At 36.7% G+C, this 144,179-nt stretch overlaps 4 protein-coding genes across 5 annotated transcripts; 3 read left to right on the top strand and 1 right to left on the bottom strand.

Moving 5' to 3' along the window:
* Nucleotides 1-32,654: 32,654 nt before the first annotated feature.
* Nucleotides 32,655-37,861, top strand: LOC149787190 (uncharacterized). Its single transcript, XM_089976060.1, has 3 exons — nucleotides 32,655-33,002; nucleotides 35,836-36,100; nucleotides 37,740-37,861. The coding sequence occupies exons 1-3, from the start codon at nucleotides 32,655-32,657 to the stop codon at nucleotides 37,859-37,861; spliced, it is 735 nt and encodes a 244-aa protein (XP_089832186.1).
* Nucleotides 37,862-44,316: 6,455 nt separating this feature from the next.
* LOC149787189 (RBPJ-interacting and tubulin-associated protein 1-like) lies at nucleotides 44,317-57,631 on the bottom strand. Of its 2 annotated transcripts, none has more exons than XM_089977692.1 (2): nucleotides 57,537-57,631; nucleotides 44,317-49,296 (listed from the first exon to the last, which is right to left on the bottom strand). In XM_089977692.1, exon 2 carries the CDS (start codon nucleotides 49,252-49,254, stop codon nucleotides 48,565-48,567), a length of 690 nt encoding a protein of 229 aa, XP_089833818.1. In that variant the 5' UTR covers nucleotides 49,255-49,296; nucleotides 57,537-57,631; the 3' UTR covers nucleotides 44,317-48,564. The 2 variants fall into 2 exon arrangements, with proteins under 2 accessions (XP_089833818.1, XP_089833819.1); XM_089977693.1 differs by lacking the exon at nucleotides 57,537-57,631 and adding an exon at nucleotides 53,488-53,507.
* A 2,680-nt stretch (nucleotides 57,632-60,311) lies between these two features.
* LOC149787188 (uncharacterized) lies at nucleotides 60,312-98,425 on the top strand. The gene is made up of 6 exons (XM_089977691.1): nucleotides 60,312-60,403; nucleotides 64,122-64,241; nucleotides 66,934-68,432; nucleotides 70,087-70,247; nucleotides 73,737-76,008; nucleotides 81,681-98,425. Exons 2-6 carry the CDS (start codon nucleotides 64,122-64,124, stop codon nucleotides 81,721-81,723), a joined length of 4,095 nt encoding a protein of 1,364 aa, XP_089833817.1. The 5' UTR covers nucleotides 60,312-60,403; the 3' UTR covers nucleotides 81,724-98,425.
* A 27,409-nt stretch (nucleotides 98,426-125,834) lies between these two features.
* On the top strand, nucleotides 125,835-130,380 carry LOC149787187 (uncharacterized). The gene has a single exon (XM_089977689.1). It carries the CDS (start codon nucleotides 126,032-126,034, stop codon nucleotides 128,033-128,035), a length of 2,004 nt encoding a protein of 667 aa, XP_089833815.1. The 5' UTR covers nucleotides 125,835-126,031; the 3' UTR covers nucleotides 128,036-130,380.
* The last annotated feature ends 13,799 nt before the right edge of the window (nucleotides 130,381-144,179 follow it).

The following is a 144,179-nucleotide window of genomic DNA, read 5'->3' as shown; positions in this document are numbered from 1 at the left end:
ACGCTCCGGTTCTGGTAACCAGACTTCAGTCTGCGCCCGGTATGATATAATCGCGTCACTGACAATCAACGAAACTAGCATTTTACAATCAATCATATACCGTAGCAGCGCTATTGGCAACCACTTCTTTTCAGCCATGTGTCTACCGATCCAAATATAACAACAGCGATGAAGTCCTGCCGCGAATTCAAATGATACTATGCGAGCGAATCCGGTTAAATCAAAATCAGGCAGTGGTCCATTAATAGCAACACGAGTCATTTCATGTCTGGGGTGTCCAAATCGTTTAAAGTACCCAGCGGCGGATCCATACCCGAGAAAACTCGCTGGATAACAGGCAACCATATCAACGGAAATCATAGCGTCGCGGTTGTATCCAGTGTTCCATAGTCCACCGTGATAGTATTCCAAACAACTGGATTGTACATCCGGTAGAAATTCCTTGCGTGTTGGACTCCACGCATTTTTCCTTGCTGCAACATGAGCCGCAACCGATGGAATCGTAAAACAATTTGTTAGCAGTTGTTCATCATGCTCTTCAAATTCCATGGCGGTTTTTTTCATCTTGTTGTGGAACGCTTCAGTGCGATATAATTCACCGTTTGGTCTTACAAACTGATCAAAGGTATCCGCATCGTTTTCAGAGCTGCGAAGTAACCACACTGATACGGGGTCGTTTTTACACAAACAAGCAATAGCATCAAATAGTTTCCTCTCCGCGAGAAAACCGTCCTCTTCCAGGAATTCCCCGGGGATATACTTTACTGTTCTATCCCGTGGAAATACTGTGATCGCGGGCGTCCACGCGTGTTCGTTATGATCAATAATTTTGATTGGGGCTCCCTTTGATTTATACTTCGATTCGTATAATACTTCACCGGTTATCGTTGTAACGGTTATTGGAAATCTCAACGACGTTTCTAATCTCGCTATGTCGCTGATGGTTGCTCCACGCTCGCACACTGTCTCCTCCCACTGGTTGATTTTGCTACGTCGTAAATCAGTCAGTTTATTTCCTCGACGCGCATTTGTAAAATGCTCTATTACTCGTTCTGCTACACAATTTATCCCCGTTGACTGTTTCATCGGCGCTAGTTTTCCGATATCAGGTTTCTTATTTAACGGGTATATTCCATAAACAACTGCTGTTTCAGGATACGCTCGTTCATAGTATGGTCTGTCAATTCCGGTTAACAGCCCCGGCTTGGAGTCGCGGCTAACAATAACTGTTTTCTTGTCGCTGAGAACTGGTTCAAATTTATCACGTATGATCCAATTACCTGATTCCACCCGGACAATGAATTTTACTCTGAAGAAATACTTTTTACCGTCAAGTTGTGATATTATCGTTGCTGCGCGGTTGTCGTTCATGGTAGCATCAACAACGCCATCAATTCGAAATGTTGACCAACTATGAGATGCACCATCACGCTTGAATTCATTGATACAATCGCGTATTTTATTTAACAGGGTTCTATCGTTTATTAACGCTTTTGGTGCGTCCTTGAGGACTCTGTCGAGATTAAACCTAATATTTTTCCAGGGCTTAATTGCTGCTAATCTCTCGAACTCCTCCATATAATTAAAACAAGTATTTAAATGAAAGAATATAGTATAATGAATCACTGCAAATGGTTGATGATTGGGTCGACAACCCCGTGCAATAAATCATGTAGAGGTGAATTCTGCGGGTATCATTTACAAAGCGTTCGTAATGGTTCTCTTGGCCCCCTCCCGTGCTTGGTTTGCCATGTTGGTGTAAGAGGAAAATCGCAGTTGTGTATCAATTGTGGCGGAAAGCGATACAGAGAGTTAAAACGTTATTACGATAAACGAATAAAGAACGCCGTCATTGACCCCACCGCTGACTCCGTCAAGGACAAAATCATCAAAACTCCTCAAGACTACATTGAAAGGTTTATAATTAAACCAAATAATGAATTAGACAAGTAGTATTATTATACAAATGAACCAAGAGTTCAGACCTCACCCTGTGCTCGTTAATTACGAGGCATCTCGCGACGGTGTTGTTAGAAATTGTAGACTAAAAAAACCAGTTGGATGGAAAAATAATCAGGGGTATTTGATATTTAATGCTGGAGGGAAAAACCATCTCTGTCACAGAATTATCTATGAATGCTTCCACGGATTGATCAAGGATGGTCTCGTTATTGATCACATTAATTCTAATTATCGAGATAACAGACTGTGTAATTTGCAAGCTATCTCTCAAAGCGAAAATATTAAAAAGGGCCAAACTGGTAAGTGCTCAAAGCAAGCAAAGGGTGTCAAATCGTTTAATACATCAACGCACGAGGAAAAAATATTTCAGTCGATGAATGAGGCAGGAAAATATTTCGACATTTGTATCGCCTCAGTACGATTTGTTGCAGAACAAATATATCAAACAGCGATCTCAAAAAGGACCGGACACAGAATTCGATTTTCGTACACAAATCCTCCGATTATACCAGCGAGTGGCAAGGTCACCATGACGAATTGTCTGTAATACTTCATACTAAATAACACACCTCGGGATTGATGCGCAGGGTTCATTTTGTAAAATAATTTTTTTTTTATTTAAAAATAAGATGTTTTATAAGAATATGAATATCGAAGACATCAATAATATATTAACCGAGATTTCAAAATTAAAAAATCAAGGAATTGAATTATCTGATGGTCTCAACAGCGAAAGAATATTATCCGATTATGAGATTATTAACGAACAATCGAAACGGGGGCGTTTTACCCTGGCCCGCGAGTACTTTTTTATAAAACGATTACAACATACGATTAATGAGAACCTGTACCACAATGACGTAAATGCATTCATTGGACTATTTACTGCCGTTGAAATAATACGAAAAAAACTCGGACGTGTTTATGAACGACGCCGGGAGATTTCTAGTAAGATCAAAAACATTAGAAGGATTATAGACGAAAACTCCGTGGAGCCCCCGATGGCACATTAAATGTATACATATTTCCCCCCCCCCCATTCCTGCCACACTCGGCGGGAAATTAGAAATTGCGGAGCAATTGCAATAATGGTAGGTGAATCACTTACTACTCGGCTAGCCAGAGAGCGGCTGGCAGCGCTTAAAAAGTTCATACCGTTACGAGACAGGGTCCGAGAACAACTTCAAACGCGGCAGCAACTACAAACTGATTTTACTGTTGGAAGTGAACAACTCTTTGCTCCAATAACGAGTGCAACCAAGGATGTGAAAACAGCGATATACGGGGATATTCCCGACGAAGAAAGAAAGAAAAAGGCGCCACTGCTTGGCGTACTTGAAAAGATAGCGGCTCAGACCGAACAAACAAAAAGGTCTTTAGAAACACCTCCTGCGGAAATAGCGGTTGCTACAACACGGAGGCCACCACCACTCGCTATAACGGACCCACAAGAACCTTATGTTACAATGGCCGATGAAGAAGAACTAGGTGCTACTGCAAGAGAACCAGAAGAAGAACTAGGTGCTACTGCAAGAGAACCAGAAGAAGAAATACAGGAAGAGATAAAGGGGAATATACCCCGTAATGTACTTAAAAAGAGCACAATAGATAAAATTAGAGGCTTCAACAGCGATGAAGAATTGATTGATTTTACTGCTACAAATTTTGCTAAGGGTACACGAGATGAGCATATCAATAGCAGTTACGAGAAAAATGTAAACTCGGTGGAAAAATGGACAAGAATAGTGTATTTAGCAAGTAAATATAAGGATACAATACCACGTGGTGATACCGATTACAAAGCATTCCTCGATAAGGTTAAAAGTGGGAAACCAAAAAAAGGAAAAGGATACTCTGTTGGAAAAGAATCCTACGGTCTCGTTACTTGTCCTGGTAATGTTCTCAGTGATATATCACGGCTGGAAGTACTAATCGGAGGAAAACGAGCCGGAAATAACTCTCCGGAAATAATCAATGAGGCCGCTGATATTTGCAGGCGGTTATTTGCAGGCGGTATCATGGACATTAATGCATATCGAACGCTCATAGACGAGCTCGTGGATGATTAATTGGAAAACTGGTGTTTTTATAATAAAGATGATCATACACTACAACCATGATAAACCAGTACTCGTCTACGTGGTAAACTCGCGATTGCCTGTTTACCGTGCGTACTATGGAGATGGTCTCGGTAGCACCATTGCGGGGTTATTTACAAGAATGGCTCCAAAAGTAGCGCCGTTAGCCAAACAATTAGGAATGAAGGCTATTGATGTTATTCGTGATAGGGGTATTAGTGCTATTGGAAATGTTGCCGGAAGGGCGTTTTCTGCAGCAAAGGACAAACTAATGTCGTTGGTGAGAAAAAGAAAACAGAAACCACCGGTGATGCCATCAACGACAGTGATGCCTGCAAATGTCAGTAAAGTAATAAATAACGCCGTGGAAGAAAAATTAGAGTCGTTGGCGGCTCAGTCATCCACCGATGCAACAACCAACGCGCTCATGAACGCGATAACGGGAAGTGGCCTTAAACAGAATTCAAAGAATTTACGACGAAAACGACGTTGATGGATTTCAATTGAAAACACTCACATGATAATAATAAAATGTTTGCGCGAACCACTGATCCCGCGTTTGATATGGACGCCCCAGTGCGCAGGGATGATTCTGTCCGTGATTATCAATTTTATTCCTATCAACCACCACAAGCCGACCTACGATCGCGAATTGAACTTCAAGTCCAAGATACCAGTAAATACTTTTTGCCGTGTGAAGCGTTTATCGAAATCGAGGGAGAACTCGTGACAAATGTTGCCGCTAATACACCGTACGCAGATGACCCTCGTGTTCGAGTTGGCTTCGTCAACAACGGTATCATGGCGTTATTTGAGAGTGCCAGATATATTATTGACGGGCGAGAAATTGAATCAATAGAACGCGAGGTTGATGTTGCAACAACGATAATTGGGTTAGCGAGATACTCGGATGATTATACAAGATCGGCGGGCCCATCTATGATGTTCGCAAAGGACATCACTAATAACGCTGATCATCTTCAGCACATTAACGTGCTGACACCACAAGATACTTCAGTTGCTAATCAAGCTGAAGCAGCTAACCCAGACCGCAGGGCAAGACCAGGCGCTGATTTCACTGTTATAAAAAGTATTAACGGTAATTACAATCTAGGATTCGCAACACGATTAGGAATGTTGCAAGGACCACGCCGACAGTTTTCATGCGCGATTCCACTGCATCACATATTCGGATTTTGTAGAAACGTCAGAAAAGTTATCTATGGGGCTAAGCATACAATTGTGCTAGCGCGAAGGGGCGATGATAACAATGCAATATGGCGTGCTGCTGGCGTCGGTAACGGTAAAGTCGTTTTAACTAAAATAGCATTGTGGATGCCGGTGTTGACTCCATCAGTTACCACGGAAGCACGATTGTTATCATTTATGGAACAGGGAGGGAAATCGTTGTTAAGTTGGCTAGCGGTAACAACTGATGCTAAAGAGGATAATGTTGCTGATACATTTACATGGCACTTGGCATCAAAACAGGGTGTTTCAGCCCCGCGTCATATATTCATAGCGCTACAGAATAGGGAACGATTGGGTAATCAAGAACACAGCCATATGATATTTGATCAATTAGGAGTCAGGGATGTTTCGCTGAGAATAAACGGACAACAGGAACCATCCGAGGACATACAGCTTAATTACGGCGACAACCATATCGCACGTGTGTACCATCGATTGCTGTCATATATGGGTCGTGATCAAAACGTCGACACTGGTTTGCAAATATCACAACTTGATTTTAAAAACCTGTATCCGATTTATTACTTTTCGTTGGAACATCTTGATTTAACGAGACAATCCGTCGTTGATATACACTTCCGAGCTCGTATAGCCCCGGGTGGTGTTGATTATAGAGCGGTTGTTGTCATTCTCAGCGATAAATTAATGCTGCTAGGTGTTGGTGGACGAATGAGAATCGTTGATGCGCCAGTGGAAAACATGTAATTGAAAACACAAACGCGTTTACAATAAAATGTCGTATAGTGTTGTCGGCGTTACACTAACTGATGGTCAAGTCAAGAAATTACGATCAAAGTCGGCTAAACAATGCGGGACCACAATAACGCTAAAGCCGTCGCAGATGGCAGGTGGTAATCATAAGATATCGTTGACGGCGCGTCAAATAAAACATTTCAACGATGCGATGAGGAATAAAAAGGGTGTTCAAATAGATTTTTCGGCCGCAGCGATTAAAAACATGGAAAAGACCGGTGGGATATTTCCGCTGTTAGCTGCGATTCCAGCGTTGATTGCCGCGGCCGCACCAGCAGTGGCTAAGGCGGCGGCGTTGGGAGCCGTGGGTACCGCGGCGGGGATGGCATTGAAGAAGGCAACCGGAAGAGGCTATAAAAAAAACGATCCGTGGCCGGAAAGGGTCTAAGACTACCGGGAACCCCGTATTCATGGTACTCGGGAAAGGGTCTAAGACTACCGGGAACCGTTTAATGAATCCTATGTCTAATTTTGATTTAATAGATGCCGCCGACGTGTTAGCGATAAAAAACTTCAGGGGTGTTTTTATGAGGGATCAATTACCGGCGGCACCAAGGAATATTGAAACCGGCATAATTAACCTCGATGGGTCCTCCGGAGCGGGAACTCATTGGGTTGCATACGCGATTGATCCTCGCGCGATCGTCTATTTTGATTCATACGGGTTAGCCCCGCCGAACGAGTTCATGCGGTATATCCGGGCGTGTTCAGCCCCGGGTTTTTATTCCACGCTGCCAACACAGCAATTAAGCGACCCACCGATATGTGGCCGTGAGGTATTGAACGTACTCGCGGAAATTTCATCATCGCGGAAACCACCTCATGTGGTTGTAAACGAATACACTAGCGGGAAATTTAGAGACAATTACATTAGATAATAATGATTGATATCTGGGGACGACCTATTTCGGCGCTGGAAAAATCCACGGAAACGTCCGCCACCGATGACATAAAAAAACTAATCGAGGATGAAATCGCTGATACGTTAAATCTAACCAGTGTTGACCCGGGCGAAATAGTTGTATTTCAAGACCGCCAGGGTAAATAAAAATCTAGTAATGTGTCACTCGACGATGTTTTAATACGACAGCATGATGCCGCCGAAAACACTATCGCGTGGTATACCAGCGACGGACGACTCAAACCGGGTGAACATCTGTCGACGGTGACGGATAGGATAACATTAGTCCAAGACGGTTTTATGAGGTTAGATAGATCGGTGACCGAACTTGACGCGCGGGTGAATAAATTCGCCGAGGTGGAAAAATCTGTCACGGGTATGCAACTCACTACCGCTAGTTTTTTTGGGACCCCGACGGTGACCGAACCGAATCTTGCAGGGATAAAAAATACTATTTCGGAGTTTACAACGCTGTCGGGCCAATTTTACAAGTTACGAAAAAATGTTAACAGGGTCGATGACAACTTTGATAAATTCTTTGGTAAAAAAAATGTCAAGCTGGATGAAATTACAACAACTATAAATGATATCACTGCGTATGGACAGGAAATAAAAACAATCAAAACTGATGTTGCAGCGAACAAAAAAAATGTAGACGCGCATACACAGGAAATAAAAACGATCAAAACTGATGTTGCAGCGAACAAAAAAAAATGTAGACGCGCATACACAGGAAATAAAAACGATCAAAACTGATGTTGCAGCGAACAAGGGGAATGTAGACGCGCATACAGGGGAAATAGGAACGATCAAAACTGATGTTGCAGCGAACAGAAGGGATGTAGACGCGCATACAGGGGAAATAAAAACGATCAAAACCGATGTTGAAGCGAACAAGAATAATATAAACACGCATACACAGGAAATAGGGACAATCAAAACTGATGTTGCAGCGAACAAGGGGAATGTAGACGCGCATACACAGGAAATAAGAACGATCAAAACTAATGTTGCAGCGAACAAAAAAAATGTAGACGCGCATACAGGGGAAATAAAAACGATCAAAACTGATGTTGCAGCGAACAAAAAAAATGTAGACGCGCATAGAGGGAAAATAGAAACAATCAAAACTGATGTTGCAGCGAACAGAAGGGATGTAGACGCGCATACAGGGGAAATAAAAACGATCAAAACTGATGTTGCAGCGAACAAGGATAATATAGACGAGCATACACAGGAAATAGGAACAATCAAAACTGATGTTGCAGCGAACAAGAATAATATAGACGCGCATACACAGGAAATAGGAGCAATCAAAACTTATATTGTAGCGAACAAAAGGAATATAGACGCGCATACACAGGAAATAGAAACAATTAAAACTGATGTTGCAGCGAACAAAAAAAGTATAACCGGGAATACACAGGAAATAGAAACAATCAAAACTGATGTTGAAGCGAACAAAAAAAATGTAGACGCGTATTGGCGGGGAATAGGAATAATCAAAACTGATGTTGCAGCGAACAAAAAAAGTATAGACGTGCATACATATGAAATAGGAACAATCAAACTTGATGTTGCAGCGAACAAAAAAAGTATGACCGAGAATACACAGGAAATAGGGACAATCAAAACTAATGTTGCAGCGAACAGAAGGGATATAGACGCGCATACACAGGAAATAAAAACGATCAAAACTGATGTTACAGCGAACAAAAAAAGTATGACCGGGAATACACGGGAAATAGAAACGATCAAAACTGATGTTGAAGCGATTAAAGACAGACTACCGGGAATGACAAGAATAAAAATTCCTCATGAGAACGCCATCAACACAGTATACACAATTCGGCATGGATCATTTACCTGGACCCCTACACAGAATATAGTAAATATTACCGCAACTGTTAAGGGCATTTATCGATTGACACTGGTTTCAATAATGCAGTTTAATATATCATCGTCGAGTTCATCCGGGTTTAACAATACAATATCAACAATTATAGACAAGGACGCAACTGAACGGTTTATAATTAGTGCCGTTGATAGAGATTTAACCAGGGCAAACATCACATGGTATGTGGAATTTGTAGTGGATACAAGTAATTGAAAACACTAGCTCTTTTAAAATAAAAATGACCACCAAGGCAATTGAATCAGAGGTATCACCGACGTCACATCAATATCGATTCGATACCGTAAAAGAATTCTCCGCGAACTTGAAAACGCTTTCCGAACAATACCGCGCAAAAATAAAAAAATACCGCCGAAAAATAACCACCATCGACGTGGCCGTGTACTCGGTGTCCGGTATAGTAGCTGGTACCGGCGTCGTTTTATCCACGGTGACCATGATAGCCCCGATCGCTGTTCCAATCGCTATCTCCGCGGCGACAACAATTGCTGGAGTCGCCAACGCAATCACTAAAAAGATATCATCGTGTTCTCAGAAAAAACTCAACGAGTATACAGTAAAACATCAAATAATATCCGACGCGTACTCGAAATTATCCGGGTTGATCTCGTTGTCGATTGATAATTCGTTCATATCCGATGTTGAATTCTCCACGATGGTCCAGTTGTATGGCTCCGCGATGTCAAAAATTGAGGATTTTCAACTGGAAGCCGGAAACCACGTCGCTGAAACCACTTCAATGGGCTTAAAACATTCTTCTGAAAACAAGCAAGTTGTTAATATTCGGCGTTGAAATTAAACACTAAAAACACCAAATGATAATAATGTCGCTGAACCCCGAAGGGTTTCAATTACTTCAACGGATCGCGGAAAACACCACTCCGGTACAAACAAGTATGATATCGATAACGTCAAGGAAACCCGAATTCAGTGTGAACTTCCCATCATCGGTTCCAGTGAAGGAAATAGCGCTAACAAAATTGCGAGTATATCACAGTTGGCCTAATATCCGAGCGGACGCATTTAACGGACAACAACCTAATAACTCGCTGGTTTTTGCATGGACAAATAAACCCGATGGGACCCCAGACTGGAAGGAGGTTACAATACCAACTGGGTCATACCAAATAGAACAAATCAATAAAGAATTTCAACGCAGGATAAAATCAATCACAGGAAAAGAATCAAAAATCGCTATTACGGTTCATGAACCGACGTTATCGTCGACGATTGAAATAAGCACACCGGGGTATATGGTTGATATTTATAACAGTTCAATAAGAACCATACTAGGATGGCCTAAGAATCCACCTCATGAAATCTCCGCGGACTTGCACACGAATGCGCAATCGTATCATGGAATTAATCCCAGTTATCGAGATGATTTGTCTATTATAAAAAGCGCGTTATTACCCAATAGATTTATATTTCAAAACAGGAATACCATGCAATGGTATTTTCCGTATAAGCAAACTCCTGAATCGTCCGCCGTGGTCACAGTTAGTTTAAATGATATCACTGGTGCGTTTGCCGAGATTAATCGTAATTACCGATCACAACTAGAACAGCTACGGAAAACAAAAACACGAAAACACGTTGAGGTGTTAAATCAACTTATATCAGACATGGAATATATCAATGAACGAATCGTTAAGACAATATCTGCTAACAGCGATGATAATAAACAAAAATTCCTAACCGAGTATAATATCACAGAAGCCAATTTACCCGATTTCAAGTTTCCAGGATACAACGCACCAGAACTAAGAAAATCTCTTGATGATTTTCTCGCCCCATCAACTATCCTCAGACACGATAACGGAGAGGATGGTAGGCATATTGCTCCATACAACGTAAATATTACGTCTGTGATAGCAATCAATCTAGTGTGTGATGTTATCGAAGGGAGTTACCAGGTGAATACCAAGCAATCAAATCAGGCTCAACAGGGGTATATCCTTTATTCATTTTCACCAACAGCCCCTCCGGGATTTTTAATCGTTGAGAGTCCAATTAATCCGGTCTATATGCGATGCCATAATCGGTTTTTAACAAGAATTAATTTTAAACTTACCGATCAGTCAAATAACCTAATTGATCTACAAGAGGAGGAATTAGTGATCACTCTGTTTGTAAGATCATTGTAAATAGCCACTTAGCAGCAGGGCGGGCGATGACATCGACGCGGTCGTCGCGCTTTTTTACCGGACGCTGATGACACCGGATCGAAAATGCACGGGGTATATTTAAACTAAATGACGTTCGATTTGCCCCCCCCCCCCCCGACGACGACGTCGTTTTTTTTTTACCAGGCGCTGACGACACCGGATCGCTGAGTGCAGAAAGTATCAATTAAACCAAATGACGTTTGGACAAAATGTCCGATTCGCCCGCCCTGCTGCTCAAACACACGCATACATACATACATACATACATACATACACAAACACACTCATACATATATACATACATATATACATACATACATACATACATACCCGCACGCACTTACGCACACGCATACAAACACATATACATACATACACACACGCACACGCGTTCGCACGCACGTACGCACACACATACATACATACATACATACATACATACATTACATGCATACATACATGCACGCGCGCACGTACGCACACACATACAAACACACACACACACACACACACAACATCCACATGCAACAACACACGATGCAAAGTATTTGTGTCCGAAGACAGCTAACTCTTGTTTATTCTTTAATCTTTATATATTGTTTTCAGTTCTTTATTCCAATCTAATAATTATTCTTTCATATATCGCGTCTACATCAAAATTATTTTATTTACTCAAGTGATATCAACATTTAATCTGTAATTAAATTTTAATTGATTTAATCGTTTGTCACTTTACAAATTCAATTTCGTATTAATTGTAAAATACAGTTTGTTGCGATGCAACTCTTTTGTTACGGTTTGTAAATCAGCGAGTGACATCTTTCTCTTTTGCAACCTCTATAAGATTGCACTGACTTAATTTCTTGATAACACTATATTTTATTTAATTTGTAATTTAAATTTGTCGTGAGAAACATATTTCAGCCTATGACCAATGAGGTGAAACTAAATTCACTTGGTAAGAATGACTTAGCTATCACTGCTAAGGTAATTGTTTTTTTGTTTTTTTTTTAATTCGTAGTGTGCCAAGTTTATCATGTCAAAGTCAAGTTTCATTTATTTTGTTCGGTTGGTCTTTGCTTCTACCTAATGGTCTCATTTGAAATCACAATCTGGAAACGATCCATTTCCTCGTCAGCTTTGAAAAGAAATTAGTATGAATGCATCCATAACTTATTTTTTATAAATTTAATAAATAAAATCAATCTTCCTGAGCCTCACTCACTGATGTTTATGACAGCACGGATTAGTTTAGTTAAATGTTCCTTATAGAATTTTTCACATAAGGAAGTTTCGAGATATTCTCACGTAAAAGTGTTTTGGAATTTTAGATGGGATTATTTTGTATCAGTTGACTGGGACATACTTTGTTGTATGTGGCACTAAATGTTTATCTTTAGCTTCAGAATTCAGTTTAGAGGAAAATTAATTGTGGTATTACACCCGATATGTCCATTGTTTCACCCTACAAGCCTGGAACGTATACTGCATCGTACGAAAATATACGTTGTTGAGGGTTGAAGGCCTTAACAATATCAACAATTCCAGGCTTGTAGGCTGAAACAATGGACGTATCGGATGGGTATTAACACGTTCAATAACCCTTAAATTGGCAAAATAGTTTTCTCGAGGTCCTTGGGATAATGAGGATCCTCAGCCTCAAGCCTATCTATGTTTGGCTTGTTCGTGGGGTAAATGTATGCAAGCTGGTTTTAAAACCCTGGCGTGTTTAAATACAATCTTTACCAACTTTGAACGCTTTACAGTTATGTCAAAAGGTAACTGAGATTATGATTTCCCACACAGGTCAAAAGTTACATTGAGAAACCATTCTTATGTGGTATTATTTTCTGGGGACTTTCAAACTGTTTTAGAAGTAAACGAATTTTTCATTAAGCAGTGAGGTAAAATGACATATTATTTGAAGAATTATTATTATTATTATTATTATTAGCAATAACTTGTAACACATATTTTGAGATTTTGCCATTATCCTGTTGGTGCCATAATAATAATCCTAAAATAAAGCATTGCTTGATAAAGATGTTGCATCATTAAGTAGTTACACATGAAAAATAATTTAGAAAGGAAGAAAAGCTATGAATCTGTGAGACTACAACATCAACTATTGTTTTCATCATATAGACCATACCTTGAATATAACTATATCTTTCAGAATATATAGACCTTAAAATGATTAGAAATTTATGTAAATATTGTTATGTGGTAATGTTTTTCATTCAAAATGGAGTTCACTTTTAAGAAAAATAAAAGAAATGTAACCAGATTTAGAAAGAGATAGTAATTGTTGGTTTCACATCACACACCAAACGTGCTCCGAATATTGAGAGCAAAATCTTACTTTCAACTGCTGGGAAAAATTCTAAAAATAAAAATAGTGTGTAATATTTCGAAATTACTTTGTGGTAACAATAGCGTTAACCAGAATTATATGTCCCCGCTGGATTGGAACATCCCTCTACCACTCCCGTCCAGTTGAGAAATAATAGGAATACACGTTCTTTTGATGTGTTTGTCATAACATGGTGGTAATGTCCGTCTTTTGAACGTGGGTCTATTTACCAGTTTTAAACACTTCTTATGCATTTTTAAGGCATACCAGACCTTGTGCTCCCGTGGTATAACTTACTTATTGCGTTATGTTTGTGAGCACCACCGAAAAATGAGATAAAACACGAATCGAGGCGTGTAACGCTTTTATTGAGTGACCAATGTCAGGTTAAGCTTAGCAAGCAAAGAACGTTCTTAATGTGATTTTAGTATAAAAACGCACGAGGATGTGTGTGTGTGTGTGTGTGTGTGTGTGTGTGTGTGTGTGTGTGACATGAACAATTTAAGACTGTAAATATTAATGATAACACAGACTCCTTTTGATTAAATGTTTGCAAGATCTGAATTTGAACAGTGCCATTTCCAAAGCAGTTTAAGCAATCTGTCCAGTTCGTGAGTGTACTGATGTAAACATAGAACGCACTAAAGATCTTCCATCAACAATTCAGGATAGAGTTCCGTCAAAGGCTTAATAACCTATTTTTGTAGGTATACCAGAGGTAGTCATCACAGCAAACGTGTAACAACCTATTTCGGGTTGGCATGCCAACGTTAGTCAATAAAGCAAAAATGGAACAACAATTTGAGTGGTATACCATTGCTTGCTTCACAAATTCGAACTAGATTCTGACGTTGTTTATATTCATCGGGCACATCGAGTTCGTAGGCGTCGAAACGTTAATAGATTACATTCCAGGTGGTCATACAAATAAAGCACGGTCCATTAATCGCTACTTTTTACTATTAGCAGGATGAAGAGCTGATACATTTCAATACTGTTTAAGCTCAAACGTACTAAATCTGGTATAAATAGGGACAACCGCAGAAGTACCTCTATAAAGGGTGCTCATCGTCATTATTATGTTTCATTTTTCTTTTAGCATACAATGAATATTTCATTTTGTAGTATTATACTTTGCCATTTCGATTTCTTAAGGATGCACATTCTTAATTGCAACTGCCAAAATGCCTTTCTAAATTTGATATATGCGATATTGGAAAACAGCAATTTCACACATCATCCATTTCCATGTGAGTGATTTTATACGCATATTTTTTATATTATACGCATCTACATTCTAATTTGCATGATTCCTTCTCTAAATATTCCCTTTGCATTTTGAAAATTCATTTGTTGATATATGTCATTCGCCATTACGGTTAAAACATTCCGGAAGTAACTGAGTAAAAGTTGCAAGTAAGATCTTAGAATGCACGCTGGAATATTGTAACAATCGCCATCTGTTGTCATAATTAGACACTACACAAATGGCCCATTATGACATCAGATGGCACTCTTACGTCTCTCACTGAGAAAAGTCTAATGTTTCAAGGTCCTGTATGTATGACAGATTCTAAGCATGGAAGAAGACATACGCGGATTCCAGAGTCCACTCATAAGTCCTGGATAACATGCCTATCTGGCAAGAGAAAACAAAACTACATAAATACTCAAGTATTGCCAAACCAATCTAATTCAAACTATATAGGCAAAATGAAATACACTTTCTTTTAAAATTTATTTATTTATTTATTTATTTATTTATTTATTCTTCTTGACAGGTCAATCAGGAATCAATGATTGTTCATTTGCCAATTTCACCAAACTAGATAATCATAAAATGTAGATACTCACATGAATATACATGGAGTCCTCTAACAAGCATCAGCTTGATCAGAACACATGAAAATCAGCACACGTGTCAATGATTCAAGATTTACATTTTGCTGCCAACGTCTGAATTCAGACTTAAGACCGCTGACGCAATAAACATGTTCTAAATTAAAATAAGGAATATGCGTATGGTTCAGATCTCTTTGAATGAGACTGGAATACGAAAACTTATACAAACGACGATTTTATCATTGTTCATGATTTTGTTTCTCTTAACTGTGGACTTGGATGAAACGATTTTTTATTCTTATGAGAGGTCATCGATGGTACACAGTAGCTACTCGTGAGTCGGTGGTTCTTACCAGGGGTTTCTCCGGGTTCATCCTCCACTCATACTAATATTAGTACCCTTACTCGTACGTCGTGGACAGGGTACTAACATCAGCATATACGTGTTAATGGAGCAATCCGGGTGTGATTCACACCCGGCGCTCTTTTAGCCTAATAATAACGCTTTAAACATATTCCTTGCATATAAGCCAATTAATTGAGTAGTCCTCTTATTTAATACCGGAAGTATCTAAAATCATTGTAGAAATATTAGCAAAATCTCGTTTACCTTTTATAGCCGATATTTTCGTTTAGATCGTCCGCCATATTATTTCAAATAATGATTACTTCCGTTCTGAGTCTCGTTTGTTCGTGTGCCATATAAGGACATTGACGACTTATTTGGAAATGTAAACAAATCGTAGTAAATATTTGGCGCCGTTTGGGTCAGAAATTCTACGCATTAAAAGTAAATACGGTTTATCGGCAACTTTGAAATTCCACCAAGAAGCGATTATTCGCACTTGATTGGTAATAATATAGTGTAGAAAATCCAAAATATGGTCTGGCAAGCCTTGCGTAGAAAAGGGGTCATGGCGAGAGTCTCGCGTTATCTGTCATGCTGGACTGGATTCTTGGCATCCGTCCGTCTACGGGAGACGATGGCGTAGCTCCAAAGTAAGCTTTTGTTTATCCTTCTTTCTAGCTCTCTTTTCAGCTTGTTTTATTCTTCTCTCTTCCTCTGCGTTTTGAACTTCCTGCCTGACAGCTAGACGCCAGCTGGAACGGTTGTTTGCACAGCTCTCCCAGTCGTTGACATTGATGTTTGCCGTCTTCATATCCTTCTTGCAAACATCTTTGTAGCGCAGATGTGGTCGTCCAGTTGGTCGTGCACCTTCTGCTAACTCCCCATATAACAGGTCCTTGGGAATGCGACCTGGGTCCATTCTCTTGACATGGCCAAGCCAGCGAAGGCGCCTCTCGCTGAGAATGGAGAACATGCTGTTCATGTTGGCACGTTCTAGAACCTCTGTGTTGGGTACCTTGTCCTGCCACTGGATGTGCAGAATGCGCCGCAGACATCTCAGGTGGAAGCTGTTGAGTTTCCTCTCGTGTCTTGCATAGGTGGTCCATGTTTCGCTGCTGTAGAGAAGTGAGCTGAGTACGCAGGCTTGGTAGACACGCAGTTTGGTCTTCTCTGTGAGGTTGGGGTTGTTCCAGACCCTCTGGTTAAGTCTGGACATCACTGCTAATGCCTTGGCAATCCTGCCGTTCACCTCAGAATAAATGGAGAGTGAGCTGGAGATGTTGGACCCGAGGTATGTGAAGTTCTCGACAACTTCCAAGTTGTACCCATCGATGGTGACAGAGGGAGGGGAGTCTGCGTCCTGAGCCATGACGTTCGTTTTCTTCAAACTGATGGTCAGTCCAAATTCCTTACAAGCATGGGAGAGGCGGCATGCCAGCTGCTGCAGTCCATCTTCCGTGTATGATGTCAAGGCTGCATAGTCAGCGAAGAGCAATTCACTGATGAATACCTCTGTGACTTTAGTCTTAGCACGGAGACGGGCGATGTTGAACAGCTTGCCGTCAGCCCTGGTATGGATGTACACTCCCTCGCTGCAGTCCTTGAATGCGTACCGGAGAACCATGGAGAAGAAGATGGCAAAGAGCGTCGACGCAAGGACACAACCTTGTTTGACTCCGCTGATGACTCTGAATGCTTCAGATGTTGCGCCATTGAAGCACACTGTGTTGTGCATGTTCTCGTGGAACGACATGATGACAGCAAACACACGTGGGGGGGGGGCGGGGGCAGCCTATCTTCTGCAGGAGTCTGAAGAGTCCACTCCGACTAACCAGGTCAAGCGCCTTTGTCAGGTCTATGAAGGCAATGTAGAGGGGCATCTGCTGCTAGCGACACTTCTCCTGCAGCTGACGTAGTGAGAAGATCATGTCTACAGTTGACCTGCCCGCTCGAAATCCCCACTGGGACTCTGGGTAGACGCGGAAGGTTGGATCTGCAAGCGCGCCAAGGCAACACGGGCGATAGCCTTTCCGACGATGCTGAGGAGGGAGATGCCCCGATAGTTGTTGCAGTCGCTACGGTCTCCTTTGTTTTTGTACAAAGTGACGATGTTGGCGTCACGCATGTCCTGTGGGATGTATCCCTGTTCCCAGCAAAGGCAGAGGAGTGTGTGTAGGGGCTGGAGCAGTGCTGGTTTTCCGCTCTTAAGGACTTCAGTCGCATTCCAGGAGCCTTCCCACAGGCAAGGCAATCGATGGCTTTTCTGAGCTCTTCCAGGGTGGGCTGTGTGTCTAGTTCCTCCATGACAGGCAGGTCTGGAATGGTGTCCAGGGCAGTTCCAGTGACATTGCTTTGGGTTGCATATAGCTCGAGATAGTGCTCAACCCATCGCTGCAGTTGTTTCACCTGGTCTGTGATGACTTCGCCAGTCTTGGACTGGGGGGGGGGGCCTTTTTGATACCCTCATACATTCCTCTTGTATCCCCGGTGTCAGCAGCTGTCTGTATACTGTTGCAAAGGTTCAGCCAGTAGGTGTTGACACAGCAACGGGCGGTCTTCTGGGCGTTATTCCTTGCAATCCTGAGGGCTTGTAGTGTTCTGGGGCTAGGTGCAGCCTTGTATGCCAGGAGGGCTTTCCTCTTTGCCTCAGTCACGGGTTCCATCTTCTCCCAGTTTGCCTCATACCAGTCGACATTCTTTCGCTCCCTCTTCCCGTAAGCTGTGATGGCTGAATTGTACACAGAGTCACGGATATGGGACCACTTGGAGTCAATGGTGTCATCTGGTGTTACTTTGGTGAGGGCTTCCTTCAGTTTGCTGATGAACTGCTGTGTTTTCTCTGGGTTGCTTGCACAGCAGGTGCAGCTTCTTGGGTAATATTCGCACCTTGCTGGCCACGAGGGAATGGTCCGTGTCACAATCGGCACTGTGGTAGCTGCGGGTGAGGAGGACACTGGCCAGTTCTGCACGCCTGGTGATGACAAGGTCTAGCTGGTGCCAGTGGCGTGAACATGGGTGTCTCCTATGACACCTGGTGGATCTCCTTGCATTTGAAGAAAGTGTTGGTCACACATATGCTGTGGGAGCAGCACATCTCCAGCAGTCGCTGACCATTCTCGTTGATCTTGCCCCTTCCGTAAAAGCCGAGACAGGTGGACCAGGCCTCATGGTCAGCTCCCACTCTAGCATTGAATTCTCCTAGTAAGTAAAGGCTTTCATTGTTGGGGATACTGGATATTGCCTGAACCGGAGCTTCATAAAACTTGTCTTTCTCCTGGTAGGTGGAGCAGAGGGTTGGGGCATACACGCTAAAGATGTTGACCGGGCCTAAGGATGTTTACAGCCGGAGGGCAAGGATTCTCTCAGTACCTGATGATGGAGGTTCAATGAAGGCGATTAGCGTGTTCTTTATGGCAAAGCCTAACCATGCTGCCTAGGTTTTCCGAGGGCTTCCCTTGCCAAAAGAACGTGTAATTGGCTTCCCTGATGGTGCCGCTGTCAGCCAGTCGGGTCTCCTGGAGGCAGGCAATGTCGATGTTCAGTCGGGAGAGTTCTCTGTCAATGACGGCAGTCTTCCGTGCATCGTCGATCTGTTGTAGGTCAGCGGTCAATCCAGGACACATGGTCCTGATGTTCCAGGTTGCAAAACGAAGAGTTGGAGTCTTCTTATTTCTTCTTTTAGTCTTTCCTGGTGCGGAGTTTTGTGGCCCACTTGTCGAGATGGTTCTCTAAGCTCCACGCACCCAGTGAAGCAGGCAGGCCATGACGGGCAGCACTTTACTGACTGGGGGCTGCCCAGCTTGAGGCGGGCGGTAGCTGTCCAGTGAGACCTGGTGATCTCTCCCACCGTCAGAAGTAACCCCTGGCGCCAAGCTCTACGCCAATCGAGCTTTGACTTAGAACCGGTAAACTGCTACTTCTCGTGTTGTGCTTACGCCGTACGACGACGCTGGAGTGTCCTCTCCAGTGGAGCTATGAAGCCTGGGGATGGTGGTATGGAGAATCAGCTGATGTCCATGCAGCAGATCCCCCCTCTCCACGCAGCTGGTGTGCCCAAGGGAACGACGAATGCCGATACAGCTTGGCACCAACGGCGTCGCAGGAGTTGCCGGAATGACGTTGAAGTCAATGTCAGACCGCCTTAGGGACTCCATCTCCGGATTTTCTGTCGGGGTTTACTCCCTTAGCCTTTCCCATGAGTGGGTATAGCCACAAGGCAGCAGAGGTTTGGAATCGGAGTTTTCCTTCTCCTAGATGAGCTACCATCCAAGGTTTACGATTCCCATCTACCCGGATAAGGACAGGATAAGGTTTGAGTAACCATGCCAAATTTTTGTATCGTGTAATGGCTTAATAAATCAAAATAAGCCAAACTTCTTTCACAACATGATTATACTTATGGAGTTGATTTCTACACTGTTTTTTCTGACTTTAGTGGTGATTTTTTTTGCTCCATTACATGATATGGGATCAGTTCGTAGCCTCAACAACAACAAAATCAAGTTGAGGCTACGACATCGTAGCTAATCCTCCAACAGTTATACCTGCCGCTATGTTTAAACTATCATGCGCTGAAACATGGCGTGAAACCTCAAACAACAAAATCAACCAATTTGGTCTTGCTTAAATATGGAATATTACACAATACTATTCCTAACAATGAGAATGTTGTCTTAATTGAAATTTTTTGAAAGTATCATTTTTATCCTAAATGGTAGATGGCGTGAAGACCACAACATAGCAGCGCTCACATTCAGAAATACTTCTGTAATCGACAATTCAGTGGCGTAATTTCATGGCCTAATATACTTTGATTTCAGTAGCACAGAACTTAACTCTCTTTAAACAGACAGATACTGTCGATCACACACTTCAATTCACGCATACTACAAATACAAAAATGTACTCACCGATAAATAAAACATGGTTTTGAGAGGCAGAATTGGAAGGAACAAAACAAAACACATTTTTGTTCGCATTAATTTACAGGAAATTGCTAAAATAAATAACAACAATGAACGAGTACGACAAAATATTAACTAGGTAGAAGTCAATCAGCATTTATATTAATTATTTCACGATCGAATTCTGGATTTCCATTATAATTGGGATTTTGTTTATCTGAAGAACGATAATAATATAGCATAAGGTATAACGAATAGGAAATGGATCATATTTACATTAGGAATGAATGCATAAATGATCTGCTACAATAATCTCTCTTTTTAATCAGGAATTTATAAATAATCAGGTGCGCCGTCAGGTTCATTGGTGGGGTTGGGGGACAAGTAGTGGTCAGCCATTAAGATTTATTGGTGTAGGCCAAAACCTGTAAAGAGTTATAATCCGGGCGTGGGGAATGGGGGCCAGGTGCCCCTCCCCTTTGCCCCTATGTGCGGGCGCCCATGTAAATAACCACCAAGCTACAAAGGTTGTAATTGCCCAAATCATAAACGACTTGTATATTTAAGAATATAATGCATAAATCATCTCTTCCATCCAACAGAGGCATTATTTGTTTGATTTTGAACAAGGCCTTAATATTACAAATTACTTACTGTATTTAAATCAATATAGATCTCTGCTCAGATCAGAATGAGTAATCACAGACTTCGAGTAGAAGCAGGGCTTTCAACAAATAAACATCAACACAAAAAGTGTCGTCTTCGTGACAGAAATGGCATTGATGAAAAATACCGCTATTTGTTATGTATACATTCTTTTCAAGTAAAAGAATGATTTTTGAAACCTTATTTTTTTTATGTTGAACCGAATGTTTTGATGTTTAAATAACTTAATAACAGTGATTTTGTATTAGATTAGTGACATATGGTTTCATTGTAAAAGCCAATGATGTGAACTAATCGTGTGAGACTGGTTTATACTTTATGTGATACGCAGCTATTTCCACATATATTTAACTATGTATGTGTACATATTTTACTGTGTATGCCTGTAATTTTGGCTACGAATGTGTGTAAGAATCCATGTTTAGAATTTTGATATGTATTTTTTACCTCAATAAAGATAACATTATATTATCTTTAAGACTGTATCGGCATTTTTACCTCAATAAATATACATTATATTATTTTTAATAATGTGTGAGTATGTTTAAGACTGTATCGGCATTTTTACCTCAATAAGTATACATTATATTATTTTTAAGAATGTGTGAGCATGTTTAAGACTGTATCGTCATTTTTACCTCAATAAGTATACATTATATTATTTTTAAGAATGTGTGAGTATGTTTAAGACTGTATCGGCATTTTTACCTCAATAAGTATACATTATATTATTTTTAATAATGTGTGAGTATGTTTAAGACTGTATCGGCATTTTTACCTCAATAAGTATACATTATATTATTTTTAAGAATGTGTGAGTATGTTTAAGACTGTATCGTCATTTTTACCTCAATAAGTATACATTATATTATTTTTAAGAATGTGTGAGTATGTTTAAGACTGTATCGGCATTTTTACCTCAATAAGTATACATTATATTATTTTTAATAATGTGTGAGTATGTTTAAGACTGTATCGGCATTTTTACCTCAATAAGTATACATTATATTATTTTTAATAATGTGTGAGTATGTTTAAGACTGTATCGGCATTTTTACCTCAATAAGTATACATTATATTATTTTTAAGAATGTGTGAGTATGTTTAAGACTGTATCGGCATTTTTACCTCAATAAATATACATTATATTATTTTTAAGAATGTGTGAGTATTTTTAACTTCAATCAATAAACATTATAATATGTTTAAGACTGTGGGGTAGTTTTACCTCAATTAATATATATTATATTATAATTATGACTGTTTGTGTATTTTACCTTCATAAATATACATTATATTATGTTTTTGACTGTATCGGTATTTTCACCTCGATAAATATACATTATATTATGTGTATCATTGTATCGATATTTTCACCTCAATAAATATACATTATATTATATTTAAGACTGTGGGTATTTTACCTCAATAAATATACATTATATTATGTTTAAGACTGTGTGAGTATTTTTAAGTCATTGAAAACATAACATTGTTGTGTTTAAGAGTTCTAATATCGGATTGTACTGGGAATTCTGGGAATTTGCCTTCAATCTTTCCTAGCACTCCTTTTAATAGATTGAAGATCCTTAAGATGTAGGAAAATCAATATGAATGGCGAATAATCGGTTTCTGTCTGTACTTATCTATATATAAACAAACACATGCTCATAAATTTCAGTATCAAGAGACATTTAGGTATCAATTCCACTTCGCATTTCTCCTTGTTCTTGTCTTACAGTGGCCGACCATTCCTTTTCTTCTTGTGTTAAACTGACTTTTGGGACTTCCAATGCGTTTCTGTTGGCAAATCTAATTTATTGACAATAAAATGTGACAAATCAATCTTCTCTATCTAATTGTAAAAGGTTTTGGCCAAATCATTCTGCAAGTATCGTTCTTAAAGTGTGAATTTCAATCATCGTAACATTTGGTCCAAATACTACCCTCATACGCTACCTGGGTAAGGTGACAACCCATCAAATATATCGCGGTTCTTGTCAGTGTGTGTTCAGACAATCACTGTCACCGTAATAAAAGAGGCACCTCCTTCTAAATTAGGTTATCAGAGAAGACCTCAGGCGTGTGTCAACACTTCTGGGCATGCCCAGTATAGTATGAAAACACCGGTGGAGCACGTGCTGAGGTGTGGTTCACAGACGATAAGTGAATCGATTAATGAGACAACATCTTTTTGTACACTGTGATAAACTCCAGTAGCTATCTTTTGCCCTTTTGTATAAGTTTTCCACAACATATTCATTCGGCAATATTTTCCTCCAAGGTATTTCATCACCTTCGTAATAAGTTAGTTTTAAACTTTGATTGGAAAATGTACCGCCAGCAAATCTTATAATTATTTTCCATAAATACTACTGGATCCGTATTCAGATGATATGGTATTAAATCATGTAAATTTTCTATAAATAATGCACGGGTATCGTGTAAAATATTGGCATCGCTATATTGTCACTAAAATACACTGCATGAAATTCGAGAATGAAAAATAAAATGAAGATAAAAACCTGCGTTCTTTAGGTCTCATTTTATAAGATAACACAAAGATAATTATCAACATTTATTTATTTATTTATTTATTTATTAATTTATTTATTTATTTATTTATGGTACATATACCCTGCCAAAAATATATCTTTGAAAAATGCTTCTGCGTAAAGCGTTTAATTTGTTCGGTAAATGTACCATTGCAAAGATCAATCCCAAATTGTGAAATCCAATGAATAACAGTCAAAACGGCAGACATTTCCGAACAGCTAATCCGCTTAATTTGTGCAACAAGGTGAAAATTTGTTATTGGTTAGAGTGTCATACTATTTTTTCTATACACACAGTTCGCAGATTTATTGAATAAAAGCTGCTTCTACGTCGACAATAATGTATAAATTAGGCCACGGTATTTTATAATTGTTATAAGAGAGATTAATGGAACAGAAAGTAATTTAACCCGCCTCGACACACATTTGTTATTTTGTGTGTATATGTGTGTGTTTTCTGTCCTTTCTTTAAGCTCCATTACTACGCTCAAAAATCATAGGATGCTACACACATATCATAATATGCATATATGCATATATATTACTTCCGACATAATTCCATTCTTATATACATATCATATGTATTGTTCCCAACATTCTTTCCAATGACACATACACACGTCTATCTACCTATCTCTCTCTCTCTCTCTCTCTCTCTCTCTCTCTATCTATCTATCTATCTATCTATATATATATATATATATATATATATATATATATATATATATATATATATATTTGTGTTGTGCGTGTGAGTATATAATGTTTCTTATATAGTTTTAATATGACACACATATATATTTTGCATCAGGTATAACTGCAGTTTCCAATTGTCTAAGTTTACTATAATTTCTTGTTTTTTGTTATTATTCCACTAATCTATTTGATCCAGTTTGTAAGGTCTCTTTCCCGACACCTTTTACGGGGATTTATAAAATGACCAACATTACAAACTGGCACAAAAATAGAAATGTGTTAACTTAATTATTATCCGATGATCCTATATAACCCTAAGCTGGTCCGAGTCCTTACAGGCGTGAATCGGTCTACAATTCCTCGCCGTTCTACCGAATGACGCCAGAATGAAGGGATTTCATTTGATATCATCAATAGTACAATTCAAAGACCATTGAATTGGAATAGTTTTTCAGAGTCAAAATCCCAATAATGTATACTTAATTAGCACACGAGACACGCTAAAAGTATGTAACCCTGACAAAAAATTTAAAGTTACAATAAACGTTAAAAAAAATAATAATAAAAATGTTCAAAGTGTGTTCCCTTTCTTAACAATACAGTTTTACGACTGAATAGCGAAAGAGAAGAAAGGATAGAAAATAAAAGGGTGGGTATGACCATTTTTATCATGAAGACGTGTGCAGTTAAAAATATAGGGGTTTGTTTTTCTTTCGGTGGAGTATAAAACGGAATCTTATTAATATTTTAAGAAGAAAAATAATTGATAAAAAATACAAGTAAGATTATTTTATAAGTGGGTTGTACTGCTGACTAAACGTATACAAATCGACTTTGTTTCAGCACTTGGGTATCGGTGTATGAATAGCAGATTTAAACAACAAAATTTTCGGACGTGGAAACCACTTGACTTTTGAAGGTCTTCCAGATTAGGGACATATTTTTCATCACCCTTTTCCTTAATAGACAGTTCAACGATAAATTGAGAAACCTATCAAATGTACTAAAATTGATATGTTAAAACAAAATAATAAATTGTATGTATGTATGTATGTATGTATGTATGTATGTATGTATGTATGTATGCATGTATGTATGTATGTATGTATGTATGTATGTGTGTTTGTGTGTGCATATATATATATATATATATATATATATATATATATATATATATATGCATATTCGTACATACGTATGTATGTATGGATGCATAAACGCATGAACATATGTATGCATATGTCCGTCCCTCACTCCCTCACTCTTTCAGTCCCTCCCTCCCTCTCTCCATCCATTGTATCTATCTATCTATCTATCTATCTATCCATCTATCTATCTATCTATCTATCTATCTATCTATTTATCTATCTATCTCAACAACCAAAAAATATATGAACAATCGTGAACATGGTTGATTACTATAATATATTCGGCACACAGGTAAACCTAATGAAAACCATTGTCAAGAATAACGATTAAGATATTACTGTATAAACAGCATAGTGATAATTAGATTTGTGCTTTGTCAGATTAATATACCAAAGATCGTAAGAAAAGTAGTCAATATTCTTCCTTTAAATACCACTAATCTTATAATGAATTCATTTTATGTGCAATGTTCTGTTCTCGTGGCTATGACACTTAAACGAAGAACACTAAGAACATTGTCTCGAGATTTCTGCTTTGATATGACTGCGTCTATTACCATGTTAACTTCTAAGGTAAGAGAAGGGAGGGACTTACATGGAAGTAAGAAAATTAAAATAAGCATAAACGTATAAAAATAGCAAATAATGCATATAGTCAAATGTCACATCAACGTCAAACTTAAAGGCTCCGCCAAAATTCGGGTATTTGCATGATAAATCGTATATCCGGGTGGTTCTATGATGAAAATGAATAATGGCAATAATAGCAATATTTGAATATATATATATATATATATATATATATATATATATATATATATATATATATATATATATATATAGATAGATAGATAGATAGATAGATAATGTGGTAAATAATTTCCTGATTTTTTCCGTTTTAAATAACTTTAAAAAGACCGTCACTGGTACAAACTTTTACGTGTATTGTAATATCTGACCTTAGGGATTTATTTAAAGTGAAGTCAGCAGAGGAGAGAAAATAGTAGTTGTTTTGTATGACGGTATAAAATAATAACAACAATAATAATAGTAATAGTAATAATAATAATAATAATCGTGTCGGTGCGTCAGAGCACGCCTTATTAAACATAACGTTCATTAATTGAAGAGAAAATACGTTATAGTTGTTTATTTTTCAGGAACATATTTCAAAAGAGTTAAAGTTAATAATAATGAAAAAAAAATTAAAAATAGATAATAAGAAATTTTCTAATTTCTTGATAAAATCTGAAAAGAAAATCATTTAATAGTAAATAAAATTTCGTAGCATATATATGCAAATGATTAAAAGTTTATTTTCATGAGTAAACAATGTTTATTTCAACAGTATACTTTTTGGAGAGAACTAAAAACAGTTCAAAAGAGAATATGCCATGCGTTTGTTAGATTTGCCAAATATTTAGCTACAAATGTGAGAAACTTTGCTACAAAATATGTAGCTTATTTTATATCTAACTTTTGATGCCATTATTTTATATAATTAGAACAAATGGTTTTTTCCCGAGAGTCTGTTTTATTCTGCTAAATCTACACAATCATAGCCCCTTCAGAGGTTGATCGACCCGGGCCACTTCGAATGCTTGAGGCATCTAGGCCCTGGTTATATAGAAGTTTGGAAAAGAATTGAATGCCAAAACAAGCCAATATTATTTACAATATAAAGATTTAAGAGACAAATAAGAACACAGCGGGTTTATTTTCAGAATTGTTTGTTTGTAAAATGCTTTGTGATGCCCTTAGCGGTTGAACCGCCCTGCCCCCATATCCCCAAACCCCCTGATTGGGCCTGTACACAAGAAGTTGACAAGTAAGGCATCAATGTGTGCACAATAAACAGTAACGGCTTCTATTTTTCTATTTGACAGGTACTTTACAATGACCCAATCAACTATTTCAATAAATTGCTACCGATTGGGTCACGCCTTTCATGGAATTAGCGATTTTGGTTGGTCAGTTTTCACAAAAAACACATAGGTTTAAGAAGAATTTACCTGTATATACAGATAATAACTGGTAAATGTTGACCCCGAACATTTACGTAAAAGTAGCATTTGGAGATTTCCTTATCTCTATTGTTTTTGTCAAGTTCACCCATTGGAGACCGCCTCGGGTTTTCTTTTCTTCGCTAGATATAAAAATGAAGTCGGTTTTAATGACTGGAAAGAAACGCAAACCTGTTGAAATACTTTACCACACGGAGGCAACGGATGAAGACGGTATGTTAAATTTCCAATCCATTTTCAGTTTGTTTCTTTTTATACCATGTTTGGAGATGAAACTGAGACAATATAAACTATATCATGAAAATATTTATTCATTCATCCTTAAAGGATGAAAGGCACAAAATAGAGGAATGTTTAAGTCAGTGCTAATATATAAAATTCATTTTGCACGCCATTAAAGACTTATTCATCGGATAAAAATTTTCGTGTCCATCTTAATGACCCATACCAAGTATACCACGAATTTTTCCCAACAAATAGAAATACAAAAAGTATTGGTGAATTACTTCAGTTTCTGAACTGAAATGAAAGACAATTGTAAACTTTTAAAGTTAAGGATAAAGCCTTAGGACAACAACTTGTTACCGAATTTCTTTAAAACGTTTATGGTGGAAATATTAACAATCAATTTTTTTTTCTTTCTTCAAATTTCATTCAAATTTTACATACAAACGTACAAGCACCTAATTTTCAAAAAGAAAAAAAATCAGAATATTTGTGATATATTGTTTTTTTACTAAAGAACGAAAACAGTTTATTGTGGTACATGTTTAAAGTTGTTTCAACGGATTTTCCTTAAGTTGGGGTGGGGGTTGTTACAACATTTGTTGAACTTAATTTTTCACCTCCAATTTGCTCATGTGGCATTAAATCCTATGCACATATATTATTTGTTTGGTGATGTGGGCTTGGTCGTGGTAGCGAAATGGAATATGGGCTGGTGCGTGCAGGAAAGGCGATGGGTGCCGTTTACTCGTGGGCCTGGGTTCGAATCTCCGTGTAGTAAGAATTAAAATTATATAACCTGCTTGTTAGTGTTATTTGTAGAACGATGATGTGGGTAGATGGATAGGAATTGACCTCAGCTTCTTTTCTCATTACTTATATAGACACAGTAAATGTGGCAAATAGCAGGAACTCGGAATGCAAACTGGTTTGTCTGATAATTGCAGGAGCAACCTTTGAACTCCGACAATGTTTAAAACTATGACTGTTGTGTTTAATGGTTTTATTTATTTATTTATTTATTTATTTACTTACTTAATTATTTATTTATTTATTCATTTTTTTATTTATTTGTTTGTTTGTTTGTTTACTTTATTGCTATAACATATATTCAGCAAACATTGTTTCATCTAGATTTGACAACACGATTAATGTTCTACACGAACTACATATTGGAATATTATAATACGAGTATCGTCTACCTTATGAAATACAAAATTGTGCCGTCCAATACCGTACGATGTGCAAAGGATGAGCCATCCAATACCGTACGATGTGCAAAGGATGAGCCGTCTAATACCGTACGATGTGCAAAGGATGAGCCGTCCAATATCTCACTACATGAAAAAAAAAAATGCTGTCCAAAACCTTATGACATGCAGAAGTTATGCCGTTCAATAATGGATGACATGCAAACAATGTGCCGTTCAATGCCATATAACATACAAAACATGTAATGTCCAATACCGTATGACATGCAAAACCTGTACGTTCCAATATGTTGGAGTGATTGTAGTCATTAGTAAGACTGCTAATTGTTTTTTTTTAAAAAAAAGCCAAAGTCGGGAATAAAATGATTACAAAACTCTCATTCCACTCAGGACATTCTGTGCAAACATGTTAGTTGCTACATAATCAAACTCGTTCTAAATCTACACAGAACACACATAGAAAAAGAAACACTGGATTCTGCAATGGGAAACATCATATAGAAGAATCGGAAATACACTCAAGCACTCTGGATAGAAAAATCGTAAATACACCCGTTTAACTCTTAAAGAAAATCTAACCTGCTCACTGAAGCTTTTTCATACGTATTATACAATATATTAATACCACTCATTTTCTTTTATTATCTTTTATCCCTTTTTGTCTAATTACTTTTTATACCGTTGTTTCATGACCATCAACATAAATACTAGTATTATTAGTAGTAATAGCATTAGTAGTAGTAGAAGTAGTAGTAGTGGTGTTTAACAATGTGACGCCCTTTTTTTTTTGTCCTCTCATTGTATCCTTATTAGGAAAGTTCTAGATTTTCATTTCCAATACACAAACTTCCACCCGTGATATACTTATCAGAATGGACGTATTGTTTAATTAGGTCACACGGAAAGCAGCGAAGCTAACTATTCTTCTTGTTGTTGCTATTATCACCTCGTTTTGATTGCTTCCATTTTAAGCTTATCTTTTACGGTCACTAGTCAATATTTCTATTTTTACGGCCTTTGCCATGAGTGTTTTCTTTTCCTTTTTTCGTTTCTTGTAATTAACAGCCTCATTTTTCTTGCAATGACCAGCCCCACATTTGTTTTATTTTAATGACCAGTTCCACAATGCCTTTCTAATAACGACTAGCCCCATATTGGCGTTCTAATAACGACTAGCCCCATATTGGCTTTCTTGCAGTAGCCATCTCCATATTCGTTTCTTGTAATGACCAGCCCATATTTGTTTTCTTGTAAAATCCAGCCCCATACTTGTTTAGTTTCAATGGCCAGCTCTATATTTGATTTCTAGTGATGAAGATTTCTGGGATACTACAAAAGTGCAAAAAAAAGTACCTTCCTTTCGCAAAAAGAAGAAATAAGTGAGAAAACAACTCTGATGTTCTTTATTTTTTAAAATTAAATTCAATAATTCATTTTCTAAATGAAATTTAATGAAAACCACATTCACCAATGTATTTAAGACATGAATTTTCATGACATTTTGGCCTTATGGACCGATCAGAACGTACTATGTGTCCATGTGTTATCTGGCACTCCAGCAAATTCATGATGTAAATATATCAGTCAATGCGTTTTGTAATTGTCTTTTATTTTTCTTAAAAATGAATTATTGAATTGGATAAAGACATAAAGAAAATATGAGTTATTTTCGAACTTATTTCTACCTTTAGCTAGCCAATTTACAGCATTGCGTACTAACTGTTCGTACAACCAACATGCCATGAACATGCACACTGTAAATGCATTGGTCAAAGTGTTTCGTCACTGTATTTCTTTTTTGAAATAAAACAAAATAATTTTTTAATTTGATAAGGAAATGAAGAAAACAGAAGTTCTTTTGCACTTATTTCTTCTTTTTGCATGACATTTGACGTGCCGCCCTAAGTAATGACTGGTCGAGGGACCAAAATGTCATGGCAATTCATGTTGTAAATGCATTGATCAATGTAGGGTCTTTTTCATTATCTTTCATTTTGTTTTTAACAAAAAGAATTATTGAATTTGATAAAGAAATAAAGAAAATATGAGATTTTCTCGTGCTTTTTCTTCTTTACGCAAAAAGAAGTTCTTTTTGCACTTTAGTACTAACGTATTTTTGTCTCTTAATGACCATCACCATATTTGTTTTCTTGTAATGACCAGACCTATATTTTCTCTTGTAATGACCAGTCCAATATTTTGTTTTCTTGCTAATGACATATCGGTATTTTATTTTTCTTCTCTGATGAGAATAGCTAGCCCAACTCGAAAAGTTTGGAAACTGGATATTCTTTGTCATCAGTTAAATTAAAGATAAATATGAGATACAGTCGGCTCCACTTAAACGCATATCGCTTAATTGCATAGATCGCTTCAGTGCATAGCGAATGTATGGTCCCGTTCTTCATTGTAAATATAAATGAATTCGCTTAAATGCATACTCCGTTTATATGCATAGCTTGGGTCTGGTCACAATGTTATGCATATAAGCGGCGTTGACTGTATTAAAATTATACATATGTCAGATATTATAAATATACATATGTGTGATGTTTTAAATATGCATGTGTGTGATATTTCAAATATACAGGTGTGTGATATTTTTTATATACCGGTGTGTGATATTTTAAATACACACGTGTGTGCGAGTTTATACAATTTGTCATTAGAATATTATTTAATTTAAATTAAGAGACACAATATCATTGAAAATGTGCAAGGAAAACAAACATTGATATAAAATAACATTTAATAAGATTCAAAATATCTTCAAATAATATCAAAAGTAATTTTAAAATTATCTTTCTTGCTTAGTTCGAATGTCTGCGCTATAGAAAATAGGTATGCACCCAGAATATTCGTGTAAATTTAATTGGATATAAGAACTTTTCAAATGTATTCACGTGACACAGATGACTAAGCTTGTATTTATGCAATAGAAGAAGATATCACAGTACAAAAAGTAACAGCATTAATTTGCAAAGATCAGACGATTCTTGAGTATCATTCGATTCTTTTTTTCAGATAAAAGGGATACTTTTAGGCACCATCCTCGTGCAAGCACTGAGTCTAGGGATACAACGAGAAAGTGTAAAAGAAACGTATCACCAACATCAGACGGAAAGGCTTCCTCGAAGAATGCAGATTTTAAACTATCCGAGTGTTCAGCGTTCAATAAAATTCAAAAATTAAAAACTGAGACGGTCTCTAATATCCAGCTAACATCTACAATGAGTGCAAGCTCTTTACCACTGCAAAGAATGGCACCAACACCATTTTTGTTTCAATATTCTATGACACCATCAATGAATGAAATTACTCCAAAATGCGCGCCCCGAATATCTCCGTCGTATATTTACCAACCAGTAACCGTCTCTGCACCTGAAAATATTTCAAAATGTGAGCAAGAACTGGGAGATAAAAACGCTTACTGTTATGTAGATCCTAGAATTCCGTTCACAGATTACTTTACGAATCTGACAAAACTCTTTAGCAAAGGATGCTCCGAGCCATCACGAATATCACAAATAACGGAAAATAAACACAGAACAAATGAAAGGATGGAAACAGGCTCCATACCGCCTGAAACTGACGTCATAAATTACATAAAACCTGAATATAGACAGACAGCTACCAATCATGTATCTTACGAAATGAGTGAATTTAATTTACACACAAGAGACTCTAGACTAACACAAGAAAATGGAGATATCGAGTTGCAAAGTCATACAAATTTAAACCTTAAATGCACCGTTCCAAGTTTTCAAGAAACAAATATTCCCCAGTTCACGGACTGGAATTTTCATCATCCTCTGACTACGACGACGTTTCCCATTCCTGAAGTCATGGACAATTCCCCAGGCTATTTCATCCCGATGATTCACTACATAGGACCCAGCTTCCAAAGGGTCAATCCCGATAAATCTTCTGCAATCAAAAAGTACAAATGTGACGTGTGTGGAAAAGCTTTTTCCCGAAGCAACACTCTTGTAACTCACAAGGTATTCTTATTTCTTGCATCCTTTCTCTTTATTTTCTTCCTTTCTTTCTTTTCCTTCCTTGCCTTTTCTACCTTTTTCTTCCTTTCTTTATATATTCAGTCTTCCTTGCTTAAGTTCTTTCTTTCTTTCTTTATTTATTTATTTATTTATTTATTTATTTATTTCATACACAGTGAGCTCCACTCCTCTTACCCCAATTTCTCCAAGTGATTCTTCTTTTACCTTCTCGTAGCACGGCCTTAGCAAACGCGAGGCCTGATTTGGATCGTTTTGGCGTGGCCCTATGAATTTACGCGCGGGGCCCGGTATGAGCACGGCATTTGGAAACAAACTTTTCAACAAGTTTTATATGACATTGAAATTAAAATTTTCATCCAATGCTGTACATTTACTTTCTCACTATAGATATATTTTTAAAAATTACTAACGCGTGCGGCCCATGTGAGTGCCTGGCCCGATTAGGCCAAATCGATTCAATCGGCCTAAGGCCGGCCCTGCCTCTTCGTCATATTGTGTTAAAATATTCTGCGGTAATTTACATAACTTAAGTTCCGTGCCTTCCTTCCAAAACGAGATTTTTGTAGAAAACTGTTTACATTATTATTATTAAATAATGTTGTATGATGCATGCATGCACATTTTGTTATTCTCTCTCTCTCTCTCTCTCTCTCTCTCTCTCTCTCTCTCTCTCTCCTTTCTTCATTACTTCTTTATTTTTTGTCCGAAAACAATAGAAATATAGTTTTAGGGGTGACCATCAATTATGTATACATTACATTAAATAAGTACTCTTGATAGAGGGCAAGTACATTTACTGAAATATAAATGACTTCGACACTTCAGGCGACTAGTTGTACGTGTCATATTAAACTAATGTCAGATTTTTATTTTATATATTAATGGATGTCAAACATTCCCTGTCAATGATATTTCATTCATCAATAAAAGTTGTGTTTTTACAACGTCATGCCAGCTACTGTTTGTTCGTAATAGGCTTTTACAACATCGTGTTATTAACCGTCTGCTGTTTTAAGTCAGCTTAGTCGGTCAGTGTATAAAAGAATGGGCGAGTATTCTGCGGAATAATGTTTACTTAAAAATATTGCGGTTTACGCGGATAGGTTTCCCGTTAGACTTGACACTTGCGTTTACACTCAACCACCTAAATATTTCAAACAATAATAATAGAGTAAGGCATTGAATCTGAGTAATAAATGGCAAAAAATAGCGAGGTGAAAAACATTAGGGAAAAATAATTCCGTGGGATGTAATTACCTTAAGATGCACATGTATATTGATACGGTGAATTTAGGGAACAGAATAGACAATCTCTAAAACTTATTTCAACATAACATTGCAAATACAATACATGCATATGCATCACAAAGAGTTGTGAAATAAATATTCACGATTGTGTTGTTGTTAAATTTTGAGACAACATGATCTTTACAACAGCCTAATGATGAGTCTCATGCAATCTCTCTCACACTTACACTACTTATATGTAATAAATAACCGATATTCGGTAAAGTCACACGACAGTTATGAAAATAAAATTATATTTGGTCAAATTACAGAAGAGTTATGAAAAAATTATATTCTTTCAAATTACACGAGAATAGTATTCGGTCAAATTGCAGAAGAGTTGTGAAAATAAAAAGATATTTACACGAGAGTTATGAAAATAAAATAAAACGATATTCGGTCAAACTACAAGAGAGTTATGAAAATAAAACGTTTGGTCAAATTACGCAAAAGCTATGAAAATAAAATGATATTCGGTCAAAATGTGTTAAGCAGGTTTTTAACAAAAGGTCAAAAGTTTCGTTTCAAAGTCATTAGCATTTAATATTCCCCGTACATATGTAGAGACGATAATAATAATAATAATAATAATAAACAAAACCAAATGCTTGAAGAGGATGCCATTGCATTTTTGTATAAGCAAAATTTAGAATAAAACTTTTTAATTCAATATTTGATATAATAATAATAATAATAATAATAATAATAAACAAATGCTTGAAGCTTATGTCATTGCATTTGTTGTATCAATACATTTTAAAATAGAGCACTTTTTAATTAACTGTTTGATATCATTATTCAAGTAGTGAAAATAAACTTTAAAAATGAAATAAAGGTTTTAATCTGTCAGCATGCAATATTATATGACAGATCTGAAAACTTTAATTTTCATATATTCTCAGATATTCACTTTTATAATGGAAATATTTTCCATTGTTAAATTTTGGACTTCGCTACTTGCGATTACAGTCTGCATAATCCTTGGTCTTTTCTTGCATTATAATTAGAATTCATTGTAACTTCTGGTATGCGGTAAACTCAAATGGAACGCCCTTCAAAAGAGGACTGAAACAAAACAAAACTAAAACTACAGCAAATGTCATCATTCTGAATAATGATGTCTATCATGACTTCCACATACTGGAAACTTATTAAATTAAAGCGGCATTTGATATTTAAAAATAACACTTGAGAAAGGATTAGAGTTAATCCGAATTATGTGAACCTACCTTCCGCGTGGCGCCATCTAATCCTGAGATAATTGACTAAATGAGGTCGTGGTTTTTAATATTATTTTTAAAAAAAAAATCAATACATAGAATATTAATCGCAAGAAAATAGAAATATAAAAAGAATGAAAATGTTTTCTTTCAAACACGTTATGGTCAATAATCGAACGCTGACTGACTAAATTATCCACGGCATTGAACTAAACATGCACCGTTTTCGTAAGACTATATTAGTCACGTGCAAATCAGTAAAGAAAGATTGGGTAATGTCTTTCTATTTCTTTTTCTTTTTCTTCCAGAGAATCCACACAGGCGACAAACCATTCAATTGTGAAGTTTGTGGCCGAGCTTTTCGCCAACCCGGCAATCTCACGCGACACCGCTTGACCCACACAACCGTCAAACCACACGTTTGTCCGCAGTGTAACAAGGCATTTAATCGCGCCTCTAACCTTCACACGCACATGCGAACGCACAGCAATCACAAACCCTTTAATTGCATCTACTGTGGAAAAGGATTCTACCAAAAGATGGACTTGAAAACTCACTTGTTCACCCATACTGGTAAGGAAGCAAATTATATGAATTTTATTTATTTATTTATTTATTTATTTATTTATTCTCACATGGCATTCTTTCTCTTATTATGTATTAGTAATAGACGGATGAACGTACGTATGTAAGACCAAAGCAGGCATCAAATCTATGAATATATGATTGGGGGCCATCCATTTAACAAGTACGCAAAAATCTAGCAAAGCTTGACTCTTCCCCCTCCCTGTACACATGCGTACTTTTTTACCCACCCCACCTGCGTACGTACGCTTGACGCACCCCCACCCCGAATTCTATAGAACAGCCTATATTTAATCCACGCAGAAACGATCAAGGATTAATAATATTAACGTGTTTAATAAAACAGATATTACACTTACGTTGAATGTTTGACTGCATCAAAGAAATAAGTAGTCCGAGTTTCCTCTGACACTTGCCACCCCATTTTTGATATTTGGACATTTATGTTTGGGGTGTAGGGTCAGAGTCCATTCGCTATCGAAAAGTTGGCAGTCGCCGAGCCGCTTACTAGCCGGCCAAGCAAAATTGAACGACCTTTCATCAAGATATACCTGCATGAAATCGAAATAAATATGATTAATTTTCTCAGAAATTGCGATCATAGCATTCGTTCTGTGTTTAATCCGCCGACAGACGAGACGAAAGTACATCGTTGCTGAAATTTGACCTGGATCTGGCGATTTCCATTCCTAGTCACGTGACAACACAAGTCTCGCAACCTACATGTCATTGACATCAGCGGTCATACAGTCACTCTGACCATACACCCCAACATAGATATCCAAATATCACAAAAAAAAAAAAAAAAAAAAAAAAAAATGGTTACAAGGGTCAGAGGAAACTCGGACTAAGAAATAAACTGTGTAACTTAAAAAAGTTTGTCTAGTGTCCGCTAAAATTCAAAACGCCGACTGAACCCAGTTGAACAGGTTACGTATTAGACAAATTATTATCGAGGTTTCACCCCACCACCCGTTTATTATGCATACGTACATTATCAGTAGACATATCCTCCATACGCAAGCGTATGCATTTGGGTTACCCCCCCCCCCCATGCGTACGTACTAAATAGACGGCCCCTTGACTGCTTTAGCATTTTATTTTTTATTAATAACAACAGCACTGCGTAAATTACTAGCTAGAATGATGCTGGTGAAAAAAAGAAGATGCAAATGGCGATGCTTCCGTTTTATTTTTGTTGTTGCCTTAGAAGTCTACTAGAACAGTGGCAGAATCATTTTGGTTCTTACTATTGCTACCGTAATGCATACTTACTTATCCACACGACTTCTTTACGCATGATGTGAATATCCGTATGTATATATGTACGTATGTATGTATGTATGCATGTATATGTATGTATGTATGTGTTTTTGTGTGTGTATGTGTGTGCGTGCGTGTGTGCCTGCGTGGACTGGAGGACAGACGGAGGGAAGGAGGGATGGATGAATGATGGTTGGACGGATGAATGAATACATGCAAATAGGTAGTTTAAAAATTCTCTTTTTAATAGTTAAATACAAGCAACCGTAGGCAGGCAGGTCGATCGCTTACTTTGGAAGATTGTCTAACTAGCTAACTATCTAAACGTCATGAAACACACTTAACTTTTTTTTCTTCTTTTCAGGTGAAAAACCACACAAATGTCTTATTTGTGGCAAGGGTTTTAGCCTAAGCAGTACACTAAATACGCACAAGAAGACACACACAAAACCCGTCAAAACACCGATGTGCAACCCGTCTAAATAATGACTAGTGTATTGCTTAGAATACAGGAATTTCTTTGAAGAACCGATGCAGTATGGAGTTTTTCACGTACTGAATTTCACATTCTGCGTTTACTGTCGTATTATGCAATTGTCACACTGATTGTTTCATATAATTAAGTTATGTTGGTTCGTTAGAAACTGTACTGGAATGTTTGCAATTCTAATTTATTAAATGTCAGTATAATATTACACATATAAAATTTGAACAATTGATCTGAGGTACAGAATATATTGGCAGAAAGTTATTGAGCTAACTTTAAATTTATATTTTGTTCTTACAAAAGCAACAGTGAAAATCTGGCAAATCGCCAAGCTTGACTTTCCAACAATCAGCTGTTAGTTAGGCGTTTTTTTATATAATGTTTTTTTTTTTTTTATTCTTCGTCTTCTGTGACAATGTATGTACAGCTGACCATTATCAAGCCGAGCTATATGCAGAAGATTACCGAATTACAGTTGGGGTGCTAAGATTGTCAAACCACAGTGATTTACGTATGGTTTGGTACCTTGCTACTGGTCACAATGCATACAGACTGCACATGACTTCACCGTACTTCATCCTATTCTCGTGAAATCATCACTGTTTATCGGCAATTACCATTTTAAATCAGCAACACCATTGCCAAAGGAAAAGCTTTAATTTTATATAAATCGCTTTCACAGTAAATAAGCGTGGTCGTCAAGGCTTCGTTGACTAATTAATGTATACATAGAAAGACCAGCATATGCACAATAAATTCATTTTGATTTCTCGTAGATTTGAAGGTGATAAATGTGTTACTGTTGTGAATATAAACAAGTCTTCGCTCTTCGAATCCCTTACCATTGATGATACGTCATCCATTTCCCTTGCTTCGTTAAAAAGTGCACTAAAAATTCTTTCTTGGCCAACTCAAATGGAAAATTAAATGATACCAATATAGAATTGCATCATGGTATTCAGATACAATATATGCAAGTTTTTATTCTATGTATACATTGCAAAAAATGTTATTTGTGTAGTAATACTGAGGGAAGTGGAAATTGATCAAAGAATGTTATTTGTATAGTAATACTGAGGGAAATGGAAATTGATCAAAGAATGTTATTTGTATAGTAATACAGTGGGAAATGGAAATTGATCAAAGAATGTTATTTGTATAGTAATACTGAAGGAAATGGAAATTGATCAATCATGTTATGGATATACATTCCTGTATGCAACGTATTCTCTAATTTGAGGATTATAAATCAATATTGTGTATTTTTTTATAGTTTTCAGGGTGGGGGTGTTTTAAAAAAATAAAACAATTTTACTTTCATCGATTTATCCCCAGAATGAGTTATAGGTGACGATTTAACCGCTCATTGCCATTTATATTTTCATTACCAATTGTATATCATAAACATGTTGTATATTATGGTACAATTTAATTGAAGAAATCAATGAACATAACCAAATCAATGAACATAACCAAATCCATACATCCACTTTTATATAACGAAATTCTGTAAATATTGATTGTGTAAATAATGAATTATATAGCATTTTGTGATAACAGTAGCTCATGCTTTACATAATGTTTGTTTGTTTTATTAAACCACATTTCCGAGAATTTGTAACTGAAAATGTATTAAATGTATTGAACTGATTTAGCCGATGTTGCAATTCCTTCCCTCTGCCCCCCCCCCCCCCGCACACACACACTGATCGAGTTCAAAAGACGTAAATGTCAGCGATAACTTGGCATTAGGAGGAAGTGTTGTTTACACGTTAAAAAAGCAGCACCCACTAAAAGAAAATGAAGACCTCACCCGTGAGATAAAAAAAATTGAAAACTTAAAGATTTCTCATAAACTGGTTATCCTAATATTGACAGACATAAATCTATACAATGAATATATCTAATACCGCAGGCATGAGTGTCTTATGGTACTAATTTGTGCTGACAGCAGCGCCCCACCCCACCCCCGTCTAAAACGAACATATCCCTCCCCAGCCCTGCCGGATGCAACTACCTTTTGATGTCCGATTTACACGTTCAGCGTATTCATTGATTCAAGTGTAAAATTTTTCATAGAAAGGCAACATTTTTCCAGAAACACTTTTTTCTTCATTTTTTTTTCTTTTCTTTTTTTCTTTGTTATAAACAATTTGGCACGTGTAATGTATCACCAAAAAGCATCAATAAATCATGTAATAAAATATAATCAATAAGTCGGAGCTAAAACAGTTAGGAATACTTTCTAAAAAAAATCTAACTGCCACACAGACATAGCTTCATATAAATTTGCAAGTTAATTTAAGAACAGCGTCTCGACATTTCCTTGCAATGTAGATGGATTATCCAGGGAGGACACATCTATTTTATTTCAACCGTACAAAAGTAAATCATTACATTTTATATTTGATTAAAATAAGACTGAATATATGGGGGATAGACTTATGGCTGTCAAAAGTTGACATATTATGTCTAACACTGTCAAAAGCTGTCATAGTATGTCTAACACTGTCAAAAGCTGTCATAGTATGTCTAATACTGTCAAAAGTTGTCATAGTATGTCTAACACTGTCAAAAACTGTCAAAAAATGTCAATGGATATCTAACGATGTCAAGAAAATAAAAAATTAAACCAAGCCAATTATATTTCTTATTTTCAAAATGCAATTTTCTAAAAGCTTATATAAATAATTTATAAATAACGACATATGCAGATACCATGTCGGCTGGTATAAATAATTTATAACGGCACTTGCAGATATCGTGTAGGCTGGTTTAATAGTTTATAACGGATCTTATGATATCCCGTGGGCTGGTTTACTTTGCATTCAGATATAACAATCATCCGACAAAATGGCACTAGTAGACAAACACAAGAATGTATTGCAGTATTATGAAAATACAAGTTCCCGGTTTTTGCCAGGTAATACTAATATATAATTAACGGATCTAAACGTATAATTGACTGAATTATTTGCCAGGACATTTAATGACCGAGGATAAACGATATCAAGGCAATTCCATGACAAAGGATATAAAAACATATTTTATAACTTGCTAAATACATTAGAAGTCTTAAATGTCCACTTTTGCTTCATGTTCACGACAAAACTTTCTTTTTTAATTTATCTCCTCCATTTATAATAATAATAATAATAATAATAATAATAATATTTCTCACCTATATGGCAAGAATTTGTTTGCTAGAGTTAAAATATGGTACGCAAACTTATATTCATTTCATTTGCTTCTTAATTTACTCTTAGTGGCTTTAATACTGATTTTTTTAAAGATTGCATAAAACGTACCCTGGGAAGAAGGTGAGTCAAACTCCCGAATTTCTAGTGTGTGTGTGTGTGTGTGTGTGTACAAACTGACATTACCACACTCAGTGTCATAAATTGTAATCTAAGTCATGGAAATAAGTAGTACGAGCTGTCCTATTCTGCGATAATCCATGGATAATACATAAATTAATCAACAATGTTTTTTTTTTTATATAAAGATTTCAGTGGCAAAATGAATATTAACATGTATATAAATGCACATTGTATCACGTTAGATATGTATGGGTGAATCAGATCACTATCGGAGTGTTAAATGAGATGATGAACCACATCGTATATTCGCGTATAAGTAAAATTAAACTGCTAACTGGCCGGACCTAGATCTTTTTTGCATTTGCGCATGGCCGCATATCTGAGTCTACGCAGTTTATTAGCAGTCATTAGCAGAACTAGCAATACAGACTATGATCTTCAGGCGCATTTTGTGACGGCAGATTATGTTCTTTGCTATCGGACCATACATATAATCGAGATTAGATGGCTAGTGGTTTTGAATATCCCTCGTTGAAGACGACTGTATTTAATTGAAAACGTCTTTCATCTCTTCTATATTTGAGCTAATTACTTGGTTTATCATTGTTTGCAGTGCACAGTTTATTCATTCCGACTGAGAAATATTTAATTACTGAAAATACACACATACTCTGTTTCATTACTTTGCATAAAACACAAGTTTTCATAACGTAACAATTCGGGGGCAACAACGGTGTCACGTAGGATGCAGTAGATTCTATGAAAGATAACTCTACCAAGACTGTATGTTTTCCGATTTGAGAGTTGCTTGCGTCGTGTTCCTCTGAGGGCATCCTCGATATATGTGACTAAGTTTTACAAACGTTTCGTAAATGTTGATGGCCAAACACTCGGTGTACTCATTATTCACATTAGCTAAACAAATTCTGAAAGTCTTAATTCTCAACAAAGATTCTTTTGCGAAAACAATCATGCTTATTCGTACATTGAGAAGACCTTAACACCATTTGCCTCGTGATACTTTATTTTTTATTAACGCAAAGCTGATTTGCTTACAAACTTCTGTTTTCTATGTGGATACATATTACAAAAGGTTTGACTTAGATATAATAATGGGTACCTCATAATATTTTTCCAGAGAAAACTGATTATCGTGAAGAAAAATTTGGTCGGGGGGAAAGAAAAAAAAACTATTTATTTTTTCTTCTAACAAACTTGAAAACTTTTTGATGAAAGCACAATGTTAACATTACTAGCCATCTATGAGAAGCAACGATCAGACGATTTGGAAGATGGCCATATTGGACGTAAAATTTTAATTTACGAACAACAGGCTAGAGTCAGGCGTATTTTAGTGAAAACCAGATGTTGATATGAAATGCAAGGAGAAGTAGTGACAACAAAATTTTTAAGATGGTCACTCTGACGGTCATACTCAGTGCCTACATTTTCAGTCAAGACCAACTCGACATCATAAGAAGTATTTTACTGAAGGCCTCATGTTGATACATTTACGCCAGTCTATTCCAGAGGTATACCGACAACAAAATTCGGATCTGCAAACCCGACCACTTTCATCTAGGACCCACCAAACAATATAGTAAGTCTTTTGACAAAAACCTTATGTCAATACGACTTTCGTTCAGGAGGAGTAGCAAAAATAAAAATGTACAAGACGGCTACAGTGGCGATAACATGATCGACATCATTTTCAATTAGGAACAACCATATATCATAAAAGTTGTTTTAATAAAAGCTCCAGTCAGGAGTAGCGATAAAAGGTTTTCAAAATAGCTACTGTGTCGTTTGTCTTTGGACGTGGGAGCAGGACCATATTCATTTAGGACCAACCTGACCATGAGACGAATGTGAGTGCATGTACAGTTTCGTGGCAATTCTCTAATTAGTCTACAAGAAGTAGCGATAACAAGCTTGTGCTAACGGGCGACCAGACGACGAACCATGTCCTAGTCCATGACGAGCTGAAGTAAAAATTAAAAGTGCATTACCTCGTCGTCGTCAAAGACGCTTTATTCGCACAATGTGATACGAGGACCGATCAATTCTATAGCCTTTATTGTTATTTCGTGAAACGAATGTTTACGAAATTATATTCAAATATTATCGAAGCAGTTATCCAAACAGAAATATAAAATCACCTCATAAGCATTTAGGGCAATACATATCGCAGACAAAATAATAAAGTAATAAAATAGACGGATCACTGGATGAGACCCACAGCTGGGAACAAATTTGCAGGTTTCAAAATGAAAGTCAATATTTGGATAAATATACCGTATTTTGGTCTCTGCTGAACAAATATAGCGACTATTATATACATCTATCATTCCAGACAATGTGAAGCCAGTGTCGATCTTTTCTGAAAGTAATACTATTTCATTCACAGGTACACGCGCAATGATTACCTTTAATAGAACAATATTTACCAAAACAATGACAATGGCGGTCATAACCAGTCAACCAATGGCGTTTAGGAAGTGGACCAGTAAATGTAATACCACCAAAGTTTATGTAGTTCTTTTAGTTGCTATTTTTTTCCTTTTTTTCATAACGTGATCATTGTATCGTACGCAGAACATTTTAACAAACAAACAGAAGAAAATAGACAAGCAAAACAACAGCAACAACATACATTGATAGATGGGCTGTTCATCATAACTAACATCATGAAAAAGTGTCGAGAAAATAACCGTATAGGACAAAATCAAAGACACATTGAATGCTTTAAATGTTAACCAAGAATCTGCTGATCATTTTATCAAGAAAAGTGGCATCACGTGATCACAGGGAAGTATACGGTAATTTCTATGAAAGTCTAGTCATACATCTTGTAAGCTACAGATCAACATATATACATACATACAAACAAACATACATACATACGTACGTACGTACAGACAAACAGACATGCATACATACATATATACATACATAGGCAGAGTACATAGATGCATGGCAGGACCAATTAACAGACGTACAAAAGACTTACGAAACAAAATTATTGTTGAACAGAAATAGATAAATGATGGCAATTAGATCTAAACATCTATATGTGTATTTACATCATTATGGCATTTCTGATTTTATAAGACAAAAAAAAAATGTATAAAAGAAACATTTTAAGACTTTAATGTCTGTTTACCATCAAGATATATAATATTTTTTCCTGGAATGTAACATTACGTGTAACACAAAGTACTACTCGATCACAATAATACTTTTTCATGAACGTAACATTACATTTAACATGAAATTATACATAGTCACATATAATATTTTTCCAGGAATATAACATTACATGTAACACGAAATACTACATGATCACATGAAGAAAAAGAAATACAAAACATGTACATAATAAAAACACTAAACTTCAAAGAACATGATTAGATAGTACTATTTCCAAGAAAAAAATATATGTTAAGAACATTATTAGAGTGGTAAACCAAATCACTCAAGCTACAGAAAAAAGTTACAAAATTTCGATCATTATGGTACACAAGAATTAGGACACAACTACCTGCAAGCCACGTATAACACATACAATTACTGACAACATGACACAATTTGCTCACTTACCGACTCTTCCTGTATAAAATCGTTGACCCTCAAGAAATATTACAAAATAAATCAAGATATCGTTAAAAAAAGAACATTTTGTCAAGATGTATATTTGTAATTTATGTATAAATTGTGTGTACCGTATATACTCGCGTAAAATTCCAAACTAAATGCGCAAACTGTATAAATCCCAATCTGCCGTCGCCTAAGGTGGCGCTCTACAGTTTCGTATTTTGTATAGGGTTAGCACTTGAAAGAAAATAAATTCCCCGGGTTTCCTCACTGGTTATACTGGCTTTAAAAAAAACAACTTGTATATCTTAGGTATAGTTCAAAGAACCTTTAATTCCCTTTGATTCGGTATATGACTGATGGGTGTAATATGGGTTTTAAAGTATACAGTTTGGCCTCACTCCAGATGTGCACCTTTAAAAAAGTGCTAGCTCCACTTGGTCATTTTCACTTCCTTAACTTCAGAAGTAAATTAATTAAAAAAACGAGCCGATAATCTTTTTTTACATTTGATATATTTTGGTAATTCATTCATTGCACTTTCAGAAGCTGGTATTGTCTAGTCTGGAAAAATTCATTTTCCCTATTTTAATAGCTGCTAAGGATAGTGTACTTTAGATAAATTCAGGCTGATTTTTGGAGCAGTCATTTTAGTTAGCAGTGTGCATAGATCATGTACAATTTCCATTAGTAGAGTATCCAAAGAAATGTCAGCCACATTACATCAAAGTAGCATAGAGGAATTTCAACATTCTCTCCACTGTGCATGTTTTTGATGCAAACAATTTCACCCTACATCCATCACTCTCTCAAATGTACGTACTAACTAGTGAACTCCCCCTAATGCGTGCAGATCTGGGTTTTGTGTAATTTGTTTGGAGTAATCAGTAGAACAGACAAAAATGAGCTAATCTGCCAGCGCATTATAAGACGGCAGACCAAGGTGTATGATATTGCGGCTGGACTAAACTTGTACGCGAGTAAATACGTCAAATATTTTGTAGCTTTATACGGGCGGAATCGTCGCCTGTCAACATCCTGGCAAAAAGGGAAGAAAATCGTCTTCAATTGACCTTAGTTGAAAGGGTCTATTACAAAGGTATTTTTGAATATTTTTCCTTTTAAAACATAACCTTTTCAAAAATTCACAATAAGATGCGCGGATTCAAGTGCATTTCGAAACGAAAATACGTTTATAACACCGAATACGCTTACTTAAAACTAGCAGAGGATGTGAATCATTATATTTTATCTCTATTGAGATAATCATGGGCACTTAAATGGAAACTAACCTGTATCTAAAACAACAGATACAGTTATTTTGAACGAAAACAATATGACATGAAAATAATCTGAAATCAGGTTGTTTTATGTATAAAACAAATACAGGTATAGGAAATTCTGATCCTGTCAAAAAAGATCATTCAAGGTTTTGAAACAGTGAAATATTTTTGTTCGACTGACCTTACTAACCTTGACCTTAAAATGAATATTGTAGACTGTATAACCTACATGAAAGGTCATACACGATATTATTGTAATATAGAGTGGAGAACACTTAAAAGGGAAAGAACTTTTCTGTGTTACTGAAATATCCCAGTTCATTTTTGTGCACTTCTTGAAAGATATGTCCATAATTTATGGTCTTTACATTGAACAAGAGACCCATGCAAACTTTAAATCGGTTGTCATAGATATCAGCAAACAATCTTGTTTAAATGACGAAGATGGCATGTATCGAGTGATTTTACTGGTCAATAAAAACTTGGTTCTTGGACACTTGAACTGTAATAGCGATATTTTCTTTTCTTTATTCTTCAAGTCTGTATGTATGCAGTTCATTTCCTGGAAATTTCCTCTCAAGGACTAGAATGGCGTCTACTAACTACTATTCGAACAGTTGTGAAAGAAAAAACAAATATTTTACACAGAGATAATTCAGTATTAACAGTAGGAACCTTAATCCTCATCTTTCTAAATCAAAACAAATAACTAATTGATAGTCTAAAGTTCTTTATAGCTAAATATAGCATATAACGGTCACGATGAAAAATATTCACCAAAATATAAGATACACACTCTCCGTTTGAAATGAAAAACTTTTAATAAGCAAGTTAGTAAGTAAAAGCAATTGCTTTTACACAATAAACAAATGCTACAAATATAATCTGTATTTTAAAGGACTCTAATAAATAGTCTCATCTGACAAAGTTTACAGATATAGAAATTTACCATGTTCAAATTATTTACAAGTTACCCAAAGTGACCACAATGACACTTAATCAGAAAAATCTGGATTAAAAATAAATAAATAAAACTATAACTTAACAAAAATATATTAACAGCAAACACAGATTAATATTCAGAACATTTTATATACAAGAAATCAAAAATGTACTGATAACAGTAGAATGATATCCAGAACAAAAGAGGGCCAAGTAAAAAAAAAAATTTTTTCCCTCAAAATGTGAAATGTTCCCATAATGGTCAACTAAATATTCATATAAATATACATATCAGATAAATTTTGTCCATTCCAAGTAGTTTTGTTTTTCTTATCGTGATGGTAAGGTTCCGCTCAATTATTATAGTACTGACCCGAAAATTTTTAAAAATGTGTACAATAATAATATTGACAAATTTGTTTAATGACCTTAAAATCTTACCAAGTCATCTACATTTATACACAGACAAACCATGCAAACTTCATTTATCACTTGTCATATGATTAATCGTGCTTGGATTGCTTTAGTACAAAAAAGTTCAAATTTTATGGAAAATATTGAAATTTGCTGTAAAAGCCTGAAAATGTAATCATATAATCTACATATGAATACAAATATGCCTATCAATTTTTCACTGTCTACTTCATATGGGTTTGGCTTAACCGTGCTAGCATTGTTCTTGTTCCCCACCCCAATAATAAACAAAAAATATAACAGTTTAAAGATCACAAGATAAAGCTATATAATTATCTAAAACCATAACTAGTTCATCAAATTAGGACCATGATAGAGTGTTAAATTCCATTGATTTAAGTTAAATAATGTCTACGTCATTGTGCTACTACAGCAATACAACATGCTCTGTTTCTGCTATTACAGTAGGGGTGGAGTAAAAAGTTGCAATGAGTGACATTTAGTAAAAAAAAATTGTTTGGACTGATTTATAATGTGTGTATCAAATACCCTAACAAACAATGTTATTGACGCAACAGTAACAATCTCAGTGATCTCAACGCTACAGTAACATCCTCAATGATCTCGACGCTGCAGTAACATCCTCAATGATCTCGACGCTGCAGTAACAATCTTAATGTTATCGACGCTGCAATAACAATCTCAATATTAGTTTACAAACACATAGGGATGTAATCTTAGTTCACAAACACCTAGCAAGGTCATTTTAGTTCACAAACACCAAGGGATGTAATCTTAGTTCACAAACACCTAGAAATGTCATTTTAGTTCACAAACACTAAGGGATGTAATCTTAGTTCACAAGCACCTAGGAATGTCATTTTAGTTTGCAAACATCTAGGAATGTCATATGAAAAAACATGAAACTAAATACACATAGGACACTTCTGTGGAAAACTAGTTGTGTACATATTGTTTTTAAAGAGCACAATGTTAAGAAAATAAAAACTATCAGATCACTCCGCACGGCATACACGTGCATCTGAAAAGGAATGTAACAGAATGGCAATCACATTTCGCACTCCTGTAAAATAATATTTCCTTGACATTCTTTAACTTGTCATTCATCCCTCTTGCACATACAACTGACTAGGGTTTCCAGATGGGTTTTGTTTGTTCAGCCATAGTAGTAGACTCTACTGTACTCGGACGAGATTTTGCCGAGGCCGGCCTGCGTCCTTGACGCGAAGGCGGTCGTCCATCTATAGTCCCCGATGCTGAGTACACCATCCTCTCACTTGTTGCAGCGCCATCCTCCCTCGATGCACTCTGGGGACACCAAAGAAGAGGCCTCATTCGGGCTGCTTTTGTCGTTTTCTTAACCCACGGTGGGTCAAATGATGGATCATGTAACCTGGCCCCAAATAAGCTTTCATCAACAAACGTAGGGGTGTGCCTCAGAGCTCTGAATTTATGTAATCTAGAATTTTCAGTGTCTGTGGATTTTACAGATTCTAAAAAGCCAGATTCGCGGTCAAGGGTGGGTACAGGGCTCGGAGGAGCCCACAAAAGTGGCCTCATTTTGGGCTTCTCAATTTTCTTTTTATCTTCATCTTTATATTTTCTATGTTCAGGCCATGGCGGTGGAGTAGTACTGCTTAAATTCCTCGTAGGATTGTGTGAAGAGAAGAGAGACTCTTCAATGCTCGAAGTATTATGTGACACGTGATATCCCGAACGAGGTCTCATTCTCGCACTCGACGAACTCGGCGGCCTTGACATTACCGATGGTGGCCTTGACCCAACTAGTTCTATACCTCCAGTTGCCATGGTTTGCATTCTTTTTTTCTTCTTCTTCAGATTTGCTATGTAGTCCTCTACCTAATTAGATAAAAAGGAGAAGATACTTAAATATTGTGCAAACATCATGAACAAAAGTCTGCATTCACTAAAATGTGGTCATTTAGAAAGCGTTACATATAGTAATCAGCCTGTCTATAATCAGAAAGGGCGATAGATAAAACTGGAAGGAAATAAATTAGGAATCTAATAAAGTCACACATTTAATAATAAATCAAGAAATAATGAATGAAATAACAAATCAAGAATATGAAGTGCGAACGTGATCTTTAAATGTTGACGTCATCCACATCGATTTGGGAGGTAACATCTCAGTTGCAAATTGCATGTCACAGATAGGGGATATAACTATTGGGATGATACAACGATATGCTTTGTCGGCACTTTGTGAGTTACAGTAAATAAAACTGTAAAGTTCATATGCATATTTCATCTGCATTATTTGTTGGCTTTTCTTGTCCAAAATCAAGGTCATTGTGTACCAGACCCGTAACAGTTATTTTGTTAACAGCATAATACATAGCTAATATTTTTCTGAGTGTGGATTAAATATTCAGATTATTTTATTTTGAGGTAAACATGTTTATTTGAACCGGAGATTACGAAATAATTTTTCATCTGGAATTTCCTAAACTTGTTGACAATTTTTAATGTTTTATTAAGGAGACTCACCTACTGTTGTGTCTCAGCTTTTCATATAATGTTGTTTACTTGAAAACTGATTTATTCTTGCCTTAACATTTAAAGCAGAACCAGACTTAATGTTACATTCAGTTTTTAGTTGGGTTGATTTATTTATTCAAATTATTAATCAGTGGAACTACAATGTGCTCAATAATAATGTTCTTGGACTGGGATATTAATTTGGAATTATAGTTAATTCAGACAAGAACATTTTGTATTATATTATTGTTAAACATTAAAAGACTGTTATCACATCATCACACTCCAAGCCATTGGCACATTAGCACGTTCAAGATTACAGGCACATCAATACTTTTCAATCTCGGTATTTATTTGCAATAGCACTGGATTTCATTCGGAACTACATAAATTTGGACAACAGAATAAAACCTTTAGGACTGTTTGCGATTTAATTCACAACAATGTAAGCTCTCCTTAAATTTTCACTTCGTATTATAAGGAAAATAAATTACATGTTGTATTTCACAAATCGACATGGTAACAGGTGATACGCAGTAATTGGTTGTGTGAGTTTTGGTGCATGCGATTATACTATTGTAAACAGAAATCCTAAAGTGTACTGACATGAGTTCATACTTGTGCATTCCAGGTATACATTTTTTAAACAAAATAACCTGAAAAAATGTACCGACTAAACTTTACCTATTCAATCAGACGTTACTTCTTCAAACAAAAGCACCACATGAATGCTAAAAAAAGTCAACAGAGTAAAAACAATTCTTTTGAAAAGATCGCTGATTAGCGTTAACGAAGTTATTAATTTGTCATGCATATGTTAAAGGGTGCAGGCAAAACGAAGAACATTGAATTATTAACAGAGGTTAAGATTTCCACAGAAAGGCAACGAAGTGAAAATATTACAGTTATGAACTTAGGGGTCGAATTTTATTCCGTCTTTGCAGGGTTCAATTGTTTTCTTTCGTGCACGGTGTCATGTTTTCTGGTCAGTTCTGACACATCCATGTTTATCCTGACATTAACCAATTTAAATATGTATATGCGCAAGTAAAAAATACACTGAAATTTTTTTTTTAAAAGTAACCTTTTGCAACTCTCTCTCGCTCTCTCTCACCGCTTCGGTGGCCTAGTGGTTAAAGCGTCCGCCTCGCATGCGGGAGTTCGTGGGTTCGATCCCCGGCCGAGTCATACCAAAGACTTATAAAAATGGTATTAACAGCTGCCTCGCTTGGCGCTCAGCATTAAGAGGTTAGTGTTCGGACTGGTCGGCCCGGTGTCAGGATAATGTGACTGGGTGGGACATCATGCTACATGTCTGCGGCATGATGCCCCAGTGCTAGACATCACTATAAACTGCCACATTGCAGACATCGTAGCAATATGACTGAAAAATTGTTAAAGCTACGTTAAAAATCAAAATCACATCACATCACTCTCTCTCTCTCTCTCTCTCTCTCTCTCTCTCTCGTAACAACTGATGTTAATAAAAGTATACAACACTACCCAACAGCCATAATAATAATAATAAATAATAATAACAAGAAGAAGAAATATTGGGCTAATCCATTTAAATAGTCTGTTCGAATTTACACATGGTTACTGAAAAAGGGCAAATAACTATGGAAAGATTGCGTTTTAAGCAGACTCAGTTCCATGCACAGTTTGTAATGAGCAAACATTAACACAGGATAAGTAAACTTTCCAAGTCATTTGTCGTGATAAGTTACCGGCCCTGAATAAGACCAAGTGACGAATACTACTGCTAGTGATAACTACTGCTAGTGATAAACCCAGTAGTAAAGCTTGCCGTATTCAGATCGGACTTCAAGTCAGGATTGTACAATGGTATACTGTTTTAGTAGTATATATCAGTTCACTGATTTTCTCCAATTTCAATGCGAATCCCGCTGACACATGGACCGTTAAGAGTGCGTTGTTTACCTTGAACTCCGTTGTTTAATCGACGTCAAATAAACCGAGTCTGAACTTAAAACTACCGATCTAAATTACAGCGATCTGATAAGCCAGTTTTCAAAACATGGATGATTCAATATTTTTTGTCAACGGGGTGGGGCATAAGTTTAAAACAGTATATAAATAACAATTCGCTCCTTTTACCTTATACTGGAATATACACACCGACTAAATAACTAATCACTACCAGTCTTTAAGTCATGTCACTGAGCAGACATTATAACATGAACTATCAGGTAAACAAATAATTGACGAAATCCTTTTCAATGATGTTAAAGCATATGTACTATAATGATTAAAAACATCATTGTTCATAAATTGTACATTTATTTTAATTATGATAGACATCTACCACATGGCAATATAACTTGTATCTTCAGTTATAACCTATAACCAAAATGGAGGGCTATAAACTGAAGTCTAGTGTTAGTAATATCTATATAAGGGAGTAATGTAGCATTACTCCAAGCAATGACCTAAGGAGAATTACTCTTAAGACTATATACTTAACTATTGCCTGCCTGCACCTTCCAGCGCCCACACTACCACGGTGTGTTGATTTTAGCATAAATTGAGCTTAAGAAATAAACTTAAAACAATATATGTAACAAACATCAGACAAGTGTGAAATATAGGTCACAGTGAACCACACTGTATGACATCCACTCAGACAGTCTCATGAATCTATGTATAACAGTATTTATAAAGGATGTTACAAAAACTTTTCAGTCTTGAACTAAATAAAAAACTTAACGTAATAAAATAAAATGTTGGTCAAATTGAACTTGACTTGTTGCAAGGGTAGATGCACAACATCATCAGATTTGATGTGCCTAACATGAAAAGAATAAAATTAAATTCAGTTTAAATCAATGAAGATAGGTCACAGTCAAGATACATGTCCTCAACAACTTTCAATATTCCATGCATATATAACAGTGCCTGAATGATGTGGGGAATGTAGCATATGTAATAAAGGGGCCATAAATTAATAAAAACACATAAATATTAAAACACATACATTTTTAACTTGCATAGTAAAGTAATTGTATCTTTTCATTTTCTGTACAGCCAGATAATACGACAAAAATGTCTGACATCTCAGTAATAGTATTACATGTATTTACATGTAGGTAATTGATAGCTTGAAAGCATTTAGCCAGGGCCCTTGAAAGTGCAGGGCCCATAGCATATGCTATTTTTGCTACTAGGATAATCTGGCACTGATATATAGGTCACAGTCAAGATACATGCCCTCACCAACTTTCAATATTCCATGCATATATAGGTCACAGTCAAGATACATGCCCTCACCAACTTTCAATATTCCATGCATATATAGGTCATAGTCAAGATATATGCCCTCACCAACTTTCAATATTCCATGCATATATAGGTCACAGTCAAGATACATGCCCTCACCAACTTTCAATATTCCATGCATATATAGGTCATAGTAAAGATATATGCCCTCACCAACTTACAATATTTCAAGTGCATAACAGCATGTATGCAGTGTGCCAAAATATATAACAAAGCATGCACAAGTAATCTACATGTATATGCAATGTTAACCACTCAGCCCTCTTCCCATGGAGTGGTTGCTATGAAATCCACTCCAAGCTGTTGTCCTGCAACCAGGAAGAAAGAATGGTTCAAATGTAGTTAGGCTATGTATTGTTTTTTGCATGCAATTGATGATGCTTATTCTGTCAACAATTACAATAGCTCTATTCAGCTTTGTAGATATGAGCTGAAAGTGGAAGAAAATACTAGTGCTATATAAACTCACCTATAAGTTGAGACTAACTATAAACTGCATAGACCCAGAACTGCCAACGCATAAAGTGCCAGCAGATCTGGGTCTGTGAAGTTTGTTAGGAGTAGTCAGTAGAACAAACAACACAGACAATGATCTGCAGGCACATTATGCTATGACAGAGCAGGATCTTAATTGTTTGCCTCGACTTAAATGTGAGTAAGGATGGTATGCCAAATACCTGTATGATATTAGGTCAGGATTTCCATTAATTTGTTGATATTAACAGTTCTTATGGAAATAGGTCAAAAGTTCCAATAATATGTTAATTGTACCAGTTCTTATGAAACTGGGTCAAAAGATTCATTAACATGTTGACTGTATCAGTCCTTACGAAATTTGGTCAAAGTTCCCATAATGTGTTAATTTTAGCAGTCCATATATAATGATGTCAGAAGTTCCATCAATTTTAGCAGTCCATGACTTCCATGGTTGGAAATTTGGAAGCTCTGTTCCTAAAGCCTGCAAGTTCCATCACTGCCCTAACCAGAATACTTATATAAATTTGATAACATCTCATGCTTTTATATGTTTTAAAAAAAGATATTAGAATGTAATGTTTTAAAAGATTAAATAAAATGCATTTTGTTGCAAAGGTTACTAAAGAATGGTTTCTAATTTTTCATCTAACTAATATTAAGCTTTTAAAGGAAAATTCTTATCCTTAACAGAGGAAAACACTAAATATGATTTGCACATCACTTTTCAAGTGAATAGTATACTCTTTTAAAGCAAATAGTGTACCCTTTGAAAGCAAATAGTGTACCCTTTTAAGTAAATAGGATACTATTTTAAGTAAATAGGATACCCTTTTATGTATTTGGCCCAGTAAGACTGTGAAACATAGCTTTAATTGACATCATTCAGCCATCCTTTTAGCTCTGAGATTCTCCAGCAAATACATGCTGGCAGTGATTTGTCATTGTATCATAGGATGCGTAGCTGGCTGGAAATAAAAATAAAATCTGAAGACCAATTTACCTAACTGCGTGACAGACACTCTAGACCTTAGTAATGTCTGCACTAGGATTATACTGTAATGTTGACTAAGCAAGAATTGAGATGTATGTTCCCATTGTTTTATTTATTGGTCATTGAAAATCAATTAAATGGTAACTTTTTTTCTCACTCTGGTAGCAGAAATAAAATGCATTTTAGAATTGTTGGTATAATGGGAGTTTATTCTTAGTACAGAAATGACTAAGATATGTCCCAAGGAAAAAGTCCAGTAAAACAAGCTGGGTGTAGATAATACACCAAAATATATGGTAATTGAGCCAGAGTTTCTTTCCAAATATGATGTTGTGATATTAATAGTGAAACAATCTGTAATTGTTAAAATATATTACATGTAATTAATTTATCATGTGCCAATAATAAGTAAAATATTTGTTTATCAAACGGCATCTTGTCTTAGGGAAGCAAGACAAAATGAGACAGCCCCCAATGAACAATCTGATTAAAATCAGGACTCCAGTCTTAGGGAAGCAAGACAAAATGAGACAGCCCCAATGAACAATCTGATTAAAATCAGGACTCCAGTCTTAGAGAAGCAAGACAAAATGAGACAGCCCCAATGAACAATCTGATTAAAATCAGGCTTCCAGTCTTAGAGAAGCAAGACAAAATGAGACAACCCCAATGAACATTCTGATTAAAATCAGGCTTCCAGTCTTAGAGAAGCAAGACAAAATGAGACAGCCCCAATGAACAATCTAATTAAAATCAGGACTCCAGTCTTATGTGAAGATCTGACATTGGCTGCTTATGGGTCATGATTATGGTGACCTTTCAATTAGCCAACGAAAATGCAGCTTTCAGAAATCTTAAAGTGAATAAAATTGTTTAGTATAAATTGATGCTCTTCAGGCATACTGCTCTGTCTCACAAATGCAAAGATTTAAGACTTCATCTGATTGGCTGATAAAATTACATATGTAACCAGGATATGAGTAGTCTTCACAATTAGCTTTCTAATCTATAAGAATCACTAGCCATGACTTGGCAAAGATCCCTTGACACCAAATGTAAAACCATCTGCATATGGACAAACAGAAGGACACATATGTCTGGTCATTCTCTGACTGTTTGTCCTATATAAGGTTCTAAAATTAAATCAATATCCAACTGGTCTTATCACTTCACCTTGACCCAAGAGTGTAGTGCTGTAGGAATGCATGGGAATGGCATTCCCTTACCTTTTGTACTTGACCTTGCTTATTTTGCACTCTCCATTACCCCATCTGAGTAACATGCGTTCTGTCACTTCTTTATTGCGTTATCTCACTTCTTTATTGAGCACCACCCCTCCTAAAGCGGCATGTGATCACAAATGCAAACCAAATGTTTTGTATGGATAAGCATACATATGCAATGATAAAATTTGGGTAATGCAAATTATTATTAAATATTTATTTTCTTGATACAGACCATCACCTATAGACATACTTCAGCAGCATTTTAAACCCTGCGCTGAGTTGTATTTGTATCATACTAGTCATAGAAACAAAAACTGAAAACTATGTATAAACAATAATGCAGAATCAATCAATAATGTATTAAAATTAGCAGTAGAATTGTAAACTGCAAAGTATTCCAGAATTTATTTATAAAATAATCTACATTTTTAAGTTACAATTTTTTGACACCATTAAAGCAATTTATGGTGTTGGTAATTACTGACTAGCACCTAAATATTCTGTATAGTCAATTCCAAAAATAAACTGAATTTTTGTACCAGCATGTAAAATAATATATTAAAAACCCCAGATATTAATCCTTTCTTTCATTTCTTTAATAAACATGAATTAAGGAAGTAAACTGGTCTAATTATTGGATTACATCATTTATTTTCACATTACATACCAATGGATCAAGCCAAAACAAACAAAAACAAAAAATTATATAAACATTTACAATTCACTACTGTACTTCATTAATCCTTCAATAATATACAATTAAACACAGTAACTAAGTTTGATTATTTGATTTGTGTCAACAATATGTAGTTTCATTACCTGCTACTTTAAATGTCATAATATGCAGCTCAAATGATAGGAATTATCACTACATTTGTTTATGGTAAACAACAACAATGGTTTAATGAAAAATTAAATTGAAAAACTACAATTCTCTCACAATCTGAGTGAACCAAGGCAGACCAAGACAACACCACTACCACTGATTTTCAAAATCACTGAATAAAACTGATGGTACAAGTCTGAAAGGGTGGATGACATGATTTGTTGACCTAGGATGCAAACAACTACTTAAGATTATACCGTTTTATCGCTTTTTTAAAGAACATGTCAAGGGTGACCAAATCATCTAAAATAGTCTTGTTTGTGATATCTTGACATAAATGTTCATAGAATAAATAAATTATATTTCAAATTTATCTCAAAACATAATATTATTTTATGACTGAGTATCATTTATAATTGAGTATAATGGTATGATTAAGTAAAAAGACGTGCCATTGGAAATTACTTTCGGACTTCATTAAGAGAAGATTACTTTTCACTATTTTCATGAACCAACTGACATCTGCTACTGACTGCGTGCAAATAAACTAATGACGTTTACACGGAATCATATAGTTCCATTGGAAAACTATTAGTTTTCCAATGAATAGTTTTCCAACGGTCGTTGAAAAACCTGACAGACCTACAGCTGCTATCACGCCAGGTTGGGGATAGTAGACCATTCACATTTAGTTTTTCAGGGTTGGATTTGTTTTCGAAGAGAACTAACTCGAATCCTTCTGTTTCTGTGTTATGTAAGTCATTGGTAAAGATGCACTTACCTTAGTATTACATTGTGTAGATTGCAATGTGGAGGCGCCTTGACAGTCGGACGAGATAAGACAACCCACAGATCAGCATATATACCGGATGTTCAATGTAAACAAATGAAAGTAGACTGGTTGTACGTTTTGTTTTAGATGTATCTAACATACGCTTGGGAACAAGATAATCCGCAGAGATTGTTTGACAATTCTCATTTATCCATTATCTATAGGAGTGGGGATCTGTTTTAATATTTCAGTGTATTTGTTCAGCTTTAATTTCGTTTTTTTATATATAAAAAAGATAGAAATTAAAATAAAACTTATTTTTTAAATATTTTAAATTGATATTCTTTTCAATTTTACAATTACTAGTGGATTCGTTTCGGACTATTGGAATTAAAGAATATCATTATCTATCTATCTATCTATCTATCTATATATATATATACACACACACACACACATATATATATATATATATATATATATATATATATATATATATATATATATATATATATATATGTGTGTGTGTGTGTGTGTGTGTGTGGACTTAACAAGAGTAGAGCACATGTTTGGAACATCTAGCATGATTACTTATAGCGTTATATGATGATTTCATCAGCAACAAAAAAGCAATCAATACTTTAACTATGTTCTCTGCAACTGAATCTTACTTCTAAAAAGAAAACATTCTCGAAGCTCATCTATTCGCATAAATCGCTTTTTTATTACTATTGTGACCATGTTTAACTTTTTTATGTGAATGCTGTGTTTGATTTATGCTTATTTGACAATAAAAGTAATTTGATTGACGTCACCACAAAACTTTAATTGAAAAACATCAAAACATTATATATATATAATATATATATATATATATATTGGGGGTAGGTGAGAGAGAGCGTAAGAGAGAGAATATGGCTTGTGTTTATTGTGAGTTTTACAATTTTAACTAGCATATCAAATGACCAAAATCAGAAAGTGTCTAGGACATGTTTGAGGCATATGATATTTTTAGAAAATTCACACCTTCAGATATATTGTAACAAAATATTAGAGGACGCTGATTCGCCTCTTTATTAGAGTGGGGTTTTTTTTTGGTGTGTGTGTGTGTGTGTGTGTGAACTGTTTATATTATCTTCAAACAGAAAGTTGTATCACAATATATTAATGTTATAACAGGCACGAACGATCTAAATACAATTGTGTGTCCAATAATATTGGACCGTCATTCTCATCATTGCGAATACACGTTATGTTATAATTAAAACATAATGTACCTGACTAAAAATGATTATAGTACATGCCACAAAACTATTTTCATAAATATGTCGTCTCACACTTCTCATATATAATGGTGGGGACAGATTGATATTATTTTCTTTTTTCACATCCTGTTTCAGTCAGACACGGACTTTACAGTCTACTTTAATGCGATTGACCCTTAAAAAGATCCATTTAAAACAAATTTATGCAAATTTTGATTAATTATGTTAGTAGTTAAATACGGGGGTGACACTTCAAAGAGCACTGTTTAATACATTTTCGTGCATCATGACTTTGATTTTTTTGTAACCCTTTTTTCATGTCTGATTCAAAATATCTAAAAATCACGAAATTAAAATTCTGTTCGGTATAAAAAGGTGCGTGTAACGAGCGTAAATTTTATACACACGTTAGAGTTTCCAGGTCTGAAAAAGACAATCACTACAGAAATAGGGCCACGTGGTATCTCAGTGTGTATTCTGAGACAGCAGCTGTACCTTAATGTGTTTACTGGTTTACTGTTTTGTTCTATGGAAATAAAATATCACTTGCTGCTGTCGCAGTTGGGATGAAATCGCATTTATTAATGGAATTAATTTTGCAGGAAATTAAATATGATACAGAGTGAAAGCAAACTCTCTCTCTCTCTCTCTCTCTCTCTCATTTGAAGTTATACACAGCGATCATAAATACATTGAGATAGTACGAAGGAACGCTCATGGTCATGTGTAACGACGTTACCTATACCCTGTTGCGTAAATGGTTATGCAACATCATTTGTGCTTTCGTAATTATTTTTTTTTTTAAAAAAAGTAAAATTGTTGTTGTCATGGCCTTCTTTTCTTTCTAAACTGGCTGTCCCAAGTTTTGGGATCATGTAAAGTACGGCAAGATATTGTTCAACAAATCCTCATCTTTGTACGCTTGTTGTAATACCCTCGGACTTCCATCCAATTATAAGAAAGAAGAAATAAGAAAATAAGAAAAAACGTATTTTATCTTTCATTCATTATTTCACTCCATGGGACATGTAGCAAGAGAATGTTGATTTTAAAAAGACCAAAATTATACTGATTCTTTAGGGCACGATTAGAATTGTCATATCACATTATCGAAAGGAATAGCGAATACGAAAAAGTTATGCTACTATCTGAGTTATTTTGCTACCGTTTAAGATACCCTTTATGTTTCTTTATAATAGAAGAGAAAGGAAATGTTTAATAGTATTTCATGAGCGCAGGGGAATATTATAGTGGGAAAATAACAATGTTTTCGAAAGAATTATACTTGTTCAAAACTAATAAAATATGGACAGTCATAAACCAGTCTACAGTTATACTAGTTCATAGGTAAGAAAAATATAAAGTAGATTTCTCGTCATCATCTAAAAGGTTGGACAACTTGCACAAGTTTAAACATTAAATTTTATCAGTATATTTATATTGTCATTACAGACTGTGACAAAAATATGTCAGAATGGTGATTTACTTGTATTCACAGTTAGAAACTAAAATGAACTTTCTGAGGAAGTCCAGTCTGTTTCCGAGCATGTAAGAAAATGGCGGCGTCGCACATGTCCGGCAGGAAAATCTATCGAACTTACATTTTCAGAGGTATTGTTATGTTCTTACGCTATTAAAATGATTGCATTTTCCCCTTTAGTGTTCATTCTTATTGGTAACAACGGCACGCAGACAGCAATTTAACAGTTTGTATTTACACAACGTCAGACAAACGTTGTGACCCGTTTTTATGTTTCGAGTCATGTGCCCCGACGCTTTACGTACGTATCTTATTAGAGGATTCACTTGCATGCATTGACAGTAGGTTAAAATCAATGTATTTGCTTCTTGTGAAAATGGCTGTTTCTTACCAGTGTGTAATGGTAAGTTATCGTTGTCCTCTAGTTTCATTTTATGGAAGATATGCATAATCCTTTTCGTGCATAATTTGTCTCGTGTTTATAAAAGAATAGATTTGATACACATGAGTTCACATTCTATCCCATTTTCGCTCAGAAGCCTGTTTTTCTTTCCGTGGAGATTATTTTTAACGGAATGTTTATCACAGGGTTCTTTGCAAAGAAAATTAGGAATCTAACCCTAACACTATAACACAAGGGAAGACACTAATCCTACATGTAAGACATAGCATGTTGATTTTGTTTAGGTGTTGTGTCTTACTATCCAAATAACGGCCTTGTATAGTGTGTTCCGATGTCGTTGACATCGGAATGAGTAATCAAAGTTTCAGGAACATCTCACACACTTGGCAGCCTATATCGACATTATTCCACTAATTTATGTGTAATTAATATATTTACTGTGCTGTCTTTATCCTGGTGGAATGAAAATATGACACTAACAAATGGATGCATTTTCACTTTCCATTGACGTACATTTGAATTTGTTGCAATGCGAGGGTAGTTGAGGTATGCTGAAGTAAGTTCAGGTCTGTTCATGTTGGGGATCTGTTTCTTGAACGAAACGAACCATTGCTACAGTTCCAATAGGCATAATATATTTTTTATTCATTTCGTTAAAAAATAATATTTCACCTTAACTCGATTTCGGCATTCTCTGCTTTTATCGCTTCCAGCCAACTGAAGAAACTTGAAAACGGGTCCATTTCTTTTGTAAGAATTTGAATTTAATAGAGAAAAGACATCAGAGTAAGTAAAGTCTGACTAAGACATTATGACTTTACTTTGTAGAAAAGTGTTTGTTTTAGTTGCCTGTTGTGTGAGATATTTTTGAAAATTTGACTTTTGTTGCAATCTTAGTCGACATAAAAATCGCTACACAGTGCTGTTAGTTAGGCAGTAAGACCCTGATGCCCAAAACATAAATATCAGCATCAAGGTCTTACATGTAGGACTAGACATGTCTGTCTCTACAGTCTACTATCAGTTGCTAGTATTTGTTGAAAAGATTCTGTGAATAGCATTTCAGACTTTAATTGCTCATAGATATGGTGATATATGTTCATATGCTACTGTGATAATATTGACAGTCTTGACCTAAAACTTGTTTGTTAGTCATTAATTTTCTACTGTCATTTCCAAAAACATAACATTCCCAGGGATGGTCCTGGCTTTTAAAAAGCTGTCGACAAAAAAATCGTCAACCTCAGTATTTTGTCGCCAATTTTCAAAAAGTGTCGCCAAAAAGAGTAGTGTACATTTTTCCAAGTGTTAATTTAGTCTGTTAATGTAACAGGCAATGAAAATTACGAAAGATGGATTAGTTAATACTTTAATTACAAGAAGCATTAACAAAATGTTACAAAGTGTTACATGAAGATCCGTCGCGATTTTAGGGCTGCCCACTTGTTGAATGCAGTTTCAAAGTCTAATTTTTCACATCTGTACATGCTGATTCTCATTAAATTCTCGAGAGATGAGATGCAGAGCTTATTTCTGGTGTCAGTTTTTATGAAGTTCATCTTACTGAATCCACGTTCACAGTGTACAGTGCTGACAGGTGACACCAGTAGTCTCTCAGCGGCCCCCCCCCCCCCCTTTATGGCTAGCTTCACAAAGCTTGTAGCGAATTGCTTCCTAAATCCCAAGAATGATCACTGAATGCTGTATAAATTTTCTCGACAAGAAAAATAGGATCTCCATTCCCACGAATGAAACTTACACGAGTCAACACCTGGCAATATTGGACCGTATATATAAGCATAAATTCACACCCAACTTAGGGATTCTTTCACTCCTGTATTTTGAAAAATAAATAATTATTATTAATTATGCAAAACTTTTTTTTTTTTGTTGTTTTTTTTTGCTATTTCTTGTTGCGGAGTTTAAGTCTCTGCAGCCGTAACACAGGACTGATGGCAAAAGGAAAAGATCAATGAGTAAAATGCTGCACTGGCGACAGATGTAATTGTGATTTAGATTGTTTCCATTTGCTTTGTATTTATACACAGTTGTCGGTACTTCAGAGCTTATCAGTTTTCTATGAAGGTTCAGCAAAACTATTGTATTGGTATATGTATAAAAAAAACAGAAGGATTAGCCATACAATTAATTGTATCTGTTTTATTCGCGTCTTCAGAAGTCGGTCAGTTGTAGGTATAGTGCGGTAGCATGATTGACTGTATCGCAGCATACAGTACTCAGCCCAGATGTCAGCATAAGCAGATTATGATGTAACAATGCACTGTAAAGATGGGGTTGTCAATAAGAACAAAGGATTGTTTGTGTAACAGATTGATACCAATGCATTGCTTAGTCAAGTTTGTGGCTTCCTTTCGTTCTGCCTTTTAATTTATCCAGTCCAAATCCACGATTGTATGTACAAATTAAATAACCAAAAAGTATGTCGCCAAAAAAATCGCCAGATGGGATATTTTTGTCGCCAATAAGGAAAAAAAATCGCAATTTGCGACATTGGCGAAGCCCAGGACGATCCCTGCATTCCAGACAGATAAGAATTGGACATAACTCGTCTACATAAAAAATATTACAATATCTAGCAAAGATGCATCTGGGAGCACAAAAAACATGGTGGCTTTAATAAATTACTGTGTCTTCACTTTGACAATGTTTCATCAGCTGTTACATAAGTTGTGGTAATATAATTTGAAATCTCACTAAAAATGAATGGTATTTTGGCTATGAATGATCAAAATGCTTAGAAAGCAAGAGTAGCAAACATTAAAAACAGACGCTGTGCTATGAACTTGTTGCGACACTCTACCCTGTGTATAATAATATACCTATGGCTTAGGAAATCATTAGTGCATATAAGTAGATCTAGGCTTAGACTTGGTCAACAAACCTCTGTGCATTTTCTGCACATAATAAATACTAATGGCCAATAAATACTTGTGTCCATCAGTTATCAGTTACATTTATGTATTCTACATATTTCTTAGCAGTCTAGACCATGGATATAAAGAACAGAAATAGTACTGTTCCACATTTTCTGCTTGGTACACTTAGTTTATAGCAGATGATCTTCACAAGGTGGTTGGAGTAACAAATGGAAACTTCATCACTTGTCTAAATATTGACTTTTAAGAGCTTCAGAATGTAAATGCCACATTTTGTTGGCATGCACTAGGTTCTTTTGGGCAAATTAGATGTGTTTTCGGAATCCTGATTGGCAGTTCACTTAGAATATGGGAGTGATCCAATCTAGATATGTTGTCGAGCTATCCAGATTTCAGCCCAGCGTTTTATGCACATTCTCATGAGAATCACAGTGTATATTACAGATAAATTATCTTGATTTTAGAATATAATTAAATAAGGAATTGCATAAAAGTTTGAATGTACTAGAACAATTTTTCTGTATTTTTTAATTTTATTCTTATTTCCAGATGACTGAAAAACTGAGCAGTAGTGATTGTGACCAGTGCAGTAAAGCTGGAAGGAAAGGCCGTCTAAAGACATGCCAGATTAACTTCACCGAAGCTGTGATTATTTGTACAAATCCCCTGGTAAATATGTTTTGTAATGATTACTTGTCAAAAGTTATAAGATTATTTGAGCCAGTTACCTGATAAAGCCTCAGTTTTTGGATACAGACAATACAGCCATATAAATAATACATGCACTACATTGATATCTTTATTATAAAAAAAATTTTCTTTCTTCATTTTTGGATTTTTTTTCTCCACACTGAAAGACATGCCGAGCCTTGATCATGTTGGTTTGTAGGATAATCAAATGGTATATAGGATAGTGAAAGCAGCCAAAGTGTTTCTTTTTCTAACCATGTTACCTGTGTATATTTTGTATATGAAACAAAGGATTATTTTATAATATTTTTAAGTTTTCAATGTATTCTGTTATCAACTGCTCGAATTATGTTATATGCAAAAATATACAACTATGAATTTATATATTATTCCAGTATCAATGATGTACATCATTTGTAAGTTCACTTTTCCACTCGTCTTTAAATTTTCTGAAAAGTTTTGGACTTCTCAGAGCTGACAAATTTAAGAGAAATTCTGGTACTGGTAGATTCGTCAGCTGATGCAATAACCAGAAAGCTATCATTCCTTTCACAAGCTACACTCCTTTGCATATTGGCATAATGCAATTGTGGCTTTTATGTTTATATAGTGATGCAGACTCTTGGGAGTCTCAGGGTCAGAAAATTCATCAACACCAGGTCGTTCCCAAAACAAGACAGGAAAAAAAAAAACTTCTTTGTGCCATTGTGATTTTAAAGTTTAGATGTATGCCCTGTGTTATGTTTATTTAATTTTTTTATGAATGATCCATTAATTAAAACGTTTGAGGTTTTAAATGTTTGCCAATTTAAACAAATTAAACGCAAATAAAAGACAATCCTATGTCAAAAACTGCCTTAGCAAGAAGCTATATGTTCCTGTTTTGTTTAACTGATAATAATTTAAAGCGCAATGAAACAAATGCTGATATTTTATTAGAAATGAATCCAGTGAAGTCATAAATGATTCTGAACTTCTAAACATCCCGCTTTATGAAGCAAGATTCCAAGAAAACAATTTAAGTTGGTCCACTGCTGTTGACACTCAGCTTTGCGAACCACATAGTGATATGTTCCAGTTCTGACCAGTTGATTATAATTTGATGTGCAAACATACCAGTGCTGATATTTGATCAAAAGGCAGTTCGTTCATGTCATAATCGTTTCCTCTTCCTCTATCATAAACTTTAAACATAATCTCAAAACAATCCAATCTAAGTCAGTTGAATCTAAGCCTGACTTCACTGAACTGTTGGCTCTGCCAAGTTCATGTATATCTTCCGTTGGTGCAATATTATTGGCCAGCAAGGTCTAAATTATTGTCAAGCGCATGTCAATAAATTTGTTATGAACATCATACTTTTGGTAAGAAACTAAGTTGGAATTGATGTCTAAATTTCGAGATGTCAAAAAAATGGGTCAGTTTTAAATTGCATGCGTCAAAACCCTTATGGTACGCGTCTGTTGAAAACCCTGTGCATTACACTATTATAGGCATGAGCAAGGGACAGCTCGATTATTATTAATTAAACTTGAATTCAAAACATCTTGAACAACACAATGGCATTTAAACAAGACCATAAAAAATGTAAAGTGTTTCAGCCAAAATCATTTGTAGTCGATATTTCATTCTTATCTCACCACCTCCAAAGGACGGTGAATCGTGAATTGAAGCCATCATGACCACACTTGATCCTTATATTACCTCAAAAATGTTGCGCACTAGGCCTAATTGGTTGATTGCAACAATAAAGTAATCAGTTTGCAGATTTGTAGTATGCAAGCTAACTTTCATCCCATTGCTTGGCCATTCGTAATTGTACCAGTTGTAATGAATGCTGGAACAGTTTTAGTAACACTTGACTGTTTCTGACTGGTTTCTGTAATGCACATAAATATCTAAAGTAGTATTTTATCCTGTCTCCACTAGAATCACGTGTATGTTTGCTTTGTACATAAATTTTACAGCTTTATATAGATGTATAAATAGATGATCATCAGTACATAATGTGGGGTTACAAATTTATAATTTGCTAGTCTTGAAAACAAATTTTGTTTCATCAGCACTATCAAAATATTCTCAGGGAGATTAGATTTTTTTTTGTCAGGCCTAATTAGCACGTCACTTAGAATAAATGAGGGGCCCTGGGCATCAGGCTATCATATTTTTTGAGCACTCTTGAGCATAGGACACATCTATCAGTGACACCCTCCATCTCTTGGGCATAACCTCCATCTGACCGAGAGAACTTGAGTGCCACTTCCAGTCTTTTACGACATATATTCCTGGATGTTAGTGTAGAAATTTACTAATCCTTTTAGTTACGTTGTCTCAGGTAACCATCTGCAAGAGGGGTAATATGCATGGGTTCCATGGGAAGTTGCAAAGGTTGAATCTTCTGGAAAAAGTCTTAAATTTGAAAATTGCTTTTCCAAGCCTTGAAAAGGTCTGGAATTGTTTTAAATGACTAAAAGTTCTGGAAAAAGCATTAAATGTTCATAGCACATAGCAGTTGTTTGCTTATGTATATGTGTATGTGATTTTGAAACTTGAGTGTAAAGAAGGGTGTGTCCAGTTAAGTTTGGCAGTTAGTCAGAATTCTTATACTAAACAGGACTGTGATGGCAATCGATATTCAGAACATAAAAGTGTATTCTTTCTTTCTTACCAGTGTTCCTTTGGCCTTGATAGGGCCGATACACTGAGTCGAAGCCTGTCTGAGATCAGCCTAAAAGGAAAGTCCAAAGATGGCGCATGTACTACAAACCAGAGTACCTGTACCTCCCATACCAAGTCTCGCTTGCCCAGTGCAGGATCTATTTCAGCTACAGGACCATTCATCCAAACTTCAAAACAGCCTCCTTCATCACTCTCTAGCACCACATTGGGATCTCTTCAGACAGGTCTTCCTGGAGTAAAGAATCTTGGGAAAGATCAGATCATCCAGAACTTTCTGCATCAGCTTCCACTCTCAGCAAAACCCTCATGTAATGTTGGGAAATTGGAAGGAAAGGGTTCAGATAAATCATCAACAGCTACAGAGTCTTTCAGCAATCAAGAAATTCCTGATTCCTTGTCCGCTACCAAGTCTTTCACTAAATTAAAACTTAAACATGGCTTTCAGGGTTTTCAGTTTAATAAGAAGGATGAGACATTTTCAGATGAAGACAAAAGAAAACTGACAGAAATTTGCATCGACATAAGTACCTCAGATAAAAAAGTTCTTTCAGCTTCGTCATCTTCTGTAAACGAAAATGACAAAATAAAGACCTCATCATCTCAGAAAAGCAGCAGTTCAGAAGTTAGTGCCATTGAAAATACAAGTAACTGCAAACACATCACAAATAGCAAAGATGTATTGATGAATTCCACGCCCATTTCTAACAGGAAGACTACATTTGCTCAGTCTGACCAAGTGCCAGAAAATTCAGATGAGTGGAAGTGGGAGAGATTTTTGCAGTGGCAAAACAAGGATGCCTTATGTTGGTTGGATGTAGTGCTTTGTTTGCTTGTTCACAACCAGACTCTTGTTAAACTACTCAAGGACAATAGATGTCCCAAAGAATCGGTTATATTTACATTGCTGAAGGCATACCATCAAGCTCAGGACCTTATTAATGGCAAGAAAAAGTGTCTAAAACGTACCTCTCCAGACTCCGCCTTTGTGCAGTCTGTCCTATCCAATACACATAGCAAGACTGAAACAGCAGCATTTTCAAGAGGTCATGGTCAAACATGCAGTTCAGGTTTGACTGTCACTTCTATGCAGACTGGTGCAGGCAATTCACCGTCTTCACTAGGAATGCTTGGTGAAAGCTTGTACGAGTGTCCCGATTTAGCTGCAGCTTGTAAAACCTTGGAAGATGTACGTGAAGCAGTGTGGCAGAGATTGCAGTCTAAGTTGAAATGTGAAAAGGGAAGAAATGATAGCCCAGTTTTGGCATTTTCTGCACTTGTTCAGGAGACACTAGAAGTGAAAACACAATTCCAGATGAGATATCAGTTTTCCTACACTTGCATTGGATGTGGGGAGGTTGAGGAAAGCATTCATGAGAACATTATGCCATCATTTCCGAACGCATCAGTCAACTTCAACATTGAGAAGCCAGCTCACATCAGAAAATGCATGAAATGTCAACAAGAAAGTTCCAGGGTGATGACCTATGAAAGGTAATGCTCCTAAATTACCTCATTATCAAACATGTTATAATAGCAATAGATTTAAATGAAGTAAACAGTTTTTCAAGTTGACATGTATCCTGCTAAACAAGAAACTGATCTTCTGCCCTTTCTTTTTTTTTATTATAGACAAATTATATATATCCTTGCCCAGCTAAAGTTCATCAAGATGAGTGGATAGGTAAATGTTTAACAGAAAGCAAGGGATCATGTCACTGATAACCTTTTTGTTTCAACTTACTAGAGATCTCTGTTAAGATGTTATTCCAAGAGGTTTGGAATTTAGCTCATAATTATGAGGCAAAAAAGACAAAGTTTGGGGAAAAGATTTGTAGTGCAAATTTCTGAAACTGAGAATTCTGCATTGTCTTTAAAATGTTTGATATTGTGACCTATTTACTTTGAGATTATAGCCTATATTTGATCCATGAAAACAAGGGCATTACAAATTTTTAGAAGTTGGAGATTGTTTGAGCTGGATCCAACAAGTTTCAGAATCACTTGGCATCCCACTAGACTGCTACAAAGAAAAGAACTTAGTAGTTGAGGTTAAATTTAGTTGTGCAAAGAAAGCTCTTGAGTATGAATCTTTTAGTCCTTCGTAAATACAGATTATTGCTATAATTAAGTAGCAAGGAGTTAAAGGCAGCACATGAAAGATGTCTACACTGTATAGTATGAAAATAATTGGCACAAACGTTGTACGTCTTAATGGCAGTTTTATTCCAGGTTGTGAATTCTTTAATTGTGATGAGGTTGATGTAGACGAGTCTTTGACTTCAAGAGACTGCTGGTAAGAATATGGTCTCAGAAAAGATGGTGCAGCCAATGGCAATGGCAATTTTAAAATTATCACACTGTTCATATATATATTGATCGCAATAATAGTAGGGATGGGATCAGATTGTGCTTTTTATTTACACTCACCATGCATAAACTATGATTTACATCTCCTTCCCCTCCTTCACCCTACCCCAGTGAAATATAATTTACTTCAGGTACTAACATGTATGAAATTTATATGTGGAAATTCAGCTTAGCACGAATGCTTATCGAGATAAACATGATAAATATCATTACCTTAGATGGTTTGTTTGCTTGAAGTTTTAAGGAACCTCTGTGTAGTATATAGTATTTTTTTACTCCCTGATAAAACAAATTTGTTTCAGCCTTTGGATGAAGTGCACAAATTTTATTTCATCATGTTGCTCTTTTATGCTGGTTTCAGTGTATCAGTTGCATCATAGGTTGAAAATCACCACCAGGCAAAAAATTCAATTTTAAACCCACCCACATTATCATTTCTGGAATAGCGCCAAGTATTTCCAGTTGCATTTTGTATTACTGTAGGGCATTCATATCGATGTCTATACTTACCTCTGAAATTAATTGGTCTAACCTCGTACAGTAGTCTAGACAACTAAGCAAGAGTGATTTTCATCACCATTTACACTGTCTTTTGGATCCACTGTCATGATGATCATTATGGAAAAATTTGAGAGTGTGGCTCCATGATTTCCTCACTTGGAAAAAAAATGGTAGCAATAACTGCTGAAAACTTGATTTCCTCTTATTTAGGAACAAATTCATAATTACCATCATCATCATCATTTTATTATTATTATTATTATTATTATTATTGCAGATTGCCAAATACACTGGTAATGCACTTTGCAGAAGGGTTGCCCCACAACAACTTGACTGCACTGGACCTTAAATTTAAAGGAGACTACTATGCAGTTAAAGGATTCATTCGATACACCAATAATCCAGATCACTTCACTGCGTGGATCAGGAATGTGACAGGTACATTTGAGTTAAATACATGTGAACAGAAACTGAAGTAGTCACCTGTTGGATGTTAGGCAGTGACGAGTCGTTTGATTTAAGAGACCTGACCATATTTACAAAACTGTTCAGCTTATATGCACAGTGAAATTCAAAATTTATATTTTTCAAATACATTACCATATTTTAATACATTAGGAGTTCCACGATTACCTCTCAGATCCTGCCCTTCTAAACTTACTTTAGCTACTAATGTTTCGGCCTGACAAGAAATGTCTCCCCTTAAGTAGAGGGTTTGGCACCAAATCAAATCCTCGCCATACATGATTTACTGCTTCGACTTGGGTTAGGAAGCACACACTTTTTATGACCTCACAGAGTCAAGTCTACTTGGGTCTTTCCCTTATTTGTGCAATTTGGTGGAGCTTTCTGGCTATATTGAAGTATAATCTGGATTTACATTTCTCACTCTCCTTCTATCACAGATGAAGAATTCACACATTATTTATTTTGTCATGGGATCTCTATGAATGTACTATTTAATTACCAATTCCAGTCCTTAATACTTCATTTTATCTCATTACTTTACATGTTACACAAATTCTGTAAGGTGATAGTCTATTGTATATTCTGTGAGGTTGTGTGGTTCCCAGGACTGGGTACTTTGACCTATTTTACTGCTGTAACGATCCCAGATTCATGACACATAGATTCTGACAACTGACATTGCACATCTCGGCACCAATTCTGACATAACAGAATGGACTGTCCAGTACTAGCTTTCCAGAAGTATTGCCAACCAATACTGGACATCTACAGGTTTGTTACCAGCTATGTAATGACCATCGACAATAATGCTTCAGTCATAGATGCTTGGTAATACTCCCGGCCATTGACAATTGAGCATCTTGAGACAGCGTTGTCACAACTCTCCCAGATTCTAAGCCTTGTTCACTAGTGTTATTCTGATTATCGATTATAGTTTTAAAAAATTGTTGGCTGAAAGAACCAGTGAGATAATCGATTGTGTTGCTCCATAATTGATTGTGCAGAAAGGGAAACTACTCTAATGCACTTGTATAGCTGCCAACCCTCACAATTTTGGTGTGAATTTCATGAATTTCCCAATTCTCAATTATTTTAAATCTTTAATAAAATAACCAGTTTCCCATTAAGAGCTAGTTGTGATATAGGCAGTTTCCGAAACAGTCCGTGCTGCTGGTTGCGATATTAATGGAACTATACTGATTGCTACAGTTCGCCTGATAGCAAGCATTTTAGTGTATTTTATTATATACATATAAGAGTTATTTTACAAAGGCTTTTGAGAGAAACTGGTGCCTAACTGGAATTTTGCTCTGCGCATGCGCCACAAACACCGATTTGAATTAACATTATGATTTGGCACTGCATCTAAAAATTGTCCTCACCAACAAGGAAAAAGAAATGTATTTGCACAAAAAGTGAAGTTTTGTTTGGAATGTACCAAAAATTGGTCTTGCATTCAGCCATCAAACACCAAGATACATCATGTTTTTTGCACGCAGTGTGCCACAAATTTTAGCAGTGGGAACAGTGGCAGAGAGGCTGTGAGGAAGCACATTGGTAGCAAAAAGCACATAGAGGTTTGGGAAATTAAGAACTTGCAGCAGATTTTAGCTCTCGACGGAAGACCTGCAAGATACCAATGCTGAAGCATAGTTTTTTAGTTTTCTTGTTGAACAGTTATCCTTTATAAGCTGGAGACGACGCTAAACATTTGTTCTGACAAATTTTCCCAGACTCTAAGATCACTTCACGAATTCATGTCAAAATTCACAAATTTTTATCCCTCTTTCACTAATTGCAAGCCTGGAGGTTTGGCAGCTATGCACTTGGCACAGACTAGTTCTTTCCCCTTGTGTTTGGGAAGAAGACAGGATTCCAAAGACAATTTTAAAATGCCACCAGATATATACATGCTATGGATCAAATGATCAAACCACAATATACCCATATCCTGGTGGAAAAGTTTTATCTGTCTCAGTTTAAATGTAAAATCCTTTGATTGTAGTATTAGTAAATAATGAAAAGCAAGAAAAGCATGTCCTTTGATACTTTCAACGGATAGACACATCACATATGAATGAATGAGTTTGTGGAGATTGCAACATTTTATGTTACTTCAGCTGATGAGCCATAGAAGATGCTTTCATTTATCAGAGTTGTAGAACAAAAATATCATGACATGGTAGAAAAAGAAATATATTTTTAGGTTAAAATATACATGTCATTAAGAGATAACTCCTGTCCATGTATCACCATTTTGAACTCTTGCAAAAATTTAAATGTATAACAAACAAAAGTTAAAATTTACTCTTAATAAGAGATTACAATCGATTATCAGTTGGTTAAGTGGAACCAATTAACGACTGTGAAATTTTGACCATTTCCTATCACTTGTTCACCTTCTGTCTGTCGGCTGTGCCAGCTCAATCACATGCATTGCAGGAGGCTTTCATATCACACCGTACAAGTACCATCCTTCTTACTTGATTGAGTGAGGCCCAGACAACTCTAAACCTTCCATGCATCAAAGTTTTTGGGCTTCTACCATTTAAATTTTACATGCTTTCTCCAGCAACATTATTGATAGCTTGTACCTTCTTGCAGTTTTGAGCTTTGAAAGGTGAGTTGATTTTCGAACAGTGAAGTTCTAGTTCTGCATTATTAAAGGAAGCAAGTGTTGACAAGAATTTTATAAGAAACAAGTGCCTGTTTTTCATAATGAGGTCTCAGCCATCAGCTGCAGTGATGGGAAAATCCCAACTCTCTGGTTTATGTGGACAGAAAGTCCATTCTCTGCACACATCAGCCGGTTTGAAATGGCTTTGCAATGGGGTGCATGCACACTTTGCTATTAGTTTGTATATTTCTGCAATAAAAACAGTCAAATCTTGTCTGTCAATAACCCATCAGATTATGCTTAAGAGTTAGTCTTGCTAATGGAATATCTGCTGAACACGGCACTGTGTATTTTACACAAAAAACATGGATCTAATGTCAGGGATGGCATGCATATGGGGTAAGAAGCTGTCAGTTGTGAGGTCAAAATTTTAAAAGTCTAGGGCATTGGACCCCTTACAAAGGTCAGGGTTCATGGTGCTGATGAGTCTAATTTTAAAAAAGTGTCTGCACCACTTGGCCAGGGTCATTGAGATCCATTATTCAATAATTCCTTCTGCATTTTTAGAGGACTATTCAGCACTGCATTTTTGTTTGACTTTGAACTGAATGCAGTTCACCTAAATGGCAATGTCTGCTTCCTTAATGACAACGTTTTGTAAATTTTAAGGTTTCTCAAGATATGCAGTACATCATTCATTGCAGTGAAACTTAAGGCTGGGATGCAACAGAGCTAGGTATATTTATGTGGACAAATTGCTCACCATTCCTCTGTTTATTTGTGGAGAGGTCTGTAACAAATTCAAGGTACTGATGTTTTCATGAACATTTTTATAATTTCAGATGATACTTGGATGGAGTGTGATGACCTGAAATCCCCAGTCTGCCATTTTCTGCCAGAAGCACCCAACTTCCCGCCTCAAGAAATCCATATAGTCATGTGGGAAAAGACAGCTTATTCAGGTGGATGTGCTGCAGAATTAGGCTCCAGAAATCCTCCAAACTGTCAGTCAACAAATGCTGCAACACAGTTTGATTGTCAGGCTACAAAATTAGACCATTTGCTGTCTGGTTGTAGTCATTCCAATTCTTTAGGCAAGCCAGTCTTCGAAGACCAGGCATTGAAATTAGGCTGGCAAACATCCACGTTAGGAAAGCAGCATGTGGACCCTCCGGTTTTCAGGAAAGGTGGAATTTACTTAAGCAACAGTTGTAATTCTGCCAAGCTGGGTATGGAGGCAAGGTCAGCCAAACTTGCTAATCCACTTAGTTTCACATCGGATACCCAAGTTGGTTCAAAGCCTGGCATCTTGCAAAAATCTGCTGAGCAGACTATAGCCACTGGAACCAGTGGATATTTTTCCTCAAATTTAGTCACCTGTAAATGTGATCAGAGCTCTGATGTGTGTGCTTGTGACCAAAGAGGGAACGAATTGCCCAGATTTGTTTCCACAGCATTTAATAGGCAGACATTATTAAAACCAACTCCATTAAATTCTGTTAATCAATTTCCCTGTTCTTCAGCTCCGGACCAAAGCTCTGTGCCCATCATAAATTCATTGATTACAGATGATTCAAACAAATCAGTTTCCTCTCTCGAAACGAAAAGGCGTACCATCTCAAAAGTATCTGAAAAAAGTCACGGCTTAGAATTGCAAATGTCAGGAGCAAATGCTACTGCTGTTCTTTCAGAAAATGCTTCAGAAAATAAACATAGTGACTCTGGTTTTATGTTGGTGTCTAAAATAGAAAATTTTAGTAAGGCTGCACATTTTTCAGTCACATCTGACACAAATACATCTGTTTCTACCGGTTCTTCTCGTGTTACCACAAGGCCAGAACTAAATGCTATATCTTTAATTCGGTCTTTAAGAAAACAGAGAGAGAGTAAAGTAAGCCAGCTATTAACGGGAAATTTCAAATCCTCTGGGTTTTCTGCTGCCACTCCAAAAACCAATCGGAATTGGTTGAAAGAAGGTAGTGTCAAGTCTGTAAATGGAGAATCAGTTTCCAAAGAAATAAATGTGCCTGCTAATAAAGCTGCTAAAACTTCTGATTCAGGAAGGCCAAGTGGGACAGAGCAGTTTTTGTCCACTTTTGGAAGGGGTCGAGGACATGGCTGCATTGGATCGAAATTTGAAGGTTTAAAACTATCAGCTAGAAATAATTTGGAAGTCAGTCTAACACCTGCTATGACCGACTCGCGTATGGCTAGTCCAATATCAAGTTTGTGTAGTGAACCAGTCAACAAGAAACAAGCAAGAAAAAGATTGGGTAAACCAAAAACTCTCAAATCATCACAGTCAAACTTTGAAAGATTGCAAATCTTGAACAGAAATAGTCCACAATCTTTTGATTCAGGGGAGAAAACTGCTTGCTATATTAAAGGAGCAAATAATTCTAGAGGTCATGGAAGGAAAAACAAGCCAGATGATGCTGAAGATAAAATGGGTAGAAGTCCAGTAGAGAAAGACTTAAATCCAGTCTTGGTTGAATGTCAGACCAAGAATATTGCAGGTGTGAATGATACAAATTCTATTGAATTGTCACAGAATTCTACAGGTGGTGTCCACATTATTCAGATAAATGGAGAGGAAGCAAAGAACAATAACTATTTATCTGACATACTGTCAAAGTTCAGGGAAAATAATTCAGTTACCAAATCAACTGTTATTATTATCCAAAATCGAGACAGCAAGCAGGAAAGACAAAATAGTTCAGAAGGTAATGATGTTTTAACTTGTGGGACTTTAGGTAAATCATTAGGATCCAAAAGCTCTGAAAGTGAACAAAATGGTAAAGAGAATAAAGTAAATCCACTAAAATCTAATACTGGACCGTCACTTTTAAAATCGTTCAGTCTCGATTTAGCTGCTGATTTGGCTGAAACTGAAAATTCATCTCCGTCTAAGAAACGAAAGATAGAAAAAGAAGAATGCGAAATTTTGCAAGACTTGTACCAGGCCCTTAACATTCCACTGTCTGAAGTCGGAAATGCCATGTCGGAAATTGTCTCGGATGTGGCAACTGATATGGATGCCATCGATCCATTTGGCTTGAATCTTGACACAAGTCTTCGGGGTTGTGACGAAAATGAAGAAGACAATAAAGCATGGTAATAACATAGCCTGGTTTGGTGTCTTTTTCTTCTGGCAGATGTTATAGAAATTACATTCTTTTGACTATTTATAAATATGACATTTTTCTTTCCTTCATGTGTGTCCATTTGTGTGTGTCTGACATAAGGCTGAACATATGATGTTGTCTAACCATCTGTTCCCTATTTTGATTCTGCACAATAGCTCAAGTTTTGGTGTCAAAAGGTCAAGATCACTGGTTGGAATGAAGAAAAATGTTTTTTGCAAAATAGTGTTAAAGCTCACTGTGATCTCTGTAATCAACTTGAAGGTCATGTATCATGATACTAATATATGGGAGCTTGCACTTAAGGTATGGAAGAGTTATGATTGAATCTGGAGTCAAAAGTTCAAAGGTCAAGGTCATTGACTCTTTAAGAAAAACAGTTTTTGCACAATGTAGCTTTTGTTTTGGGGTCAAATTTAAGAGCATTTGCTCTGCCTAGGCTTGATCCTGCTTGCTGTAAATTCTGATGGCAACAGTTAAATTGCCAACATTTTACTTTTATCATAGATGAAATAAATGATCCATTCACAATGTTAGGGACATCTCTAAGTTGTATTATGCCTGCAGAGAGGGTGTAATTTACATTATAATACCCATTTTCTCATTTTGGGAGCAGTCATTGCAATTTAAGTTACTGAGAGAATATAAAAATGTGCATTCAAAACATTCACATTATGAAATGGAAGGTCATAAAGGTTTTCACCTTAAAATGTTTTGTTAGTCCTAAAGGTAAATGGTGTTATTCAGACCTCCTTTTATATGTACAAACATGGGGTTTTCGTACACACACACACGTACAAACATTGTGTAGTTGGTTGTTGATGAAAATGGTACTGATGAGACTTTCAATATGGCTTCCCTGGTAGCCATTTTGGAACCTCTATGGTCTTGCATCAGAGTAATTTTGTGATTGTGGTCAAAACCATGGGTTCACTTTGGACTTGTTATCATGTACATCAGCTGACTATTCAGCCTAATATTTGTGTCTATCAGGTTGCTGGTTTGTGCAAATTCCGTTTGTTTAGCTGTTTCCTTTATACATAACAATTGGGTGAGTATTTGACTCATACTGTACAGAAATTTGATGAATCACACCAAGGAAATTCAGCACCACAAAAATGTAGGAGTACCATTAAAATCATGGATGGTAATGAGTTGTTTAATATTAAAAGAAAAGCGATAAAAATGATACAGCATATATTAATTGCATCAGATAATTATGTAATGATATGCATGATGGGGGAAAAGTCTTCCCTTGAATGTGTCCAAAGATACAAAAATTGTGATCATCAGAATCTGTAGGGTAATGCAGTTACAAAACAACGATGTTAACAATGGTGAACATAAAATTTTAAGTTTAAGATAATTAATGCTTTATAATATATAGTGGAAAGAAAAAATGACTTCTTGATCTTCTAATGAATGACTGGTTAGATCTTCAACCAAATGACTTCTGACATCTTAGCCAATTAATCACTTGTCAGATCTTCAGCCAATTAATCACTTGTCAGATCTTCAACCAAATAATGACTTCTGACATCTTTAGCCAATTAATGACTTGTCAGATCTTCAACCAAATAATGACTTCTGACATCTTCAGCCAGTTAATGACTTGTCAGATCTTCAGCAAAATAATGACTTCTGACATCTTCAGCCAATTAATGACTTTTGACATCTTAGCCAATTAATCACTTGTCAGATCTTCAATCAACTAATGACTTGTTACATCTTCAACAAAATAATGACTTAATACATCTTCAGCCAATAAGTGACTACTTTTACATTTTCAGCTAGTTTGTGACTACTTACATTTTCAACCGATTTGTGACTTGTTTCATCTTCTAATTAGTGACTTCTTACACATTCAGCTAACTAATGACTTGCATCTTCAGCCAATTCATTTCTTTATTGTCCATTCTGTTAAGTCATATTTGGTATCATGTAAAAGCAAAAATCTTTATCAACTGGTTTTACAATGCTACATATCTGCAAAGTTTTGACCTTCAAACATTTTCAAAGTCAGAGTTGTTGCTCTTATAACAATCAGCTCAAGTGTCCTATAGTTACTTGTAATTTACATCTCTGACTCATTAGCCACTGTGCAAGCAGTAATAGTCCCATACCTGGACACCATGTTGGGACTGTTGTTTGCATGTGTAAAGGGTGCCACTTGATAGTATAAATACAGTGGAGGGAGTTGCTCGTTTCTGCCTTACATGTGTATAGAGACAGTGAGGGAGTCAGTATTATCAGTGTTATATGTGTCGTTGTACAAAGACATTGGGTTAGTTGCCAACCTCACTGTCATACATGTCCCTCTACAAAGATAAGGCTGGAGTTGACAAAGCCATTGGAGGAGTTGACAATCTCAGTGGGTTTTTTATGTATTTCAACATACACCGTGGATGAGTTTTCAAGCCTTTTGTTATGTATGTCTCTTTACAAAGACTGGATGAGTTACCAATGTCACTGTTAAATAAGGCTCTGGACAAAATCGGTGACGGAGTTGCCAATCGCAATGTTATATACATTTCTGTACAAAGACCGCAGATGAGTTGACAGTCTCAGTGTTATATACATTTCTGTACAAAGGCAGTGTAGGAAATGACAATCTTAGTATGTATGTCTCTGTACAAAGACTGGATGAGTTGCCAGTCTTAGTGTTTTTCAGATATGATGACCTTATTGTGGTGTTTTCTCCAGTACGCATGATTATACTAACACCTTCTAAGGTCAAGGAATGTCTTAATTTAAAGGTAGGGAGCTCATGACAATTAGTCATTTTTGCTGTGAGCCTAAAAAAAACCTGTAGTATTGATTAATATTAGGAGATCTCAGGCTTGTTATGCAAGTTCTTAGCTTTTAAATCAGTGGCTATATTTAATAATTGTACTACTTTATCTATTACCTTTGCTTTACTTATACTGCTCCAGTGACCTTGTGGTTAGAGAGTCTGCCATGGATGCAGGAGGTTGCAGGTTCAAGTCATACCCAAGATTTATAAAAATTGTACTATCAGTTGCCTCGCTTGGGGCTCAGCATTAAGAGGTTAGTGTTAGGACTGGTTGGTCAGGATAATGTGACTGGGTGGGACATGATGCTACATGTCTGCGGCATGATGCCTCAGTGCTAGACATTGCTATATACTGCCACACTACAGACATCATAGCGATGTGACTAAAAAATTGTTAAAGCCACGTTAAAAATCCAAATGACACACACACACACACATTACTTTACTTACATCTTCTGGGCGATGAGTCCCCTTGCCCAAACTTAAATTCTAACCTCCCATTAGATGAAACGTCATAGAAAACTTGGAACAGGACAAACTTTGATCCAGCCCACCTTCCATGCCTTCAAACAATTACTTTTTCTTCGGACACCATTTCATGAACCTGGAGAATGGCCTTTCTGTTCATGTCTAAATTGGCAAATTATGCTGAATTTTTGTATTAATCGAGTAATTACCAGATTATTACCTTAGTCCTTATACATTTTTGCTGTGGTTTAAGCACTCATTCATTTTGGAGCAAGTCAGGTGGTTACTAATTGGCTTTTTCAATTGAACAGCGAGATGCTTACATGGATTATCTAATTATTAAAAGCATTTTACCAGCTGCACTTGGTGAGATTGTACCATGGCAGACATGCAGTTGTTTACTGGTAATGTCTCCACTGTTAGGTGTAGTTCTAATACATACAGCATAATACATTGATCATATGTCAATATGTCATGATAACTACCATTGCTAACATTAACACTAAAGATGAAGTATTGTCAATATCATTTGTTCATTACACCTGTGCCAAGTTGAAAGATGAAATCTTGTCAAGTTGTTAAATTACACATGCATGTTGAAACTGGTAAAAAGTGATCTGCTCAGTGGTATGGTTCTCATAAAACTGCCCCAATTAAATAGCTCCCTTAAGGGCTCGGGGGAAAACCACTTGTCTTGCAGACTAGTTCAATAACAGCTAGACTGATTAAAACTGGGCTGCTTTGTACTTCTTCCTGGGCTGAGTAGATGCAGAATAAATAAGAGTGCATTTTTTACCCTTGACAAGCACTGAATTTCAGCATCATGTCAGTTATAAATAACTGATGCCTAATTTGTCAGTTTTGTTGTCAATGTAAAACTAGTTGCAAAGGACTTTCTTAAAAAAAAGTTTGTTACATAGGTACCAATTCTACATGTAAAGTTGACACTAAAATGGATAAATATTATGAAAATATGTTGCAGTTTCAATAATTTAGGTTTCGCTGTGGAGAAGGTTTCCCTTTCACAGAGCTAACACATATCTGTATGAGTCAGAACTCCCAAGATGTTAAGACACAAAGAATGTCCGAATATTTTAATCTGGTCAAGCAATGTTACAGTTGCCCTAGGTCACTGTATTTTCAAGACTGAAGCTTTATTGATACATTGTCCTGCAAAGGGAATATGTCAGCAGGTACTCTCTTTAAGCATTTAATTACTTTGACAAGAAAATGTTGGAATAAGTATTTTAAGTGTCTCAGCTGATTCCAAGCAGTTTTAATCAATATCTAAAATGGAGAGTGTCAAAACAACAGGTCACTGGTTGAAAACTAGTGTGGTAATGACCTAGAAATGTTCCATTTCCTTTGGCCAATCTCGCAACTTGTTCGTCCTAGGAACAGGTGCTTGAGAATTATTTTACTTAGCGCTGCCATTATGAAAAGACCAGACCAAGAATGAAATCCTGGAGAAAGCACCATTATTGAGAGATTCAAATAAAAATGTACAGACTTCTGGCCACACTAATGTGTCATCGGGTGCCAAGGATAGAGACCTAGCTAACTTTGTGAAGTGCATACAAGGTAGCATCAGTCTAAATGGTTTAGTTGTTTTTTAATGTTAATAGTGAGTTTTACTTATTATACAAGTATTTAATTAGGCAATCTTACAAATATGATTGTGTATAAGAGACAGTAATTTCCATTGTGCTTGGGGAAAATGTGCAGGGGTTGGGGTGGGTTGAAGCTAAATGATGCTTTTAGGCAAATACTGAGCACTGCTGGAGTTAACATTTTATGTTTATTGAAAGTTTTGATGTGCTCATGTCCTGTGAACATTTTTCTAATATTTATATCCGAACTGCTAAATTGTTGATTATTGGTTTGCTGCTGTCTGTCTGTACATCTGCCTCCAATCTGTTTTAATGCAATAACTGTTGAAGCTTGACACTAATGAAATTTTACACGCAGCACAGTCAGAATTAGTTGACCTGATTAGCTTTTAAGGTCACTGCAGCAATTTGTTAAATATTTTTTACAACACATTTGTAAGTATATTTTTTACAGAAACATTGCTAGAACAATTAAGCACAAAAACCAACCCTAGGTAATTGGAAGAATTTTTATTGGCATATTAATTTTGTATTTATATCTAAATGACCTGATTAGATTTTCAGGCCATTGCAAAAGATTTTTTTATAGACATGCTCTACACTTTTGTGAACTTTCTTGATTTGTAAACTTTTCTATGTTTGTACATTTATTTACTTTCTGGTACTTAATCAGTCTGAAGTGGGGGATGTGTATTTTGCCAACAGAAATCTAAAATGTTGCTTTTATTTATGGATCGGGATTATTAATTGTTGTACTAATTTCTGTTGCAGGCAGATCGGGTGTATAAGCTGTTGGAATATCTTCCGTCAATAATTTATCCCAAAAGCCTGCGATAACATGAAGCTAATTAGAAAGTACATGATATTTAACTCAAATCTTGAGGCAGTCCATAACAAGATGGAAAATTCATGAGCACTCCTAAACCTTTTAAAACTTCTCATGATTTGGGTCGTCATTGTTATTCATAATTACCAGTGACTGCAGCCAATCTTTTACTGACCAACATCTCCACAAACTGGATTTTATACCCAGGATGAGCAAAGGGATATGTTTGTCTACCTAAATCTTTCAGCACCCCACCCACCCACCCCACACACACCCCTCCCCAAATTTGGTACTGGTACATAACATTCATAACCAGTGCAAGATAATAAAGTCTGGACAAGAAGAAAATGTCTTGCTTGCCTAGAAATCGGTTTTAGAAACTTGACTCTGCCAAGTTCTCCACTTCTTTGGTAACAGACCTTCCACTGCCTAGCTAGTGGTTATAGACTGTCCGCTCAAATGCGGAAGGTTGTGGGTTCAATCCTCGGCTTAGTCATACAAAAAACATACAAAAAATGGTACTAACAGCTGCCTCGCTTGAGGTTAGTGTTAGGACTGGTCGGCCTTTTGTCAGGATAATGTGACTGGGTGGGAATTTTTTTTAAAGTTACGTTAAAAATCCGAATCACACACACTAGCTAAGGTTCCAATATGTTAACTCTATCTACACCTTGGCAGATCAATCAGCTATTTAGTGCTTTGTCCTAGCAACATTTATTGGATTTCATGAGCTACCTTCCTTAGTATGCAATGCCAGCTAACCAACAGCATGTAACAGATCTTTGTACACTGGCAAAAACTGGTAGAGCCAGTTGACTTCAAAAGGATACTTTGCAAGTTTATCATCCAAAGAATAAATATGTTCATTGAGAAGCCATCACAGGTGTATTTGAGGGAAAGGATGTATGTGTACAAACACGGACCAACAGCGGAAAATTGCTTTATTTTATGACTCCATTCTACTTGTGTGCCTTCCCTCGATCACGTAGGGACAATGTTCAAATTTAAACAAGTTGATTTTTGTGAAATTCACAGACCCAAAGTGCTGAAATATCTGATTGATCCACCAAAGTCTAGATATGGTTATCATATCAAAATCGTGACTAGTGAAAATGACAGACATTTTGATCAGCAATTTAACTTCAGGGCTTCTCCCTTTGCTTTCACATGCAGTCCTTCTAATCATCCCCTTTGTTATTTGAATAGGAGCACTTCGGCTTCATGGGTTTCAGAAATTTTTCACTGGAAATTTTAATAATCTGATGCTGTTAATACAGATACTGAATGCTATTACACATGTATTTAAATCTCTTGTTTTGTGAAATAGTTGTTGAAAGCTTTATTTTCAATCATTTCCCAGTTCTAAGAGGCAAGTATGTGTCAGTGTTTACTTCAGTGCTGAAGGTTTAATGAAATGGCGTATCTTTAGTTTTAAGCACACAATTTTATAAAATTGTTTGAAAAAACATTTCATCAAAAACATTTGAATCAATGTGTCAATTTCTACATGTAGGGTACAGTGTTCTATTACTTGAAGCTGCATCACACCATCATAAAAGCAGCCATGAAACTCATATTAAACAAGAAATAAACAAGAAATGTAAAAATTAATTGGAAAAAAAACTTGTATATCAACTTAACAATTTATCTATCAAAATATGACAGCTCAGTGAATAGCATGCTGGACTCTGTATTTGAAGATTACGGGTTCAAATCCTACCATCACAGTCTAGATCAGCTACCATGGTGTGTCTTTGGAAATGACCTACCTGTGTTGCTGTGCCATAAAGGACATATGCAAGTCAAATCAAATTTCTAACTGAAAAGCATGTCCTATGTATACTTTTGAATATGACCAATGCGAGGTTGGTACTTGGCTCAAACCTGACTCTTTTAAACTTAACATGTACAATAAACAGGGTCTATCTGACTCTTTCAGGCACATTGGCAAAATATGAACTGAGCTCATGTGCACATTATGACCTAGTATATTAATGAATCTTGGTCATTGTTTACCTAATGCTTACCAGGTGGTCACTCACATCAGTTTCGAAAAATTTAAAAATTCATTGGTGAATAAGTGAATAGTTACTTTGGTTTTTGCCATCATACTTTATGTAAAGTAGGTCACTTAAGATAGGGGGCCCTGAGTGGCCGTGTGGTCTAAAGCGCTCTCCGTTATGGATCACTGCCATCTCACCTGTCTGCATGGGTTCAAATCTAGGATTCGGCCAACGTGGGTACGTGAGAAAGCTTGCCAGTAGCTTCTCGTGGGTCGGTGGTTCTTCTCTGGGTTTTCCTGGTGGATTCTTCCTCCACCATTAATACTGGCTGCCATGCATAGCCTATCGTGTGCTGAAATATGGCGTTAAACCCCACAACAACAACAATCACTTAAGATAAACTTATTTTTCTATGTCCAGTTGCTGTATTAGGTTATTATGAAAAGCATGAACTGTACTTGGCAAAAACACTGTGTTGCTTAAGCGTACCAGTAGTTCTGTTTTTAATGAGATATTCTAGCTTATGGGATGGTTCTGTAGCCATCGTTCTTTTCCTTGGATTAGTCATCAAGCTGAACAAAGCTTGACTTCAGTAAAACTTGTATTATGTGATTCCATCTGTATTTTAGACACGCGCTACTGTCTAGACTGACTTGCCAGTCGAGTCCAAGTGCACACAACATATAGTTGACCTGCTATCATATTATGCACTGAAAGTTCACGGTTTATGTTGTTTCTTCTACTCGTTTATCTAAACAAACTGCATTGGGCCAGATCTGCCAGTGCATTATGGGACAGATCTGAGTTGCTGGAGCTTGCAGTTGGACTCCACTTGCAATCAAGTATTTGCACTATGTTACCTTGTTTGACTTGAAATAATTTGGTCACCATGTACTCCTTAGAATTTGGTATATTTCAACCTTGTTCACTACTGGTGTGTTCATACTGAAGAACAGTCTTTGGCTTTCAACTTAATTTGGTGATGAAAATGGCAAGCATGATTGAGAATTTAAAGTGGTGAAATCTGGAGTTTCCATGGCTTTTTAAAACTATTTCTCTGTTTCATATGTTTTAATCACATATAATATGCTGTGCAAATGGAATTGACCAATGCCAATGCTTGATACTTGCCTTAAATCCAACAGGTCACTTTCATCATACCTTGGTTTTAGAAATAAACATTTGGCTGATTACGCAGAAATTCCATATATTATATATATATAATATATAATATATATATATATATATATATATATATATATATATATATATATATATATATATATTACTTTTGATCACAAGTACAGCATAAAATATCTTGAAAATTTGGTTTTTCAGCACTTTTGCTTCACTTAAATCTTGATGAATTTGACGCTGCAAAGTTTATATGTTCGGAATTGTCATTTGTAAGCCATTATCATATCTAAGCAAATTTGTAACGCATTTTTGTTGCTGTACCACAGTTTACTTGGGAGGGCTTCCAGTGTTACCCTTTCAATCTATCTTTCTGCTCGTCAGCCTAAAAAAGGTAGATGTATTGATAAAATAGTTTGAAATGCTTAGCAAGGGCATGGGGGTTTGGGTTAGGAAATACTATCATCTAGGTCAGCTTTTCCTTTTATTGGGATAAGCTCTGTTTGAGATGATTCTTTGGGATGGGTCTGTTTGAGATGGTTCTTTGGGATGGGATCGTTTCGATATGGTTCTTTGATATCCACCATCTTAGTACTCGAGTGCTTTGTATCTAATTTGAAATTTATTTTATTGGTATCACTTCTGAATTTTGCAGATTGAAGGTCAATGGTCATGCATCTGTTCGTCCATCTGCTGCAAGAGCGGAGGAAAGCAAACTCTCACTTTGTATATAGCAAGACATAGGAAAGGGACAGTCACAATATAAGTGAAGATATGGCAAAACAAGCTAGCTGGTCTTTAAGTGAGAATAAAAGGTGACATCAAGAGGCTGTCCAATCCATCCATGCGTTGTTGTTTTGTTAGGGGAAAGATGATGTACTCTCTCTTAAAGCAAAGACATTAAAATAATCAAAGCAAGCCAGATGTTCCTTAAGAGATGAAAGGTGTCGGACATAGGTTATACCAGGTCACAAAAGCTGTCCATCCAGTCCTTGTAGCCCTGGGCCAAGAGATGATATACGTCTGTCCACTTCCAAGATTGTTGAAAATCAGCCCCAAGACGTCAACTTGATGTGATGAATGTTGTTGGTGTAAAAATATTCAGAATTAAAAGATGTTAATAAAATACAACACTTGCAACAATATATAATGAAGATTCAGAAGTAACTGTTAGAACATGGAATTTTAAGAACATTATTTTGGGTATGATTGACAAATTATAAGGTACCCTTCTTGCAGGGATTTGTTCTTAATTGACCAAGTGTGATTCGAACAAATCAGTACCAGGTGCCAACCATTCTTATTTTGGCAAATCTCTCTTAATTTTTAACTTCTTACACATTAATGGTTACTTTTGTCCGATTTTAATTTTTTATATATAGGAAAGCAGCAACCTAAACACATCTAAATCTCTAAAATGTTTGTAATGTTGAATTATAATTAATTTTTGAAAGCCTTATCTAAGCACTTTTTCAAAAAATGAATATTGACCAATCAGAAATACAGCCAAGTGATTCAGTTGGAAAAGCAAGGGAAGTATTGAGAAATTAATGGTGACTAACATGGTCTAAATGTCAACAAAAAAATGTGCTTCCAAAATTCAGAACACTGTGAAAGGTATCGGCAGTTGATGAATACTATGCCTTTGCATTCTCGAATGGGAATTAAGTCCTACATGTGGTGGTAACTGTATACAGCATGTTTCTGGTATTAAGTATGACACATGGTGGTAACATAGACTGTATACAGCATGATTCAACCAAAAACTCACTTTCAGTTGGCAATGCTTACTACTTGAAGTAATTTGTGGGATTAAAATTTGAAGCATTCCTATTTTCGTGTTCAAATATTCCATTCTTTAACATTCATATTCCGTTTGGGGATGGCATTTCAGAGTAATGTCTTGTTTTATACAACCATCGAAATTTAAAGTGTTTAATGTAGATGGAGACTACTATAACCAGGGCTGGTTTTGTACCCTCACTATCTTAAGTGAGTTCATTTGATTTTGTACCCTCACTATCTTAAGTGAGTTCATTTGATCTTGTACCCTCACTATCTTGGGTGAGTTCATTTGATTTTGTACCCTCACTATCTTAAGTGAGTTCATTTGATTTTGTACCCTCACTCTCTTGGGTGAGTTCATTTGATTTTGTACCCTCACTATATTGGGTGAGTTCATTCGATTTTATTTCTGTCCATCAGTCCAAATTCATGCCTCTGTCCATATACATGCATTTCTATTACATGCATCTGTTCATCTATTTGTGATCCATGAATCTGTCCATGTATTTGTATTAAACAATCTGTCCATCCCAGAAAGTTAATTAGCAATGCTTGATTTAGACAAATGAAATTTGAGATGTTTTTATGCATTTTGAATGGCCTGACAAGATTTTCTTGCCACTAAAATCGTTTTTCCTCTTCTTTTTCGCTTTTTTTTTGTTTTTTTTTTTTTGTTGATGTTGTTGCTTCCACTGCTGGTAGCAGGGACCACATTAATTTTAATTCTGTCCGTCCATCTTGAGAAGTTTGTTAGCAGTTGTGTTTGAAAACCACAGAACATAGACAAGAGAAGTTTGTCTATCATATTTACATGCATTTGTAGAAGACCTTGTTAGATTTTTAGACCATTACAGCAGTGTTATAAATTTTTCTGCTGTTTTGGACATTCAAGAACAAACTTTGTTAGCACAACTAAGCAAAAGACATTTGAGAAAAAATTAATTTTACTAGGCATACATATGTATTCATATGTAAATGACCTGATTGGATTGTGAGGCAGTTTATGGTTATGTTCTCAGTGTGAGCACGCTTGAATTTTTACACACAACTTTGATTAAAATAACTGTTTAAATGATTGAGCAGAAATCACTTGCGGTAGACTTGATTAGATTTCAGACAATTATATCAAATTGTACTTGTTTTCTAAATTATTCAACTTTACGAACTTATGCTTTTTTGGTTTCCAATAAGCATTAACATGTTTTAAAAAACAAAATTCTAATTTGAGTATTTTGGTATTGGACTATAGGATGCAGATGTGCTTTGCAAACTCTAATATAATTTTTTATGAAAAGAAAAACTGAAAAATCATCAAGCCTAACATTAATATTGGATTTTTGTCAGAAGTAGAAAACAGTGACTAATTAATCTCATTATTGCATGTTGTTTAATTTTTAGTGAACTGGGTTCTTGCATTTTCTGATGATGTGATTGACAATTATTCCAATTTGGTTGAAATTTCCATACTGCATTCAGAATTCTGAATTTGAAATCATACATTTTGAGGATGTCTGTTGATCAATTCAGAAAACTAAAACAAAATTAGCATCCTGTAAATCTGTATTTATTTTCATTGGTGCAGCCATATTTCCTGTCAAAATCTTGCTGCTTTTGCTTTGTACTCACTTCATAACTGCTTTACAGGAAACCTTGTGATGTAAATATATGGCAAGCAATGAGAAGGTGGAATTTTTAATTGTTCTAAATGCTAACATTTGATTTTGGTCAGTGGGGACTTGAGGCCTTGCATGGTGGATTTGGAAATGAAACAACTTTTCACCAGTTTTTTTACTTTAATAACTAAAGGCAAATATGTGATGAGGAAGAAGAATTAAAGAGAGGAATGTTTTTTGTGCTTAAAAAGAATTTGAGAATTGTTACTTTCATGATAGTGCACATGATAAATAAACCTTGTCATTGTTGAAATTTCACTTGTCTGCTCATATATAAGCAGTAGCTGAGGAATGACAACTCTTATTTTCAAGATACTCTTTGATTGGACATGTCACATTTTAATCAGCTGTACAATTATGTATGGTGATGGATATGTATAATTAATGGACAGTTAATAAAAGTTCAAGTCACTTAACTTGCAAGACACCTTGCTAACTGAACATGTTTTAGCCCTAGTCCTTGAAACAGTGACATAATTAAGGCAGAAGTAATGACTATCCTTATTGTAATTTCTTGTTTGCAAAACTTTCTAATTATGATTGGGATTGTAATAATGATGAAGGTGACATTTATAATTTCTAATAGAGTTTTGTTATCATAATTGTTGCCTTATATGTATATGCTTAATTGGAATGTCTTTGATAAAACCTTAACATAATTGTGCTGCAAGTTTTGGTCCTAAGGTACCAGACTACAATTTATTATCATTTGTATCCATTCGGATAATTGTTTCTTCAGACAGGAGTAAATGATGATAAATAGCCATTTTCTTTTAGACTAAATTATTTTAGTTTTTATTTACCGGTCATAAACATGGTGATTGCAAAAAAGGTTATCCATTCATTTTTGCATCAGATTTGCCGCCCCCCCCAAAATAAAATTTCACTGAAAATATGCCATGAATGATATTTATGACAGTTATAAACAGTGTCGATAAGTTCCATTTTATCTAAGATGTGGCATAGCAGATCATAAAATTCAGGGTTTCTGTGGCCCTTGTTACTTTGATAATTCACATGATAATTGTGCTTAAGATAAAGTTAATTATAAAGTTGTAAGTGTGATGACCACCATGGAAATGAGAAAAAAATATACACATTTATTGTTTAAGGAAAATGCATAACTCCTTGTAGAAAATCACCAATAGAAACAAACACATTTTTTAGGATCAGGCATTATATATTATGGAAAATCACCAAGAAACTTGCCTAACTATCCTACAAGTCAAAGTCCACTGGTCCTAGAGGTGGTAAGAGTTTCAGTTAAAATATTTGCCTGAAATGCCTATTGAGTTTAAATGTGGTACTGCCATTTATTTCATTAGAAAATGGGACTAGGATAAGAAGAGGAAGAAATTTTACATCTTTACCGATTCCTCATGATGACATTGTTCGGACTGAAATGGAGTTAATGTTCATTGTTGTTTAGTCTCCAGTCATGTCAGCGAAGATGATGATGATTGAATTTCAAACAAATACATAATTTTCAAAAGAATTATTTGTATCAGCTTATGTAATTTGAATTGTTCACTTTCGGAAAGTTACTGGAAACTTGGATTTGACAAATTTATGACCCTAAAAATAATCAGTTTTATTGCTAAATATATTCTTCTCTTTCTGTGCAGTCTTAGACATATTATCAAATTCTATTTCAGAAGCTCCATTAAGAATTATGAATAAGCAAGTTTTAACTTGTAAGGCTTAAGTACAGTTCATAAAGTGTCCTGTCTTGTTATTTGATCATTTAATCTATTAATGTCAATCATCATTAGACTTAGTCATATGTCATTGGCATTGTGGAACAAATTAAGGCCCAACAAATGATGAAATTACCAATTAATTTCCTTTATTTCTTTAAAGTGTCATTGTGTTAGTCAGTTGGCAGATTCTTAAATTAAGATGGTGATGAATGCCAAAATTGTTATGGATGATATTTAGTCCAGCATTGTCTCTTTCTTTTTTCCAACCACTTCAAGCAGTATAATGTTGAGATCACAATTTTTTGATTGACAGAAAGAGGTGGCCAGAATAGAGGCTTATGCCACAAGAACGAAATGTCTTCTTAGGAAACGAGTCTACAGCGGCAACAGTTTAGGAAAGTTTTGCTACTTATTGCTGATGATGAAAATTATTGGGATAAGTAACACTGAAAATTGAATCTTGATCCACAATTTTCTTGTGAATGTAGAGCAAGTCCTGTGAACCTTCCTGCATGTGGTAAGAGGCAAGTAACAGAGAAGGGGTCTGCGCTGGCTCTGAATAATGTGTCTGATTCGTGACTGAAAGAGTGGGTTAAAATCCTGCCATTGGGTCACCTACCTTGTGTGCTTGGGCATAGCACTTTATTTAAATTGCCTCAGCACTGGAAAAAAATGATCAAAAACAAACCAAATCTTCCCAGTTACTCTTGTTGCAGTAATTAACCTACTAAATAAAGTCTTCATCTTTTATAGCAGTAATTATTCTGCTGCAGTCTTCAGCTCTGTAAGCTTGATCCACAAGTTCAAGGAGGGGGTGGGGTGTCAAATGAGCAAAAGACCTGAAGGCAGACTTGTGAGTTGTGGATGTTCTTTTAATGCCCATACCAGATTTGTGGAATTAGATATAATTTGATACCTGTGTTGATCCATGATCTGCCCAACTTTCATTTTTGGCAAGTAACTTAATGTGGACCTTTTATGGATCAAATTTGATGTATGATGTATTACATAAGAAAGGTCAAGGTTATGTTTAATTTTCACCATTTTCAATCAAATTTAATGCCATTATGGCCACTATTTGATCTTTGCTTTATACTTGGATCAGAATGTTGTCTCAGCTCAACTATAATTCATGGGCTTGATGGATTTAAACCAATTTTGGTGTAGGGCTTTACATTAAAAGACCCAGGCCAAGTTCATTTTCAGCTGTTTTATTTTGATCGAATGTTGTCTATCCATCTGGTATCAATTTGTTTTGCACAATAGTCAAGTGTCCACCATCTGCCTTCATCAAACATAGCATGGTAGATGGCTTGCACATGGATCAAAACAAAGGTGCAGTCTGGAAGAAGGCAATATGGTATCTACAATATAATATTAATTCTGCAACACAGTCCTGGATCAAATTTTGTAGATGGTTTTCATTTAGGGTATGTAAGATGCTCCTAGTTTGTGGGATCACTGAATAGTGAATGCTTCTGACAGAAAGAAGGACAATAGCTTTTGTGACAAATTTCACTTTTAGTCCTGTGCCTTTGCCAAAATGTGTTGCTGACTTGTAAGTTGGCTACAAATAAGGCTATTGATTTGAAGGTCAAGGTCACTAACTGGACTTCAATTTTAGTTTCAGACCATGTACCATAAGCAGAGTTCATGGAGAGCACACACTTAAGATGAAGAAGAGGACCAAAAGGGGGTCAAAGGGCGTTTTCATTCTGAATAACAATGGGGAAGTTTTACATAACAACTTTTGTTCTGGAGTAAATTCATTAACCAAACTTTTTGGATTGCATTTTCACTTAGGGTAACAAGGAAACTTTAGCCTGAAAGTTGGATGAAATACTCGAGGCAAACCTAATAAAAAAAAGTTATTTCTGGATACCAGTTTATCTCAAGACTTTTTTTAAAAAAATTGAAGTTATTGAGATTCATTGGTCAGTGATTTCCCCGAGTTAGACATGCCCAATTTGTTCCTACACAGAGAACTTGTTAACACTGGGCAGCTGTATAATGTGCAATGCATAGTACTGATGTTGACCTGAAATTATCCCTGTAATTGAACAATGGCAGGGTATATGGGCAAATCTCTAGTCTTTACATAAGCTTTAGTTTTTTTTTACCTGAAATTGACTCTTCAATGCTTTCATGTATCTATAATTATGACTTGAGCACAATTTAATAGCTATAGTTTTGAAATTGTAAATTGTGTTGTATTGTTGGTGATATGAATAAAATTCATCAAGGTCAAGGTCATTATCATATAGAGCTGAACTTTGTAATAGATTCTCTCAAATTGTGCCAGAAACACCTTCCTGTCATTCTTTTGGAAATGGTAGGGGACATGGTAACAACCCATGCATTAGTTTTATAATGTTAAATCTGTTTAAGACCAACTTTAGTTGACTTTCTTTGAAATTGAGATAAAAGAATAAAACTTGTACGTTACAAATGAGAGGTGTGTCATGTCCCACATCATGGGTTATATCTTCAAGGTCAAGGTCTTGAATAAGTTTTCCATCACCTTTTACTTAGTTTCATAATGCTGAATCTGTTTTAAACTAACGTATTAACTTGTACCATGTTAGGGGAGTTGTATTTATGGTAATAGATATCATATTTTGAAGATTCAATGCCACATTTTGATATTGTATCTTCAGGGTCAAGGTCATTTTTTTATTTTTATTTTTTTTAATTTCTTGAGTTTTATTCTAAAACTATATGGATTTAAAAACCATGGTAAAAATTTTTTTTTATACATTAGATGGCTTCTTGTGTTTCACATCTATGTGTGGTCAAGTTCAGTGATTATTTTTTCCATTTACTACACTTATTTGTATGCCCTTTCATATAGAGCCATGAAATTTGGAGATTTTCCTTGGTAGTCTGAAGCTCTGTCAAAAAGGTCATAAATATGGTTGTGCCATTTCCATGTCCTTGTCATGGTAGATGAGGGAAAATGCCCCAAAACTGCTTCCTGTTTCTGCAGGAACTTAAGGAGGATAAAGCAAAATATGTACATCTGTTGGGACCTCTTCCTTCAAACTAAACTCTTTCTCACATTACTGTTAAAAGGTAAAATAGAAGTGGTATCTGAATGTTTTCAGTCTGTATGTTTACCCATTGGTCAAAATTTCATTTGTGCTGTGTAACTTTTAGAGTTTATATTTTTTATTTTTCATTTGACATTGCATTTCATATTGCAACTGGAGAATTTGTCTTGTATTACATTTGAGGTCCTGTCTTCAGGGTCATTGTCATGCATCAACTGTTTTTGCTATGTAACTTGGAGACTGAGTCATAATATAGAAACTTGGAACTGTGTCATAATGTTGAAACTTGGTACTGTGTTGCACATTCTGGTTGGGGTAGTGTCTTGTGGGTCAGACTCACGGTCACTTATTTTTTCTTTATTTTTGCTTTGTAACTCTTGACACCATTCGATATGGAGACATGAAAATTGGTCCAATTTCCAGATGTGCTGCTAACTGCATTGTTTCAGTGGTCAAGTTCAAAGTTAAACTATAGGCCAGAAGAGCTTACTGAATGGCCTGTTTTCCCTGTCTTGAAATGGCTTGTCTGCAAGTTGTCATCCAGCAGCTGTCCAACCATTAGTTAAAGTTGGTTATCACTATTCAGCTTGGAGGAAGCTTTACACACACTCCTTCATACCAAGGTCCTAAATAAAAATGTTGCTGCACAGACCTCCAGCAGCAGAAGCCCTGCATGGATGGTTCATATCAGTTTGAGGTTTTACTAAAGGACTGGTGATGTATGGTTCTAAATGAAATGATACCTATCTGATGTCCATTATGGCTGCCATCGTCATCTTGTCACTGAACATTTGTATTATCATTGGGGTATTTAATTACAAGACTCGTCATGTATAGTTGGTCTGAAATGAAAATGATTATGTTTTGGACATCCATTATGTCTGCCATGCTGGCAATCATTATAATCGTTGTCATTTGTTCAGGATGGATGGTCATAAAAACAAAGGGGTTACACTTACAAGGTTCATGGTGCCTAGATAGTCCTAAGAGAAAAAGTGCCTACCGATTGGCATGCAGTATGATAACCACTTCACCAGAAAAATTGATGATGATGTTCCTAAATGAAAAGGGCTTTGCTTAGACATCTAGGATAGCTACTACAACAATGGGCAGCTTGAGAACCTCCTGAATGGATGGTCATGTATCAGTATGGGATTTTCACTAAAAGGCTTTCAATGATGTCTAGTTGGTCATAATTGAAAGTCATGCTGCTTTGACATCAAATATGACTACTGTGACAGCCAACTTAAAAATAATGTTATTGCTGCTACTACAGGATGGTAAGTATTTATCACAGGGTTTTCACCAGGAGACTGGCTATGATATCTGGTTGGTCCTGAATAAATGGGATCCTAGGTGGCTATTATAGCGGGTTGTTCATGAATAAATGGGGTCCGGAGTGGCTAAGATATTGGGTTGTTCCTGAATAAATGGGGTCATAGGTGGCTATGATATCGGGTCAGCCCTGAATAAATGGGGTCCTAGGTGGCTATGCTATCTGGTTGGTCATGAATAAATGGGGTCCTAGGTGGCTATGATATCGGGTTGGTCATAAATAAATGGGGTCCTAGGTTGGTATGATATCGGGTTGTTCCTGAATAAATGGGGTCCTAGGTGGCTAAGTAGATTAAGGTGCTCATATTTACAGATCATGAACATTTCACCTATCTGTGTGAAAAAGTTTGCCAGTAGCATTGTTTTGGTCTGTGGTTCTTCCACCAAAATATACTGGCTGCCATGTATGGCCAACCTATCGCATGCTGAAAAATGGTGTTAAACCCATAAAAACAAAACCTAATTTAAATTAGTGCTGATCCGATATATATGGTCACCACAGCAGTCATCTTGAAAATCTGAAAGCTGTTCATCCTGAACATGGGGCCTGATTATCTGTAGGGCAAAGTGGGCAAGGGGTCCCATATGTTATTGCCTGATATCACAAGCAGGGCCTCCACACTCAGGGGGCCCCATATATTATTGCCTGATATCACAAGCAGGGCCTCCACACTCAGGGGGCCCCATATATTATTGCCTGATATCACAAGCAGGGCCTCCACACTCAGGGGGCCCCATATATTATTGCCTGATTTCACAGGAAGGGTCTCCACGCTCAAGAGGCCCCATATATTATCGTCTGGATTCCCAGTGTTGTTAATAGTATTGTAGTCACATCTATGGACAATCCAGTCTCACCGCTAGGACCCATCTTATAAATCGTATTATTTGATCACCTCCAAAACGCAAAGTTATATTTCTGTGGGTTTTCAACAGAAATGGATGAAATCTAGATGGTTCTGAATGAAAATGGTGCTAAAGTGACCTCACAGTTAAAAATATTATTAATAATTCTCTTGAAGGAATGGTCATGTCAAGATGGCTTTTTCACCAAAAGTTTTCAAATGGTGTCAAACATGGCATAAAGAAATAATGGTGCTGATGTTGAAGTGAGTATGGCTACCACAGTGGCTAATTTGAAAACATTGTTCAAGAATATCAGAGATGGCGTCAAAATTTGGAAATTAAAAAAAGAGATGGTCTTGTCTTAATTCCTGGAAGCTCTTTCGGACAGTAGAGCATCATTTCCTTTGAGGAACTTGGTCAGCTCTACTGGTCATTGGCCAGGAGAACCATAAGATAAGCTATTGTCTGTCTGTCTGTCCATTAGTACAAGATTTTCCTCACAACACCAGATTGTAGATTGCCATGAAGCTTTACACCAACATTCATCCCATGGTCTTTTTAAATGAAAATGGTGCTGCTCAGACTTCCAATATGGATGATGTTTGGTTGGTCTCAAAATGGTGATGACCTGCCATCCAATATGGCCACTATATAGCAGCCATTGTGAAAATATTTTCACTATTCCTAAATGTAAAGTAAGGTTTTATCAGAAGACTTTCGTAACATATTGGTCCTAAATGAAAATGGCATTACTAACACATCAGTATGGCTGCCATGATAGTCGGATTGAAAATCTCCATGTTGATACAACCATCCACACCAAAGGATTAATTCCTTTGCTGTGGATGGTTGTATCAACATGGAGTATTTACTAAAATATCTGGTGTCTGATTTTCCTAAATGAAAATTGTGCCTGTTGGACATTTAATACCACTGCCACAGAAACCATTGATGAAATATTGTCACTATTCAATTTTACTCTTGAAGAATTCATATGTGTGGGTGGTCCTAAATGCAGATGGTGCCAATATGACCTCCATTATAGCCAACACTATGGCTAATTTTAAAATTTTCATTGTTGATAATTATTCTAGATGTCTGGTTATATTGTCCTGTTGTCACTAAAAGACTTGTCATATAATTTTGGCCCAAAATAGGGCCAAAGGCAGTTCAATGGTATTTTGGTCTGAAATAGAGCCCAAGGCAGTTCAGCGGTCTTGAGTGCTGGCCTTTACAGATCACCCACATTTAACCTCTGCATGAGGTCTTGTTTTGGCTCGACACGTGTGGTGTACCAGTAATTCCCCGTGAGACTACCTGTCGTCTTTCTTCACCAAAAATAATGGAAACTCGTGCTGAAAAATAGTGTTATTCCCAACAAATCCAGACCAAAATAAAAATGGTGACAATGTGATATCCAGTATGGTCACCATATGGAGGTATCTTGCAAACCTTTCATTATTTCTCATCTAAATTGGAAATATTATCTTTACTCCTCCCAAACAGATGATGATATCAACGTATGGTTTTGACCAAATTCCTTGTTTTGGTACCTAGTTGGACTTAAATGAAAATAGTTGCAGTTGTACAGCAGGCATTGTGACTCCCTGAATAGATGGTGATATTGCTGTAAATCTGAACATCTATTATGTTGCCATAGCAATCACATGTAATTCAACAATTGTGTCATTGCTGAAGAATATCGTAAATGGTTTCAACACAGACATTAAGAAAGCTTTCAGATGTCTAGCTGTTCTTGCATTCAGTACGTCTTCCATTTAGAAGTCGGATCATTTGAGAATATCAAGAGATATTTCAACACTAGAAAGTCAAAAGGCCAATGAACAAGGTCACTGAAAGACAAAGCATTTACATCTGGCATTGGCTCTACACCATGTATCTTTCCCAGAAATTGTGGATGGCTTGCATATGGGTTAAGAAAGAAACCCGGTTTAAAGATAAAGAGAGCTGAAGATGAAATGTGTATGCACAATCACAGTTCTGTATCACAGATGTGGACCAAAAATTAATTAGCTTAAATATGGGGTAGGAAAGAAGCCTGTCGATTTCAAGGTTAATAGTCAAGGTGACTGACTCTAAGAAGAAATGCAGTTTCCTCAGAATTGATTAATTCGGCTGGATCAAGCATTATAGCTAGCTTGCACTTGGCCTAATGAAAAGCCAATAGATGTTTAGACCAAAAGATGAAAGTTCAAGGTCATTATGAGAGAAAAACTGATCAAGTGTGGTCTTATATGATATGTAAGAAGCCTATTAACTCAGAGGTCAATGTTGGTACTTACTTATAGCTTCTCGTGAGTTAGTGAGTTTTCTTTCCGGGGTTTTCCCGGGTTCTTCTTCCACCATTAATACTGGCCGCCATGTATAGAATATCATGTACTGAAAAATGGCGCTAAACCCTACAACAACAATTTGGAGGTCAAGGTCACTTAAGGAATAATAATGGTGTTTGAATGATAACTTGCGTTGCAGACCATGTACCTCTATCAAAGATTGAAGTATGAAAGAAGGCTTAAATTCAAAGTATGGAATAAGGCTATTGAATTTTGGGTCAGAAGGTCAAAGATCAGGGTTACTATGAAAAGGCATTTGCAGAACAATATTTGTTCTAGAAAGATTCCTTGAGGTAACTTTGTGGATAGCTAGCTTTTGAAACGCTAGGGAGATGTATGATCCAAGGGTATAAAGGTCATAGTTCACATGTATGCTATGTTCTGCGTAAGTAGTTTCTGGATACGACTTTATTTCAAGGTTATTGGTCCCCTGAGTCAACTATACTCTATAATAGTACCAACACGGTACTATTAAATAAATGGTGGAGGTGGTAGTGGGGGCATATGTTCTTGTTGACCAAAAGCTTTCCCCATTTGGGTTTTAAGAGAGCTGATTGGCATGGTTATCATGTGTCATAATGACACATTTCTAGTCTTTTGTTTATTTTTAAATTCACAATTTCATGCAATTTAAAATGAAACCTTATCTTGAAGGTAAGCTTGACTTTAATACAAACCTTAAATTAGTCCATGTATTAAAATATTTTAAATGATTTATATTGTATGTTTTCTTTCAAGTTTATGCTTTGTGTTTGCTTTAATGTATTTGCCATGCTGAAGCACAGTTGATTAAATTTATTTTTAACATAATTTGTTTGCATTATTATTGACCTGAATAAAACTTATCAAGGTCAAGGTCTTTTTGAAACTCTGAAATGTGTCATGGATTCTCCTTATACCAGCTACTCTTTATTATTTTTCTCCTTGTATCCAGCCTTCTCTTGAAAGATGATAGTGGGTAACAGAATAATAACCCATTCATCACAATTTCATTTTCACCCTCTTAATTTATTTGAGATTAAAGGATGAAACTTTGTATTCTTGCACATTATCGCTAAGAGGTGTGTAGAGTGCCACATAAAAGAGGTGTGTAGAGTGCCACATCGGTTCAATGTTAAAGATCAGGTCATCTGTAAAGTCAATGACACTGGTAATTAATTATTTCTCTACCACATTTTTTATTTTACTCTTGAACTCGAGGCATTATAAATGCAATATACTTGCACATCATCATCAAAATGTAGGTCATGTATGACACTAAGAGTCGTATCTTGAAGGTCAGGGTTACGAGTTGAGATTTTATGTAGAGTATATAATTTTTCCAACCAGTAAATTTAAAACGGAGTAAATGCTTAAACTTAATTACATTTAGATCCTTTGTAGATGAAAGGATGAAAAATGGTAAATATTGTCATTGGCAAGTGTTTCATGTTGCACATGAATGCAAGTCACTCAGATGCGTGGGTTCGAGTCTTAGATTCGCCTAATGTGGGTATGTGAGAAAGCTTGCCAGTAGCTTCTCGTGGGTCGGTGGTTCTTTCCAGGGTTTTCCCGGGTTCTTCCACCACCATTAATACTGGCCACCATGTATAGCCTATTGTGTGCTGAAAAGTGGCATTAAACCCTACAACAACAACAACACTCACATGTAACAATAATATTGTTTGGTGAGCTAAGACCATGCAAGTCCTTTCCTGTATTAATATGCTTAAAGTGTCCTATATTTCTGTATTATTTACAACACAATTTTGTTTGAGAAATTCATTAAAACGTTTCAGTATTGGAATGTAAAAATGATGTCCCTACTGGGAATTAACAGGATAGCAAAATTGTTTTGTACATTATTATCAGTTTGTATTGTGCCAAATATATCAAAAATGTCTGACAATTATCAATTTAGATAAATGTAAGCACTGAATAATATGAGTGCATTTCTTGACAAGGTGGCAGCAAAATACATGGCCAGTTTAAACGTTATGTAGCAAATTTAACTTAAGCTGCAAGTAATTGGAATAGAGTATAATGATCAGAAATCCGTATCAACTTTTACTAGTGGGATTCATATAATGGGTCAGTTTAATCACCACCTCCTTTAAGTAATGGAATTTGCCAGTACAAGTATTTCATTCTTCAAAGAATCACTGCTGATCTATTGAGTAAAACTACCTATTGGGTCGTGCAACTGCTCATTAGTACTCTGCCTTGTTCAAGATCATACCTACTATCAAATAAATGGCTGCTGTTTTGACGAGGCTATTAAGGCTGAGAAAAAAAGGTGCTAAAGTATTCCATGATTGGAAGCACATTTGAAAATATCATTGCCATCATTACTTCATATGGGTAATAGAACCAAGCAGTAAATGGAAACTAACATTAAATTGAAACTTTGACAGTGCTCTCTAACCTTATGATAGAGCTATCTAACCATATGACGGAGCTCTCTAACCTTACGACACAGCTCTCTAACCTTATGATAGAGCTCTCTAACCTTGTGACAGTGCTCTCTAACCTTAAGATAGAGCTCTTTAACCTTATGATAGAGCTCTTTAACCTTATGATAGAGCTATCTAACCATATGACGGAGCTCTCTAACCTTACGACACAGCTCTCTAACCTTATGATAGAGCTCTCTAACCTTGTGACAGTGCTCTCTAACCTTAAGATAGAGCTCTTTAACCTTATGATAGAGCTCTTTAACCTTATGATAGAGCTCTCTAACCTTGTGACAGCTCTCTAACATTATGATAGCTCTCAAACCTTATGATTGAGCTCTCTAACCTTGTGACAGAGCTCTCTAAACTTATGATAGAGCTCTGTAACCTTATGATAGAGCTCTCTAACCTTGTGATAGAGCTCTCTAAACTTATGACAGAGCTCTCTAACCTTATGATAGAGCTGTCTAACCTTATGACGGAGCTCTCTAACCTTATGATAGGTAAGAAAAGCACAACAATGCAATATTGACGGCAGGAGTACATTCTGAATATTATGTGTTGCAACATAGATTAGATTTTAAGGGCCCCGGGTAGCCAAGTGATCCAAAATGCTTGAATTTCCTGATTACTACTAGATCGTTTCTGTCAGCGTGGGGTAGAGTTTCAAGCAGTCTGCTTAAAATCACATCTCCAATATCCATAATGTAAGACAGTGGAGATTTCAATTTAATTAGATTGGAGTCTCGGTCTTGGCCACTGTGGAATGTGAGCAGCCAGTAGTGTCCTGTTGTTTGGTGGTTATTGCCTGGTTTTTCCTCAAGTTTGTCACCAGTTATACTGGCCACTTTGTATAGCCTTTTCTTGCGCTGAAAAGTGACGTTAAGTCCAAACCAACATTATTTTCTTTTTCAAAAACTGATTCTTATCTTAGAATCGTTTGTAGCTTTATCTGTTTAAGGCCATTTTTTAACATGTGACGGGCTTTATGTGGTGGCCATTATATCGAGTGGAGGATGGTGATCCAATTTCCAGAAGGATTTGGGGTTTTATTTTTAAATTCTGTAACAACATTCAAATTTTATTTGTATGTCTGCCATTGTGGTACAACATATGATTCAACTTTTCCACCACATAACAACAACAAAAATTGGGGACTGTTTTCATGTGGGGATAACAAACAAACCTATCAGTTTTGGTCTCTAAAGGTCAAGGTCAGTGACTAAGACTTAAAAGTGCACTGTATTATCCCAGTAACATTTCTTCATGGCAGACCATTGTGGATACATTGCATATTGGGTAAGTCTGGAAGCTGTCTGTTTTGTGGTCAAGGGGTCAGACACTGACTTAACAAAGAAATAGGGTCTCGTGTTAAATAAGGTTACAAGATAATAGGCACAGCTGGGGATGGTAAATGTTTTTCAGCACTCTCATTGAAGTGAAATACCTTATATTATTGATCTTCATATTAAAATTAAATTGTCTCCTTTACCACACAATGATTCCTATTATAAAGTTGAAATATTTTCAGCATTTCAAAATTTCCACATCCCTCCCCTGTCATCCTTTCAAAAAGGAAAACTTCATAATCTTTAGATGTCGATAAGTATCTACTGTCCACCAGCTATTTGTCTAATATCTAGCACCCATTTTGTATACTATTCACATGCTAATGTCTAATATCCAACACTACTATCCACCAACCAATTATCGGCTACCAACACACCATTATTTACTATTCATAACAATTTATATATACTGTTCACCCTCAAATTATCTAATGTCCAGAACCCAGTGATCTACTGCCAGTACCCTGTGATTTACTATCCAGAAATATCCTGTGTACCCTGAGTGGTTAAAGCATCTGCCTCAGATGCAGGAGGTCATGGGTTCGAACCCCAGCTGAGTCAACCAAAGACTTTTTAAAAATGGTACTAGCAGCTGCCTCACTTTGCACTCAGCATTAAGAGGTCAATGCTAGGACTGGTGTCAGGATAATATGATTGGATGGGACTTGATGCTCCAGTGCTAGATGTTACACACATACTGTCCACAAACCAATTTTGTATTATCCATTTCCAAGTTGTCCATTATCCACCAGCCAGTTATCTTCTACCACCACAGTGTGGTCTTCTACTATCCAGAGCCAAGTTATATAATATCACCACTGTTACCTACTATTCTGCACTCTGCTATTCATCGACCAATTATATACAGTCAACACCCAGTTATGTACTACCAGCACTCGGCTATCTACTATCCAATGCCCAGTGGGCTATTTAGGTAACCTATTATCCACATTTATAAAGGCAAAATCTCTACCCTCTTCTGTGATGTTCTCACCATTCCCATCTCTCCTGTGTTGGACAAAACTACCATCCCATGTTCAACTAGGCAGCTTCCCTATTACCCCACCACTAATAAATTTCAAACATTTACCCTTTTGTATCATGTCCCTACCCACTCCTTTCATTTTATGTGTCAGCCAAACTACCCATTCATGAACACGTGGTGGGGTTGAAAAAAAGGGATATAAAGGAGAATTTAAATCTTATTTCAACAACACTAAAATAGATCTTTTCAGTCTTGCAATCCTGACTATCATGTCCCTCAGCTGCCTCACACTCTGATGTTTTAAAAAATAAACTACCACCACATCCACACAGGTTGGAATTGAAAGGAAGGTGTACAAAGGAGTGTGGAATCCCTTCTAATAAAGCCAGCAACCCAACCCTTGTACCCCATTATAATCCCACTTCTTAAATAATGGGGACAGAGGTCTCAAGTCCCAAATATAATGCCTATATCCTCCTGTAGAACTAGCTTTATTCTCACAGGGTAGGAGTTGAAAGAATGGGAATAATACAAAATTTAAATCCCATCCAAATTAAACTAATGTACTAAGCCTCATTACAAATTATGGTTCCTCTTAAAAAATTTATGAAACATTAAACCCCTCCTATAATGCCACTTGGTTACCTACCATTTATAATATTTCTAAGCGCCCTTTTCTCCTAAACAAAACTATAATTCCATTCATATTTATTTGTGGTGATAACAAAAATCTTGATTTTATTTGAATTTTATATTACAAACCTATTGGCAACGAACTGGCGTGTCTCAAATGGGATTCTTAAATCTTTGTTGAAATATTTTGCTAGAATCAGTTTTATTTTCCAGACCTTAAATATATTATAATTCTGCTATCGTCAAAGTTCAAAGTTTCATTTGTCAATTTTGAATCAAATTTACTTTAAATTGGTACGTACACATACTTGTTTTTTGCTTTACCCACAAGGTCAACATACTAGTAACAGCTGATACTTCAAAAATCTAGGTACAGAATGCGTCCAACAGTGTAACTAGCTCAAGTTGACTATGGTTTCCCATTGTTGAGAACAACCAAACGCGTGAGAGGGAGAGGTGTATGTGTGTAGACAGTTTGATGCAAAAACGGAGAAAGAGAGAGAACAAAATATAAATAAAGAGGCTCCATCAGGGAATGAGACAGGCCCGTGCCACAAAGACGATTGATGTCCCTAGGCCCTGGTTATACTGAAAATTCGACTTGAATTAAATGTCAAAGCAAGTCTATACAATTTACTGTATAAAGGTATAAAAGACAACTAATTACACAATGAAGTATATTATTTTCAGAACTGATTATTGAAAAGAACGCTTTTCAAGGCACCTTACGGGTTGAAGCCCAGGTCATATTTCCCCCTTCCCCTCTAACTGAGACTGAAAATAAATTCATGTTTCTCTATGTGAGAATTGATGCCTGAAAAGGTCAGTTCAGATGTACATTTTGTATGTTTGCAAAGAGTTAAACATGCAGATAGAAACTATTATGAGAGTGAAATAAAGATAATTATATAAAGTGACATTTTATCTTCGTGCTTAGGTGGGTGCATTTGTGTGAAAAGATAAAACACAACAGCCCCAAAAGAGAAAATACAATATTTTAGGAAATAAGTGCTTCTCTATTATTGTGCATATGTGGTCGAGTGAAAATATGATTTTATAATTATGTTCGTGAATTCGAGTGAGTGTGAAGATCTAGAAGAAAGAAAACGGCGAGAAATGACCATCAAATTAATTACCTGTATTTATCTTATTTGCATATGTTCATGGATGGCTTGGTAAAAAATTTACTGTGGGTGTGTTACTATATCTATACTCGTGTGTGTGTGTGTGTGTGTGTGTGTGTACATAGACAAAGTCAAATTACAGTCTGCCCAGATGTTTAGGTGAAAATATGTTGCCTGTGTCAATCTATTACTGGTGGCATCGTGTGTATGTCTGTATGTATATCTTTGTGTCTGTTGTCCCAGAGGTTGATTAAAAATACACGTCTTAATATGTAGGTCATATATCTTCATTCGTGCGGTATTCACACTTTTAAAGAGTTAAGAAATACATGTATGGTAAGATTCGAATACGGATCCCTTCGGTTGTTAGTCTCGCATACATACATACAACGACTATATGATCCTAAATTATAGGTAATAGAAAAGAGTTGAAACCAAAAGGTCTTGAAAAATTGAAGAAATAAAAAAAAAATCCCACAGATTACAACCGAAAACGTGTTCTTAAAATATCTTTATTATATTATACTGGCTTAGAACCATTATATTCACATGGCTTGTGGTCATGTCCACGCACAGAATCAGTTATCAACATCAAAAAAGTGCAATATACCAGCATAAAGCCAACCAGGTCTTTAATCAGAAGGAATTCATTATATAAAAAATAAACCGCCATAGTGTGTCTGAGCTTACATTGAACTTCAAATACCAGAAGTTTAAAACGCTATCCAGCAATGTCCTTCCAAAGATCCTTGTGAAAGTCGATGTTTATGACCAGTCCTCTTCTACAAAACATCAAATTTTCCTGACGCAAGACAAAGGAGATTTAGCTTTGATCACTTAATGCTGAGCGCAAAGCAAAGCAGCGGCTAGTAACATTTTTATGTCTTTTGTATTACTCGGCCGGGGTTCGAACGCGACTTCCCGCATCCGAGGCGGACGCTCGAGCCATTTAGGCCACTGGTACGGTCTGTAGCGGACTTAAGTGGCATCATTGTAAACTATCTCTGCTTGATGCCTAGCTAAAGTTATTGTTAACTTGTGCCAACTGCACGGTATTTATATCTATCACTGACTAATCTATTGATCTATCACTGACTTGCCATTTCGTCTTGTCAATATGACTAGTTGGTTTCATGATTGGTTGTACTACTTAGCATAAAATAAATCACAAAATTAAGTAATTATTGTTTATATAAACACTGCAGACAGTAATACGTCCATGTCAATCACTCTACGGTTGCAACACTACAATATGGCGACTATATATGTTCACAAACATGCAAATTTTAGAAAGTGATTACCAGTATGAAAGGTAATTTGATTACAGTGTTTAAAAACACACACCCAATGTTAGATATTAACTGACCAAGCTGCATTGGCTCAATTTACAGGTAAATATTTATTAACTGTTCATGCTCTCAGCTGATATTTTCAGTTGATAAATTAGGAGAACCACACTATTCACACGCACTGTGGTCATGTTCCCGTCCAGAACCAAGATTGTACACGGGCCGAAAAGCATGTACCTACATACGGTATAACGGTACCAATTGCGCAAGTCCAGGTGGGCGGGGCTTAAGGTGTAACACTACCTGTGATTGGTGCATTATGTAAGAGTTGTACTTTCTGTTAGGCTTAGAAAAAAATGTTAAGCCTCCTGGCAACATGTGAGATTATATTAATTCAAATTTAGATCATATTTTGCATTTTTGTGAATTTTTTAAAATGTGGTACACATGGCTGAAACTGTCTGTTGTAACTAGATAACTCTTCCCCTTGTCTAGTTCCAGTAGAGTTATCTCTCTTAAATGCAATGGAGTTCCTGGTTTTGTCCTAGTCAAATTGACTATCTAATATTGTTCTCTATGACAATGTGTGACATGTATGCTGAGGTAGGATAGAAAGAATATTCATTTCACAAAACATTAGCATTGAGGTATATGGAAAAACAATTGGCACCGTGATACCTAAAGGGAAGAACAGCCTCACAGTGTATCCATAGAAACGCATGCATGTGGGCGGCATTTATGAACTTTACTAGTTTGATGTAGGAAAATAAATGGGTGCTGAACAGTTCTGGTCAAATATTGAAAGTCCTTTAAGAATAAAATGTATGAAATCTTCAGAAAATAGCACAGGTTGGCTTTAGATGGGGACTTGTGATAACTATAGCTATGACAGATATAGACTTGTGTTGCCTGATGCCTTTATGTCTGTGTTGTTAGCTAATAGATTGGAATACATGCAACAAAATAAGTTATGTAAACATAATATAGTTGATTTTGGCCAAACATTGACTATTTAACCTGCAAAAAATGAAAAATCATGTGTACAAAAACAACTATCTTGTTCTTGTAAAGCATGCCATAAATCAGGATAGAGAACACTCTCAGATAGATCACTTGTACCATGTGGGGTGTTCTGGCATGAGTAATGTTAGGTAATTTATTAAAGATATTGTATTCCTTCCAACTTTGATTTTAATTGTCCTGCTCTAATTGTCCATTTTTGTACACTTTCCTGCCTTGAAATTGTTCAGGCAGTTTATTTAGTTAAGTTCTCTTGCATTTTCTTTTCTTGAAGTAGCAGGGGATACCAACAGACCAGAGCAGTTTCTTTAAGTCAGCATTTCCCATTGACATTTGTATAAGCCCAATTATAATCTACTATTGACTTTCAATTAATTCTATTTATTTCTGTCCAGCTGTTCTTTGTTGAATTTCCATATTAGGTCCAACATTACTGAGTGATAACCATTTTAGTCACACAGTGCGTATTCATTCCATTCAAATCCACACTGTCCTTGAAACTTTGCATCCCATCGCAAGAATCCAAATTGTCATGGGATCATATCTGCATAGTTATGGAAGGCTGCACTCTACATGCCGGCATTGTAGAAAATATGAACTATGTAATATGATGGAGCCGCATCATCTTAGAAATTAAAATTACATCACTATTGAGGTCTCCACTACATATAGAAGTCTAAATGTTAGATTCTTACTTTATCAGTAATATATTTTTTGATAATTTAATTGTACTGCAGTTAATACAGATTGTCCATGAACTCATCTATATTACATGGATAATATATTAGAGTAAATAAAATTAACACACTTTATGTATATCATTCAGTTGTCTCCTTTACACCAGACATAACATTTCAATAAATAAAACTCACATTTTCAGTGACTGGTTATAAAAATAAAGAGAAGATTTGTGAAGTATTATATTAGCCCTCAATCTTTGATGCAAATGTAAGTAGAAGCAATTTAATAATTTCTCACAGCAAAGTTTACAAGTTTATAGTATGTTTTGTTTGGTTCAGGTAAGTACCTGCCTAACTTAAGCCCATTATTGTTAATTTCTTATGTAGAAGATATATACATTCTTCTTGGCATCCGTCCGTCTACGGGAGACGATGACGTAGCTCCAAAGTAAGCTTTTGTTTATCCTTCTGTCTAGCTCTCTTTTCAGCTCGTTTCTGCATTTTGAACTCCTTTCATGACAACTAGACTCCAGCTGGAATGGTTGCTTGCACAGCTTTCCCAGTCGTTGACAGTGATGTTTGCTGTCTTCATATCCTTCTTGCAAACATCTTTGTAGCGCAGATGTGGTCGTCCAGTTGGTCGTGCACCTTTTGCTAACACCCCATATAACAGGTCCTTGGGAATGTGGCCTAGGTCCATTCTCTTGACATGGCCAAGCCAGCGAAGGCGCCTCTCGCTGAGAATGGAGAACATGATGTACATGTTGGCGCGTTCTAGAACCTCTGTGTTGGGTACTTTGTCCTGCCACTGGATGTGCAGAATGCACAGCAGTCATCTCATGCGGATGCTGTTGAGTCTTGCATAGGTGGTCCATGTTTTGCTGCTGTAGAGAAGTGAGCTGAGCAAGCAGGCTTGGTAGACACGCAGTTTGGTCTTCTCGGTGAGATTGGGGTTGTTCCAGACCCTCTGGTTAAGTCTGGCCATCACTGCTAATGTTTTGGCAATCCCGTCATTCACCTCAGAATCAATGGACAGTGAGCTGGAGATGTTGGACCCGAGGTATGTTAAGTTCTCGACAACTTCCAAGTTGTACCCATCGATGGTGACAGAGGAAGGGGAGTCTGCATCCTGCACCATGACGTTCGTTTTCTTCAAACTGATGGTCAGTCCGAATTCCTTACAAGCGTGGGAGAGGCGGCATACCAGCTGCTGGAGTCCATCTTCCGCGTGTGATGTCAAGGCTGCATTGTCAGCGAAGAGCAATTCACTGATGAGTACCTCTGTGACTTTAGTCTTAGCACGGAGACGGGCGATGTTGAACAGCTTGCCATCAGCCCTGGTATGGATGCACACTCCATCGCAGAAGTCTTGGAATGTGTACTGGAGAAGCATGGAGAAGAAGATGGCAAAGAGCGTCGGTGCAAGGACACAGCCTTGTTTTACTCCGCTGATGACTGGGAAGACTTCGATATACACCATTGAAGCACACTGTGATGTGCATGTTCTCATGGAACGCCATGAGGACAGCAAGCAGACGTGGGGGGCAACCAATCTTCTGCAGGAGTCTGATGAGTCCACTCTGACTAAGCAGGTCAGACGCCTTCATCAGGTCCATGAAGGCCATGTAGAGGGGCATCTGCTGCTCACGACACTTCTCCTGCAGCTGACATAGTGAGAAGATCATGTCTATGGTTGACCTGCCGGCTCAAAATCCACACTGGGACTCTGGGTAGACGCGGGAGGCTAGGATCTGCAAGCGCACCAATTTAAGACGGGCGAAAGCCTTTCCAACGATGCTGAGGAGGGAGATGCCCCGGTAGTTGTTTCAGTCGCTACGGTCTCCTTTGTTTTTGTACAAAGTGACGATGTTGGCGTCATGCATGTCCTGTGGGATGTATCCATGTTCCCAGTAGAGGCAGAGGAGTATGCATATGGGCTGGAGCAGTACTGGTTTCCCGCTCTTGAGGACTTAAGGCAGAATGCCGTCGCGTCCATGAGCCTTCCCACAGGCAAGGTAATCGATGGTTTTTCCGAGCTCTTCAAAGGTGGGCTGTGTGTCTAGCTCCTCCATGACAGGCAGGTCTGGAATGGCGTCCAGGGCAGTGTCAGTGACATTGTTTTGGGTTGCATATAGCTCGAGATAGTGCTCAACCCATCGCTGCATTGTTTTCCCTTCGTATGTGATGTCTTGGCCCGTCTTGGGCTTGAGGGGGGCGGTCTTGTAGCTGGGGGTGGGGGGCTGTCGCCTTCTTGGTACATTCATACATTCCTCTTGCATTCCCGGTGTCGGCAGCTGTCTGTATACTGTTGCAAAGGGGTTCAACCAATAGGTGTTGGAACAGCGACGGGCGGTGTTCTGGGCGTTGTTCCTTTCAATCATGAGGGCTTGTAGTGTTCTGGAGCTAGGTGCAGCCTCGTTTGCTAGGAGGGCTTTCCTCTTTGCCTCAGTCACAGGCTCCATCTTCTCCCAGTTTGCCGCACACCAGTCGACATTCTTTAGCTCCCTCTTCCCTTAAGCCGTAATGGCTGAATTGTACACAGAGTCACGGATATGGGACGACTTGGAGATAATGGTGTCATCAGCTGTCACTTTGGCAAGGGCTTCCTGAAGTTTGCTTGTGAACTGCTGTGTTTTCTCTGGGTTGCTTGCACAGCAGGTGTTGATGCGTGGGTGACCCTTCTTCTTGGCATGGTGCAGCTTCTTGTGTAATATTCGCACCTTGCTGGCCACGAGGGAATGGTCCATGTCGCAGTCGGCACTGTGGTAGCTGCGGGTGAGGAGGACACTGGCCAGTTCTGCACGCGTGGTGATGACGAGGTCTAGCTGGGGCCAGTGGCGTGAACGTGGGTGTCTCCTATGACACCTGGTGGATCTCTTTGCATTTGAAGAAAGTGTTGATCACACGTATGGTGTGGGAGCAGCACATCTCCAACAGTCGCTGACCATTCTCGTTGATCTTGCCCCTTCCCTAAAAGCCGAGACAGGTGGACCAGGCCTCATGGTCAGCTCCCACTCTAGCATTGAATTCTCCTAGTAAGTAAAGGCTTTCATTGTTGGGGATACTGGATATTGCCTGATCCAGAGCCTCATAAAACTTGTCTTTCTCCTCATGGGTGGAGCAGAGGATTGGGGTGCACACGCTGAAGATGTTGACTGGGCCTAAGGTTGTTGACAGGTGGAAGGCAAGGATTCTCTCAGTACCTGACGACGGAGGTTCAATGAAGGCGACTAGAGTGTTCTTTACGGCAAAGCCTACACCCTGCTGCCTAGGTTCATCCGAGGGCTTTCCCTGCCAAAAAGAACGTGGAATTCCCTGATGGTGCCACTCGCAGCCAGTTGGGTCTCCTGGAGGCAGGGAATGTCGATGTTCAGTCGGGAGAGTTCTCTGTCAATCGCGACAGTTTTCCGTGCATCGTCGATCTGCTGTAGGTCAGCGGTTAATCCAGGACACATGGTCCTGATGTTTCAGGTTGCAAAACGAAGAGTTGGAGTCTTCTTATTTCTTCTTTTAGTCTTTCCTGTTGCGGAGTTTTGTGGCCCACTTGTGGAGATGGTTCTCTAAAATCCACGCACCCAGTGAAGCAGGCAGGCCATGGCGAGCAGCACCTTACTGACCTGGGGGTGCCCAGCTTGAGGCGCACGCTAGCTGTCCAGTGAGACCTAGTGATCTGTCCCACCGTCAGAAGTAACCCCTGGCGCCAAGCTCTACGCCAATCTAGCTTTGACTTAGAACCGATAAACTGCTACTTCTCTTGTTGTACCGACGCAGTAAGACGACGCTGGAGTGTCCTCTCCATTGGAGCTATGAAGCCTGGACAGGGTGGTATAGAGAATCAGCTGTTGTCTGTGCAGCAGATCCCCCCTCTCCACGCAGGTGGTGGGCCCAAGGGAACGACGAATGCTGATACAGCTTGGCACCAACGGCGTCGCAGGAGTTGCCGTAATGACGTCAAAGTCAATGTCAGATTGCCTTAGGGACTCCGTCTCCGGATTTTCTGTCGGGGTTTACTCCCTTAGCCTTTCCCGTGAGTGGGTATAGCTACAAAGCAGCAGAGGTTTGGAATCGAAGTTTTCCTTCTTCTAGATGAACTACCTCTCCCTTTTAGATACACGCGTTCTTCCTCCTGTTTTTAACTCGATTTGACGCTCTATACTGATTGTTTAGATTTGACATCTTTCTTTATTTTATTCCCCTAATTTCACCCCCAATCCAACATAACCACTTAGAAGCTGTGATCTACTATATTTAGTGACTGATTGGCTTACTGAGTCAATTTTATTCACAACACAAATGAGGGATACTTACTATTTGTGTTACAAAGAGGATGGGTAGGTAGACCTTTGAGTGAGGACTGGGGGTTAGAGACCTCATATATCTGCAGTCAGTGTAAAGTGTTCAAAGCTTATAGTTTATAATAAGAATAGGTCACGTCCACCTGTCTCTGATGTCAGGTTCTGCATCTGCCAAACAAATATAAATTCCTTTTGTTTTAAGTGAAATGTACTTTTTGAAGTAGGAAAGGGACATAATATTTGGTACGTTGACCTTTGACCTAGTTATTACATAATATGATTTGGAAAAAAAAAACAATTAATACCGTGATACCATACAGCAAATAATTAGAGGCCGACCGAAATTCGGTTTCGGTTTCGGCGCCGAAAGTTGGCAAATGGCCTCTTTCGGTATAGTTTCTGTTTCGGCCGAAGCCAAAAAGTTTGCTTTCGGTTTCGGCCGAAACTGATATTGACTTTCGGTCATCAGCCGAAGATCAATCTTAACTTTCAGAATGCAACGCTAGTGCTGCGTCTCTTACTCTGCTTGTCGGCCGGTCAGTCGGCGCTAGGCAAATCTAGGCACTGATGCATTTCAGTCTACTCGCGTGTTGAATACAGAGATTTCGAAGTCTGACAATATTGATAATTTCAGTTAGTTAATCTGTAGCGAAGTAATCTGTGTGAAGTAGAAAACTGAAGTTAATAATAAACGGAATAGTTAACCACCGCAAAGAATGTCGAAAAATGCAGTGTGGGATTACTTCATAAAAATCGATTCTGATGCAAGCATGGCGCAGTGCAAAGAATGCAACAAACTGGTATCACTTGGCAGCGATAAGCCAAAACTTCAGACAGTTTCAGGCTTGAAAGGTCATCTGGCCAGCTACCACAAGGAGCTCCATGGTACATATCTCAAGAGGTCCATGAACGACGGAGCAGAGCGTGCCTCGAAAAAGATGATGATGGAAGAGAAAGCGACTAAACATGCATTACCGAATTTTGTGATGACGTCCTTGACATCAATGGTCGAGAGCAGAATGGTCTGGCCTGATGACCACGTTGCAGTTTAGAGAATTGATAAGTGCACCATGGACTTGATCGTTGTCGACATGTTACCCTACTCAGTTGTTGGAGTGTAGCATTGCATCATGACCCAGGCCTATTTAATAAATCTTGTGTTCGGCAACTTCGGTTTATCTTTCGGTCTCGGTTTCGGCCGAAGGTGTAGTCAAACTTGCGGTTTCGGCTTCGGTTTCGGCCGAAAGTCAATTTATAACTTTCGGTCTGGTTTCGTTTTCGGCCGAAACCAGAAATTTAGTTTCGGTCGGCCTCTACAAATAATCTCTCCAGCCACAATGAATTCTTGAAGCTGACAGAACACGTTGCTCGTATTAACAACCTTATTGCAGAGAAAGAGACTTATGATGATATTTTTCAAATATTTTAGCGATACAGTGCCAAAATATATACTGCACGTACTTATCCGCCTCAAATGTATACCTCTGTCCAATACCATTTATGCTCCTGCGTATAATCAGTTATATCCTTTCTTAAAACTAAAGTTTCCAATATACTTAGACGTGTAACATTGACAGAATCATGCCTATATTCCCAGAGAAACATTATTGGATAAAAAGTTTTGGGTGCATTGGCCTTTCCATTTGTATTTAGTTCAATTTGCACGCTGTACATGTATGAATATCTACCCCACCCCTCAAACAGCTTTGTTCCTGCAGTGAACCAAGCAATATACGAGGCAAATAAAGTTCATCGTGCTAACGTCAACACCCCTCACAGTCATATCCCCACCGAGAACTAGGCGTACACTAAACGAGAATTAAAGGACCCATATATTACATGATAATATATCGTGTAGGAATAACAAGTCGCCTATGTGGTACATCGCGAAACGATAAACTGACTGATTTAAACATCTGTAATAATAATAATAATAACAGCATCAAGAAGAAGAATAAAGTATTCCGAATATATCATTATCCTGCTATTACAAAATTGGTATATTTTCCAGACTGCTATCGCTATCATCAAAGAATGAATATCTAGTATATTAGTTATTAATTCCAGTCTATTAGCCATTTATTCCAGTTTTACACTATAACAAATCTTTTTTTTTTTTTTTAAATCGTGCAATAACCTCAATATATACCATTTTATTTTTACACATAAATCAATATGTGGTGAAAGTGTCACACATTCATATACGTTAGAATAGGTTTCGATTGAGCAAATTTCTGGAACTCGGATCCAACTGTCATATTTCCTCTACTATGAACTTAATTCACCATTCACCAAAATATTGAGGATGTACGTGTGCATGAACACGAACCAAAGAATCCGTTAATGTGTGTGTGTGTGTGTGTGTGTGTGTGTGTGTGTGTGTTTGATTTGGATTTTTAACGTAGCTTTAAAAAGAAATTCAGTCATATCACTACGATGTCTGCAGTGTGGCAGAATATTGTGATGTCTAGCACTGGGGCATCATGCCGCAGACATGTAGCATAATGTCTCACCCAGTCACATTATCCTGACACCAGGTCATTCAGTCATAACACTAAGGCAGCTGTTAGTACCATTTTTATAAGTTTTTGGCATTACTCGGCCATGGTTCGAACCCACTACCTCCCGCATCCGAAGAGGGACCTCTCACCACTAGGCCACTTTTGATTACTTAGACACAGTTTAATTAATCATTGGCTTGCTTTACTAATGGCAATAGTATGTATCGATGACAATTTATGGCAATAGTATGTATCGATGACAATTTATGGCAATAATATGTATCGATGACAATTTATGGCAATAGTATGTATCGATGACAATTTATGGCAATAATATGAGTAGTGAAGGGGGGCACTTTACGGACAATGGGAATTAGCATTAAAAACACCCCTGGGTCAGTTTACGGACAATGGAAATTTAACATGGCGAAAAATCGTGGGTCAGATTACGGACAAGGGGAATTAACATGGCGAAAAATCGTGGGTCACTCTACGGACAAGGGGAATTTAACATGGGAATAAATCGTGGGTCAATATACGTACAAGGGGAATTTAACATTACGGAAACCCCTGGGGGATATAGCCTCAAGAGAATTTAACATATGGAAATTGAACATGGTGGGTCTGTATAGCGTCAAGGGGAATTGAACATGGTGGGATTGTCTAGGGACAATGATGGTAGAGGGTCAAACACAACAGAGAAAGAAACATACATACGCTAGTACAAGCGTGGGATTTATATATAAAGCATTACCAAGACCTGAAATCTTGCTGGGGTGTTCAAAAATTTGCATAATTGTAATGATGCTATAAATAGCTATAATCAAGGAAATGCTCAACGACAAAATGGATGTGACTAAAAGTAACGTTAAAATGACGAAATCGTCCCAGAAATTAAAGGAAAATAAACATATCCCCGAAAATTAAGTTATAATGGTTTAGACTAAAATGGATAAAATTAGTAACTACTTACAAAATCAACTTCTGTGACGATCGTGGATAAATACCTATGTATCTATAATCAGCTGAAATTCCTATGAAATCCCACTATCTATTTATAGCTCCAACTTGTGGGTTTTTCCTTTGGAAAATCCCACTATCTTTTTATAGCCTCAGCTTGAGTGACGTTCCTGTTTATGAATTCTATTATACACGTATAGCTACAAAATGTGGAAATCCCCAAGTCGATATTTATAGTCTCAAAATTTCCAGCGTCAGTGACGTCACTGTACTGAACACTAGGGGATAAATGGCAACAGTGTTGCAAGTGGCTGACCTGAATACGCGCTACTGTAAGTAGGAAGGTAGAGTGTATCTGATAGGGATAAAGTGAGTTTTATACGGACAAACAGAGACCAATAGACACACACACAAACACACACACACACACACAACGTACGCGCGCAGACACACACACACACATACACACACAAACACACACACACACAACGTACGCGCGCCGACATACTCACACAAACACACACACACACAGAAACACACAACGTACGCGCGCAGACATACTCACACACACACATAAACACACACACACTATAAAATAGATCAAATTAGTAACTACTTACAAAATCAACTTCTGTGACGATCGTGGATAAATACCTATGTATCTATAATCAGCTGAAATTCCTATGAAATCCCACTATCTATTTATAGCTCCAACTTGTGGGTTTTTCCTTTGGAAAATCCCACTATCTTTTTATAGCCTCAGCTTCAGTGACGTTCCTGTTTATGAATTCTAGTATATATGTATAGCTACAAAATGTGGAAATCCCCAAGTCGATATTTATAGTCTCAAAATTTCCAGCGTCAGTGACGTCACTGTACTGAACACTAGGGGATAAATGGCAACAGTGTTGCAAGTGGCTGACCTGAATACGCGCTACTGTAGGTAGGAAGGTAGAGTGTATCTGATAGGGATAAAGTTGGGGTTTGTATGAAGTAAAGAACCGAAAGTACAGTGAAACTCAAGGATGATGACCCAATCTGTCTGTCTATTGATGCGTGTATTTACTTAAGAAGAAATATGACCTCTAAAACACAAAGAGATACGGCAAGCATGATTAGAATGAACACAACGATGTTTTCCTTCACGCCCGTGTAATTTAGAGCTTCAATCGTCTTTGAAGACAAACTTGGTCTCCTTTTGTAGGGCTTGAAATAATAAAAAAACCTGAAAAAATCTTAAGCACTTTGCTATAGATAATTTCATCAACAGACTAACAACATAAATACCGTTACAACACTAGAAAGCCTTAAATCTTCTATCAAAAAGAAATGCATGAAAAAATTAAAGATTAACGATAACTAACCAATGAAACCGAATTTAACAAAGGCAATGACATGTGAAGAAATGGCTCTCACTTTGGAAAGGTAGGCGAATGTACTCTGTCATGCACCATCAACTTGAAAAAAAATTATAAACAAAAAGAAACCTGAATTCAAAATTCAGTTGTTTTTTTTTCAAAATTATTTAGTTTTTTTTTTTTTTTTTTTTTTGGGAACAAATCTAAGCACTAATATAGAGTGGAAAAGGGAAAATGCACATACAAGCTTTGATATTTCTGAAAAAATGAGGGGATATTCCTAACGTTCATAACCACCTATGGACTTGGACTTTTCTGTGACTTATCCACAAAACAGGATGTACATATTTCTGGTCCAGCTGCAAGTGTGTGCGTGTTTTTGAAAATGGTAAAAATTGGATATACAATTTTCTCGTGACACATAAAGTGCAGAGTCTGTGCAAGTGTCAAAAGCCAAAGTCATATAAGTTTTGTATTTTGTACGGCTTGTAAAGATTTACACTTTAGAAAATGTGAAGTATCACAAGTTATTATCACAAACAGAAGTGGAACATAGGGGCTTGCAAGAAAGAAAATAACCCAGACAGTTGGTGTCATCAAGAGTGCTAAAGACGGTACCCGAACTTGCTTGCTTGCTTACTTGAATTAAAGTGATTTTCGCTCTAATGGAGCATATATCACTGGTTTAATAACGCACCGCGTGATTTTTAATTACTCCTGGGGAAGGAAAGAGAGTCTCATCCCCCAGGCTTTTATGTACTCACAGACTACTTTTAAATTTAGCCACTCAGGTGTAGGACTAACTAGTCCTTAACAACCTGACTGAAAGGCTTTAAACATGAGTGGGAATAGTCTCACCACACACTCATTTTTCTGTCCGAGCGTGGTAAAGGAGGAAAAAGGTGCTCAAAAAGACAGCCATGGGTGTTAAGTACTCAACAAAACGCTAGCCCGTACTTATTTCAAATCAAGTCCCGTTTTTGCTAATGGACAGTAAAAAGTACCAATAATGTGTTAACCACTTGTGCAATTAGTTCAAATCTAACGAGTCTGTTAAATTTCCTACTTCCTAACATATCTATCTAATATTAGTACTTAGTGTACATAAAAATAGCCATACTGATCTTATTTAAATCATTATGTCTAAGACACATATACCAGTTTGGTCACTGTTAGGTTTAAAAAGTTAAGTTTGTTGCGGTGTTCAAATGGGTCAAGTTTGTTTCGAGAATAGTTTAGTCAAGGAGGGATACCAAGCCAAATATGGTGCCCTAGTTAATAAAAAGAAATCTTTTGGAGCCCTAAAAAGGCTGTTTTTTTTCTGTTAGAAGGTAACACGTCTCTCTTTTGCTTTCACGTTCTTTCCCGCACTCCTAGTCTCATGAGTCTTGATATCAGGAAATGCGTAGCCATGATGGGCGGCAATGTAAGCAGCGGCTTCTACCAGCTGACTGAGGGGGTATCCAGTGTAGGTTTGTCTGTAGAATTGGGGAAGAACTCTGACCCTAATCCCCATTGAGAAGGTCTTGGTTTGAATGTGTCTAGAGATTTGTAGGCAACGTATTGTATGGCTCTAATAAACTACCCTGCTTGATCTAGTCCCATTTCGGTGTACTTCTCAACCGGGGTCAGCGTCCCCCTCCTCCTCCTCAACCGCCTCAATTTCCTCTTCCGGTTCTGATACTAATTCTTTAGTTGAGGTAGATAGTTTCAAATCCGCTGTTATGGTGTCTGTCGCTGTTATTGTTGCTGTGGTTGTTCTTTCAGCTGAGATTGCCTGTAGTATCGGAGTGAGAAAAGAACGTTGTTGTTGTTGTAGGGTTTAACGCCATTTTTCAGCACGCGATAGGCTATACATGGCGGCCAGTATTAATGGTGGAGGAAGAACCCGGGAAAAACCCGGAAAGAACCACCGACCCACGAGAAGCTACTGGCAAGCTTTCTCACATACCCACGTTAGCCGAATCCGAGACTCAAACCCACGCAGACAAAGGTGAGATGACAGTGATCCGTAACGGAGAGCGCTTTAGACCACTTGGCCACTCGGGGCCCCAGAAAAGAACGTAGTGCCTCCGATAATTACATTTGAGTTTGCCTTACCGTTTGTCTAACATAATTGGCCCTTTGTTTTTGCCACCACTCTTTCCGGGGCATGTTGTTTGTTAGGTATAGTCGGATGTTGACTAGATGTTATTTGTGTTCTCGAGGTGGGTGGAGTGCTAACTAGCTAGGTCTGCATTTCTTGCTCCCGTTACTGTTGCGTATATTTCTTCCCTCCACACCGAGTTCTGGGCCTAATTCTTTTAATTTCGTTGTACCCGAACTTACATTATCCATATTATCACCAACAAAAAAAACCGCACAAACCTAAAAGAAACACTCACTTTTTTACAGAACATTACTATTTTTAAAATTTTGATAAGCGACGGAAACGAAGGACTTAGAGTTGCACTTTCTAACCAAGATAAAGAAATCATGTGCTGATAGACTCACTTCTGTATTTTTTCTTCTAACTGACTAACATATCATAGGCAATGGAATGTTATTTTTCGAGAGTATGGGGTAGCCCTGAATTTTTTTTTTTTTGGAACTTGAAGCTATGGCGGTCGCTTAGGTTATAAGATGGCGACCTCCTCTGACGACAGGCTTTCTCACAGGATAAGGTATGCTTCTTCGGAAAAGAGAAGAAGAACTCTTTGGTGTCGATACAACTGTTGACAAAACCTCTGTCAGGTTCATGCTGCTGCTGTTGCTGCTCTCTCTGCTGTTTATGAAGTCGGTACTTCTCCATCCATTCTTCTTTCTCCTTCTTGAATTCCTCCTTGAAGAGCTCTTCCTTCAGGTCTTCAGTGACTTTTAGCATTCTCACATTTTCTATCTCTTCTGGCTTCGGTATCAGACTGTGTCTGACCCTATGCAAATTCACGTAGGCTTCGTTTAGCTTAGCTAGTTTGAAGCACATCTTCGTAGGAGGATGAGTTAACAATGGATGGGCAGACTGGAAACTTCCCCCGGTTCTTAAAGTCAAAGCGCGGACGTGAACGAAAACATTACTACATGGTTTTCTAGCCGGAACGTTCAAATAGTGTTATGGGAGGGATAGAGAGAAGTCAAAGAGCATGAATCAACATTCCTATAGCCAAACAAACCACAAAGGCATTTTTTTCTTCAAAACACAACATTTTTTTATTCATACTAACAAACAACTCTAACATTTTTTTTAACAATAATCCAACACTATAACATCAAACATTTTTTTCAAATACCATAATTTCCTAGCTTGAGACAAAAGATAAGCATAATGGTCACAAAACCATCGATCTACTTTCACATCGTTTCTCGAAGAAGAACGAGGATCAAAATGAGTCACTAAATGTTCTAAGGAATAACCCTGGCTGCGATGATGCAGAAAATACACACAATATTGTCCACACACCAAGGAATATGTGCCTTGTTATTTCACATTATTGAATCGTGTGGTCTGAGCATTTCTTCCCATAAAGTCAATGATATCGTCTTCCAAAGGGGACAGTCCATAGGAATCAAAATATTCCACACATCCTTCTTGAAGAAAGTAGACGGCTACCCAGTGGGTTCCTGGGAGATGACTGTCGTCCGTGTTGATCACGTAAGCTTGATGGTCTTTAGGTTTGCGATGAGGGAGTTCATCTTTAGCACAGACGACAGGATTCCAAGAAGCAGTGTACAAACTGTGGTTCAAAAGGTAATAAAGTTCTCAGGTATCAATTTTTTGTTTTTTTTTTCTTCTTCACAGGTAATGATAAGTGATCAATTCGATCCTGACTTTTTTGCTTGAAAATGTCTGACAAGTAACCGTTTCTTCGCCTTGTCTCCCAACTCTGATCCAACAGAGCTTCGATGCGATGGATCTCTTGAGTTGTTAATGGAGGACAATAATGTTCACGCAAGCCTTTATACCACTGTTGTAACACGTCTTCTTCCGAGATGAGACTCCAAGCTTCGTCCAGATATTCGTCCAATTTTTTCTTCTTGACTCAGCATCAGGCATTTATCGTGTTGAATTTCACTGGGATGATCGTTATGACATCCATAGCAATCTTTCTTGATCAATTCCTTATGTTTTTTCTGTCAAGACTATAGCATAACAGGAAACTAAATGTGATTCTTGTTCTGGCCATCTAGACTTCATCATGATGACTTCTTCGTCTTTGTCTTGGGGTTCTCCTTCCTCAGGATCTTCACATTCCATGTCCAAAGAATCCCTACTATACAAACATTGATAAAAGTCTTCCATGACTTCTAATAGTCTAGAATGACTTCTCTCAAGCTGTTGGTTTATATCGTATTGTCCAATTCAGCATACAGGATGACGTTCACCATATTATCTGCGCGTAGATTTTCTGCAAACTGAAATTCCACACGCATCTGGCCGGATTTTATAGGGTGAAAATGTCCCTCCTCGCTGTCTTGACTTACAATTCGTTAGAGAACCGTTTTCGAAAATGGAGTTTCACTGTAACTTTCCCTTTGGAGAATGGAATATTTTGTCCCAGATCTCCTTTTATAGCAATGTTGACAGTGTCTAAATACGACTTACTGACGGGCATATAGTGAGGATGTACAAATTCACGGTGTACGTGATAGGTGTTTGCACCTTCCTGGTCATTGTTTGTGGTACTATCCACTTTGAAAGGAATGACACGCAGTAACGGAACAGAGGTGTGTCCCACCACGTTGTACTCCACCACATCGGAATACACAAAGATCAAATTAAGTCCTTGGTTCAGTTCTATCGGGTTTCCAAAAGCTCTGTAAAAATCCATATTACTTTTGATCTTGGGGCTCATATTGTTTGCGACCATTTCTGCATGTCCACCCAAAATTTCAAACAAACTACCATTGAACCTGAGGGACAATGTGTCCGTATCTTGAAATTTGATCACGAGACGATGAGCCACTTTATGGTACTCAATCTTCACACTTTTTTTGGCTCTGTTCAGTGCTTTGCCAAAGGCTAAGTTGAACCTGTCCGCAATAGTGTCCACCAAATGTTCACCACTAAAATAATAACCTGAAGGAATTTTCAAGGTGTAGATAATGAAGGCTGGATTGCTAGCTGGTCTTGTGTCCCCTAAAAACCCGATTTTGTTGATTTCTTCCTCCAATTGGGCATTCAGGATTTCCACCTCGAAAGTGTTTTGCTTTTCGGTGATGTTTTTGATTTGTGTTGGGTGAATGATTTCCACTAAAGCCACTTCCCAATGGGCTTCGTGATCTAACTGGATGGCCTGAGGTAATTTGACCGTGTAACAGCACAACGTGTTGTTGGGAAACACCTCCATGGAACTGTCACTGGGTAAGGTTAAGTAAAATTGGTTGTTATTGCTCATAATTCCAGAGTTTTGTGGCTCTCCGAGGCGATACTGGAAGTTAGAGGAGTGTCTCCGCCCAAAATGGGGTTGTTGTTGTTGTTGTTGTTGTGGTTGTTGTTGTTCGACTGGTGACTGGCACTGGCACTGGACACTAGGTTCCCGTGGTTCCCGTTCGAGGAGAATTTCAGGGAGGGATTAGGAAGCAGGTAACCGATGTAACTGCTCAATACAATGGTTCACACGTGTTTGTCTCCTTGTTGCAAACTCAGATTGGCAATGGATGCACCGATGACACAATACATCACGAAGGTTTGGCAGAAAAAGACGATTTGCGTTTTAGGCACACGTTTTCCATACCACACCCACAAGGGTTGTGTTTGTAAATCTTGCAGAGAAGAATTGGGTGAAGGAGTGATCGCAGTAGCTGAATCTGTGTGAAAGGGCATGATGGTCACTTCTTTTTATAGTGCGAAGCGTCGATGCAAGAATCAAAACTGGGTGGATATCCTTTCCAACGTACTTTGACTTCTTTGACACGTCGTTTGCCCACTTTACGGTTTCTGCGTTTGACAATGCCTTTGATGTCGTACACGTCGTTTTTTTTTTGGTGACACGACTTGATTTGAAATAAGTACGGGCTAGCGTTTTGTTGAGTACTTAACACCCATGGCTGTCTTTTTGAGCACCTTTTTCCTCCTTTACCACGCTCGGACAGAAAAATGAGTGTGTGGTGAGACTATTCCCACTCATGTTTAAAGCCTTTCAGTCAGGTTGTTAAGGACTAGTTAGTCCTACACCTGAGTGGCTAAATTTAAAAGTAGTCTGTGAGTACATAAAAGCCTGGGGGATGAGACTCTCTTTCCTTCCCCAGGAGTAATTAAAAATCACGCGGTGCGTTATTAAACCAGTGATATATGCTCCATTAGAGCGAAAATCACTTTAATTCAAGTAAGCAAGCAAGCAAGTTCGGGTACCGTCTTTAGCACTCTTGATGACACCAACTGTCTGGGTTATTTTCTTTCTTGCAAGCCCCTATGTTCCACTTCTGTTTGTGATAATAACTTGTGATACTTCACATTTTCTAAAGTGTAAATCTTTACAAGCCGTACAAAATACAAAACTTATATGACTTTGGCTTTTGACACTTGCACAGACTCTGCACTTTATGTGTCACGAGAAAATTGTATATCCAATTTTTACCATTTTCAAAAACACGCACACACTTGCAGCTGGACCAGAAATATGTACATCCTGTTTTGTGGATAAGTCACAGAAAAGTCCAAGTCCATAGGTGGTTATGAACGTTAGGAATATCCCCTCATTTTTTCAGAAATATCAAAGCTTGTATGTGCATTTTCCCTTTTCCACTCTATATTAGTGCTTAGATTTGTTCCCAAAAAAAAAAAAAAAAAAAAAAACTAAATAATTTTGAAAAAAAAAACAACTGAATTTTGAATTCAGGTTTCTTTTTGTTTATAATTTTTTTTTCAAGTTGATGGTGCATGACAGAGTACATTCGCCTACCTTTCCAAAGTGAGAGCCATTTCTTCACATGTCATTGCCTTTGTTAAATTCGGTTTCATTGGTTAGTTATCGTTAATCTTTAATTTTTTCATGCATTTCTTTTTGATAGAAGATTTAAGGCTTTCTAGTGTTGTAACGGTATTTATGTTGTTAGTCTGTTGATGAAATTATCTATAGCAAAGTGCTTAAGATTTTTTCAGGTTTTTTTATTATTTCAAGCCCTACAAAAGGAGACCAAATTTGTCTTCAAAGACGATTGAAGCTCTAAATTACACGGGCGTGAAGGAAAACATCGTTGTGTTCATTCTAATCATGCTTGCCGTATCTCTTTGTGTTTAAGAGGTCATATTTCTTCTTAAGTAAATACACGCATCAATAGACAGACAGATTGGGTCATCATCCTTGAGTTTCACTGTACTTTCGGTTCTTTACTTCATACAAACCCCAACTTTATCCCTATCAGATACACTCTACCTTCCTACCTACAGTAGCGCGTATTCAGGTCAGCCACTTGCAACACTGTTGCCATTTATCCCCTAGTGTTCAGTACAGTGACGTCACTGACGCTGGAAATTTTGAGACTATAAATATCGACTTGGGGATTTCCACATTTTGTAGCTATACATATATACTAGAATTCATAAACAGGAACGTCACTGAAGCTGAGGCTATAAAAAGATAGTGGGATTTTCCAAAGGAAAAACCCACAAGTTGGAGCTATAAATAGATAGTGGGATTTCATAGGAATTTCAGCTGATTATAGATACATAGGTATTTATCCACGATCGTCACAGAAGTTGATTTTGTAAGTAGTTACTAATTTTATCCATGTTAGTCTAAACCATTATAACTTAATTTTCGGGGATATGTTTATTTTCCTTTAATTTCTGGGACAATTTCGTCATTTTAACGTTACTTTTAGTCACATCCATTTTGTCGTTGAGCATTTCCTTGATTATAGCTATTTATAGCATCATTACAATTATGCAAATTTTTGAACACCCCAGCAAGATTTCAGGTCTTGGTAATGCTTTATATATAAATCCCACGCTTGTACTAGTGTATGTATGTTTCTTTCTCTGTTGTGTTTGATCCTCTACCATCATTGTCCCTAGACAATCCCACCATGTTCAATTCCCCTTGACGCTATACAGACCCACCATGTTCAATTTCCATATGTTAAATTCTCTTGAGGCTATATCCCCCAGGGGTTTCCGTAATGTTAAATTCCCTTTGTACGTATATTGACCCACGATTTATTCCCATGTTAAATTCCCCTTGTCCGTAGAGTGCCCCACGATTTTTCGCCATGTTAATTCCCCTTGTCCGTAATCTGACCCACGATTTTTCGCCATGTTAAATTTCCATTGTCCGTAAACTGACCCAGGGGTGTTTTTAATGCTAATTCCCATTGTCCGTAAAGTGCCCCCCTTCACTACTAATATGTATTGATGACAATTTATGTCAATAGTATGTATCGATGACAATTTATGGCAATAATATGTATCGATGACAATTTATGGCAATAGGATGCATCGATGACAATTTATGGCAATAGTATGTATCGATGACAATTTATGGCAATAGTATGTATCGATGACAATTTATGGCAATAATATGTATCGATGACAATTTATGGTAATATTATGTATCGATGACAATTAATGGCAGTAGTATGTATCGATGACAATTAATGGCAATAATATGTATCGATGACAGTTTATGTCAATAGTATGTATCGATGACAATTTATGGCAATATTATGTATCGATGACAATTTATGGCTACATTCTTTCTCTTTTGTTCCTAATTTTTTGTTGAAAATATCTTTAATGTAGACAAATGGTCACGTCGTTTAAAAAATGGATACAGTCATTATTATTATTATTATTATTGTGGTTTATGTGTTTAAATTGTATGTGAACAGTTGAGAATATGAAATACTTTAAGATATATTTTTGTTTTTAAACTAAGGAGTTAATGTGTCTGCCAAATGGAAATTTAGATTGCGAGTGTTATCGCATAATAATAAATATTCACTGGCTAATGTGTTCTATAACTTAACTTAGCATGTACAGAAATGTATACATAATTTTTAAGGCTTCAAGGAACACACAGTAATCAACGAAATAATGTATTGGTAATAATTATTTTGCAACCCTATTTATCTCTGTTATCAAGAGGAAATAAAGCAATATCCCCTCATCTACGCGTTATCAAATGTGTGACTCCTTTTGATGAGACAAGGGGAGTTATTACGTGCACTGGTTTACTGTACAGTTTTGTTTACAGATTGGGTACAATTATCGCCCCCCCCCCCGTTTAATTTCTCTAAATCTGGGGTGGACGAACTACGGGCCGCGGGCAGCATGCGGCGCGCCAAGGGCTCTCATGCGGCCTAGGAACAAGTCATCATTCGCACTAACTCTGTTTATGTTACTCTGTTTATCAAATAAATGAGCTTCTTTTGAAGTTTAACTTTAAGTTTCCAAGTATTAACAACATATTAACAACTGAAAATTAATTAGATGTTATTTAGAAAAAACTTTTGTTTTTGCTATTTCAAATATTAATTATTTTACTTAATGAACTATGCGGCCCGCGACAAGGTGTAAATTTGTGTATGCGGCATTTGCACAGGAAAGTTTGCCCACCTCTGCTCTAAAAGATGTCCATAATACAGTCATTGCCACTGATCAAGCTATCTCGCAGCGTTTGGCTGATTAGTCACATGGCGTTGGCAATCGGAATACGTCGTAGCTTTTCCTTTTTTTTCAAATTGATTCTTATGTGTACAGGTTTTGGCGGGGCCTGTTTCTCATGGAGGGCAGTGGCTGCCGCACCTGTTCGTTCTTTCTGGTGATTGCCTTCGTTCCGATTATTCGATTCAGCGATTTTTCGATGCTCTAACTATGGAAAATCAAACAAGCATACATAATCGTGACAAAACCTTAAAATGTGAAATATGTGGTAAATTGTTTAGTCAGAGTTCTAGTTTCTCTGTACACTTGATGATGCACAGTGGTAAGAAAACATGCACATGTGAAATTTGTGGGAAATCATTTCACGTAAATTCTAGCTTAACTAAGCACATGACGATGCATATGAGTGACAAACCATACAAATGCGAAATATGTGGCAGTTTGTATTCCAGTAAATCGACTTTGACAGCACACATGAACATACACACAGGTAACAAACCATTCGGGTGCGAAATGTGTGGAAAACTGTTTAACCAGAGATCTACTTTGACAAGACACAAAAGAACGCATACAGGTGACAAACCATACAAATGTGAAATATGTAGCAGTTTGTTTTATGGCAAATCTGATTTGAAAATGCACAAGATTATACACACTGCTGACAAGCCCTTCAAATGCGAAACGTGTGGAAAGTCGTTTAATCAGAGGTCTACATTGAGGACGCATGTAAGAACCCATATCGGTGACAAACCATACAAATGTGAAGTATGTGGTAATTTGTTTTCTGACAAGTCTAATTTAAGAGTACACATGCATATACACACTGGAGACAAACCATTCAAATGTGAAATTTGTGAAAAGAGGTTTAGCCAGAGATCTAACCTGACATCACATATGAAGATACACATGGATGACAAACCCTTTAAATGTGAAGTATGTGGAAAAATGTTTTGCCAGAGGTCATATTTGGCCAAGCATTTCAGGATGCATACTGGTATAAAACCACACAAATGTGAAATATGTGGGAAATGTTTTATTCAGAAACCTGATTTGACAATACATTTAAGAAAACACTCTGGAGACAAACCATACACATGTGAAATATGTTTAAAATCATTTAATGTAAAATCTAGTTTAACAAAGCATGTGAGTATGCATAATGGTGCCAGACCATTTAAATGTGCAGTGTGTGGTAATTTTTTTCCGGAGATGTCTGCTTTGACAGCACACATAAAAATACATACCGGTGAGAAACCCTTCAAATGTGAAATGTGTGGAAAATCATTTAGCCAGAGATTTACTTTGAAAGAGCATACAAGGACACATATTGGCTACAAACCATATAGATGTGAAGTGTGTTGTAAATTGTTTTCCAATAGGTCTAATTTAAGAGTACACATGCACATACACACTGGAGATAAACCATTCAAATGTAATGCATGTGGAAAGTTGTTTAGCCAGAGATCTAACCTGTCATCACACATGAAGATACACATGGATGACAAACCCTTTAAATGTGAAGTGTGTGGAAAAATGTTTTGTCAGAGGTCATATTTGTCCAAGCATTTCAGGATCCATACTGGTATAAAACCACACAAATGTGAAATATGCGGGAAATGTTTTATTCAGAAACCTGATTTGACAATACATTTAAGAAAGCATACTGGAGACAAGCCATACAAATGTGAGATATGCTGGAAATCATTTAATGTAAACAGTAGTTTAACAAAGCATATGAACATGCATAATGGTGTAAAACCATACAAATGTGCAGTGTGCAGTAACTTTTTTTCACAGAGCTCTGCTTTAACAGCACACATGAACATTCACACAGGTGAGAAACCCTTCAAATGTGAAATGTGTGGAAAATCATTTCGCCAGAGATCTACTTTGATGACACACAAAAGGACACACACTGGAGAAAAACCATACCAATGTGAATTATGTGGCCATTTGTTTTGTGATAAGTCCAATTTGAGAATGCACAAAAATATACACACTGGTGACAAACCGTACAAATGTGATGAATGTGGAAAATGTTTTAGCCAGAGGTCAAATTTATCATCACATATGAAAATACACATTGGTGATAAACCCTTCAGGTGTGAAATATGTGGTAAATTATTTGGCTTAATGTCTTATTTGTCAAAACACATGAGGATACACACTGGTGACCAAGCTGTGAAAGATGAAATTTGTACAGAATATTTTTAAAGAGAGCTGAAGACGACAAAGTGTGTAAATTTGCTTTATTTGACAGTGGCATGTTACCAGAATTGATGTGATACTGCATGGCATTGGACACGTCCTAAATATGACACTGCACAGAATTGGACATGTCCTAAATGTGGCACTGCATGGCATTGGACACGTCCTAAATGTGACACTGCATGGCATTGGACATGGCCTGAATGTGACACTGCATGGCATTGGACATGTCCTAAATATGACACTGCATGGCATTGGACATGGCCTGAATGTGACACTGCATGGCATTGGACACATCCTAAATGTGACACTGCATGGCATTGGACATGGCCTGAATCTGACACTGCATGGCATTGGACATGGCCTGAATGTGAAGTCACATAGTGGTGACAAATCAACGCTATGACTATGAAAATGGATTATTCAGAAGGTCAAAGTGGGCAACATTTTTTGGATATTAAACATTGTTTGCATACATAATGAATTATAACAGTGCACAAAGAAAACAATTTTTTAACACAGGCCCAAGGCTGGTAACTAACAGGAATCACAAGCCCTGTCTAAAATTCCACAAGCCCTTACTCTAATTTCCATATGCCCAAAATTTAATCTTTTTTTAATATTGTTTGTCAAACAATATTACAATTGCTTCAGTTCAAATATCAGTACAATAGGGAGTTTGACGGTAATGCAGTGTCATTAGTGTTCATCAGAACACTCGCTAGAGATCGGATTATCCAGTGTTTAAACCTCTCTGCTCGATTCTCGGAGCAAATCCTGTTCAGAACCAAGTTGACATATGTCAGTGCTTCTCCTCCACTTTAATTGTTTTTTCTGGCATGTTTCACAAACAAAAATTCTGACAAACAGCTCTGAAATTTATTTTTGTTTGGATCTGTTGATACTTTTGATAGCTAATTGGTTCCTAAATTGGCTTCAGAAATTAATCACACTTGAACACTGTTCTGATGATTGAAATGATTATGCCTTGCGTTTTATATATGAAGTAAAATCCGATTTCAAAGAAGCATTGTCGTTTTTGATAAATTTGTCAAAAAAAACTATAATTACATGTCTTAAACAATTTCGTTCAAAGGAGTGATACATAATACCTTTTGTTTTACTACACGCATCTAACATCTCTTTGATTTACCTATTGGTTTGGGGGGCCGAGCAGTCTAAAATGCTCTCCATTACGGATCACTGCCATCTCACTGTCCACGTGGGTTCGAGTCTTGGATTCGGCCAATGTCGGTATGTGAGAAAGCTTGCCAGTAGCTTCTTGTGGGTCGGTGGTTCTTTCTGCAGTTTTCCTGGTTCTTCCTCCACCATTAATGCTGGCCGCCATGTATAGCCTATCATGTGCTGAAAAATGGCATTAAATCCCATCACAACAACAACCTATTGGTTTGTTCCACATCCTGAACATACCTGCACATTAGCCCAATGGGCTCAACCACTGCGGTCTTCAAATACATCTCTCTAGCTATTGTTAGACAGTTATGTAATATGTGAAATGCGGTTTATGACCTGACCTCCTTGCCTTTGAATTACCCCAGCTTAAACTCTCCAAAGCACAGCTCCATTAATGGCTGTTTATTGTTTTTAAATGGAACATGTAATGGGCATACCCTGATAATGGTGTTTTATTTTTTAAGATTGCTGAAAATTGTTTTCACTAAACACAGTTGTGTTGGAGGGGGGGTTGGGAGTACAAATCATGATTTTGGCACAACATGCCACATTACAATTTGATTAAAATCCAATCTACACGTAGGAGTGGTGATCTGATTTTAATCAGGTTAAGCTGGTATGACAACATCCTGAAAATGCATTCCTGCATTTCTTATGTGCAGTCAGAGTCTTTTCTGACAAATTTGATTTTTTTATTTACGTGCCCAAAGGGCACCTCTTTTAGACTACAGGATGGGCCCAGTCTGAACTTGGATGGGCATCAGGCTATCATATTTTTTTATCAGTGTATAATGAAAATGTACAGTGACCAAAACATCAGGTTAAAATTTACCTAAACCTGTGCCTAAGTATACATGATCAGGATAAGTGGCTTTAAAAATGTCACTTTACTGACGTAAAATCAACTTGTTAGTATTATTCTGACACAAAACTTTAAACAGCTCTATTTTAAAGTAAAAATTAAAAATGTTTTCAAACGACTTTTTTAATTTGTGTATGTACCTCTCATAATTGTGTAGTTCAAGAAAAATTGCAATGTGTTGTTTCATAATATTTTGATTTGATTTGATTTCATTAAAAACACATGTTCTTAATCAAAGTTATATATAGAAATGAAGTTGGAGTATAATTATATCAAGTAAAAATAGTATTTTCAAGATCTGTTTGGACTTATATTTAACTGATAATAGTTTTCTGGATGTATTACAATTACAGAAAACAAACTGTATATCTACAAAGCTTATGGGTGGAACTAAGTGGAATAAAATACAATACCATAATGTCAGTTGCATTTGTGTAAAAACAATTGCTTTGGAGGTGTGTATGTGTCACTAATCTTCTAGATTAATTGTGAAGCAATGACAAATTTACTGTTCATCATATTTATCCAGCAATGTTTTGTTAAGTCAGCATGGAAAGGGACAGTTCATTATTATTCATAAAGGGCAGTAAGCAAAAACTATAGTTAACAAATGAAATATAAACAGTAGTGCTACCTAATGATTCACAAGTCAAATGCATTGTTATGTACACAGATTATAGATTGTTATGCAAATTATCTTCACCATATTAGTGGGGACTTGACAAATAGAGCCCCATATTGGGGACTTGACAAATAGAGCCCCAGCATGGTGGCTGAATATCAAATAATCTATTAGTGACTTTCGAGAACTTCAAAAAAAAAGGAAAATGCCTTGGCACACCCAGTGTTAGTTTTAGGCAAATTATATAACAACAAATTAAATATTGAACAGCTTCTATGATATACAGTTATACCTGTGTAAGGAGTTGACTTCTATAATATACAGTTATACCTGTGTAAGGAATTAACTTCTATAATATACAGTTATACCTGTGTAAGGAGTTAACTTCTATAATATACAGTTATACCTGTGTAAGGAGTTAACTTCTATAATCTACAGTTATACCTGTGTAAGGAATTAACTTCTATAATCTACAGTTATACCTGTGTAAGGAATTAACTTCTATAATATACAGTTATACCTGTGTAAGGAGTTAACTTCTATAATCTACAGTTATACCTGTGTAAGGAATTAACTTCTATAATATACAGTTATACCTGTGTAAGGAGTTAACTTCTATAATATACAGTTATACCTGTGTAAGGAATTAACTTCTATAATATACAGTTATACCTGTGTAAGGAATTAACTTCTATAATATACAGTTATACCTGTGTAAGGAGTTAACTTCTATAATATACAGTTATACCTGTGTAAGGAGTTAACTTCTATAATATACAGTTATACCTGTGTAAGGAGTTAACTTCTATAATATACAGTTATACCTGTGTAAGGAATTAACTTCTATAATATACAGTTATACCTGTGTAAGGAATTAACTTCTATAATATACAGTTATACCTGTGTAAGGAATTAACTTCTATAATCTACAGTTATACCTGTGTAAGGAATTAACTTCTATAATATACAGTTATACCTGTGTAAGGAATTAACTTCTATAATATACAGTTATACCTGTGTAAGGAATTAACTTCTATAATCTACAGTTATACCTGTGTAAGGAATTAACTTCTATAATATACAGTTATACCTGTGTAAGGAGTTAACTTCTATAATATACAGTTATACCTGTGTAAGGAGTTAACTTCTATAATATACAGTTATACCTGTGTAAGGAGTTAACTTCTATAATATACAGTTATACCTGTGTAAGGAGTTAACTTCTATAATATACAGTTATACCTGTGTAAGGAGTTAACTTGTATATACAGTTATACCTGTGTAAGGAGTTAACTTCTATAATCTACAGTTATACCTGTGTAAGGAATTAACTTCTATAATATACAGTTATACCTGTGTAAGGAGTTAACTTCTATAATATACAGTTATACCTGTGTAAGGAGTTAACTTCTATAATATACAGTTATACCTGTGTAAGGAGTTAACTTCTATAATATACAGTTATACCTGTGTAAGGAGTTAACTTCTATAATATACAGTTATACCTGTGTAAGGAGTTAACTTCTATAATATACAGTTATACCTGTGTAAGGAGTTAACTTCTATAATATACAGTTATACCTGTGTAAGGAGTTAACTTGTATATACAGTTATACCTGTGTAAGGAGTTAACTTCTATAATATACAGTTATACCTGTGTAAGGAATTAACTTCTATAATATACAGTTATACCTGTGTAAGGAGTTCACTTCTATAATATGCAGTTATACCTGTGTAAGGAATTAACTTCTATAATATACAGTTATACCTGTGTAAGGAATTAACTTCTATAATATACAGTTATACCTGTGTAAGGAATTAACTTCTATAATATACAGTTATACCTGTGTAAGGAATTAACTTCTATAATCTACAGTTATACCTGTGTAAGGAATTAACTTCTATAATATACAGTTATACCTGTGTAAGGAGTTAACTTCTATAATATACAGTTATACCTGTGTAAGGAGTTAACTTCTATAATATACAGTTATACCTGTGTAAGGAGTTAACTTCTATAATATACAGTTATACCTGTGTAAGGAGTTAACTTCTATAATATACAGTTATACCTGTGTAAGGAGTTAACTTGTATATACAGTTATACCTGTGTAAGGAGTTAACTTCTATAATATACAGTTATACCTGTGTAAGGAATTAACTTCTATAATATACAGTTATACCTGTGTAAGGAGTTAACTTCTATAATATACAGTTATACCTGTGTAAGGAGTTAACTTGTATATACAGTTATACCTGTGTAAGGAGTTAACTTCTATAATATACAGTTATACCTGTGTAAGGAGTTAACTTCTATAATATACAGTTATACCTGTGTAAGGAGTTAACTTCTATAATATACAGTTATACCTGTGTAAGGAGTTAACTTGTATATACAGTTATACCTGTGTAAGGAGTTAACTTCTATAATATACAGTTATACCTGTGTAAGGAGTTAACTTCTATAATATACAGTTATACCTGTGTAAGGAATTAACTTCTATAATATACAGTTATACCTGTGTAAGGAGTTAACTTCTATAATATACTGTTATACCTGTGTAAGGAATTAACTTCTATAATATACAGTTATACCTGTGTAAGGAATTAACTTCTATAATATACAGTTATACCTGTGTAAGGAATTAACTTCTATAATATACAGTTATACCTGTGTAAGGAATTAACTTCTATAATATACAGTTATACCTGTGTAAGGAGTTAACTTCTATAATATACAGTTATACCTGTGTAAGGAATTAACTTCTATAATATACAGTTATACCTGTGTAAGGAATTAACTTCTATAATATACAGTTATACCTGTGTAAGGAGTTAACTTCTATAATATACAGTTATACCTGTGTAAGGAATTAACTTCTATAATATACAGTTATACCTGTGTAAGGAGTTAACTTCTATAATATACTGTTATACCTGTGTAAGGAATTAACTTCTATAATATACAGTTATACCTGTGTAAGGAGTTAACTTCTATAATATACAGTTATACCTGTGTAAGGAGTTAACTTCTATAATATACAGTTATACCTGTGTAAGGAGTTAACTTGTATATACAGTTATACCTGTGTAAGGAGTTAACTTCTATAATATACAGTTATACCTGTGTAAGGAATTAACTTCTATAATATACAGTTATACCTGTGTAAGGAGTTCACTTCTATAATATGCAGTTATACCTGTGTAAGGAATTAACTTCTATAATATACAGTTATACCTGTGTAAGGAATTAACTTCTATAATATACAGTTATACCTGTGTAAGGAATTAACTTCTATAATATACAGTTATACCTGTGTAAGGAATTAACTTCTATAATCTACAGTTATACCTGTGTAAGGAATTAACTTCTATAATATACAGTTATACCTGTGTAAGGAGTTAACTTCTATAATATACAGTTATACCTGTGTAAGGAGTTAACTTCTATAATATACAGTTATACCTGTGTAAGGAGTTAACTTCTATAATATACAGTTATACCTGTGTAAGGAGTTAACTTCTATAATATACAGTTATACCTGTGTAAGGAGTTAACTTGTATATACAGTTATACCTGTGTAAGGAGTTAACTTCTATAATATACAGTTATACCTGTGTAAGGAATTAACTTCTATAATATACAGTTATACCTGTGTAAGGAGTTAACTTCTATAATATACAGTTATACCTGTGTAAGGAGTTAACTTGTATATACAGTTATACCTGTGTAAGGAGTTAACTTCTATAATATACAGTTATACCTGTGTAAGGAGTTAACTTCTATAATATACAGTTATACCTGTGTAAGGAGTTAACTTCTATAATATACAGTTATACCTGTGTAAGGAGTTAACTTGTATATACAGTTATACCTGTGTAAGGAGTTAACTTCTATAATATACAGTTATACCTGTGTAAGGAGTTAACTTCTATAATATACAGTTATACCTGTGTAAGGAATTAACTTCTATAATATACAGTTATACCTGTGTAAGGAGTTAACTTCTATAATATACTGTTATACCTGTGTAAGGAATTAACTTCTATAATATACAGTTATACCTGTGTAAGGAATTAACTTCTATAATATACAGTTATACCTGTGTAAGGAGTTAACTTCTATAATATACAGTTATACCTGTGTAAGGAATTAACTTCTATAATATACAGTTATACCTGTGTAAGGAGTTAACTTCTATAATATACAGTTATACCTGTGTAAGGAATTAACTTCTATAATATACAGTTATACCTGTGTAAGGAATTAACTTCTATAATATACAGTTATACCTGTGTAAGGAGTTAACTTCTATAATATACAGTTATACCTGTGTAAGGAATTAACTTCTATAATATACAGTTATACCTGTGTAAGGAGTTAACTTCTATAATATACTGTTATACCTGTGTAAGGAATTAACTTCTATAATATACAGTTATACCTGTGTAAGGAGTTAACTTCTATAATATACAGTTATACCTGTGTAAGGAATTAACTTCTATAATATACAGTTATACCTGTGTAAGGAATTAACTTCTATAATATACAGTTATACCTGTGTAAGGAGTTAACTTCTATAATATACAGTTATACCTGTGTAAGGAATTAACTTCTATAATATACAGTTATACCTGTGTAAGGAGTTAACTTCTATAATATACAGTTATACCTGTGTAAGGAATTAACTTCTATAATATACAGTTATACCTGTGTAAGGAATTAACTTCTATAATATACAGTTATACCTGTGTAAGGAGTTAACTTCTATAATATACAGTTATACCTGTGTAAGGAGTTGTTGTTGTTGTTGTTGTGGGGTTTAACGCCATTTTTCAGCACGCGATAGGCTATACATGGCGGCCAGTATTAATGGTGGAGGAAGAACCCGGGAAAACGCCGGAAAGAGTGTAAGGAGTTAACTTCTATAATATACAGTTATACCTGTGTAAGGAGTTAACTTCTATAATATACAGTTATACCTGTGTAAGGAGTTAACTTCTATAATATACAGTTATACCTGTGTAAGGAGTTAACTTCTATAATATACAGTTATACCTGTGCAAGGAGTTAACTTCTTTAATCTACAGTTATACCTGTGTAAGGAGTTAACTTTTATAATATACAGTTATACCTGTGTAAGGAGTTGACTTCTTTAATCTACAGTTATACCTGTGTAAGGAGTTAACTTCTATAATATACAGTTATACCTGTGTAAGGAGTAAACTTCTATAATATACTGTGGTATCTGTGTAAGGAGTTAACTTCTGTAATATACAGTTATACCTGTGTAAGGAGTTAACTTCTATAATATACAGTTATACCTGTGTAAGGAGTTAACTTCTATAATCTACAGTTATACCTGTGTAAGGAGTTAACTTCTATAATATACTGTGGTATCTGTGTAAGGAGTTAACTTTTATAATATACAGTTATACCTGTGTAAGGAGTTAACTTCTATAATATACAGTTATACCTGTGTAAGGAGTTAACTTCTATAATATACAGTTATACCTGTGTAAGGAGTTAACTTCTATAATATACTGTGGTATCTGTGTAAGGAGTTAACTTTTCTAATATACAGTTTAGCTACGATGTCGTAGCCTCAAGCTGATTTTGTTGTTGTTGAGGCTACGAACTGATCCCATATCATGTAATGGAGCAAAAAAAATCATCACTATAGTCAGAAAAACAAACAGTGTAGAAATCAACTACATAATCATGTTGTGAAAGAAGTTTGGCTTATTTTGAATTTATTAAGCCCTTACACGATAAAATAAATTGGCATCGTTACTCTAACCTCATCCTGTCCGCCATGACAGATAATGCGACACTCTTGCCATGACCCCTTTTCTATGAAAGGCTTGCCATACCATATTTTGGATATTCTACGCTATATTATTATCAATCAAGTGGCTAATAATCGCTTCTTGGTTGAATTTCAAAGTTGCCGATAAACCGTGTTTACATTTAATGCGCAGAATTTCTGACCCAAACGGCGCCAAATATTTACTACGATTTGTTTACATTTCCAAATAAGGCATCAAATGTCCTTATATGGCACACAAACAAACGAGGCTGAGAACGGAAGTAATCATGATTTGAAATAATATGGCGGATGATCTAAACGAAAATATCGGCTAAAAAAGGTAAACGAGATTTTACAGCTATTTCTACAATGATTTTCGATACTTCCGGTATCAAATAAGAGGACTACTCAATTTATTGGATTATATGCAAGGAATATGTTTAAAGTGTTATTATTAGGCTAAAAGAGCGCCATGTGTGAATCACACCCGGCTTGCTCCATTAAGACGTATATTCTCATGTTCGTACCCTGCCCACGTGGTACGAGTAAGGGTACTAATATTAGTACTAATATACAGTGACATAATGTACAGTGATTATTACCTGTGTAAAGAGTTAACAACTTTTATAATTTACAGTTATTCTTTGTAAAGATTTAACTTTAATAATATACAGTGATACCTGCGTACGGGTTTAATTTTTATAATGTACAGTGATACCACTGTATGGAGCAACCTATGGACTGACTAAATCTCTGCGTAGTAAAAATGTGTATGTTCTAACAGTTAGCTTTATTTGGAATTATGACATTGAGTCAATAATAATACATTCATGTTTTTTAGAGCAGGTTTGATAACATCTATATAAGTTACATTAATGTAATTCATTTCATTCAACCATATTATTGATAGGACACTCAGTTGCTGCTTACAAAAACTTGGCTTCTCCATGGTTGGCACAGCCTCCGACTCCTTGGTCTTCTTAAATTTATTGAAGGCTATTTTTGTCTGCCATACATTCCTTCTTTGGACACAGCTGGTCGTTTTGAGTTTTAAGTGCAATGTAGAAAAGCCACAAGCATAAATACCCAGAACAATATTCTACACAAATAGTTTTTTTTCTTCTTATACTTTTATGTATTTATTTATAGTTTCATGTATATGCATCTTTTATATCCATTAATTTCTTTCACACAGTATAAATTATTTACTAATAAGCAAGTTTTATAAATGAGCAATAGTATTTGTAAATAAAATTGAAATTTTCTTTTAGATCAGTGTTAATGTTGCTTTATGAAGCATTTTGTAATTATAGCATTCAAATAAATGACGTACAAGTACCTTGTATTGATCATTATATATATTAATATGTTCAATAAAGATTGTTTTAGATTAATAAATTATATTATTCTACTACATAAATAGGCATAAGGTAAAAGAGTTAAAGATGTTCTGGCTTGAAAGAAAATAAAAAGCAGCAAGGCTATAAACACAAAACCCATATCTTTGAAAAATAAAACTACCTGTTTGGTCCCCATTGTAAATTTTTAAATGAAAATCATAATTTATGAAAGGTTCTCATTCATGAAACAATTACCCGTTTCTTATCCATGCCGGCCACCAAGACTCGAGTGATGTTACAAAAACAATATGTGTATCTGTTGCAGTAATGTTGCCATATCATTTAGCAACATCATCAAGAAATAATGGTGCTTAAAGATCGGGTACATTTTCTGGTAGAAAATACCTTGCACCACAATTTTTTCTTAGTTACCTGATAATATCTTTAACAGTCAAAAAAAAGAACCCCACTTATTTCTAGCCATCTTGTCAGTATAAAGTTACATTGTGTGGTTAATCCTAGTAGTGAAGGGGGACGATATAGCAACTGTAGGAATCAGCATTACAAGACCCCCTGGGATGATATAGTGACAAAATTTATAGTGACAAGGGGAAATCCATTAAAAAATATCATGGGTCACTATATTGACAAAATTGACCCTGTGCCACTATAGCGACAAAACAAAAGGTTGGGTTTTCATATAGGGAGAACAGGAATGTAACAGGTAGGATAACATCACGGTACTGGACATTGGCAACAATGTGGCACAGGTCTGACCTGAATATGTGCTATCCTAGGCAGAGAAAAATACAGTAGACATGGACATATATATAACACATACATAGATTGATGAACATCAATCTGTCACATCTAAAATATAAAATTGACTAAAAAAGTTGTAGGCAAAAGAGCAAATCATTTTGAGATATATGAATGGCCCTGAAAAGGGTCTTTGGTTTTCTTGTTCTTTGTCTTCTAATTCCTTCTTTTCCTCCAGATTAATTTCTGTCCTACACTTTCTGCCTTCTTCTCATTATTATCCTCCTGTTTCTCCATGTCCTCCTCCTCTGCTTTCTTCCTCTTTTCAGACTGCTTCGGTGACCTAGTGGTTAGAGCATCTGCCTCAGTTGCAGGAGGTCATGGGTTTGATCCTCAGCTGAGTCATACCAAACACTTATAAAAATGGTACTAACAGCTGCATCGCTTGGCAGTCAGCGTTGAGAGGTTAATGTTAGGACTGGTCGGCCTGGTGTCAGGATAATGTGACTGGGTGGGACATCATGTTACATGTCTGCAGCATGATGCCCCAGTGCTAGACATCAGTATAAACTGCCACACTGCAGACATCATAGCAATATGACTTAAAAATTGTTAAAGCTACATTAAAAATCCAAATCATACAAACTTCCTCTTTTCATTTTCTCTTTCTTTTTGTATCTTTTCGCTTTCCTTCTTTCTTTCTTTTATCCTCTCCCTCAGTATTTCATTTAATTTTCTCAAGTTGTTGATCTCCGTTTTCACTCGATGGGGACTGTACTGATAATTTTCATCTTGTCAATATATTTTATCACCATGGCTGACTATTCAATGTTGAATGGTGCGAATGACAAACTCATGCAAACACACACACACATGCATTAGTAAAGGAGTCTGTATTTATAGTCACCCTAGTCCACATTCACACAAATTGGCAACTTGATTAGCCTTTTTTTTTTAGAGATCTGGTTAGCCCTGAGAAGTTTTTTTTTTCTTACTCCAAATACACCTGGAAAATGGTGATATCTCCCAGGCCTGGCACCACAGACACATCGCTGGCTCCAGTCCTGCTAGCAATTTAAGGTTGTGGCTGATAGCGCAAAGGGGGTGGGGATGTTGACTGGTTTCACTCTCCCAGTCGTCACTTTCAGGCATAGTGAAGAATTCCCTGTCTTCTATTCGACACTTGTAGATGATGTGGCCTCCTTATCTCCTGTGCATGCAACTGTACTGGTACTGGCTGTGGTGCTGGTACTAGTTGTGGTAATGGTACTGGCTGTGGTACTGGTACTAGTTGTGGTAATGGTACTGGCTGTGGTGCTGGTACTAGTTGTGGTAATGGTACTGGCTGTGGATGTGTCCTGACATCAGGCTTGACCTCACACAGAGGCCTTAGCATGAGGTGAGGCAGGTTTCTTTTTCCTCTCCTCCTTCTCCTCCTTCTCCTCCTCTTCTTCTATTCTTGCGCTTTCTGCAATTGCCTCCATGGCCAGCTTATCCAGTGAATGTCTGGCATACTCCAGGTGCATTTGGAGTTCCAACAATTTGGCAATTCATTTGCTCATTTTTGCACAGATGACACGATGGATAACCAGACTGATGAACGCTTTGCTTTTTATTTCTGAAGCACGGACGTGAAGGTAAACATCTCCTTACACCAAAACTCACAATACCCATATCATCACCAAACAAATATAAAATGCGTGGACCTAAAAGAAACACGTTGACTTTTTTATACTTACAAACACATACACACTATCTGACAAGACAGAAAAACGAAGTATGGATAGGCACACTTTTATTTTTTTTATACATCAAAACAAAGAAACAAAGTGTTTATAGACACTATTATTTTGTAAGACTACAAACACAAATTTTGGTAATTCGACTAGTATGTCTTTTCTAGAGGGTTGGGTAGCCTTGAAAAGGGATGTTGTGTTGACGGAGAGTTCTAGCAATCTTTTATTAAGATTGCGTTCCAGTCTGGCCGCAGCTTTCCCACAGGATAGGGTCTACTTAAGCAGAAAGAAAAGGATAACTCTTTCGTGTCTATACGACAGTCCACAAATGCTCTCTCTGGTTGCTGCTGCTGCTGTTCTCTCTGCTGCGTCTGAAGTCTACTTTTCCTTCCACTATACGTGTTCTTGATTTCCTCTCTGAAGACCTCTTTTATCAGGTCTTTGGTTACTTTCAACATCTTGACATTCTCTATCACATCAGGCTTTATATCAGACTACTTGACACGATGTAAATTCAGGTAGGTTTGGTTCAGCTTGGCAAATCTTGAAGGCATCTTCATAGGTTGACGAATCAACAATGGATTGTCAGACTTCTTGTTGAGTTGAATTAAAGTGGTGTGCGCTCGCATTGAGCATGTACCACTGGTTTGTGATGCCACAGGCACCTTTTTGATTACTCCCGGGGGAAGGAATGGTGCCACTTCCTCCAGGCTTTTATGTGTTCACAGAACACTTATTGATTGGGCCGTCAGGTCGAGGTACTATTTGTGTACATATCGATCTGATTGTAGGGCCTAAGTTGAGTGGGGTTCGACCCAGCACACGCTCAGTTTTCAGTTGTATTTTGCTGCGATTAGTGGGATTGGACCCGATCTAAGTTCGCTTTTTCTGCTAAATTATGATTCGCGCAGTGCACGTATGGGTTTTGGTGTCTGTCCGTGGAAAAGGGTGAAAGTGGCTAGGCTCGGGTGTTGGTATCTTGCCTCAGGCCAGTAGTGCTCTTCCAATCCAGGATATATTTGGTCCTAAATTCCGTCATTGAAGTTGGTATAATAAACTCTGTGCTGTTTTGTTTTTAGAGAGAGCCTATCGAGGTTATGAGGTCAAGGTTAGTTTCTAGGTGACAGCAGTGAAATCAACTTTGGTTTTTATTTTGCAGCCTTGTGCTGCTGGCCCTGGATGGAGTTGGTGTTTGTCCATCTTTTTGTTTTATTTGGGGTCCTATTTTCCTAAGTATGATTTTTGGTTGCAGCCTTGTGCTGCTGGACCTGATAGTCATTGGTGCTTTTGACTACCTTATATATGTAATTTTTAGGGTATATATGGTTGTTACTTTGCAGCATTGTGCCGCCGGGCCTGATAGTCGTTGTTTTTTTTCGACTACCTTATATGTATTAATTTGGGGTCCTATTTCGGGTGTCCCTGATGGTCTCGTCTTGCGACCACCTTATACGTTCTATTTTGGGGTTGTATGGTTAAGTCTAGGTTTGTTGTAGCTCTCACCTAGGTATAGACGGTAAATGTTTTAGCTGTTAGAATAGGATGTTGTAGAAGAGTGGTATGACAGACTTGAAACTGACTCGCTTTATATGACTCAAGCGCGGACGCGATAGAAAACTTTCCTACGATTTTTGTTGGGTCGGAACGCTATGGTAGCTGATCTTTATGTTGAGGGATAGAGAGAAATCAAAGATCATGTATAGTCACAAAATGTTTTGGAAACAAACGACAGACACATTTTCAAAACATTTTTTTTTATTCAAACAACCAACAATTGGCAATAAAGCAAACTATTTTTGACAACGTTGTAAAGTGAAGTTAGATTTCCACTGATGGAAGTCATTGGGCCATTAATATACACTACTTGTCCTAGCTAAAGACAAAATATATCATTTATGGTAACAAAACCATCTATCTTTGTCATCGTTTCTAGAAGAGTTACGATGAAAATAAGTCACTAAATGTTCTAAGCGATACCCAAGACTGCGTTGATGAAGAAAAGAAAATATTGTTCACACACCATGGAATTTGCGCGTTGTAATTTCACATTATTGAATCGTGTCGTATGGGCATTTCTTCTCATAAAGCCGACGATGTCGCCTTCCAAAGGCGGCAATTTATACGAATCAAAATACTCCACGCAACCCTCTTTAGGGAAGTAAATGCCTATCCAGTGGGTTCCTGGGAGATGACTGTCGTCCGTGTTGATGACATAATCTTGAGGTTTGCGATGAGGCAGTCCATCTTTAGCACACCCGACAAGATTCCAAGAAGAGTGTGTGTGTGATTTGAATTTTTAACTTAGCTTTAACAATTTTGTCAGTCATATCGCTACGATGTCTCCAGTGTGGCAGTTTATAGTGATGTCTAGTACTGGAGCGTCATGCCGCAGACCTATACCATGATGTCCCACCCAGTCACATTATCCTGACACCAGGTCGACCAGTCCTAACACCAACCTCTTAATGCTGGGCGCCAGGATAGGCAGCTGTTAAGACCATTTTTATTTCTTTGATGTGACTCGGCCGGGGATGGATTCCAAGAAGAGGTATATGAACTGTTATTCAAAAGGTAATAAAGTTCCCAAGTATCCATTTTTTTTTTCACAGGTAATGATATGTCATCAATTCCATCCTTTCTTTTTGCTTGAAAATCTATGACAAACAACCGTTTCTCCGCTTCGTCTCCGCACTCTAAGCTAAGAGAGTTTCGATGAGATGGATTTCTAGAGCAATCAACAGAGGAGAGGAATGATCAAACAAGTCTTTATACCGTTGATGCCACACTGCTCCTTCCGAGATGAGACTCCTAGCGTCCTCCAGATACTCCTCCAATTTATCTTCTTTACTTATCACACATTTATCATGTTGAATTTGACTGGGATGATCATGTTGACATCCATATAAATCTTTCTTGATCAATTCCGTAATTTTTTTCTGCCAGGTACTTGGCAAAACAGGACTCTAAATGTTGTTCTGGTTCTGACCATCTAGCCCTGATTACTATGTCATCCTCGGCTTCTTTGTCTTCCAGAACATCAACGATATCCTCCCATTCTATTTCCAAAGAGTCTTCGCCATTCAAAGAGGGATTACAGTATTCCATAGGGCCCCGAGTGGCCGAGTGGTCTAAAGCGCTCTTCGTTACGGATCACTGCCATCTCACCTCTTTCTGCGGCGGTTCGAGTCTAGGATTCAGCCAATGTGGGTATGTGAGAAAGCTTGCCAGTATCTTCTCGTGGGTCGGTGGTTCTTTCCGGGGTTTTCCCAGGTTCTTCCTCCACCATTAATACTGGCTGCCATGTATAGCCTATCGTGTGCTGAAAAATGGTGTTAAACTCCACAACAACAACAACAGTATTCCATAGCTTCTAATAGTCGAGAATGTCATCTCTCGAACTGTGGATTTCTATCGTATTATCAAATTCGGCATACAAGACGACGTTCACCGTCTCGGTAAGAGATGTAGCAAACTGAAATTCTACACAAATTTGGCTGGATTTTATAGGGTGAAAATGTCCCTCTTCGCTGCCTTGGTCAAGGTTGAAATCAAAAGCCCACAAACCATAACCTTATGCTTAATCTTTGTACTAGATGCCGTGGATGGTGTTGGTCCATAACTGTCCCGTGGCTTCGTACAGGGATAAGTACGATCTCAATAATTCTCGTTACCAAAGGTAGGTTCAAAGAGCCTGGTACACAAGGTCTTGCCATCTCTACTGACTTCGATCTTGTGCACTTTGTAATGATTAAACTGAGAAGGATTGGCTGTGTGGGATCCGTTACGATACCAACGATTAAACGTTTGAGCAACTGTCCTTGGAACAG

Source organism: Sinohyriopsis cumingii, chromosome 12 (genome assembly GCF_028554795.1).
Source record: "Sinohyriopsis cumingii isolate HCF-2022 chromosome 12, ASM2855479v2, whole genome shotgun sequence".
NCBI lineage: Eukaryota > Metazoa > Mollusca > Bivalvia > Unionida > Unionidae > Sinohyriopsis > Sinohyriopsis cumingii.
Note: the sequence above shows the minus strand (reverse complement) of the source record. Positions and strands in the feature narration are given on the sequence as shown.

Excerpts from the sequence above, each read along its gene's own strand:
- LOC149787190 (XM_089976060.1), top strand. The coding sequence starts at position 32,655 with ATGAGTGAATTTAATTTACACACAAGAGACTCTAGACTAACACAAGAA. Across the intron at positions 33,003-35,835 it reads ACACTCTTGTAACTCACAAG|AGAATCCACACAGGCGACAA; the intron begins GTATTCTTATTT and ends TTTTTCTTCCAG. Across the intron at positions 36,101-37,739 it reads TCACTTGTTCACCCATACTG|GTGAAAAACCACACAAATGT; the intron begins GTAAGGAAGCAA and ends TCTTCTTTTCAG.
- LOC149787189 (XM_089977692.1), bottom strand. The coding sequence starts at position 49,254 with ATGCAAACCATGGCAACTGGAGGTATAGAACTAGTTGGGTCAAGGCCA.
- LOC149787188 (XM_089977691.1), top strand. The coding sequence starts at position 64,122 with ATGACTGAAAAACTGAGCAGTAGTGATTGTGACCAGTGCAGTAAAGCT. Across the intron at positions 70,248-73,736 it reads GTGGATCAGGAATGTGACAG|ATGATACTTGGATGGAGTGT; the intron begins GTACATTTGAGT and ends TTATAATTTCAG. Across the intron at positions 76,009-81,680 it reads GAAGAAGACAATAAAGCATG|GCAGATCGGGTGTATAAGCT; the intron begins GTAATAACATAG and ends TTTCTGTTGCAG.
- LOC149787187 (XM_089977689.1), top strand. The coding sequence starts at position 126,032 with ATGGAAAATCAAACAAGCATACATAATCGTGACAAAACCTTAAAATGT.